At 49.7% G+C, this 140,900-nt stretch overlaps 5 protein-coding genes and 1 long non-coding RNA gene across 14 annotated transcripts in view; 2 read left to right on the plus strand and 4 right to left on the minus strand.

Annotated features, from left to right (window-relative positions):
* The first annotated feature begins 1,591 nt into the window (after positions 1-1,591).
* c19h3orf18 (chromosome 19 C3orf18 homolog) lies at positions 1,592-5,577 on the plus strand. Of its 2 annotated transcripts, XM_029827053.1 has the most exons (6): positions 1,592-2,593; positions 3,477-3,894; positions 4,107-4,132; positions 4,214-4,343; positions 4,510-4,543; positions 5,200-5,577. In XM_029827053.1, the coding sequence occupies exons 2-5, from the start codon at positions 3,634-3,636 to the stop codon at positions 4,513-4,515; spliced, it is 423 nt and encodes a 140-aa protein (XP_029682913.1). In that variant the 5' UTR covers positions 1,592-2,593; positions 3,477-3,633; the 3' UTR covers positions 4,516-4,543; positions 5,200-5,577. The 2 variants fall into 2 exon arrangements, with proteins under 2 accessions (XP_029682913.1, XP_003973429.1); XM_003973380.3 differs by lacking the exon at positions 4,510-4,543 and having other exon boundaries at positions 1,857-2,593.
* A 45-nt stretch (positions 5,578-5,622) lies between these two features.
* Positions 5,623-12,504, minus strand: LOC105417840 (uncharacterized). Its single transcript, XR_003886070.1, has 4 exons — positions 12,383-12,504; positions 10,750-10,800; positions 10,632-10,670; positions 5,623-9,185 (listed from the first exon to the last, which is right to left on the minus strand). It is a non-coding gene; the product is annotated as an uncharacterized lncRNA (long non-coding RNA).
* A 4,526-nt stretch (positions 12,505-17,030) lies between these two features.
* Positions 17,031-26,449, minus strand: mst1 (macrophage stimulating 1). Of its 2 annotated transcripts, none has more exons than XM_029827052.1 (18): positions 26,222-26,449; positions 25,747-25,891; positions 23,862-23,977; positions 23,669-23,783; positions 23,454-23,590; positions 22,903-23,023; positions 22,699-22,817; positions 21,783-21,957; positions 20,681-20,811; positions 20,189-20,291; positions 19,733-19,869; positions 19,579-19,611; positions 19,351-19,465; positions 19,202-19,279; positions 18,562-18,708; positions 18,349-18,455; positions 18,045-18,184; positions 17,031-17,475 (listed from the first exon to the last, which is right to left on the minus strand). In XM_029827052.1, the coding sequence occupies exons 1-18, from the start codon at positions 26,268-26,270 to the stop codon at positions 17,290-17,292; spliced, it is 2,154 nt and encodes a 717-aa protein (XP_029682912.1). In that variant the 5' UTR covers positions 26,271-26,449; the 3' UTR covers positions 17,031-17,289. The 2 variants fall into 2 exon arrangements, with proteins under 2 accessions (XP_029682912.1, XP_003973430.1); XM_003973381.3 differs by having other exon boundaries at positions 17,031-17,451; positions 26,222-26,446.
* A 304-nt stretch (positions 26,450-26,753) lies between these two features.
* abhd14b (abhydrolase domain containing 14B) lies at positions 26,754-29,094 on the plus strand. The gene is made up of 4 exons (XM_003973329.3): positions 26,754-26,887; positions 27,397-27,611; positions 27,779-28,020; positions 28,638-29,094. Exons 2-4 carry the CDS (start codon positions 27,398-27,400, stop codon positions 28,815-28,817), a joined length of 636 nt encoding a protein of 211 aa, XP_003973378.1. The 5' UTR covers positions 26,754-26,887; position 27,397; the 3' UTR covers positions 28,818-29,094.
* A 626-nt stretch (positions 29,095-29,720) lies between these two features.
* On the minus strand, positions 29,721-109,471 carry cacna2d2a (calcium channel, voltage-dependent, alpha 2/delta subunit 2a). 6 transcript variants are annotated; one of them, XM_029827048.1, is made up of 39 exons: positions 109,026-109,469; positions 106,758-106,839; positions 92,326-92,442; positions 72,505-72,564; positions 62,989-63,033; positions 60,268-60,406; positions 54,713-54,844; positions 54,566-54,623; positions 48,659-48,709; positions 48,456-48,555; positions 47,434-47,595; positions 45,751-45,861; positions 45,374-45,452; positions 43,661-43,710; positions 41,798-41,887; positions 41,593-41,661; positions 41,039-41,113; positions 40,882-40,956; positions 40,730-40,801; positions 40,529-40,600; positions 40,321-40,382; positions 39,492-39,568; positions 38,406-38,420; positions 36,495-36,555; positions 35,824-35,921; positions 35,046-35,136; positions 34,902-34,964; positions 34,718-34,821; positions 34,547-34,645; positions 34,381-34,469; positions 34,262-34,309; positions 34,113-34,184; positions 33,893-34,045; positions 33,763-33,815; positions 33,548-33,603; positions 33,288-33,411; positions 33,003-33,112; positions 32,803-32,885; positions 29,721-32,702 (listed from the first exon to the last, which is right to left on the minus strand). In XM_029827048.1, exons 1-39 carry the CDS (start codon positions 109,139-109,141, stop codon positions 32,580-32,582), a joined length of 3,336 nt encoding a protein of 1,111 aa, XP_029682908.1. In that variant the 5' UTR covers positions 109,142-109,469; the 3' UTR covers positions 29,721-32,579. The 6 variants fall into 6 exon arrangements, 5 of the variants coding, with proteins under 5 accessions (XP_029682908.1, XP_029682910.1, XP_029682909.1 ...); XM_029827050.1 differs by lacking the exon at positions 109,026-109,469 and adding an exon at positions 108,526-108,626; XM_029827049.1 differs by lacking the exon at positions 62,989-63,033.
* Positions 109,472-138,293: 28,822 nt separating this feature from the next.
* The window catches only part of hyal1 (hyaluronidase 1), a 3,499-nt gene continuing 892 nt past the window's right edge, over positions 138,294-140,900 (minus strand). The window contains exons 2-5 of one of the 2 annotated variants that reach the window (XM_029827115.1): positions 140,242-140,900; positions 140,065-140,154; positions 139,317-139,640; positions 138,294-139,237 (exon numbers count right to left, since the gene is read on the minus strand). The exon at positions 140,242-140,900 is cut by the window's right edge and continues 258 nt beyond it. In XM_029827115.1, the coding sequence (XP_029682975.1) occupies positions 139,320-139,640; positions 140,065-140,154; positions 140,242-140,900 (1,070 nt within the window). In that variant the 3' untranslated portion in view covers positions 138,294-139,237; positions 139,317-139,319. Of the gene's footprint in view, positions 139,641-140,064; positions 140,155-140,241 lie in introns of both variants that reach the window. The other variant, XM_003973383.3, reaches the window with a different exon arrangement.

Below are 140,900 nucleotides of genomic sequence, written 5' to 3' on the forward strand. Positions count from 1 at the left end.
TAAAACCTATATATACACTATATAATCTATTATTAGATATTTTATATTTATAAATAATTGCGTATATTGATGAAAATGAATAATGTTACAACTTATTTAAAAAGGAGCCTTTCAAAACACTGCAGGTCACCTTACAAATTAGTAATAAAAACAGAAACCACAAACCTCATACCACAAAAACTTAATTAGATTTTAAAAGAAAAAGATGAATTTAAAATAAAGTGCAGGACCCGAATGAACATTTTTTTCGGTCAAAAATAGAATTCTACACTGCTGATATTACATCACATTTAAATAACACAGGGGGAATTCTTAACGTTATTGCACCATTTAGAAATAACTTGTCTGAGGGCTTCCTTTTTTTCATAAGAGTCACCGAGGAATCTCACAACACCGGTCTCCCAGCCTTTATTGTTTTAGCACCATTTATTTCGCAAGTAAATTGTGACGGTTTACATGTAGAAACATCTGGACAACTTTGCTCAACAAGTTTGCGTTTAAATTTGAAAATTAATTTTTGACACAAAACGATCATTTTAAATTTCCGACTGAAAGTGATTAAAAACATTTATAGAGAAGTAGCTAAGAAGTTTTTTTTAACGATATAAAAAGCAAAGTATTATTAATTTGCAAAATCTCTGCAGCGTTGTCTCGTGAACACTAGGGGTCAGTGTTTCGCTGCGTGGTTCGTTGTTGCTGATAGTTTCTTATTCGGTCAATGCCTTTGCCTAAAAAAAATTTTTTTTAAAAGACTCTTAACCCAAACCCACCAAACTCCTGGTTTCTTGATAACAAAAGAACTTTACTGTTAGCTTTATAAAACTTGAACTGGCAGAATCTGCCCCCATGTTTGGTTCCATCTACAATGGGAGTCCTTTTTTTGCTTCCGTTATTTTAATGGAGACATCTTTCCAGTTTACTTACACCAGCAAAGTCCTTGCAATGGCTTCCACATTTGTCTTGTCTTCATCGTGGCGGTCATAACGTGTCACTTCCTTTGATATTTCCTATTTCCTTTACTTCCGCCCTTCTCTGATTTTACCCCAATTCTCTCTCTCTCTTGTAGCTGATATACGTAAGAGTGTCCTTTTCATTCCACTCAATTATACTTTGTTAAGTCATGTTGTTTTTGTTGCACTGCAAAAATGCAAACATCTAAAGAGCAGCAAGCACGAAAGAAAAGCATAAATAATTCCATTTTATGTTGTAGTGATGAATGCAGAATGTTTAATGAGGCTGAGGAGGTGATGAAGGAGGCAGATGAAGATGGAGGAAGAACCACTGATTATGAAGGTTTCTTTTAATTAAAGCCCACCGCCTTTCGGTTAGAAATCTGGAGAGGATATCCATGACAGCTTACCTCACACATCAAACTCTAATTCTTGAAATTCTTGGAAATGTGCTAACAGATGGGCTGAATACTTAATAGATGTTTCAGTAGTGACGGAGGTGTGAGTAATAGTGAAGATATCATCATACTGAAATTAATATGATAATAAGACTCAAGACGCATCCTTTCCTCTTCAGATTTATTTGAATCATGCACATAAAATCATTATTCTGCATTTTTGTCCGATTTTTAAATTAATTAGATAAGAATTTTATGTTAAGTGAAACAACCTTGTCAATAAACATATTTAAAATTATTTCATGGCAATTTGATGAAAATGTTAGTCGTATTAAAAAAATATTTGTGTAAATATGAATAAGGAATATTGTAATTATAAAAACATAATTACTGGATACATTGCACACACACACACACACACACACACACACGCACACACACACACACACTCTCAATGAATGTTTGTTTTTCTTTTGATTCCCTTCAGTGTTTGTGACCATGGCGACGGGGAGCTGTGGATATCCTACAGCCGTTGCTCTGACTCATACTCATAAAACTGCCCTTTTCAACACATCTCTATCTTGTTGAAATTCACAAATAACTACAACTTCTTCTCAGAGATAAAATCAACACCCAATGGTGCCGAGTGAATACAGGCTTTCTGGGAGCACTTTACAGACATCATAGGGTTAATTTCCCCAGACCTGCCACCCGGATGCAGTCATTCACATGTCTGACAGCGTTTGGTGCTGTGCAGAGCCCTTAAGTCTCATTCTTACCCCTGCAAAGCCGTACAGGCAGCTGAGGCAGCCAATCGGATCTCACACCACGAAGCCATCAGACCAATTGCAGGGCCAAGGGGGGAGGGAGCTGCTGGGACTGATCTGTCTTTGCAGCATCCTTGGAGCAGCTTCTGCTGTGTGAAACACAAGAAAGGAGGAGAGAGGGGGAGCAGACCCTCTCAGTGCTATCTGTTACTGGGAAAAGGAGCTCCTCCTGGCAGTCCAGACGGCTAACTAGCACTGCAGGACTCATCTTCAGGGAAAATGGCTGTTTTTATCAGTGCAAACAAGCCTCAGCCATACCTGGGCTGCTAAACGAGGCAAGCAGAAGAGGAGGACGAAGAGGAAGAGGAGGCGGGGCAACTGCTGGAGAAAATGCTGCCTCTTCCAATGAAAAATTTCCCTTGTCCAGCCAGCCCAGGCCTGCTGCAAGCTCACCAGAGAAGTCATTTTGTACGCTGAGGTACGTACGCATCTCTAATCTGAGAGGACACATGGAGCGGGGGCTGGTCACGTTGGCAGGATTAGCAGCTCAGCTGTTTGCTCAGGACAGCTGAGACCACGTCAGATGCAGACTGGGAAAAAACAAAACAACAACTGACATGTCCTGGATCTGTGACACACAGCTCCGAGGCCAAGAGTGGGTGAAAGACGTCCCAACGTCGCAGGCTCGGTCTTTGTTACAGTGCCGGGATTGTTGCATGGCTGCAGCCAGCCGTTGGCTTTTTATTGGTTGTTTGCATTAGCTGCACATGTTTCTCATTAGGAACACCAGCAGACAGGATGCACCCAGGGCAGAGCAATGGGTCATGTGTCTGTCTCCACTGCCTTCCCGCGTCAGCATTTTAGGTGGCTTTTAAAAGAAAAGCACTCCAGAATCAGGGTAAATCTGCTGATGGGATGTGATACGACCTGTGTGTGGGTGGGTGGGTAGTGCATGTAGCCAGGGATATATATGGAAACTGTGTGTGTGTCCTGGTGGTGTGCGTTTCGCCACACCTCCATCCCATTTCCTCATATCTCATGGTACCGTTGAAGCGCGTCGTTTCATTTTCTTGATGCCACTTATGCCCGTATGTACCACAGCAATAATATGATGTCCTGAAATTAAGACGGAATGATGTCATTCTCCCGGCACGTCTTGAACGGTCCAGCCGTTCTTCCTCTTGACAATGTGGTTCATCCGAGGACAAACCTGCTGGTGGCTGCGAGGAGGACAGTTTTGTCTTCCTCCTCCTCATCACCATGTTTTAGGTTCTATACCTTTCACACCAGCCAGCGCCAGACATGTGATCAGGCTTTACCTTTTCTGATGCATATATATATATTCCATCCTCATTCTGCAGGCCGGCCAAAGTGTCGCCACCATCAATGCTTCCAAACTCCTCCGACCAGAGGGACTGCGCCTGCATCAGCCATGAGTCTCACTCCGCACTGAGAGGCACAGCAACGTCCATTCCCAGCGAGAGCGCTTCCTTCCATTAGAACCACCGGTGCCCCATCATGGCTGCGACCACGGCTGCAATGGCGGCGAGCACCCTCTCGCCGTCGGCTGTCAGCACCGCCGTCCCCTTCCTCCCGACCGGTTCGGGTGCCAGGGACAACAGCACCTACAGAACGACGTTAACAACTGTTGCCGTGACGGCTAACGAGACCAGCATCAACGCCACGGCGTTCCCAGAGCCTGTGCTGGAGGGCTCTGGGATGGGGATGGTGCTCATCCCCTTTGGCATCATCACTGTCATCGGCTTAGCTGTGGCCATTGTGAGGAAGTGTTTAGAACTCAACATCCCATATTAATGATTAACAGTTGTATTATGTGAAAGTGAGCCGTGTTTGTGTATCTTTACACCAGCTTTGTGCCGTCATCCGATAGCCAAATCACATAAAAACCATCTCTGAACCACAACATGAGCCAGAATTGCTTTAAATGACCTCACTTGTATTAACCTCTGTGTCCCCCCCCCCCCCCCAAGATGCTGTATATCCGAAAACGGAAACGGTGAGTCCCGAAAGTCTTTATATCCTGAAGCTTGGGGCACGAGAGGATTGCTGAGCGGCCCTTTTCCCCTGACTCCCACAGGCTGGAGAAGCTGAGGCACCAGCTGATGCCCATGTACAACTTTGATCCTGCTGAAGAACAAGATGACCTGCTGGAACAGGAACTACTGGATCACGGACGCGACGGAAGTCTCACCGGCCCCAACAATAAGGTGAGAGTCACAACAGAGTCAGCTGGTTTTCTGTCTCATTCGGACCAAAAGGACAGCGTTTTATATGTTCAAAATTTGGTGAGGAGCTTTGGCTCTTATCTTTAGTAATATACTATTGTTATTTTTTTTTAACTGTACTTATTCACTTTTATTTTCTTCCATTAAGTTTTGACAGTGGCGTGATGTAAAATACAAAGCTGGTAAAGTATCACCTGTTCTTGCACCACCTTTTCTCCTCAACAATCCTCACACAATCAGCGTATTCATCATCTTAACCACCCTGTATTTCAACATTTAGCAGAAAGCCTAAACCAACATTCATGCTTTTCCCTTTTCTATTCCCTTAATAACTCATCGTCTTTCAGGGCCCATAGGGGCACAAAGTATGCAGAAATATTTGCATCCAGTACTCATCCACATGTTGAAACAGAGCCCACTCTACGTGGCATTTTTACACCAATCATATAAAAATGCATCACTTTCCTATGAATAAAGTAACAAAACCTTCACCGCGACGACACATTCGTTCAGAAAAAGGACAAAGAGGCTAAAATCCAGCAGGGATTCCAGGATCAGCACTGACAAAAAAGGCAAAACCATTTTGATCGATTTCGTTATTGATCTGGACATACGGCAGTCACCAAAACAATGTCCATATTTTCAGACCTGTCATGTGCTCCGATCATTTCGGCCACCGCCGTGCACGTTCACCACCAGGACAGGGCACTTCCTGTTTGGATCTACTGACGCGGTCTTGGCTATTCCAGTGATTCTTTAAATGAAGACCACATCTCATCAGCTAACGTCTCCTGCTGTGTCCTCGTCTCTGTTGCTAACGGCTCCATGTCGTCCGCAGACCCTGACCACCTCACAGGGAACCACGCAGAGGCCCAGCCGCCTGGTCTTCACAGACGTAGCCAAAGCTCTCAACGCCTGACGGATCCCTCCTGGCCGTCGCTGACTTAAAGACTGTTGCTCAGGAAGGAAGACAAAAGGAACTGGAACTGGGTGTTTGCTGGATGAATTCTGTCCTTACACTGATTTCTTTGAGACAACAAGCGGAGTGTGATGCACTTTCCTCCAATCACTTTGAGCTCATCAGCAAGCTTTTGGGCGTCAGTATCGACTTCCATGTTTGATATTTTGTGGTTCGGTGTGTCAGACGTGTTGCTGTCCCCGAGCGCACCGCCCTTTCTCCCACGTGTGTACATATTAAAACTATTTAAATCCCCCCAAAATCTGTGGGCTTTGCTGTACAAACCTGAGCCAGGAGAGGGGCAACAGGTGTGATATTTTATTGATAAGCGATAAAGAAGCAGAAAAACACAAATCACAAGGTAAAGAATCATATCAAAATATATATCACAGGTTTGTGAGTTGTATTAATGAAGTGGATAAGGACACGTCAACAACATAACTACAGAATGGTGTTAAAAAGCATAAAAGATGATTTCTCACGTTACACTTCAGCGGTTCAAAAGATGAAAAAAATGGATCAAGTACTGCATGTAACTCTAACTATCAGTTAAATCACAGACTCAGCGGTAGTTAAATTAACAGGCACCCTTCGGGCTGACTTCTGTTCACCACGGTGACGCGAGTGGAGAGAGATGAGATGAGCGGACTACAACAGTACTGGTGCGACAGTTTTGTTTTCAAGGTTTCAATGTCCACGGCGCCCGCGGGTCTGATGGAAAACGTTGGAAACGCAACCGACCAAAACCTTCCTCAGACGACCCGGGCGAGTTCGTTTTCAGAGGTAGTCCAGAGGGCAAAAAAACAACAAAAGTAAAGTCAATACAGTTTGAGGAGAAATTATACCTGGCTATAAATGAGTTAAGCCCCTCCCCCCCAGGCAGCAATTTGTCAACAATGCTGAAATACATACAGGTAGTAAAATACAATCTCACTGGTGAGTCAGTCGGTGTTTTAGCCAGAAAAGACGGGGCAGGGCAGTTAAATCAGGTATGATGGCAAAAATGTCAATGTTAATAAGTATCAAAAATAATTTGAGCATGCATAAAAACACATTTTTTCAGTTGATTTTAGCTTTTTTTTCCTTCTTCGTAATTTATAGAAAAATATAGACATATATTAGCATGACATACATGTTTAGTGAGTTGTGACTCACTAAGTGAGTTGTGACTCACTAAGCGCTCAAAAGTGGGAGTTAAAGAGTCTTTTAATTGGACTAGCGCTCCTGAAGAGGAAACCTGTATCTTCAACCCTGGTTAAATAAAAGTAGGTTCATCGCTGTGACAGAGCTGAACAAAAGGCCCTTTTCTGAGTGAGGGGACACGCAGGGAGATCAGTAACCTGCTGTTTTGTCAACTAGCTGCTATTTCAGTTCACAGTGTTGCTCTGAGTAGAGAATAAAGGGTCTGTTGATACAGATGTGCTGGCATCTCACCATTTCAGTTTCAGTTTGGGCATCTTAAGGGCTCCTTTCATGGCTTTAGGGAGAAGAGACTGCAGCCCCACATGCAGATTTGGTGCATTCCTGTATTGTTTCAAATCAATCAAATCGGGTTAAGGAACAAACCTGAGCACTTCACACGCTGCCATTGAGGTTTCATTGTTCAACGTGTTGAATAAAACTTTAAATTAGGGCAGAAAAATATTAATCAGTACGGTTTGTTCCATAGATGACTAAATTTGAGGTCGCTAGGTAACCACCTAAAGAGATGTGGTTGCCTTGCAAACAATTTCTCGTGTCGCTGCCTGGCGACGCTTCAAAACATCTCTTTTGCTTCTCTTATAGCATCATGAAGATGAGGCTGAGGCTTTCAGTTACGTCACTGTGGTACAACTTCTAACGCAGGAGGGAGGTGAGCGTACAGCGGCCGCTCCAGATGTGTTCCCTCACCGTCCAGCTGCTGCTTTATGTCGGAAAGCGGGTTCGCTCGCAGCATTTTAGCGTCTCTACATCGCAAGGGGGCAGGTAAGAGCACACGGGGATCCGGTCTCCTCTTGAGGTGGATTACCGTCATGTATTTCAGCACTGCGCGGGTATTTGCTGCCCTTCTTTTCAGAGTCACATGATGTACAAGGTGTCACACATACAAATTACAGTGTAAGAGTCAGGAAAATAAAGACACAATAGTAGTAAATAAGAAAGAGTAAGCGACCCCAAAAACAATCCCAAAACCAAAAAAAAAAAGGACAAGTATTTCATAAGGAACTACACCCTAAAAAGCAAGTATTTCATCAAGTTGTTGTAAACTATTGGCTGCACTTTATTTCCCAGGAGAACGAAAGGGTTCTCGCATCAGCTTTGAACAAACAGGCCTAAGATTTTTATTTGGAAAAGAAAAAAGAAAAGAAAAGAAATGATGCACTGATGCTTTTATCTGTACACTGATAGCAACAATCATCAGCTGGAGTGTACTTTAAGCCTCTGTGTGTTGGTGCGTGGGCCAGGAAACACCGGCCTGCGCCTGTCCGTGTTGGACATCTGCGCACGTGTGCACGCGTTTGAGTGATGCATGTGTTCGAGGGAGCGGAGAGCAACGTCGCTGGTGATCGTCTGCCTTGTGTGTTACTGAGGTAGAATGAGAGACACTGAGGGCAACTGAGGTTTAAATGAGGTCTTCTTGTCAAGGCATACTGGTAATGTCAAATACAGGTCAGAAATGCACAACAAACACAGCACAATTATTACTGAGTAGAATGACAACATGTTCCTGAATACGTCTGTACCTGAGGTTTGTAAAAGCATTGTGAGAGCAAAAATCCTGAGTGTGGAAAGATGACACGTCAATGCTGCAGCTGACTGAGGCGAACGACTTTTGTCCAGAATGAGACGTCCATTCTAACCTGTTTGGGTGTATGTTGCAGCTGCTGGTTGGAAGGAAAAAAATAAAAAAGATATATAGTTCACTGAGGTTTTCACATAAGACATTTCACCCCTCCCAAAATGGACATTCCATTTTGGAGTAAAGTCGTTCGCATCTTTTTTTGTGTGTAAAAATGACTTCAGAGCACCAAGTTTGTTTGTCAACAAGTAAAAAAAATAAATGGCACTGCCTCGCTCCCACTGCATTCGAGGATTCATGACACTTGATGTGGAAACAAGTTTTAATAAACTGTTTGGTTCCTTTTTTTTGTTTTTTGAGCCCCCTCGCCCCTTTTTTCTTTTTAGCCCCTTCAAGTGTGCACGAGTTTTTAGAGCAGAGGTCCGGGAAAGAAGGAATGTCCCCCCAAAATTTTAAGAAATATTCTTTCCGCCTTTTTTCATCTGGAGTAACACAATCGTGATGTAACAAGTAATACGTAGTTAGCTTAGCATAAATACTAAAGGACATTAGCTTCACGCCGTCCAAGGACGAAATAACAACCAGCACTCGCCTTCAACCGGTAAAATAAACTTTGGTTCGTGTGTGTGTGTCTGTATATCGTACAACCGCGACTTTAGTCAGACTCGCTAGATTCAGTCTTTATGCTAAGCTAAGCCGAGCGAGCGGCTCACAGTTCAGCTTGACTTGAGAGTGGTATCGCCTCTCAGCAGATAATCAAATAAGCATGTTTCTGGAAATATTCCCTCAAAAAAAATCCAGCGAAAATTCAAATTCTTCGACGTAATGGCAATGTTCTCTAAAATCTCACCCGCAGAACAATATTGGGGTCAATATCGGATCTGTGTTGTATGATTTTTTGATTGGAGCATGTGTGTGTGTGTGTGTGCGCGCGCGCTCCTGAATCCTCATGACAGAAAAAAGTCGGAGTGAATCTTTCTTTGACTGAGGCCAAACCTTGAGGTAGGTAGATGCATCCTAGCTAATCTCCTTCCTCCTGTGCCGGAACCTGAGATGTAGACGGACCCTCCTCGGCCTCTAAAGAGCCCTGGAAGAGCGGGAGAAGACAGGCGTCAGTCGGCTCCACGCTTGTCACCAGATTCGCGCGGGCCGGAACGTCTCGAAATGGGCACGGAAACAGAGCGCCATCGTGGGAAATCCAGAACTAGCTAGAGTTTTATTGAAAGATTGCGCGCGAGGAACTGAGGTCCAGGTGTCAGCCCTCGAAATGTGAGGAAGACGACGGTTATGCCAGGAAACCAAGAAGACAGGGGAAGAGAGCAGTTAGATCAGGTTTCCCCTCTCGATATTGACTCATTCTTCCCCTTCGTGTGCGTGCGAGTGAGGAGGGAGTCTGTCTCAACGGTTTCGGTTCTTGAAGATCTCTGACTTCGCAGTGCCGGCCCAGCGGGACGCCAGCGCGCTTTTGGTGACAACCGTTGCGCAATGTTGTCATTTGAAAGATCTGCGACGGGGCTGAAGAAGAAAAACAGTTTCTCAGAAACTCTGCCGAGGTGCTTAAAAAAGAGTGGATGCCACAGAGGATGTATGGAGGTGTATCGGTGGAATTTGGCGCTGCTCGTTTTCTAAGAACTCGCCGTAACCTCGTCGAGGCAGTTAACGCAACGGGAGGCAAACCTGCCAGCTGGCGGTTTTGCTATTTAAATCACAGTTTTAAAGGATTCCGCTTCGCTCTTGTGACAAAAAGAGGAAATCCGCACTAAAACGGTGGCGACAAACGCGGGGACGCGTCGCGGAGGGCCCGCGTCGCCTCAGCAACAGACCTTCACGTGGCACAGAACCTGAGCGCTGACCCGAAAGAGGACGGTTAAACGGGCTCACGTTTGAATCATATATGTCAAAATGGCAAACGGCGATTACTCAGAAGGTAAAAAACTGAGACGCAGAGCGAGATTTCTGTTGAACCGATTGGAAGGTTTCGCTGTAACGCGGTCAGGACGTCGGGCTTCTGAGCGAGGGAACGCCAACTGGTTGGCGGGAAAAGTGCATTGGGATACGTGGCTCCGAGGTTTCACATGGGTTCGGTCTTTAAAGAACGCTGCTGAATACGGACCAGGGCTGAACGCTATCAAAGTTATTACGACCATTATTTAGTTCAGCTTCTCTAAGAACGATCCATCACTCACTCGACATCACTAAATAAAATCCTGGAATCGGAATTCCAAGTGTTTGCTGCTCTGAGTGGACACATTCCTCATTGTCTTTCTGGATTTGTCCAGAGTGTCCTCGTGTCTCCACAGTGTAGCGGCAACACGGGTTAAATAGAGCCCGATCAGCTCCATCGCTTCACACTCTCAATTTTCACTTGTTGTGAGAAGGAGCATGTCCCAAGTTTGCTCAACGTTCCCAAACGGTGGAACCGAGGAACAAAATCCAATTCTAGATACTTCTGAGGACTCTGAGCTCGACACAGCAGCACTGACGGAGGGACCGCTGGTCCAAACATCTGACAGTGCTCCTCAATGTTCCTCACCTGCTGTTCTTCAGTCTTTTCTTGAACTATTTTCTGGGGCTGTAAAAACAAAGGGAATAAAACAAATAAAAAGGAATCATAATTGTGAGACTGTACAGTCCTCGGACGCGCCCCGTACCCATTTGCGTGGTCGCCCCCGTGGTCGCCTCTCCCCAACAGGTTCTACTTTCTGCAAAAGACCAGAGAGTTTGATTATTATGTCCCGTCACGGTTTTCCACAAAGGCTACTTGGTCATTTGAGAAGTATTTTCTTTAAAGTTGAGCAAATTCAAAGGAGTCGTGTGAAGAATTCCAGTAACAATAAATGAATCCTCCTCATTACCCAGAATTCCTTAAGTAGCATCACCTTAATTGAGCAAAGAGGTAAAACAGGTCGGTTTGAAGTGCAGTATTTTTATTTACTTTTAAAAAAAACACTCCCTATTAAGTTGTGTGTGAGTGGAAGTAGTTCAAATTCCAACAGTTTGGCCGGGTGTATTCCAGATGCCGGCCTTTGTGCTTCCCAGTGTGTCACACGCTCAGATAACAGTCAGGTTTGGACTCTGGACAGAACATAAAGTGTCTCCACTGCTGGAAGGTTCGGAACCCGAGCGGCGGGTCGGTCTCTGACCCGCTGACACAGAGCCCTCTCTGAAGACTGCGTCCGTTCCCTCCGACCCGCCTCCCTCTGAAAACCGCCACCTCTTGTTTTTGTGCTGGAAATGTGGACGGATTGTTTTCCCCTCACACGTCTGCGTCTCAGATTGCCTCCGTTCACTTTTCGCTTCACACGCCAGCGTCTAACTTTTACTTCCTGATGCAGAGCCGAGGTGTAACCACTGATTGTGATCTCTGCTCTCAGATCAGGCCAAATTTGTCGATGAAAACGATAAATTCCCTCCGAGTCGTGTCTTCCTTGCTAGCCTCAAACGGATGTATTGTAAAATCACGTTGGTTTAGCTGGTCCATGTCAGAAAAGTTTCAGACGTAACTTCCCATAATCTCCAGTTTTGCATCACTGGCTGCTGGTTTCTCGCTTCTCTTTAAGTAACAATCGACTAAAAAAACTCAAAGTCTGGAAAACATTTTTTCCCATTCACAGGTTCATTTTACTGTAAATGTCCCTTAAACTCATATTTAACAGTAGTGTGAGTGAATGAGCGAATGGATGATTGACTGTTGGTGCTACACCACCTTCAGACACACCTGATGGGCTCTGTGTGGATTTATGAATATTATATATGTGTTTAGATTTAAAAAAAATCATTTTCAAACTTATTGTAGAAGACAAGAAAGTAAAGTAGAAAACCTCCACACGATGTGTATAAATTGCAATGAAACCATTGAAGACAGGAAAGAAGGTAGCTGATAGTGCTGTGTGTCATCCCTGGGCTTCAGATGATATCTCTATTTAATTGAACCTGTTTCAGATTAAATATATATAAATATAAATATATTATGTCCCATAAAGACTGAGATGCAGTGCAAATATTGCCTGTTTGTGGGGAAACAAAGGGCACGTTAAACTCAGGATTCACTAAAAAGTAACATTTGCTTCGTATTAATCAGCCTGTTTACCATGACAACATGACTGTAACAGGATTTCTGGAGTCATCAGATCATGTAAACAACATAATCTGATGTGCATTATCAGATAAGAGCGGTTAGGATTACCGGACTGGATGCAGAGTCTCCTCTAAACTCAGATATCTTTGTACATGCATGCCCGTTAATCAGATTAATTCAACTGCACAAGTGTAAAAACAAATTACCGTATTCCTGAAGTGCATGTGAATGCGTGAAATCTGATTACTTCAGTTATCTGATTGCTAGAGAACACATCTCAGGTCATCTCAGGTCCTAGTTCAAAGTTCATTCAATACTCAGTGTTACAGTGATGGGGCTCAACCTTCGGTGCAGTTCTGGGGCCTTTGTTCTTGCTGCCTTTCGGTCGTCCTCTAGGCCGCTTTGGAGTCGGTGGTCCGACCGGCTCCTGTGGAGAGAGAGAGGACACGTGGAAGCCACTCGGTGTTCCAGGAGGAACCCCCTCACACAAAGCTGTCCTCCTCTGAGCGGCTGGTTCCCACCTGCTGCTGCTTCCGCGGCCGTCCCCTGCCTCTGCGCTGAGGTTCAGGAGGAGACTGGGCGGCGCTTGTTTGGGGAGATGGCTCTTTGGTCCCACTGTTACTCATGCCTGTGTCTGTCCACCTGCGTCGAAGAGCGTGGGCATCAAAGCCTGGAAGAGGGGCTTGAGGGCTGGAAAAGGGCCGATACAAAATAAGATGAGGGAACACCTTCGAGGAAATGTGTAAAAGGAGCTTTATTGCTTGGATATAGCGAGGAAGAGGAACTGATGGAATAGCTCATGCACAAGGCTCTTTGGCACGAGGCGGATCGGAACCCAGATCGACATCTGGCAAACGCAGGGGAAACATGAGAGAGGCATCCCGCGACTAAAAGTAGCACAGATATTCACAAGTCAGTGTGCCACCCAAATCTGAATCTGCAGGGCCGGACGTTGGCCTTCGATCTGGCACCGGGCAGGTATTCCGCAAAGAGCTGGGAGGCACGTCGTCTGTTACGACCGGCTGTCCTCTCCAACACGTACGAGGCTCGGGCAGCACGCAGGCTTTCAGGCTGCGTCTTCTTCAAGTCATGGAAATCGCTCAATAAAACCCCTTTGCAGTCTCTGGCTAAAAGAAAGCTGGATTCATTGTCCGCAGACACTCCTGCACCTCTGCCCGGAGAAGCTAGCACCAACCATGAAGGCCGGCTTGACAGGTGCGCTGCAGAATGGCCCCCACCACCTGATGCACCAACAGCTACAGCTAATAAGACCCAATCAGGACGAATTCTGCACTCGATGTCAGGCTCTTTCTTTGATTTGCACTTCTGAAGGTTTTGTAGCTTGGATGTAATAAATTCTGTCTATTGTAGTATATTCTCTGCATCATTCAGAGTCAGTCTGTACGCAACACACCGTTGGGTTTGCTCATTTCATTCAATTCCTCATCGCCATTGAATGAAATTATCTACGTCTAACGCGCCCGGTTATATTTCACCAGGAAAACGATGCAAAGAAATTTTGATACGTTTTGACAATTTTATTGCTGAAATGTTTTAGACATTTAAATGAAAAGCAGATGCAGCGTGGAAACTGTAAAACAGGGACTGTGCAGGAATTTCAAAATAAAGGCACAGGGGGACGAAAGCAACTGAAGGACTTTTGATCAGACACAACAAATATATCGCTAATGAACATATTAGCCACAAGTTCTAGATAGATATCTCAGTTTTATTTTGTATGTATAAACAGTTGCCTGCAAAGTTGTAATATATTTTATATTTTGAAATAATAGGGAGAGTGCAATTTATTCTTTACGTATGCACATGGGCCCATAATTTTTTACTGTAAAAACAGATTGTATACATTTATATTTATGTGTATTCACAAGATATTTAATATATTAATTTATATCTTTTTATAGCATAAAAAGCAGATTTACTCTAGTGAACGAATTAAGTCAATAACTGGTATCTTTATCCATAACAATAACTAAATAACAGACATAAGGCGAACCGAAAAATTAAATCAGTGCATAATTATACTTATTTATTTTATTTAAATCACACTCAGGACACATTCTGACTTTTTTTTGTTTTTCAATTGGTTTTAATCGATTTCCTTCCCCTGATATTCCAAAACATAAACAATACACCTGATTTTGCGCTGTGATATTTCATCTCCGCGGTGACAGTTAAACCCAACCGGGTCGACTCGAACCCGGTTCCGGCGGGTCCCCGGGCCATCCCGCCCTGGGAGGAATGTGCCAAACGCTAATTGCCAACACAGCCTATCAACAACGGCCGCACCGAAGCAGGAAGTCGGAGTAATGCGAGAGATCGACGTCCTCGCAGAACCGATTTAAAAGCCAAACGGAGACGCAGGACGTCGCTTTAAAACGCGTTCGGAAGCAGCGGGACGTGCGTGGCCAGGTCGTCCCGCAGCGGCGGCGGACCCTCCGCTGCAGCTCGGCCGTCTTTGGCACTCAATTCCGGGACTGAATGTACTTTTTACATATGGGCGGCAATTGGAGACTGTAAAAAAAAAAAAAAAAAAAAGAAAGAAAGAAAGAAAAGACAGAAAACACACACATTCTCGTGCAGCCTTTAAAAAGGGGGCTGTAGGTTGCCGCAAACCTTCCGGACTTTTAATCGCCTGATTGGCACATGCAGGGGGAAAAACATCCAAGAGCAAAACAACAGCCGAGGCCAGCGGTGTTAAAACGCCTGGAAATTGCTCTCTCACCACACAACATCCCACCGCTTCCATCCGTTGCGCAATCGGCGTTAAAAAACTATGATTTTTTTTTTCTTTGCGGTGATAGCAGGTCCGCGGGGGTAAATGAGCCGAGGGTCTGCGGGGGCTGCAGAAACTTTAGCACGAAGGACAAAGGCCAGAAACACAGGTGCAAAAGCTCTCCTTTCAGCCCAGGCTTTACGTACAGGGGCTAGCCTATACATACATGCATTCGGGCCACAGGCTCCATGTTCGGATCCTGTAATGCGGGCGGCGAGCGCGGCGGCGGCTGCGGAGCGGCGGCTTCCACTTACCTCTGAGCTGAGCTGCACTTTTACCTGGAACTTCACAGTCTTCCCCACTTAGTGCTCCTGCACAACTTTGAAAATGTTAGTGTATCGACCGTCTCATTGGCTGGTATGAAAGGGTAAACTCTCTCTCGCTCGCTCTCTCCCTCCCTCCCTTTCCCTCCCTCCCCTCCTCCTTCTCCTCCTCTAATCGGAAATGTGTGTGATCCCCCCCAGACGTCCAGTCACGAATACCCCAGTTGCAGTATAATTGGGGGTTGTAGCTTGAGCAGTATGCATTGCATACTTTGTCTATTAAAGCATGTTTCAAGAAACAGCGAGGGGGAGGAGGGACGGAAGAGCGGGCCCCGCCCCCGACAGACTCGTCGGGACCACCCACTTGAGGGGGAGCTGGAAGGCTGGGGTGGGGTGGGGGGGTGGGGGTAGTCGGGCATCAGACAGGAGCGAGGTTCCGGGGTTCCCAAACGGTGTTCTGGGTGCTGGAGGGGGGGGTCCGAGCAGAGGTTTCACTCTCCCTGCTGCTTGATCCCCACCTACACAGAGAGAAATCATACTGTGTGATGTGTCAGAGGGGGTTTCTGGCAGGGGGAAAAAAAAAAAGAAAAAGAAAAGTGTAGGGCAGCGGTGTGACGTGCACTTGCTGGAGGGGAAATCAAGGCTGATTCTGGTTCAGTGGCAGATAAACAGCAGGGACGCGAGGCCGGTGCCCTCAGAAGGGAGCAGTTCCATCCAGGTGGACTGTTGACGGCCCCAAACAGCCAGACGGCCTCTCGTTTTGGATTTTAGCTGTCTGGTTTCTCACACTCGCCTCAGCTTTAACCACAAGGTAACCGCTCCAGACGGTCGATACAGATGGAAGCGTCTGAGCCGCGGGCAACAGCCTTCCAGGCCAGACGGATGCTGGGACACAGCAGTTTTGTTACCGTAGATTCAACCTTTCAGTCAGATTTGATAGAGCGACATTTACCGGCAGTCGTCTATGAATGGGATTAGTCATCTATTACAACTATTACTCCATGAAAGTGAAAAGACTCATCTTTAAAGACCATGCATTTCGCTTTAAAACCAAAGGGGAGGGGAGTTCCACAGCTCAGTCCGGTACATATCTCACTCGTCCGGGCAGCATTATCTTCTGATTAGGCAGCACAGGCAGGGAAATATTTGCATGAAAACTTCCAAGAGACACAAACAGAGACAGAACAGGGAATAAGACAGGGAGAGGGGGGGGAGGGTCCGCACAAGAGGGAAAGTATGCATGCACGCATGTACGACTGCATTCAGGGAACGTATGTATGGGAGAGAAAGAGTGACTTTAGAGGCCCTCTGCAGGCTGGTGCGTCTGAACTTGGGTTTTGGACTCTGATCTTGAGGTTTATTTAAGCTGAATTCCGTGGGCTCATCAGGACCGGGTTACAAAAATCCTCCTATAGAACTAGAAAGAATGTGCAGCGCATACAGTTCTGCATAAGGCACAAAGGCATGTCTTTGGAGGTGGGGGCAGGCATCAAAAGACAGGCAGAGGAGGGATTTCTTTAGAGGCTGGGGGCAACGAAGGTATTCCAGAGCTCCATTCACTGGCAGGGAGAGGAGGGGAGGTGTAAAGTTTTGTGGGATGGGGGCGCATTTCCAGGGGATGTTAGGAAGTGGTGCACTGTAACGCCCCCCCCCCCCAACACGCTCTTGAGGAGCTACTGTTTGCATTAATTTCCCAATATTTGTCAATTCTATTTAAGCACTGTGCATTTAATTAGAAGGATATTGAGCTTTCTCTGCAGCTTCTTTGATATTTAGACAAAAGATTTCACTTTCTTGTTGTTTTGGTCAGATTTATGTGATTATGTACAACAACAGATGTGCTCAAAAGCTTCTTCTTTCAATTGACTAAATAATAAATGCCAGCAAAGCGGATACAAGCACACGTACTGAAATGTATTTTTTTTTTTTATAAACACAAGGAAAAATGCTCTTCTTATGCTGGTTTAACTGCATAATAACATAAAAGATCAGCGTGTTATTACTGTATTTAAAAGAAGCATGTAAAAGTTGAACATGAAGAGTCTCTGGGGCGCCTCTACGCCATCTCCATGACCTTTTTGATCCAGTCCACATAGGCGGACACCCGGATGAAGATGTTGGGCTGCCCCGGGTGTCCGCAGCGCCTCATGGGTATGATCACGCCCTCCAGTACCCAGCAGTCCCTGTTCTGACACGCCAGAGGGCCGCCGTAGTCTCTCTGCAGCCGCACAGGAACAACAATCTGGAGTCATTATTTGTCTCTGTTATGACTGACTGTCACTGGCGAGGCTGGAAACATCTTGCAGTCACGTATTGTCCAGCCCCCCCCCCCCCCATTATGCACATGGTAAATGTCTTTGATTTATGGCAACTTATAAATAGCCGTATGTTCTTTACGTAACGTGATCCCAAACGGGATTATTTAAACTCTTAATTCTCGGCGTTTGCGGAGGAATGTGCAACGGGAGAATAATTGGAAGTAGATCGGCTTTACTGAAACCGCAGTTTCGTTACGTACAAAATGGGGGTTAAATCACGGGGCGCCGCGCTGATGTTACGGCTGCTATGCTGGGCTGTACCGTATATTTAGCATATAGACATCAAGTGCCATAACAACATTCTCAACAAGAATGAAAGCGCGTTCGGTTCCCCAAACATCTACTATTCTTTAGCGGCGCTGCACATGGCTGCAACTGACAGACAGGAGAGTAACTGCTGTATGGTTGCCATGGTGACTGCCCCGTTTTCCACTCTCTCTGCTCTGGTTCCTGATCACCGTGAGCAATGATTGATAAAATAAAGTCCTCTCACCTCACAGGCGCCCACCCCGCCCTGGAAGGAGCTCGTGCACATCTCGTTTGAGCGGACGCGGCCTCTGAAGTACTTGTTGCACTCCTTGTTACCAAGAACCGGTACGTGGGCCACGTTGAGGACGGTCTCGTCTCCGGTCCCTTAAAAAAAAAGGAAGTGGAATCAGTGTAAAATAAGGGGCGAAGCGGAGACAGCAGAGCAGGGAGACAAAAATACAAAGTTCCGGAGATGTCCTCGGTTATTAAATATCATAAAGGAAGGAGATTTTCCACTGAGTTATGGTGTCTTCAAGGTTCAGACTTGCCTCTTGTCTCACCCCATCCTGCGATCTCACAGGTCGTCCCCTCTGGTACAATGTAACGCTCAGGGGGGAGGCAGATCTGGGAGACACGCTCATTAAACTCTGCAGGGCTGGAGAAGAGAGTCAAGGTCATGTTAGTATGTCTTTCTGTGTGTGTGTGTGTGTGTGTGTGTGTGAAGGGGGGGTGGGGGAGAGAGAGTTGGAGGGAGTACACACTATTCCAGTTGCAGCATGACCAGCTGAGATTCTGAGGGTCCGCAGACGATCTTGGTGAGGGGGATGGTTTGCACACCCGGTTCGCCTTCTTTTGGGTCACGGAACAGCGTTCCCATCATGGCTGAGTAACCCGGCAGGTCCACGTAGCTGTGAACATGTAGCGCTTCAGTCAAAGGAGACTCCGCTTGTATAAATAATTTGTCATTACCAATTTTGTAATAGCTGAACTGTCTAGTCTGCTTTTGAGAGGTAATACTGATAAAACATCAAATAAAGATGACTGATGACGTGTGTTTGGCATCACGATTAAAAGGTATTTGGTAATAAATCACATATTAAATTACCATCCATCTATCTGCCGGTTTTCTTTTTTATACAAATCCCATGTTGACAATTTCCAGTGAATTACATCAAATAATAAACGTAGAAGCATAAGTTTGAATCACAAAACAAAGATCAAAGCACAGTATTGTGTTTAGCTCTTAGCATGACTAACAAAACTAGCAAGAGCTGAGAAGTGGCAGCCTCTGGTGCTTCGAGGGGATTCGTTCTACCAACAATCAGCCACAATAATTTAAGCGTCAGTTTAAATGTACTTGTCATGCAGGTGAGCTGCACCTTATAAAGTGTTAAAGCTCACCAGGAGGAGAAACACTGCTTGGTGCTGATCACCCATCTGGAGTTCACCATGGATCCTCCACAGAAATGGTTTCCCTTCCTGCGCAGGAAGGGTCAGAGGTCACACACCCGCTCGTGTCCGGCTCACACACCACCAGATGCCAAACACACCTGTCCCTGAGGCTCACTGTCCACGGCGAGTTCCCAGGAATCCCATTAACGATGCGCAACCTGGTGGGTTGGAAGCGGTCCTCTCTTTTCCCACATTCATTGAACTCCACCTTCTCTGCATACACACGCACGCACACACATACAATGGCGGTGTTTTATTGCGTGGCGACACACAAAAGGTCATCAGCGACTGCCATTTCGTCTGATTTGATTAGTTCAGAAACTAACCTACTGGTTCATTCATGGGCACCTTCTCTCCAGCTGTGGTGAAACAGAGATGAATCGATTAGCTGGCTGTCAGCCTCAGTCAGGGGTGTGACCACACACTGTATTAAACAGCAGTGACCCGCTTAAAACGGACAAAAAGGGCCCGGTTACATACCGCATTGTTTGATGGCGCAGTAGTCAAACTCGGTTTTGGGGTCAGTGGTGTAGCACCAGGGCCCGTGCTGGTCCCCATCTGGATTGCGACAGTAGTTCTCTGTCAGATTGGCCTCAGGATGCGTCCTTGGGTTTATCCTGGAAAATCCCACAGATCCTTTTCAGGAACTAAGCCTCTCATAAATGTTACAAACACAGGCGGTGGGCACAGATGCCCTTTGCTTTCTGGTGCTTTCTGCACTCTAACTCCAAAGACAAAGCCTCGGTTACGGGCAGCGTGTCTCTGGATCTTTAGCTCATTTACTTCCAGCTGTGAGAAATGTAATTTTTCACGCATTGCAACACGGGACAATGAAGTGTGTGCGGACAGTCCATTTTTTAAGTCACGCAGTCTTATCTGCTTAGCCTCAGAGGTGTCCCCAGAACTGCAAAATAGCAACATCAAGTGTCACCGTACTTTGTCCGGTGAGGAGTGTTAACGTTCCACTTCTGACAGGTGATCCCCTTCCGGGTTTTCCGCACCGTGCCGCGATAGTTCTTTCCATTTTCCTGGTAGCAATCTGGGAAACAGACATTATCATCGTGACAGTGATCCTGATGGCTGCTGGCACGCTGTGAAGGCTGTAATGAAGCTGTAATAATTGGATTCAACGCTGAAACTCTTGCACGGCTACCAGCGAGGTCAGGGAGGTCGCAGGCGGAGGGTTTTCTCTCCCCAGTTTGAGGAACTGAGTAATGTGGTTTTGCCTCAGTATGCAGTTAAACCACATATTTATGTTAAATGTAGGCATACTGTATATCCATGTTAAGACTTAAAGACTGGAAACGGAATTAAAACATTTCTTTAAAGCCTTAAAGGCAGCTCCATACCCTCCTCAGGGCATTACCTCATAGTCCTGGTGTCACCATAATCTTGCTACTTTTATGTCTTTGCTCAAACATCTTTTACCTTCAGCCTCGATGTCGTCCGCGCAGCGTTTGATCTGTAAGCAGAGAGCGGTCCTCATCTCAGGTACGGAGGTGAAGCACCAGGGAGCTTCTGAGCCGTCTGGGTTACGGCAGTAGTTCTCCTCCAAACCCCTGCACCAAAAACAGGTCCATCAATGTAATATTCTGGTGGTTTTAAGGCAATTAAAGGTTTCAAAGCAACAATGAGAAAACTGTCACCTGTATTCCCTATTTTTTCCATTGTGCATACTTTTTGTTTCTCCCCTTTTTTAGGTTAAAACCAAAATATACTGTAACCAAAGTCAGTAATGCCCAGGGCATTATGGGTAAGAATGGGCTGCAAACTGCTGATTGTCTGTTTCATTTAGTGTAAACTCAGTCATTTACAGCCATTAGTACATGAGTTGGAACTCGGAAAAAAACATTCAATTGAGCTGATGCTGACATGTTTTCTTCGATCCAGCAGATCCTTCTGCACTTAAAAAAACTGTCTATACTTCAACAAATGGAATGCACGGTGTGCGTCCTGCTGCCGTGTCTTTTTTTCCTCCGTGCGTCAATGACTCCTGACCTATTTCCATGGCGACAGAGCTGACAGACATCGCCGACGCTGATCAGACAAACCAATCGGGCTCCGGCATGTTTGGACACCTATAAATAGTCTGGTCCCCAACCATTCAGGTATTTCTACACATGAGTGGCTCATCCCTGTTGCAGCCGCTTCAAATGTCCTCCTGGACAAATGTCTCGTGTCCTGTGCAAGCAGCTCCACAAACAAACCAATGTCCCAACTCAACTGTCGTTAACATTGACAACGTGGTTCTGTGTAACTAGCACACCCGCCGGGGTCTGGGTACCAACTGACCCCCGTCACACCTCCCTAGCACTGGCGATCCCCCTCAAAAGCAGATGAGCGAGACGCCCCTAATGGCTCTTGGCACGATGACTGATGATGGCACGGCCCCCGGGTTTAATATTCCCCTCGCGTCTGCGTGACACAGTTGCCTCTCTGTGCAGCGGACGCGGCGCCGCCGACCATCGATCACCGACCCTCCGCCCGTCAGGGACCAGATCAGGTTAATGTCTGCGCGTGAAGTACTCACTTGCACTCGTACGTGTTTGGGTAGAAGGGATGCTCGTGAGGGTACTGGGCGTCCCAGCGCTGACAGGGGATGCCCGACGGCGTCTCGTTTACTTTCCCACGGTAATCCTCCCCGCGGCCTCGGAAACAGTGGGTGGTGAAGCTGGAGCGCTGGCGTTTCTCCACCTGCGCCTCCGCTGAGGGGAGATCAGAGGAGGTTAGTTAATACGGTTAATATTAATGTGAGCGGGACCCCTGGCCACCGGAGGGGAGAGAGGAACTCGTGCTTTATGTTGCAGCAGAAAGGGCGCCCTCGTTCTGTTTTTACCCCCTCGCTGAATCAGGCGGCCATCTTCTGTAGTTGGGCGCGTGCAGAGTCTTTCCAGAATTATTTCGGATGAGACGTTTGTGTGCTAGAATCAGCAGGTTGACGGTTTTTGCTCGACCGCTCTGCTTTGGAGCGTCTTTATTGGATGGCGCCACCAGATGGCGGTCTATTATAGCGGATCCGCCTCCAGCCACGCTGGAAGTGCCACCGTTACCAGGCTCATCTTGCGCAACCAAATGTTGAAATCCTGGGGAAACCACAGCGGTCCTGTTTGGTTTTACTTATTTACTTTGCTTTGAGTCCGACGCCTGTGCTCGAGTTGGGTATGATTGCTACTCATGACACACTATAAAAAGAACATCCAAGAAGTTTGATGCATATCTGGGATGTTTATATGCTAAGAAACTGAAAATAACTGAACTAACCCGTGTAAAAGTGCAGATTTACTCGCTTCAGACCTTGTTGTTCTTAAATCACACAAAAACATTGAGGTGTTTTTAAGAATCCCACTGTTGGGAAATACTTCGCACAAGCACTGAAAAGGTGATCTGATAAAACTCAATGACAGAGACTTAATGAGACCTTTAGAACAAGATCAAAACAGGCTTACTGCACTTCCTGATCTCACAGTTCTCCCTCTCCACCTGAGGATCTGTGGTGTAGCACCAGGGTACCGGGGAGGCGTCGGGGTTCCGGCAGTAGTTGTCATCTAGGCTCTTATCGGGATATCTGCCGACAGGTTCCGGTGGGAATTCGGGTTAATTTGTCAGGACTTCATCAGGGAGATGTTGGTGAAGCATGAAAAGGCTCATACTTCTCAGGCTGGTAGATATGCTGGTGGGGGTGCTGCTGGTCCCATCTCTGACACTCTCTGTTGCTCACGGTGTGGTCCACCTGGCCCCGGTATTCCTCGCCGTTACACGTGATGCACACCTCTGTAAACACAACACCGATGCTGTCAGGCTGGACCAGGAGTCGACGCTTAGATCACAAAAAGTGGCGTCTTAGACAGGAACAACATCCTAGTTTAAACCAGTTGGATTGGAATTTGGAATTGGGGCTCTTTCCTGCTTCAGGCAACCCCACCGGATACACATTTCTGAAGAAATGACGTTAAGCGCAGCCTGTTTACCAAAGTGACAATCTTAGCTAATCGGCAGGATATTGAGAAAGTTGAAAAATGGTGAAATTGCAAATTTTTTGTGCCTAAGAAGCAAATCGGAATGAGGAATAATGCAATCGGAGAAGCAGTGACCTCAGAACCTGCGCGCAAACAACAACCGGAAATGACAGCTGTGCACTTTCCCCCCACTGCCCTTTAATTGGTACCAACTAATGTTACGAGGTAGGTACTTTGGGACGTACCATCTTTGCACTGGGGGATGTTGCAGCTTTCGTAGCGTCGCTCTGGGTCGGTGGTGTAACACCAGGGGCCGATACGATCCCCATCTGGGTTCCTGCAGTAGTTCAACTCCAGACCGTTGGTGCTTGAGGGAGTCCACCTGAGGGAAAGCTGGATTACTCCGATTCCCAGGAGGTAACGCCGAGTCAGACGATTTCGGCTCTGCCGAACATCTCACCTGTGATCATGGGGAAACTTGGACCACCACTGCTGGCAGGTGAGCCCGCTCCTCGTGGTGGAAACTTTCCCCCGGTAGTCTTCCCCTTTACCCACGATGCACTTTCTGACATAGACTGCACATTAAAAAGAACCCAAGTCACCTCCTGGCCCGGAGTGTTGCACCTGTCTTTGTGAAATCACGCCACTCTCACCTTTCTTCTCATAGAGGTCGCAGTTGACGTTCCTCTTCACCTCTGCGTTGCTCCGGTTCCCCACCCAGGGCAGATGTTTACAGGTGACGATCGGACGCGTCTCATAGTTGAACGCTCTGGTGGGGAAGTGAAACCTTTGTCAAGGCTTGATCTGAGAACACGAAACCCGGGTTTCCTTTCACGCAGAGCACCTTTTTTCTGGGTTGCAAATACAGATTGATGAGCTGATGGAAGCAAATCTATAACAATCAGGTTTTTCTCTCGTCACCTCTGACTTCAGTTTTTTAAAGCTTTTACTTTAAAAAGAGTTTAGAGCCGTCAGCCATCAGTGCAGAGAGGAGATCTGTGGTTTTGATGTGGTTCCATTTGGACCGTTAGCCGTTGTTGTACCTCCCCCTTTCATTATCCAACATGAACAGCCCGTGTTGGGGGTGTTTGGGTCCTTGATAAGGGAGGCCAGAGGAGCGCTTCCGCCATTATCAAAGGCAGTAGACGGGGAGTCTGACAGGCAGGACCACCAGATTCAGACCCTCCTTGTTGTGGTGGCATCGGCCGTCAGCCTCCTCAACAGCCGACGGGAGCCTGGAACACCGACCACACCATCTATTTACACCGTTTTCACCGGTGGTATTGTTTTAATTAAATGATTGTACATGATTGCACAGTTGTGCAGCTGTAACTCACTGACAGATATTCCCACACGTTGATGTATATTTGACTTGACTGGATTCATTTACTCAATCACAGTTTGTATTTTAAGTTACCTCATTTTCTTGCAATGACCCCCGTTGAATAGTTACATCTTCTACATATTTTAATTGTCTTGGTATTCGGGGTGAAAAGCAAAGTAAGAATTTCATTGTACCTGTTTTCTGACTGTGCCCAGGACAATAAAATGACAATTTTCCTCACAAAAGATTGGTTTTGTTTTTCCAGACCAAACAATCCTTACAGACCAGCAAAATGTCATATTTTCCTGGAAAACCACAACTTTGATCACAATATTCATTTTGTAGCTATTTACCTACTTCTTGCCCCTGGATATTTACTTCCTTTCATCACGATTCCTCTCCTGCCACCATGATCTCCCTCAGCTTCCCTCTGTGTAACAGCTTCTCACGGGAGTGTTGCAGCAAACCACTGCTGCACGCACGTTACCTCCCGCTCACACGCCGACTGTGAGACATCACAGCAACACGGCACCCGTCTCTAATCTTCATTCTCAAAACGACGGATCATCACGCCATAATTGCAGCCCTGTCATCAAGCCGCGTCATAATTAAAAGAAGAAAAGCAGCACTGGAGTCCTGCGGTGCTTTTGTGAATGTTTCAAAGATCGTCTCCATCCCTGAGTTTGCTTCTGCTGCGAGCTATTGTTGGCTGTGTTTGTCAAAAACAGAGTCGCCTCTTTGAACGCAGAACCCTGATGCCCTCCCAGTAACCGGAGGAACATCGATTTCAAGCGTGCGTAACCAGCGTGAGTGTTTGGACGTGACTGTTGTGCCATTGTCCATCTGTTCTCTTCTCGCCATTATGTGGGTGTAAGTGTCCCAGACCACCTCGACACACGTGGAAACAACGAAGAATCACCCAGAAATTCCCTAAAAGAGCTCATTCGCATCAGATTTCACTCAAAGGTGTCACTTTTGCTTAATCACCCTGGACGCAGGAGCGGTTCCAAGGAGAATCAAGCATCACACCCCAGCGGTTTGACCTCTTCCTGTGAGGTCGGCCACGATTTTGACGTCTTAGCGAGGAAAGAATTTTCAGCGGAGGTGAACTTTAAAGCGACGGCTGTAGCTGTAACTGTAGCAACGCCACACGTGCAGCCTTTTGCTGTTTTCCTAGAAATAGCTGGCAGTGAAAGGTGCCAAAGCCTGGATACCTGCAGTCCAGAGACTTGGAGCAGCGCTGGGCACAGTCCTCCAGGGTCAAGCTGTACAGCAGTGACACTCGGGCCGTGTTCCACGAGGTGGGAACCAGCTCCCTGCCCTCAGAGCGCTGGAAGTCGTTGAGTGGACTGTGATAGCCTGTTTATTTACAGCAAAACAACAAAAATATACATTGTAAGTTGAGTCCAGGTTTGGTACCAGCTTGGCACAAACCTACTGCACACATATAACCTTTGGCCAAGGTCTCCAGAGCATGCCGCTCTTACTCTTGTACGATCCTCACAGATATTTACACAGCACCAACAAAAATAACTGGCAGCATTAAAAATAGCTGATTGGCTGAGTTCTTTTAAAGCCCAGCAATTAAAAACCAAACAAACCAACCCAAAACACAACAGTCAAATAAATTTCAAGATAAATTCAACAGTGGCTTCCAGAAGAATGCAGTTCTTTAGATAAAGTTCTTACCAGAGCTCGGTTTGAGTGTCAGGAGAAGAAAGGGCAGCAGCAGTTTCATTGTTTACGTGCTGCGGACGCCAAAGACCCGTTTGCAAGGCTGGTTGAGATTCGGACTGAGATTTCTCCTTCCTCTGACGAAATGTGTGGGTTTAAACATTCGACCACTGGTCGAGCTGACAGCGAGGAAGGAAAAAACACACACACAAAAAAAAAACCTACGCACACCAGGACGTTCGGTAGGTAGTTACATAGTGCAGACAAAAAGGGGAATATGTAAAACGTGACCATCCAATCACGAAACAGAGCGTCCTTACTCAAACAGAGGCCCTTGTCCCCAAAACACCAATCAATACATGCATTAATCATTAATCACGATGGGCTTGATCACACGTGTGTGTACTTTTTAAAAATAAAATATTTAACAATAAACTGAAGAGAGCCTCTTCGAAGAAGTAATAAACATTTGGAGACGCGGATGTTAAATAGACTCAGCAGGCTACGTACAATCGAAACGACTGCAGTTCTCCCGGTGGCCGCTGAGTGTCGCTAGAGGGAACCACGCTCTCTTATTACTACCCTTTTTTCCGGAAAAGCGTTCAGCTGGTTGCTGAGCGCAAAGTAAACTGTCCGTTCTGCTTTGTTTTGCAAAAAAAAGAACGATCGGGGAGGTGTCAGGTAAGAAGAGTCCACGTAGTTTGTGACAGAGTGCACATTTCACGAAGGCAAAGTCGAAGTTTGGAGAACTAACCGTGATAATTACAATATTAGAAAGATCTGCAGCGACGTGGACTTTGGACAGATCTGTCAACTTTGCACACACCTTCATCCTTTTGTGTGTCTCTGAACCAAACAGTGTTGTAAAAAGAGTGAAAAACCTTTGCAAAACTGTTGCATTATATTACTTGAGATGGCGTTATCAAACATACAAGTGCGTGGATTTTTATAAGCTGTAAATGTAAAACATTGCTGCAGGTCTTTAGCAATTAGCTATGTACAAAATTGACCAAACTTGTGTGTCAATGTTACCTCTGTAATTTTGTAATTAAAGATTTAAAGATCTTTAGATTTGCAAAGACAATTCAGAATACTGAAGTTTAAAGATGTGGACAACAACAGTGTACACATTGCTTTACTATTTACCCGCAGTTAAAGTTAAAGTCGAGCGTTTCCTTTGCTGTTTTCAGAATGTCTGCTGTGAGGATGTCAGAGGGGACCGTGCAGCTGGACAGCTGCAACGCGCCGCTCTTCTACAGACTGAGTGAACCTGCCACAGGGGCCGTGAAGGCCTCGGTTTTGCTCCTTCACGGCATTCGTTTCTCCTCCGAGAACTGGCTCAGCATCGGCACCCTGGACACTCTGGCCAAAGCGGGATGCCGGGCCCTCGCCATCGACCTGCCGGGTGAGGCCCTTAGAAATTTTAATTACTTGATTACTCTATAATTCTGGTCAGCTTCTGTCACATTTTTACACCCAGGAGCCGAAAGGTAACCTGTAGTTTTCATGTTATTGGGATCTGTCCTCACCTGCATCCTCTCACACGTTCCGCTGTGGATTAAACGTCCGCAGGACTGGGTCAGTCGAGATCCGCTGAGGCGCCGGCAGCCGTCGGCGAACTGGCCCCTGCGGGTTTCCTGAAGGAGGTGTGCGAGCGCCTGGGCCTGCTCCCTGTGGTGGTGATCAGCCCGTCCCTCAGTGGGATGTACTCCCTCCCGTTCCTCCACCAGCACCAGAACCTGGTCCGAGCCTACGTCCCCGTGGCTCCCATCTGCACCGACAAATTCACGGCGGAGCAGTACCAGAGCATAAAGGTACTGCTTCTGCACAACCCAATACATTTTCAGACCCGAAAAGTATTCCAGGAAACCACAGGAGGATCTTCCTGAGGTCATGGCTTTTTTTCTTTACAAAATAAAAAGTCAAACTATAACATCGACTCAGGCATGTTGGGGTAGAGGAGCTGGGTTGGTGCTGGGGAAATATATATAAATATATAAATAGTTGATGCAAAAAATGTGAGCAAGTGCTTCATTGGACATTTGGCCAAAGTATCAAAGGGAAAAAAGCAGCAATTCTCTATTAAAATGGTTCCGCTAGTTAAAAATAGGCCAATTAGTTTAATCAACATGTGCGTGAAATTGACTGAAAAACACGACCTGAGGAGTATTTTTGTGCTGTATTATTCACGTTTGCTTTAAAAAGAACCACAGAAGGGGGCCGTTGGTGCGCCAGATTGCTCAGAAAAGGGTGCTCCTTTGCAGCCTCGACGTCACAATTTCAGTGTTTTCCACCTCGATCTCATTCTAATCCTCTCATTACCCCTCTAACGGCGGCGGAAGCTGCAACCGGTCCCACAGAGGCTTGAGCTGAAGTATTTGACATCTCCAGTCCAAGCCAGTACATTTTCTTTGTCCTGTGTCCCCTCCAGGTCCCCTCCCTGATCGTTTACGGGGACCAGGACGCCCAGCTGGGAGAGGTGTCTCTCAGGAACCTCAGCAACCTGTCCAATCACAGAGTGGTGGTGATGAGGGGCGCGGGACACCCGTGTTACCTGGACGACCCGGACACCTGGCACAGAGCTCTCACGGACTTCCTGCACACGCTGTGAAAGTGGCACCACGACACCATGGATTTGAAATCAAGACGTGCGATCACGACGCCAGATTCACACTTACTTCATTCTAATAACTTACGTCTGTGTGATTAACAGTATTTACTTGTATGTAGAGAATTTGTCATTTATGAAGCCTTTTTGTAAAGATATTTCACATTGATTGAGTGTAAACATGTACAAGTTGTAATCAGAGGATTTAATAACACATTTCTAATCATTGTTTCCATCCCACTGAATCTTCACCCAACTACAGTAAATATATTACACGTAACAGTTGTGTTAAACATTCACCACAGCAGATGCTGTTGAAATGTATACAACATTTAAGGGTCCGTTGGATTAGTTTTAGTGACACCAAGAGGCAGAAAGTCATATTGCAAGAACAGGTCACCCGTTTTCAACTCCTACGGTGGCCGTTGAGGAACAAAGTGGATGTTCCCGCAGCTGTTTTCCACCTGTGTGCGTTGAATCTGTTTTTAAATGATTATAGTTAGTATCTCTGCTATGGAGGTGACGTGACGGCAGGTGTTTATCTGTCTGACTGTTGGCAAAATAACTCAAAAGCGGATTTTAATCAAATTCACAAGGAATGTGGATGATAAATCGAGAGCTGATTCAATTTTGTCGACTGGATTTTGAGAGCGTTGACCTTTGATCTTCCACAGATCAATCACAGAGAACCACGTTTAATCACTTTGCAAATATCTGAACTAAAGATAATGAGTACAGTGAGGGGAAAAATATCACATTTGTTTTAAGTTTAAAGTTTAAGTTTAAAATTCACTTACTCTTAAAATCTTAAATTTCTTCTACTCATCTAGGAGTTTTAAGCATTTTTTGTAGACTTTAACCAAATGAATCTCTGAAACCAAAGCAAAAAAACACCACAAGCCAGAATGAAGTGAAAAATATGAACATTATTTAATAACTGATTCTCTGTAATAAACAATTTGAAAATATTTTACAAGGAGTCACAGACACAATATTTTACAAATTTTGCCCTCTTTTTTTTTAAGCTTTATCTGTACAAAAGAATGGAGCGACATGGACCAGTGCCCAGAAAAGAAGGAACTAAACCACCCACGCGCACCAACATTCACACTCGCGCGTACAAAAAAATAACAATCTAAGAGCAAATTCAAAACATCTGGACTTCAGATCTCAAACTTACCGACAGTGCTGTTTTCCTATATATAGAGATTCTTTTTCAGCGTCACGTAAAATTCGACGGATTTCATTTTTTTCCTCTAAATGTTGCTGCTTTTTTTTTTTTTTCTCCACACTTGTCAAACATGGTCACAGAGCACCAGACTACAGACTACAGAATCACATACACACGGTTCTTTCCAAAGAGACGCACCGAGACGGCTGCAGCCAGGGGTCAAGAGGGGGCCCCTTGTGGCTCCAAGGATGCGTCCCCTCTCTCTTTCCCCAGGCTGCTAGAATTTGCTTTTTTCTTCTTTTTTTTGGCAAAAGTAAATTCGTCAAACCACAAAAATCAGACGCGCGTCCCCACGCCAGTGAGCTTTTTCCATTAGCGAGAATGCACAAACGTCACATGACCTTCTGGGGCAGAAGGGCAAACCTAAACTTGCCTCCGACATTCCAAAGCCCAAAAAACAAACAAACCTGGGAAGTGACATCCTTGGCTTCTTTCTGCCTGGTGCTGAACATGAATACATACTTTGACATGTTTGCTCAGAGGTGTGTCTGTGTGCAGAAGCTCTCGGCCTACGTGTGGCGTGTGTGTGAATGCATACAGAGCCGAGCGGGGGGGGGGGGGTTACAGAATTAATGGCACAGAACGGAGACTCCCGCCTTTAATTGAACAGGCATCAATACACCAGAATCATTCTGAGACGTGAAACAAAACCAAAGCTCACGATAGTCAACACAGGTAATACTGCAGATGGATGGGTGTGTGTGTGCGTGTGTGTGTGTGGGGGGGGGGGTATTATAACGTCAAACTGTGCAACACTAAGGCATTAAAAGAGGCTTTGTTAACTATCTGAAGCGAAAAAATTGGAAAAAACCCCTGATGAAGTACACATTCTTTAGGACACCTCTGCTCTCTGCCACCCTTTAAATATTCTTTTTTTTGCCTCCACGGTGACACCAGGTTTTGTCCACGGCGACAAGGGAACGGTAGGAAAAACCCACGACTGCCCGCACATCACCAAGGACATTCATCCGAGGGCTGGAACAGATCGTACACACACACACACACACACCATTCGGACAGGATGGGAGCAGTCAAGTGGCCTCGGTGGCCGGTGGTGCGGCTGTATACTGACATACATCAGCTCTATAGACGGCTGAGTAAAGGAACCATACAGTGACTCCTGCATGGGTCCATGAAGAGGGCGAATACTTGAAGCTGACGCGGGTGAAGCTGCTTCTACAGCCGGCAGATTCTAACGCGCTAGCGAGGCCTGACGCAGCTGCTGCCCTCGCTCTCCGTATTGTACATACATACAGCCATTGTGGTCCAAAGAAAAAGAAAAGTGCATCAAGGCACAAGAAAACCGAGCGGCCCCTAAACGTGGGAGCCTGACGGACTCACGCACGGCAGGAATTTGAGGATGGACGGCGACGACTCACAACCACACGACGACTTGTACGGCATGGCCACGTCTAGTTGCCTCTTCTGAGCGTGTGTCAGAGGCATGAGCCCTCTGCCCCCAAGCAGCGAGTGATGCTTCTAATATGACCCCACCCCCCCCACACACACACACACACACTCACACTCACCTGGAAAAAAAAAAGAAAACGAGAGAGAAGCGTGAGATCCGGTGGTGGCCGGACACCGTCAGAGGTAACCGGAGGAGCCTTGCGAGGACTGGCAGAGGCGAGCCTTCGCGTCCGAGCACAGGGGCGCCGTCCTTGAACGTAGAGGTCAGAACGGTTCGCCGGTCCTAAAGAGGAGCCGGTGGAGACGTCGCGCACGCGCCAACACTGATTCTCCTCCTGCAGCCTGATTTGGAGAAATTCCAACCCCCCCCCCCTTCCTTCTTCAAGAGCATCAGACGCCGCAACGAAGGAATCAGCATTGGAGTTCTCCCCACCCTCTGGTTTATTCATGTCTTCACGTTTTGGCTATAAAAATAAGACCACACGACAGTCTATCTCATTTTGGCAAGTAGATATAGTGCATAAATGGATTTAAGTTTACACCAAAGGGCTTCCTGTTTTAAATCATAAACTAAGCATACGGTAATGTTTGGAATACTCGTCACTGCTGATTTTTTTTTCACTTCCACATTTTGTAGACTCTACAGTTATTATTATTATTTTTTAAAATGTTTTCTTCTACGGTGGCTTTGACTGGCTGGATGCCGCGCGGCCTCCTGTGAGAGGCGTGCGTTAGAGCGGCGGGATGCTGGGGGAGGAGGGGGAGGAGGAGGAGGAGGAGGGGAGCCACTTCTTCTCACCCGTCTGTGTGAGATGTGTGTGTGTTTGTGGGGGGGGCGACTCTGGCGAGGACATCTGCATGCCCTTTCCCACCTACTTTTTAAAAATTCTCTTTTCTAGCGTGGCCTCTGATGATGCAGGCGCCGGCCGCCCCTCTGGCAGATGAGCGCGAACTGGAGCGAGCGTGGGCGGCCCGGCCCTTCTGACTCGCTGTGATGCAAAAAGTCCCACTATTACTTATGCCTATATCAGGGGGAGGGGTTAAGGGGGCGTGGAGACCACCGGGGGAAGGGGAGCGGGTTGGAGGGGGTCAAAGGGGGAGGGGCTAAGTGACGGCAAATGCATTTATTTGAGTATGGAGTGAAGGAGGGGGCTGAGGGCCGGATACAGGAGGAGCAGCTGGAGCAGCAGTAAAGCGCGCAGAGACGGGCGGAAGGAGTGACCTCGTCCGCAGTCTGACGTGTTCTCCTGCGGAGGAAACAGGCGCGTGAGCGCGGCGTCGCACGGTTATCAGAGCAAAATGACCAAGCCCCGCTTAATTGTTCTGGCGGCTCGTCTCTCCTCTTACCGAGAGGTTATTGTCGAAGCAGGTGGAGGGGCCTTTGCGGTAGCGCGGCACCGCCATCTCTTCACACGGGTTGTCTTCCTTGTCTGCAAACGGACTCCGTTAAGGGACGCGAACCGCTCATGTGCTGCCGTTTGGGACCGGCTCACCTGTGAATGCTGAAACGTGTCTAAATAAGGAGGCGGATGAGACAGAAAGGATACACTCCTCCTCCTCCTGGGAGAGCCGCTCTATCTCGCAGACGCTGCACGGCATCTTCTCCGCTACCACAAACAGCAAGTTGGTGTTGTTTATCCTCTTGGCGTGAATCAACCTGCAGACGGAGACAGCCCAGTCAGCGGCCCCGTCTCTTAGCTCGCCGTAACAGAACCCATCGTGTGGCCGTTTTAGTCATCGGCAGAGCTTATTAGCACCACCAGCACGAGGAGCCGGTCTTGTTTAATGATCCCGTGGCGCCTGTGCGCCGTGCACGCCGCTTGTTTACAGACCTGGAGCAGTTGCCGCAGTCCTGCAGTATGTTGTAGGAGCTGCTGAGGTTGCTCAAGTAGTACTGGGTCTGGATCATTACACAGCTCCTCTCTTTGGAGTCGAACCCTTCTGCACGCGCCTCATCTGCAGACGCCACAGAGGAGCAGGGTGAAAACGGCGCCTTTAAAACTCAATGATCGAATCCAACGGCTGAAATTTAGGCAACTGAAGTTTTAGCATTTAGCAAGTTAGCATTCCAACATGCATCATTTGGACCCACCTCTGATGAACCAGCTTTGATAAGCGAGTCCATATATAAACTGCTGGAACAAAGACCTGTGGAGACAGGAAGTGTGGTTTGCAACAGCCGTTTAAGAACTGTGTTCTGGATAAACACCGGGTGTTTTTAGAAAATTAGTAAATAAAAAAAATAAAAAATCGGCTTCATCGTCCATTGATGTTGTGACGGAGCAGTTCTGATTGTTTTCCTCTCACCAGGCGGCCGCTGAAGTCCACCATGCCAGGTTCACGAAGTCTGCAATCGTGGGCTGCGGAGAGAAACGACAGGTCAGCACAGTCGCCGCCGTAAATCCCGGCGCTCCCCGCCAGCAGTGTTCCGTCTCACCACAAACACTCCCCTGGGCGCCGATCCTGCCTCGCTGTTGGGCAGCCGCTCGCACACGGACTGGTAGTCGTACGACTGTTTCATGTTGTAGAAGGAGTTGTTGTAGAGGGCGAACATCAGGTAGGGCTCCACGTCGCTGAAGAACATCCCCACCTGCCAGACGCCGAGACTCGGTGAGCCCACAGAATGAACCGGTGGCGTGAAGACACGCGGTCCTCACCTTGTTCCAGTCGTCCTTCTGATTGGACATGATCAGGAATCCGCCGTCGTCGATTAGGTAGCAGAGCAGTTCCTGCACAGAGAGGCGGGAGTGAGCGAGAGAACGTGGGCAGAGGAACGAGGATGGAGGGGCGCGTCGTGCGTGCTTACATCGCTGTTGGCTTCACAGTCCATCTCGCAGCCTCGGTTGGGACCGCACTGTTGCACAGGAGCCACAGTCAGACGGTGCTACGGCGCCGACGAGGTCGGCCCTTATAAGACAAGCTTACCGTGTTGGACGTGTGGCGGTCAGTGTGGTTGCTAGCAAGAATCTTGAACTTATCCGTCCAAGCCTCGAGGTCCAGCTTCACCCCGACCACTGAGAGCAGTGAAGTGAACGCAAAGATGTCAAAATCTCCCCCTGTCAGGACGCCGCCCCCTCCCCCGGGAGCCCACCTGCGGGTTTGATGGTCTTCCCCCCGACAGCGATCTCCACCGCCGTGCTGACCAGGATCCCTATGGTGTCGTTCTCCGGGCTCAGGAAATCGTCTCTGGCTTTAGGAGCAAAGCAAAATGAAGAACAAGCCAGCGGGAGACGCGCGAGCCGACAGCGAGGGCGTCCCTCACCTGACCGGTACGGCGCTCGGAATATGTAGCCCTTGTTGTCGAGACTGCGGCGGTAAAAGCTGGCGTTGAACGGTTCCGGGTCCTCCTCCCAGGTTTCTGCAGCCCTGAGAGCAGAGACATGGCAGCTCCACAAACCTCCATACCTCCTCCTCCTCCTCGGAAAACCCACTCAAGATCCACCTACTTGTTCGGGAACACCCTCGTTATTCCTCCATCTGTGGCGGCGAACACGGCCAGGAATCCATATCTAAACATCAGAGGGGGAAACCATCTGAATGGGATTCGACCTAAAAACGGGCTTCCGAGCGGGCGGAGAGTTCACGCTCACGTGTTCAGGTCTTTATTCTTCCACACTTTATCCACGAGCTGCTGGATGATGCCAGTGTCCAGGATCAGGTTGTGCAGGAGCAGACTGTCACCTGAGCAGGAGCAACAAACACCCATTACAAAATGGCGTCCACGAGGATCACATGAGTTTTAGCGACCCACACAGGACCAACATCAGAGCTTGAGTTTGTCATAATACCGGTACCGGAACCCAAACGGCGACGGCAGTGAACATCAGGAATGGATCCAGAACAGTTTCTGAGCTAAAGCAGCTCTTTATTTACTCATGTGTGGAGTTCTGTCTTTATGTCGATGGAGGTGTGTTGACTATACTAGCGTTGCGTCGCTATGGCAACAGATGGAGCGCTGGTAAATGGAACAGTCACAGTCTTTCCAGGCATAATTACATCAACCAACGTATGAATGTTCTGACTACCTGAGACCGACAAGCTAATTTACCCACGCGGCATCGTGCTAATTTTACGGACATTCTATCGATTCTAACAAAAACACGTAGATAAACATACAAACCAAAGTTAGAATATATTAGAGCGAGAGCCATGTTTTACTTTAGAGGGGAAATGATTGCGTCTTTGAAAGGTTCCTGTATGTTCTCAGCTTTGAACAAAGATAGGAAAAGAACCCCCAGGGTGGTTCTGATGCCAACATGAACTACTGTAATGTGACTAGAACTTTTTAAAAAAACACCTTCATAACCCCAAGAGTTTAAAAAAAACAACAAAAACGCACATACATCTAATTTTAGAGCTCTCACTCACATTGTTTGGAGTCCGGCGTCACCTTCTCCATGAGGGCAATAAAGTTGAGCAGGAACTCGGTGTTGTTGTTGGACAGTTCCAGATCGTTGCAGTACTCCCTGAAGAAGAGGAAAAGCCATTTTAAGAAGGGAAATAAATAAATAAATAAATAACCCGCCGTCATGCCACATTTACAAAACCATCTCACTCTCCCCTCATGGAGGGACACGGCACATGTGCAGCACACTGCTCGTGTCGCCTGATGTTATCGTGCGCAGCATGCACGGCATGAAGCCGATTAGCCGGGACGGCTGTCCGTCAGGACGAGGGCGCATCCCAGGGAAGGGGCGATTTTATTAGTTTAGAGTTCAGGCTGCAGCTAAATGCGACACGACAAACAGCATGCGATGTACCATCACACACACACACACACACACACACACGTAAACCCTGCGTCGCAGTAAAGAAGCTAACAGGACCCCTTAAACACATGAATCTAACAGAAAAATGGGGCAACGGTTTCAGCACAAACACTCCTGCAGCATTCACCGCTTTGATAAAAAACGACTGCAAGTGAACACATCACGCACAATAAAAGCAGGAATGAGATCATCACAGTAGAACTGCACGTCACAAATGGCGTTAGACAGGTGATGGTCAAGGACATGAAGCGCGGGCACACTCACGGCTACCTGGGAGCAATGAACACATGTCCTTCAGACTCAAAACTGTTTGGCAGCAGTGCCTCAAAATCTGCAACAGAAAGGGGGAAGATTATCCAGGAGGAGCAGCGGGCAGAGTGGCGGGGAGCTGTGGGTAAACAGCAGCTGTTCTTCAGAGGCGTGGAGGACGCAGGAGGGACTTTACCATAGCAACACTGAGGTATCATGGGAATATCAGCGTTAGCCAATATGGTGCCTCAAACACAACCTGACTCTCAGTGGACGGCTGTTCGTTTCACAAGCACTCGCGTGTTTGTTTGGTTGGTTTTTGGTCGTTTTGGTCGTAAATGTTCCCGATTCGTCGAGTTTTGGTCTTGAACGCCCTTTTGGACGTCTGAGAACTGGCTTTTTGGGACGCGACGCGTCAGGAAGCAAGTTCTCAGACTGGAAGAGGCTGAGTGCTTTCAGATCAGGCCGGCATCATCATGGCCAACTATTGCAGGGGGGGTGGGGTGGGGGGTCCTGATGGAAGTGGTCACCCCTCAGACTCGCAGGGGGGAGGGGCTCCGAGAGACACGTAATGGGAGGAGGTGCATTGCATTGTGAAGGGCATGTTGAAGGGCAACTTTATTTCATCGATTATAGACGGAACGTAAAAGCCCGGAACCACGAACGCCTCAGGAGACGCCCTGCACGTTCAGTTCGCAGCGGACAATCGCCAGGTTCATTTTAGTGCCCAGGTAGTTTTCCGCCCACAATGCCGTGCACATCCGGGGTCAGGTGGTTCTGAGGAAGTGCTGGGCGCCCGACCCTGATAGTCTGAGGGCTGAGGAGGGAGGGAGACAAGCTGATGGAGACAGGGACTACAGAGGGACGACACGGGAGTCCGGCACCCTGACAGCTGACCACCTGGGACGACCCGGGCTCGGCCCTGAAGGCTCGGCCCGCCGGCGCCGGCGCCGACGTCTCCGGCTACAGACGACAAACTACAGCAGCTAAGAGTTACATTTGAGGAGATCAGCGAAGCAGATCTGCCAGATCCTGATCCTAGCGGCTACAACTGGGCTACGTTTACCTCCAAATATTGAGAAATTGGATTTCATTTAGTGGAATTATAACCCGCTCAGCCGGAGGCTCAGCCCTGATACCGGCGCTCCGTTTTTCCCATCCAAATATTGAATGAGCAGGGATGCATTTAGTGCACCTCCAGGAGAACATCAAGTGAGCTAGAAGGCCTTTAGAACTGGACCTTTGGTCACGATGAGAAAAAAATTCAATAACTCAGCGGAAAAGTTGCAGCAATTAGATACACCAGTAAATATATGAGGGACTCTATGTTAATGTATTAAAATCCCCATTTACTGCTAGTTTCTTACTCCTACGTGGCAATAACGGTGCCATATGTCTGATTATTAGAGCTGAGATGGATTTCTGTGAAATATATATCAGAATTATTTCATTATTTTGCCAATGTTAAAGTCTTAAATTAACGATAGGCGACATTTCTGCTAAATATGCCGCATGAAAGAGCCTGATGGAAGATGAGAGAGGGAAGTATAGAAAATAGAGGGGAAGAAAGAGACAACCTGGTTCAGATTGTGAACAGAATGAAAAGAGAGAGAGAAGAAGGATGTGTGTCCTCTCTTCTGATGTTTTGGTTAAACTCTTGGAACTGGGAGGTGAGTGAAGCTGGGGGGGGGGCTGAAGGAGCCGTCGTGAGAGATGTGGAATCTGAGAAGAAAAGAAGTGAGAGGAGGAGGAAAAGAGAGAGAGAGATCCCGAAGGCGAGACGGGCAGGAACAGAGGCAAGCAGGCTGGGACGGGGTGGGGGGGAGGGAGGGAAGGAGGGAGGCAGCAGGAAAAGGTTCAGGACAAGGGGGGGGAGCGGAAGGGTGTAGGAAATAAAGGAAGGGAACGTGGACCAATATGGAGTATACTTGCCCTTGGTGTTTCTCACTTTGTGGATCCATCAGAGAAGGAGAGAGCAAGAAAAGAAACAGGGGGTCGGGTGGGAGGGGGGGGGGTCACAGACAATATTTTATTCAATTACTGCTTGAATAAAAATATTGTTTTTCTTGAAAGAAAGAAACCGATTTAAGTCAAACGAGACGAGAGAAACAGAAATGAAGAACAGACGTCTAACTTAGCAAACGGAAAAAAGATTCCCAAAAGGAAAAAAAAGGAAAAAAAACAAACAAACAACAGAAGCAGGAATATAAACATGATCGGACAAGGAAACGAATCACAGGTAACAGGAAAAGAGAGGAGCAGCGGGGTCTGGTGGGAGACGGAATGAGACGGGGTCCCATTCAGACCCACAGACACCCAAACTCCCACAGACGGGGCGGCCCCGGGAGGGGGGGGGGGGGGGCCGTGTGGGAGTTTACAGACTGAATGATTCCAAAGCCGAGGAAGGTTTCACGCCACAGAACAGAATAAAAACCAAAAAGAACACAGAATAAAATCACAACAGGAAACCAGAAGAGTGAAAAGCATGCTTATTTTCACAGCCGTCGTCTTAAAAAAGAACCACACACCAAATCGCCTGAACACAGGTGCTTCAGAATCATTGCTGGGTGGAGAAGAGGCGAGAGCGTTTGGCAAAAAAAATAATAGCACAGCGGTCACCATTATTTTCACCTGAGGAAGACAGTAAAACCACAGCTTTCACCTTTCTGTCAGTTCAGTCTGTTTTTCTTCAGCCAGTGTGAAGAAAAAACATCACCATTGTACAGCACAGCATGAAGACAGGAGGGGGCGGGGGGGCAGACGAGGAGTCTGGGGGCTCCTGCCTATCAGGGAGGGGGGAGAGAGAGAGAGACATAGAGAGACAGAGAGAGAGAGAGAGAGGAAGGGGGGGACAGGTGACTCCACCTGGACGCTCCAGAGGATGACGTCAGACACCCGGGGTTAAAGAAGGGCTGAGAAAGGTCAGAGGTCAGGCCACACTCGAGAAGGAGGGAAGAGGAGAGAGAGAGAAGAGGACAGAGGCAGAGTGAAGGATGCTGGGTAATCCCGGGTACTTACACTGCACCTGGAGGATCTGGTCGCTCAGATTGGCCTTGATGTGGTTCTCGCTATAAGTTGGCAGAACCAAGCCTAGACTGAAGTAATGAGGTAGAACGTCAGGACAGAACATGACAGGCAGCTGCTGACGGCAACGGAGGGATGAAAAACCGCCTCAAATGGTCTGAATCAGGCTCAGAAACACTGTTTATATGCTGTAAACACTATAATTGTCGGCGGAGAACAAAACACTGCAGCACAATTTGGCCGCAGCTGTTGTTGTTTCAGCGTCTCCTGCATCTTTTTTGCTTTCCGCCTCTTGAGCTGAACTTAAACACACGTATCCTTGACGCAACCTTGTTGACAACAAGAGCGCCACCTGCTCTAAAACGGTGCTTATTAATTATTCACAAACTTGCCAGTAAAAAGTCCTGCGAGCACAGACGACTAGCTTAGCTGTCTAATACGTCTGCATGCTTCAATGGCTCCTTTTCCACCATTGAAGAATAAAACCTGAGACAAAAGACAACAAACCTGGAGTGTAAACAAAGGACAGCAGCAGCAGCCAATTGTCGCAGGTCTGTTAGGTCCCAAGCTAGCACGGCTAACGCTAAAACCGTGGATGTTGCCATGTTGCCATGACCAGATGTGCAATTTCTAATGTTCATATAATCCCATCAATAATAACTATTAAAATGATCTGATTCCTTCTAGTTTAGGATGTCAATGGTCATGTCAGTGGGCCCACAGAGCTGACTGGTCAATTACAGCTATTAGCATCAAATCATAAACCTGCATAAAGGAAAAGGCTTTCAGGGTCGCGACTGCATCAGCTGGAGTTCAGACATACCTGTAATCTGTCCCCTCCACCGGCGTCCACGTGTAGGTCCGCATGGCCTCGTCGATGTACCTCTGTCAACAGAGACACCGATAAGCGCCGCTGTCACATCGTTAGCATCCTTCTATCATTTCAGAGTAACAACAGATGCTAAAATCATCGTGCCACTCGACAGGCCGCTGCTCGGGATCGTGATGAGACTCGTAGATTGATGACTTGCCTCATCAACCGACTTAATGAGCGTCTTGATTTTCCTCTGCCCTGATTTGCCATCAATCATCTGTCGACGGATCTAAAAAGGGAGCGGCAGAATGAGGCCGTGACCACAGAAGCCGCGTGGCGGTAAACCAGCACAGTGAACAGGTGAAAGGAGGATTTGAAGCCATGCCGCCATTTTCGCTGATGTTTGCACGCGTTTCACCTCCTCCTTGTTGTTGTCCTCCAGTTCTGCGTCCAGGAAATCCAGAGTGACGGGCTCCCGGAAGTTGATGATCTGAGCGGAGGACAAAAACGACGTCAGGCAAGTCAACGGGAGCCGCGCCAGCTCCGGGACGCGACCCGAGCGAAACTCACTTTGGGCCGCAGGTTGGGATGCAGCAGCACGTAACCGTTGGGGTCGATGGCGAAGGTGTAGCCGTTGGCCCCGAGCTGTTCGGGAGAAGTGAGAGCAAATGTCAATCCGGCGTTCGCCAACAATAAGAGGACGGCGGACACGGCGAGGCCTGCTCACTCTGTAGGTTGGCGTCTTCTTCTTGATTTCATTGATCGCGACGTCGACTCCCATGACTCCCAGGATGAGCTGGTTCTGCAAACGGACAATTATCATCCTTGATCTGAATAATCCCCATCAGGACAGAATCTCAGCAAATGTGTGTTTTAAAGCTGCCGACAGCTGCAGCCGCTGTTCCCCACTTCCGCCTCTAGGGGGAGATGTTGCCCAGTAGAGCGGCATCTGGATGAGGGCCCTCAAAAACTAAAACCCAGACACCATGTGGATCCGTGTCGGAGCCGCTCCACTGCATCCACACCCACCGGCTCCGTCTGCGATGCGCACTGTTGCGGCGCCGCCGGACAACTGGGGTCACGAGGACACACGAGATCTCGCCAATTCACGCAGAAACACGCGACACGGCAGCTTTTAAACCACATAAGCACTGAAGATCTGCTTGTGTTGTGGAGGTTAATGTGATTCAACCACGCGCCGATGCAACGTTGACATACAAAACTGAAAATGACCTCTAAATAAACGAGCTCACGTGTTGAGACGTCACATGCTGCTTTTACCTGAGAGCTTCCGGCATCAGCGGTGAGGTTGAAGACTGGCATCGTCCCACTGATGACGAGACCCAAACCCTAAAATAATAAGCGCACGTTTAAAACGAGGCACTTTACTTCAATTCAAATGGCACTTATTGAGCGCAGGAGGAACGGAACCATAGAAAATTAGAACTCATTCATTCATTTGAAGGGAATCTCAGCAGGTTCTCACCAGCGCGTCCTGGTAGACGTTGGTCCACTGCACCTGCTTGGCTCTGGACCCGGCCAGCACCATGGGACGACCCAGGACGTCCAGGTACTCCTGCAGGACAAACACGCCCCAACCGACATTTTTTTATCACCACGTAAACAAGTCGCAAACTAGCAGCGGCGTCCCGGGTCTGCCGGGCCACAGAGCCTCCAGCCCGGAGACACTGGCGGCGGTTTTTCATCATCATTAAAAACACATTAGGGGTGTCGACGGCCCGTCTGCGCCGCGCCGTCCTCCCGGAGGCTCTGCCGCCATCGCCGGCGCTGGGACAGTGTCCCACAGCGGTGGCGCCCACTGACGAGGGGTTAAGTCCACTTGTAATACACCATCTTTGCTACATTCCTCTGTTCTACAGTCGCATCCCGCTGCATAATTACGGAGCGAGCGACCCCGTGACCTCGTGGGAGCGGGACGGGAGGCTGGTGCAGCCGCGTTTTGACCCGACGGCATCACACGAAGGACCAAACGCGGCACACGCTAATGCATGTCACTGTTAGGGCAACGTTTGTGGAGCCAGTATCAGCGGTAAAGCAGCGGGTCTGTCAGGGTCAAAAGCAATAATGCAGATGTTTGTGCAGATGTTTGACCCCTGAACTCATCCTCGGCACACAAAAGAGGTCCTCTGTGAGCACGCCGCTGTTCCGCTATTGTGCCTTGGACCGTTTGCTTCTCCATCAGCCCAACAGCGAGGTGCCGACAGGCGTAACCTGTTCTATTATTAGCTCAATAAAAGTCCAGTTTAATGCGCCACGGGGAGATATTCCATCAGGACAATGACAGCCAGACCTTTTTGGTTGGGGGGGGGGGATTTTCTGCCTGGTTGGAGCAATGTCGGAAACACGGAGCTGTGTGGTCCGAGAGAAGCCGAGACTCCCTTGGACCTCCCGCTGCTGCGCCGGTAGCATAGCAACCGCACCCTCAAAGGTTTTTCAGGAGCAGAAGCGGAGAGCCACTTCAGGACTTCAGAACGACCCCATACGCCACGCATGACTCAGGATGGTATGAATAATAAATCTAGCGCTTATATTTCGATACCGTTACCATCTGAGGTCCGTTACTGAAGCTTTTTAACATCAAGTGAGATCGGCGTGAAGCCTTTCTGATGGTGTGAAGGGCCCGGCGCCATTAAATAAGGCGTCTTCTGGGTCCGTACGGGGAGCCGTGGTCACCCACCTTCAGAAAAACCTATTATGTTAAGTGGCAGCGCGCAGATTATAAATATGCCAGAGTTAATGGAACAGCTGACAGTTTATTCTGGGTGCTGATCACAAACGGGGGGGGGGGGGGGGGGGGGGTTAGGAGGGCGGGAGGGGGACCGCATGATGTGGGAGGGACCCGGATCTGGTGGCGCTGGAGCGAGGTTATCCCAAGGGCTTCTATCAACTGGCGCCCAAAGCCGGAGAGAAACCAGCATGTGTGTGTGTGTGTGTGTGTGTGGGGGGGGGGGGGGGCATTTGCTGTGACTGTAAAGACCCGGTTTTAAGGCTGAGATCAGAATTGGGTTGAAGTTAGGGTCAGGAGGGTCGCAGGGGGTGGGCAGGGTTAAGGTAGGGAGCTGGGGAATGTGTCATGTCTCTCAATGTCCCCACAAATATAGAAATAGGAGGATGTGTATGATAAAAGCGAGCCAGCTCCGAGTCTCCGGTGGAAGAACGCACGACTGTTATCGCTCCATCTCCGGCTCAGGTCACCAAACTCATCTCCTCTTTCTTTGGCACAGAATATTTAAAATCTCTGACAATCTGCACCATCAAAGGAAAACGGGGAGGAAGAACGGACTCGCCTCGGGATCGCTAATGCGCTCCCGCCTCCCTGCGATCTTACCTGCGTGTTGATTCGGATGGCTCCTATTGATGGGATTTCAAAGTAATAACCTGGAGAATAAAAGAGAATCGGCGTTATTTCCCGGCCGAGCCGCCTGTCCACACCGTCACAGTTAAACGCTCCATTTGTGCAGTACATGGGGGGACGGTGTTATTAGCCACATGTGATGTCATCAGATGGCGAGCGCACGCGGCCTTTGACCCCTGCGGGGATGCAAACGCACCCTAATATAGATTTACAGAATAAATGGCTTATTATATTTGTGAAACACGTCAGTTTTATATGGAAGCATCCATACGTCTTTAATCCTGTTAAGCTATTGCTGTTTTTTGACACTAGCGTGTTGTTAATATTTAGCGGGTGTATGAATCACGCTAAGGTACCATGGAAAAGAGGGTTAGCCAATAAAATAAAGTCATTTCGATGCTGGGAGACTGTTATTGGTGTCTCTTTTCTCATTTCCAGTTCCCAGATTTAACATATTAGCAGCTTGAAAGCTCCATTTCACCTGCAGCGTTTCCTGAAGATAACTCCGCCGTCTGTTTTGAAATTTCGCTGCGCGGCGAGCACGAAGAAACGCCGCCATTGTCCTCAGAGTCACGGGGAGGTGAGCTCCCTCTTAAGATGCCTCCGAAGCTTAAAGCGAGACGGTGGCGGGCGCCTTCCGCCGGCCCGGTAGCGTGTTATTCGTCACGCGTCTGGGAGAGGACCTGGCTGCGAGATAGCGAGGGGTATTAAACCCCGCGGATGTGACGGCTCCGTGGAGGACAGGGTGTCGAGGCAATGGTCTGGTATTGGCAGGGATGGAATCACCACAGTGGTGAACAGTGAGGAGCGTGCTGGTGCAGGGGCGTAATCCTGGCCTGACAGGGAGGTGGCGCCCTAATCGTCCTGCTCCGCTCTTTAATTAACCAGCAACCTATTGGGAGACCCTTCGGAGCTAATCGGTCGCACCGGTCGGCCGCGGCTGCTGCGACGGGTTCAGGAAGGAGCAGAGGGAAAGCCGCTATTAAACCAGGCGTCAAACGGCAGCTCGAGAAGTGGGTTAGGAACGCGGGGTGCTGGGGCGGCTCTCTGAGTCTGGGTCGGGATTAAACGAGCTGAGCCGAGATGAGATTCATGCAGACAAAGTCGCTGTAGGAAGAGCGGCTGAATCATATGGGCTGTCAAGCTGTCTGCTCCGGTCGGCGCCGCCCGCCTGCTGGGTTATTTTAAGAACTGTGGGTAAAATATTGATTTATGATAGCATCTCGCCCAGAAAGGCAGGCGCCGCTAAATCTTTATCACCGAGGGTCCACAAAGGTCAAAGATCAAATAAAGTCCCCAAAGAAAGCACGCCTGGAGTAAAAATAGCTTGAAACTTTAGTTATACGATGGGAAGTTGGGCACAAAAACCATTATAATTGTGGAATTTTAGCCAAATTTGACTGGTGATATTAAATCAATCATTGAACAGGAGTGCGCACATGAACTGATCCCACCTCAACGCTAAAAACAAACCTTTGTTCTCCATGTTCAGCCAAACTCACCTAGATTTCTGACACATTTACGGGGAATAAAAGTAGAGAAATGGGGAAAAGGGTTGAAACCAAATGACTTTTAGCGCTCCTTCTGGCCTCGATCCCTCACTTTATCCATGCTAACAGATTTAGAGGAGCGGTCCTGGATGTTCTGCATCCCTGTGACCCGTTCAGCGGAGCCGCTGGAGCTCACCTTTATTGTAACAGGCGATCCACTGCAGCGGCGTGACGTCGTAGTTGTGCTGGCCGACGGAGAAGGTGAAAACACGGACCTGTTCCAGAAATCAGAACGTGAGCTTTACTCAGGCGCATCGAAAAGACACCCAGGCGATGGCGATGATGTCATGTGACACACACAGGGAGGGGGGCAGACAGTGACCACATCAGAATAAACAGTGGCGAGATGCAAAACGCGGAGCGGAGCGGCTCCAGACGCACTGGTGATAAAGTGCCCAATTAGTCAGAGGGTCAGATCTGTTAACACGAGCGGCACCACGATGAGGGGGAGGGAGAGACGCCACCAGATGAGTCTCAGCGGGGGCTCAGGACTCGGGCTGCGGAGCGTCTCACCGTCTTGTTGGGCCAGTTGTACTTTTCGAAGATGTCCTGCGCGCGATCCTCACCGCCATCCGTAAACATCATTATCATCTTATTGCAGTTGGCCCTCGGGGCGCTGGTCTCCTGGGAGGGGACAGGGACAGAGGAGACAGGGAGAGGAGGAGACAGGGACAGAGACAGGAGGAGACAGGGACAGGAGGAGACAGGGACAGGAGGAGACAGGGACAGAGACAGGAGGAGACAGGGACAGGAGGAGACAGAGACAGGAGGAGACAGGGAGAGGAGGAGACAGGGACAGAGACAGGAGGAGACAGGGACAGGAGGAGACAGGGACAGAGACAGGAGGAGACAGGGACAGGAGGAGACAGGGACAGAGACAGGAGGAGACAGAGACAGGAGGAGACAGGGACAGGAGGAGACAGGGACAGAGACAGGAGGAGACAGGGAGAGGAGGAGACAGGGACAGGAGGAGACAGGGACAGAGACAGGAGGAGACAGGGACAGGAGGAGACAGGGACAGAGACAGGAGGAGACAGGGACAGGAGGAGACAGGGACAGAGACAGGAGGAGACAGGGACAGGAGGAGACAGGGACAGAGACAGGAGGAGACAGGGAGAGGAGGAGACAGGGACAGGAGGAGACAGGGACAGAGACAGGAGGAGACAGGGACAGGAGGAGACAGGGACAGAGACAGGAGGAGACAGGGACAGGAGGAGACAGGGACAGAGACAGGAGGAGACAGGGACAGGAGGAGACAGGGACAGAGACAGGAGGAGACAGGGAGAGGAGGAGACAGGGACAGGAGGAGACAGGGACAGAGACAGGAGGAGACAGGGACAGGAGGAGACAGGGACAGGAGGAGACAGAGCAGAGGAGACAGGGACAGGAGGAGACAGGGACAGAGACAGGAGGAGACAGGGACAGAGGAGACAGGGACAGGAGGAGACAGGGACAGAGGAGACAGGGACAGGAGGAGACAGGGACAGGAGGAGACAGGGACAGGAGGAGACAGGGACAGATGAGACAGGGACAGGAGGAGACAGGGACAGATGAGACAGGGACAGGAGGAGACAGGGACAGGAGGAGACAGGGACAGGAGGAGACAGGGACAGGAGGAGACAGGTTAGGTAACGTCAGGATTGCGCTGCCACATATTTTCAGTCTTTTCGTCGCTTTAGTTTTGCATCCCAGGCTGGAAAAGGGCGCAACGGACCAAACTGGTCACGGCTCTATATGGGGGGGGGGGGGGGGGGCAGCCGGTGTAGGGAGGCGTCCCAGCATCCCTGTGATTTTAATAAAGATAAATAATATTGCTGAAATTACATGTTTTAATTGTGTTTCTGTCACTAATCGCAGGTGCGGTTCTGCATGTGTGTGTGTGTGTGTGTGTGTGGGGGGGGGGGGGTTGGCACAATGCCTCTAGGCCCTCCAGAGGGATTTAAAGTGTCTGTGGCTGATCTACTCTGGGCTGCACTCATCAATCATCCCATCAGAGCCCATTAGGGCGGCGCTCTTTTAACCACGCAGCAGCATGCGGGGCTGAGGCAGCACCTGTGCCGGGGGGGGGGGCACCGTGGCGACGGCTCGGGCGCAGCGTCAGTATCAGACCAACTTTCCACAATGACAGAGCTTTGGTCGGACGGCGAGCCCGACAGGACGCCCCCCCCCCCCTCCCATAAACTCCGGGCTCCTTACGTTCAGAAGCTGCTCGAAGGCAAACGTGAAGCCGGACTTGTAGTCCGTGGTCCCCTTGGCCTGCATGTGCATGACGGCCTCCTTGAAGATCTTCTTGTTGCGGACGTTGGCTTGGACCAAAGTCCTGAAACAGGGAACGACCGCGTCTGCCTTTTCGTTGAACTGGAGGGTGAAAAACACACACAACAGCACATTAACCCTCTGGGTTCCCTACTATTTTTACCCCTCTCTGAAGCGCGTGCAGCAGATGTAAGCTGTCGTAATCGTCTCTGGCTGGCTATAAACACCAGTAATTACAACTTCCCACTGACAGAACAGGTGCACCCCAAACTCTGGTGCGGAGAGAAACCCAGCCAAGCTAATATCGCCTGTCTCATCTCATCCAACAAATTAGCCAAACACTCTCTGCACACGCGTGTGCCTCCCGCTCGCGCCCACGTGGCGCTGCAACAGTGGCGGCAGTATCAGCAGTGGCGAGGTTTGAATCTTCCTGAAGGTCAACCCGCAAAAGATCTGCTGACATTTCCAGGACAGATTGATGGGAAAATCAGAAATGGTGAAAAGCTGACATTTGTCATCGCCGCTGTCAGACAAGGCGATTGCTTAAACATCCTTGTGATATTTCCCCAACTTTCATTCCCACCTCCGTCTATAAGCTCTGGAACAAATCTGCCATCTTGTCCACAGATTTGTAGCGCGGAGCCGCAATTATTGTCTGTTAATTTTTGCATTCTTGGTTTCTTCTGTGCGTGGAAATCTGTCTGGTTCCCTCTTCACTTGCTCTCAGAGCCATGTTTTGGGGCCATACAGTGGCTAAGAGCGATGGATTAGGGAGGATTACCCAAAGATGTCTGCAAACAGAGCCAAACACGTGGATGTTGGTGTGTGTGTGTGTGTGTGGGCGAGCTCCCCTGCTGTGGAGGGATAATGCTAATATCTCCCAAAACTTGGTATTTTGAGACCGAGTTGAACAGGAACCTGCAGGGGGACCCGGGAGGTGCAGGAAAAACGAGCGTGCTCACCCTGGCCACGTTCACGTAGTCGTCGTCCGACAGCGTGTCCAGCATCTCCATGACGGAGGTCTTCATCAGCTTCAGCGTGAGCCCGCTGACGCTTCCGCTCCTGCAGGAGACACGACATCTTTCAGAAAAGACTCCAGCGCACCAACAGGTGGCACTAGCGCGCTGTAAAGAAGAGGCGGGGGGAGGGGGGGGGCAACACTCACACGTCCACAATGATGACCATGTCCTTCGGAGACGACGCGCCTTGTATATACCTGCACACAGACCCGAGAAAAACGGCTTTAATTTGTTTCATTAATCCAGAACCCACAGTCAGAGTGATCCCGGCGTCAGTATATGGTGAAAACGCAGCTGAGCCCACTTAAGCCACAGAACACTGAGAAGGCTTATGTGCTCAGAAGAGTTAATAAGTTGTGTTATGAAGCTCGGTGTTGGCCACAGCTCCTGCTTCTTTACTGAATAACAAAGCCTCCAAATAATAAACTCAGGAGGCAAATTAATTGCTGTGGACGGTCTAAGTGGGCTCTCTGCTGTGGACCCTCACAAGCGCCGCACAGCTAGCCATGCTAGCTAAAGACGCATGAACAGGTTCTCCATCAAATCTATTCCTGATAAGGATAATGACTGACGGGGGCTTTGAGTCCTGTGTGATGCCCGATGTTTTGCTTCCTTGTTAGAGAAACTCATCCAAACACGTTTAAAAGTTACTCGAAATATATCTAAAGTTGTGAAGCTGAGCGGCGTTGACCTTTGTCCCGAGGACAGCTCAGTGGGACGGCTACAATGGGACAGCCGATGTCCCGCTCAGCTGGGCGTCAGCAGTACGTTATTTACCCTGGCGGTGTCTTTGTTTGGGGGAGGTAAACACCCCTTAAGAAGCAAAGGCAGCCTCGGAAATAGGGCGTTCTTGGGCGTGTGCTAGCCAACGTTAGCCAGCCTGGCCCCCCCGGGACAGCAGTGAACTCCAAGACAAGATGACTGAACATCTGCTCACAGTTGATAGAGGACGGCCGGGGAAAGGAAATCAAAATTGCATTTGTCCATTCCAGTGGCAATTAAATTCACATTTACCCAGGATACAAAGCGAGCTGCGATTGATCGACATTTCCGGCTCGTCCACGGGGGTTAAAAATGGGAATACAGCATTCCGGGAGCGGGAGCGGCTCGCCAGCGTCTTGGGTGGGGGCGGAGCAATCATCAGGGTCTCTCTCTGCTGATTATCGGCCATTCCGCCGAGCGTGGAGCAAAGCCAGCTGCCTCTGAGCCAGACGGGCTCTTTTCTTATGCTCGGCCAAGCTGATACGGAGGCAGAGCAGCAGAGACCCGGTGGACCCCCCCCCCCCCCCTCACAGGTCGGGCTGCTTGTACTCGCTAGCAGGCGCCAGTCCAACCTGCAGGACGACCTTTGACCTATGCGTCCCTCAGCACTCCGCCTGGGCAGCTACAGTCCATCTTGTGTTTTGGGAACCCCCCCCCCCCGCAGACACTGGCAGCGCCTCACAGAAGGTCGATTAACGGAGCGTGCCCAGAGCGAACACGGGCGAAATCCGTGTGTTTGTGCGAGTGCGAGACAAGCAGGGAGGGGCCGAGGGTGGGGAAGGGATCCAATTATTTTCTTTAATACAGAACGCCACATCAAAGGTAGAACTTGTGCGGCTCTCCACAACTGTGTGGCGTCTGAAATCAGGTCTGGAACCAAGAGGCATGTTGGCACGCACCACTTTTATCAATTTAATTACTGAAATCTTAATTTGTGGCAGAGTGGGGGGGGGGGGGACTCAAACATGGCCCGTGTCTCCACTCCCTCGGGCTCGTGGACGGAGGAACCCCCCCCCCCCCCCCCCCCCCGTCTGGAGAGCAAAGCGGGGTCATTGAGCGGCTGAAGCCTCTAGACCGACTGCGGATTTTCATTAACTTCTCTGGTCAGTTAATTTCTCACAGCGGAGAATAGCGCTTTAATGGGAATTCTACTCATTTTGAAGGGGCTAAATGTGAACCGGACCTCCAGCACCAGCAGCCGCCACAGGTCGTCCTCATAAAACCCACATCTGGAGTTCAATGGGACAAATCTGCAGAGAAAATATCCCTTCCTGGCAGATCATTTCTCCTGAACTGTGAGAGGCGGCATTGATCAGCAGTAATGGGGCTTTGGGAAGGACGTGATGAAGTCGAGAAGAGTGCCACTGCTGATCCCCCCCCCCCAGATCCACAGATCCACAGATTAGATTTGGCCCCAGGTCCCAGGAACATCCGAGCTACTGTACAGACTCGGCTCCGACCAACCCGCGAGGTCAGCGCGCTTCATCCTGCGGATTTTCCTGCGTGCAGATGTGCTGTTTCTGCATGGGTTCCAGTTAGTAATTACCCCCCCCCCCCCCCACACACACACACACACACACACACCCGGCGTCTGCCCACTCATGCCATTTCCTCCCTGTCATTAGGCCAAGGCCAGGTGACCAGCAGATGGGCCCGGCTGGTGCTGAACGGAGCCCCCACGCCGCGACAGCGCCGTCGGCCAGCGGGCTCGACCCCCGTGGTCAGGAGAGCCCGCCGCTGACGGGAACTGGGATGGTTCCCCGTGAGAAAGCGCCCGTGACGGATTTACAGGCGTGACCTTGAGCTCCGGGAGCCATTCAGCGTTAAAAAATGGGAAATCTCGAGGCCCGTGATTCTATAACGGAGAGTAAAAAGCAGATAACGGCAGAGATCAACGACATGCCTGGTGTCAACAATACACACACTTCAGATAAAGCGTGTGTTCTGCGTCTGAGCCGGCACGAGCGCGCCGCCGCCGCCCACAATTTTGACAAACGTGCGTTCGGGGAGCGCCGAACACAACGGCTCCGTCTGGCGAAGGACTCTCATTGGAATTCATGAAATGGGTTTATCATCGCACGCCTCTGTAAAATCAATACATTACCCGTGGGGGGAGGTGTGTGTGTGTGTGTGTGTGTGTGTGGAGGGGGTGCTGACCCACTCCACAACGCGCTCGGTGTTACATTTAATGCAAAGGAATTATCTCGCACGTGCAAGTCAACAAACAGGCAATAAATAGTGGGAGTCAGGGGTGTGTGTTGACCCTCGTTCAGGTGTGTGTGTGTGTGGCGCCAACATTTTCCTCCAGCTGGCCGTGCGTTCCATACGGCAGCTATACGCAAAGCAACCGCAGGATACTGGCAAACTGTCCACAAGAAGGAAAGCTCACGTGTGTGTGTGTGTGTGTGTGTGTGTGTTGCACTGATGGGCTTATTATTTTATGGACTGCTGCTCTCTTAGTGCTCCTGTGGATGTGGCGGGCGAATAAAGATTGAATTAAGATAAAAATATAGGGGGGCGGCCCTCAGAGAGCCGTGGGGGAGAAAAGGGAAAAGCGATGTTGTCGGCCTTTTTTTTATTTATTTATTTATTTATTCCACTTTCTGTTGATTGTTTGAAAGCCGGGCGCTGCCAGGTCTCATTAACATATTTTAGGCAAGACGATGCTTGAAAAAAAACCCCCAAACTTCCATTTCAGATAAAGCCGGGAATGAGGAATTCATTAAGATGTCGGAATACATCAGCCAGATTTAAAAGGGCGGCGTCATTAGCCCGCCGCTCTTCCTCGGTGGGAATCAGAAAACGGCGGCTGGAACCCTCACGGCCGGGACCGTGATGCCGGGATTGGTGTGTTGGGGACGCGGGCTCCTCGGATTGACCGGCGGTCATAATATTTACAAAGAGGTTAGCCGGACTTCTCGGAGAAATCAATATTTGATATAGGCTCCATGCTGTTGTGAGCCGGGGAGGTAATGGGATCTCAACGCTTGGCTAAGTGAACCCCGAGCCCCCCCCCGCCGATTCCTCTCCTCGCCGCTTCACTTTTTCCCCTCGCTGACTTTCTCCCTCTGCTTCGCTTCCCTTGCTAACGGGAACAGAAACGATAATGGGCAAATGTTAATAATTAATGTCAGAGCAATTGGAGACAATTAAGTGTGCTGACTGGACCATTAATTTTTCTTGGGCAGCCGGTGGGGGGGGGGGGCAGACTGGGAAGGAGCCCATCTGTAGGGGCAGGCTGCCCTTCATTGCCCCCCCCCCCTTTATATTGCACCTGGTCAGTCACGCAGGAATCCACCCGCTACAGACCCAGCACGTGACCACGAGCTGGTCTTTGATTCGTTTGCATGTGATCTGATGTGTGTGTGTGTGTGGGGGGGGGGGGGGGGGGGGGCTGGGAGGTGTGTGTGGGAGGACACATGACACTGAGCAGGTTCGTCTGTCCTGGGAGGCTAAAATGTTCAGTTTGACTCGTGACATTTTCTTTAAATGTTTGTTGACCTACAATAATACGTTGTAGATAAATGCACGCAAAATTCATAAATGCTGGATTTTTAATATATATGAATAAGGCAGATTAAAGCTCCGTAGTGGTGACAATACAGTCTACAAGAATTGACCTCTGACCTCAACAAAGATATAAATAAGAGCTGAGGAGCAGGAATATTAATAAAGACTAAAGTTTGTGTTCAGGCTTGGCCACCCGGCGCAGCCCGGATTAGCGCGCTAAAGTGATGATACGCTGCACGTATAATATTAAGTAATAGATTACATCATAAAAATCTTACACATTGTGCACATTTAAAGGTAAACTGTGGGGTAAGAAAAAGTACAATAGAAAAATGACCACTTAGCTGTTTGCTAGGAAGCTAAATACCAAAAAGAGTCAAAAACACAATATTACTAATGCGCACATTAGTTAATATTCGCTGTAAAAATGCCCAGTGAGGCCACGCCCACTCTGAAGATTTCCAAAATAAGACCTTGTATTTACACTGTGGAGCCACCCATGCAGATCTATACCCCTCCCACACACACACACACACACACACAACCTGTCCGTTAGCCGAGGAGGCAGCGTGTTATACCATAATCACACCAGCGCGACCTCGTACCATAACACCTCCTGCACCCGCCAGTCACGGCGTCCGGGCACAGGTTGCTATGCAACATGCCACTGGAGTGTCAAAGGCCCTGGCATGAGGCAAAGCTGAGAGGGGTAGTGAAATATAGAGGTGTGTGTTTGTGTGTGTGAGAGAGAAATACTCCTTCTCCTCCATCCCATCCTGCAGCTGTCACTCAGCACCCCCCCCCATTGTGTCTGGAGAACCAGCCGCTCCGTCCAGACATGTGTGGCAGGACTCTGGTTGGACACACATCAGCGGACGTGCTGACAGACCAGAGACGGGCTCCTTGTTTTAACTTGTCCTCCTACGTGGCGCCTCGTGTTTCCGCCATTTTTCTTGTTTGTAGTGTTGGCGGCGGTGACAGTGAAGCACTGGGGAGACTCTCGGTGTTGACTCAATTAAACTGTCAGGGAATGCCTCGTTAGTCTGACGACCCCCCCCCCCCGCAAACGGCGTCCAGCGGAGCAATAACGTAAACGTCTGGCAAATGAGCTTTTACGCTAAATAAAACGCGATACTATTGATTCTCTCTTTACCAGCAGGCGACTTTTGGGTTCAACTGTCAAACTGGCGCTTTAGAGCCATTTAAAAATAAATAGGTTCCTTCTCGCAGTCTGATCTGAATTGAACCACCCTCTAAATGTTTCTCATCTTTTTCACGTCTTCCGACAACGCCGGCCCAACCTCAAACAGCCACTCAGACGCTGCGGAGACGGGAAACGGGGTCGGGTCTGATTATCGCCGCTGTCATGGTGGCGCCCAGGTCGTTCCAACCTGTAACCAGGCAACAGGCGACCGAAGTCACGTAGACTGGAGAGAGTGGAACAATGGGCAGGGAGCCGGGGGGGGGGGGGGGTCAAATGCTTCTCTCCAGCCTCTCACGCTCCCGGTCTGCGCACGTTTTAACGAATCGCCGGGTGTGAAGGAGGAAAGAGGTTTAACGTTTCGCTACTTTACAGCGAGACAGTGAGAACATTCCTGCATTGAACAAAAAAAAAGCGCCTCTGGAATCTCGCCGAGGAGGTGACGCACGCGCCCAGAGGTGTTTCTCACGCGTGTGAATCCCAACAGTTCGTCACAACAGTTCATCACAGTCCCACAACAAGTTAAATCTGAGCCAGGAGGAGGCTTTAAAGAGCATCTACGGGGGGGGGGGTCTCCTACCATGGTCTCCTCCGGACGTCGTACAGGTCGATCTTGTTGGGCGCCCTCCACGGAGTGGCTGGAAGGGGGAGAGAGAGAGAAAACCAGTTAAAGGCCACTGGGATGTGGGGCCGAGCGTTGGCCAGCTGGTGCCGAGCGCGTCCCTACCCGGGTAATACCGCGTCACTCCGGTGGCGCTGCCGAACACCTGCCAGCGCAGAGAGCTGTCCTCCCGCCGGTTCTCGATGAAGACCCTCTCCAGAGCCTGGGTCCAGTTCAGCTCGTTTAAAATGACGGGAGCTGCCGGGAAAAAACCCTCCGGTTAATTCTTAATCGCCTCCGTTGGGCTCGTGGCGTTAGCATCCTGCTGCATTCAGTTCAATTCAACTTTATTTAAAACGCTTGTGTGGCAATCATTGCGGTCATCTGTTATCCCCCCCCGCCGACACCCAGAGCCTGACCCCTCAGACAGGGTCGCAACCAACCAACAAACAAACAAACTGCCTTATAATGGGGAGAAACCTTGAGGAGAACCAAGCTAATTACAGGAGGGAGGGCGCCCCCTGCTGATGGTTGGTGGGTCTCCTACGTTTCCGTGTCTGATAATGATCTTTCCTTTCTTTTCAGCGCGACTCTCAAACTCAGAGATGAACCCTCTCCCAGAACAACCTTGTCCTCAGGAGCAGCAGGAGGACGGACGGACGGCCGGAGGCAGCCCACCCCCTGAGCCGGACCCCGGTCACGTCTAGCTCATCTCTGAGCACATCTGAGATGACTTTGTGGCGGCACGAAGGAGCTTCTGTACGTTTTTACATAAAAACCACGTCTGCCATACGTGCACAACCCCGCTGCTGGGTGCCGGGGTGGCGGGGGCGTCTGCCACCCCGGCGGTCCGCAAAAAGGATTTATGGTTGTGGAGGGAAAATGTTTATCATCCAGTCAATGAGCAGCAGATTCATTTAAATGTGCAGACCGTTGGTGACGGACAGGAAGCGCCGCGTCAACGACGGCGTGCACTTGAGCACCGGCGCCTCTGCTATCAGGTTAGGATGTGTTTTTGTTCCCGCTTGTACGAGGAGATTATCGCCGGGCTGAGCCGCGCATTTCAATTTCATCTTTGTGGCGCGGTGCTCGCAGGTCAAAGAGCCATCAGATCAGCGCGAGCACGCGTTATCCTCAAAGCACGAGCGGCCGCGGCGGGTCGGCGAGCGGCGGCCGCTGTGCGCCGAATGTCGGGTCACTCTTGTCCAGGCAGGCTCCGGCTCTGACCAGCCAAGGGCAGAGAGACATCCTGACACCCCCCACGCGGGACCAGCAGCACCCTAGTAACATGAACTTCATAAGTTCATGCATGACCTTGACCTCCATATTTAAAAAACCTTTACACACCAACTACATCATATCTGGCCTTGACCTTAATATGACCTCAACACTACCCTAAAAGCCCAGCAGTTAGGAGTCAGGAGGCCACACACACACACACACACACACACACACAGGTGTTCTGTACAGAGATGGGGCCGTCACAGATAAGGGGACACAGCCCGCTAATTCCCAGTGATTTATTCAGCAAAGATATTCCGCGACTTCTTTGGACAGTTGATAAAAAGACAAATTTCCCCCGGGGGTGAAATATGCTCACGCAGGCAGACGGGGCCTCCGAGCGCCGTGTTGTGCTCATCGTTCACGTGAAACGCGTCCCCCTCTGATATCTTTAAAAGGTAATTCATCAGTGCGCCGCTCCCCTGACATTTAAAGCACCCTTGGCTTTACCCTTTTATGCAGCAAGTCTGCACACCAAGTACAGAGACAATTATGAGCGGAATTTATGGAGCATCTCCCTGCAAGATAATTCCTCAACCTCCCTCCCTCATGCCAACGCCGCTATCCTGTGACCCCCCCTCCACCAAGCTCACCGGCTCCCATTATTCACGCTGATATATTGGAGATAAAGAGCCTTCCACACCAATACGCTTTGTATTAATCCATCATTAAATAAATAGGTTGGTGTGTTTACAGGAGGCACGTTGGGAGAAAACGGCACTCGCCAGAAATATATGCTGGCGGAGCATAAGTGCTTCTACAAGGAAGCCATAAGGGTAATAACTAGCGCTCTTAACTGAGCTATAACCGTTCGAGCTGCCTCGGAGCATCTACATATTCCCCTAATTGGGGGTGGTGATCTCTCTGAGCCCCAACAGTGCAGGCGGGGGCGACTCTGACACAAACACAGCCGGTTCGGAGGCAACATAGTTCTTATTGTCTTATCTTAAAACAAGTTGTTTCCCCAGATACTCGTATCTGCTCATCTCCTCCTACTGGAGGTGTGATATGGAATCCCTGCTAATTTCTGTGTCGGTTTGACAAAATGGCGAGATACCACCTGCCCCAGCGGTGACGTACATGAGATTATACAGGACTAAAGATGTCATTGAACAGTTTAGAGGGGGTCCAAGCGCTGGGCCAGCTGCTGGCTCTGCATCTTGAAGGGCATTTCCTCTGGTGGCCTGGCTGAACCTTTTCATCCTGCAGAGAAAACAGCACCGACGGAAACTGGCACCGGCTCTCAGGTCCACCGGGACGGCGCCAAAAAAAGGAGAAATGAAAGAACCTCCAGAAGCCGTCGCGTAAAAACCCAATTTATGCTCTTCAATGCCCCCGAAACTGCAGGAGCAATGCATTATAATTAAAAGATGGATGGCGGCTAACGGCTGCCGCGCTGCCGTTAGCATGGTTGAATTTGTCATCGCGGGGATTTTTGCAAACTGGTAATCTCAGACGATGAGAGCCAGGAGACAAACGGTAAACTCTCTCCAGAGTGATGACTGTTCACAGATAGAGGAGTCACTCTGCTTACACCCCCAACCCCCCTTTATTTTTTTAAAGAAATAAACACACAAAATGTAATTTGCGAGCTTGGTGGTGAGTGAAGTGGGTTTTTGCTGTGCTGACTGTTCTAATTAGCGTGCGGGTAAACGATAGTGCCCCTTCACTGGGCACACACACTGCAGGGGTGGATGGGTGGGGGGGGGCAAAGGCGGAGCCTGTAAAATCAAGAACGACGGCGGTCTTCACACAGCCTCTCCGACTTTAAATTCCTCTCCACTTATCCTCCCCCTCTCTCCCCCTCTCTCTCTGCTCCCATTTTTCTAGTTCACAAATCACTTTCTGCCCCCCCACAAACATTTAAATCTGGTTTGATGTTGAGGGGGAATGAGTTGATGGTGTGAGTCGGTTGACAAGAAAGCTGGAAGGACCTGGGAGGCCGTCTGCGTGCACCAGCACCGTGCACCAGCACCGTGCACCAGCACCGTGCACGGCCGCAGGCAAAGGTTCCATTTCACAGCTCAAGATTGGCCGCCGCCCTCTTCAAAACGACAACAGCGCCGTGAATTAAACAGACGACATGGAACAGAGGGGCGAGGCCGCGGCGTCCCGGGGACCACTGGCAGTGATTGTTGACCAAAGCTTCTAACGAACCTGCCGGCAGGTTCGAATGTCGCCCGTTCACAACGATGTGGAAGACTGAAGATAAACAGGAACATGTGATCCAACACCGCTCCTGGTGAAGTCCTGAGGCCCAACGCTGCCACCTCCGTCCTGATTCAGGTGTGTGTGTGTGTGTGTGTGTGTGTGTGTGAGCAGAGGAGCTGCTGAAGAACATCATCTGGATGAAGACCTGTTTGTTAGCACAGCACTGTTTATCTCCTACCATCCAACATGGAGCCTTTTGGTCTTATTTTAGTGCCCAAATGCTCCTGAAATAAGCCTTCTGGTAGTTTAGCAGACACACGTCAAGATTTGCTGCTAGCATGCTAACAGTGTTATACACTGTTGAAAAGCAAAAAGCTGTGTTACATTTGATCAGATCAGTTTTCTCTGGACCCCCCCCCCCCCCCTGCGAGTATCTGAAAAATCCAATTCCACAAAGAAAAACAAGCTGGAATTACAAAATCAACCTGACAAATGTAACTTTAATGGAACACGTCTTCGTAGTGTTGTTGAGTGAGTGTGTGTGTGTGTGTGTGTGTGTGTGTGTGTGTGTGGGGGGGGGGGGGTTAATCACTCTCTGCCTAATTCCTGAGTGCCGCTCTTTCATCTGCTCCCAGTTAGCCATTCCCAACCATTCAGCTCCGACAATCAAGTTTGCTCACAGACCCTGACGACAATAGCAAAGTGACAAAATGGCGCTCGGCTGCGGCAAATAACGCAGCGTGCGGCGGATTTAAACTTCAAATTGAATGAAAGGACTTCCCACATTCACGGGTGGATTTCTCCCTTCCCTGCTGGGAACAGTGGCGGCTCACTCCCCACCCCCGCCAGCGTCGTCATCCGCTGCAGCCGCGGCGCGGCCAGGACTCCTGCCTTTACTGCAGATTTACATTTTTAATGTGTTTTTATTTCAGAGGCGGCTGAATCTGCTTTAATATTCGCCATCGTTCCTCAGCAGGATCCTCCCAAACCTACAAACCTCTAAGGAGCGTTACTGTGGAATCTTCGAGATTACTTTTGGGATTAGATTTGCTTGGGCCTCCACAACCACCACCTACGGCCGTTTGTTCCTCCGACGTCCCCCCGTTTATGAGCAACGCTAATTAGAAGAAGGGGGGGCTGAATGTTTGACCCGAGCTAATTAGAAAGTTTGCGGACTTGGCGGCAGGAATCAGCGGTGAGATAATGAATTCTAAAATGCTTCATTACGGCGCTCAGGGAACTCTCCATCTCAATAAACGGACACGGGACCTCGCAGACGAATCAAACGGGGACGCGGGCGCCGCCTCATTTAGCTTCTGAAAGGATCACAATAAAAACGCTTTAACTCTGCCTCCAAATGGTTTCTGTCTGCCCCCCCACATCTATCCAGCCTTCTCCAAGGACGTTTTTGCTGTGACCGGCATCCCAAATATCCATTTTCTGCAGACGTGCGCGGCGACATCAAAAATAAACGCACTCCGGCGTTGGGTCAACAGCAGCACTTTAGCAGAACCTGAGATATTTATTTATTTATTTATGTGACAGCGATAACAGACGTTTGTGATGGCGCCGTCACAGAAATGGGGTCTGGTTTGGCTCCCGGGGCAACAGATCAGGACCAGGTTAAGACCCCCCCCCCCAATCCCCGTTGTGCCACCTTCCTCTTCTAGACGCCGCCGGCCTCAATCACGCACGTTTTATTCTCATTATCTTTAGCAACGACGCTGCTTCACACTGGCGGCGGCGACAATGCGGCGGCCTGATTGCTCTATTGTGAGCCGACCGCCGTTTCTGACACCTCCTCCCTGAGCCGAGAGCTCCTGGTTTGGAGGCACAGCAGCGAGGGAGGGGCGGCGGTGACGGGGGGGCCCCTGAAAACCACGCTGACCTTCACCCTTCACGCGTTGCAACGTTGTTTGATATTGGGAATGACGGACAGGAGGTTGTTCCTCCAGCTGGAGGATCAGTGAGAGAGGAGAAGGAGAAAACATCTCATCTTCATCATTGGGGAGGGGGGGTCTAAAAGGTCTAAACGCCGGATCGCGCCGCAGCTGCCCGACTACTGTCAGGAAAGGCTTTTCCCAGATCTGCTGCCGGACGCCAGCAGTCACCCGGAGGGACTGAAGCTGCGGCAAATTCCAGCTGGGGGAGTTTGCAAGGACGACGTCGCATTTTCCCAGAAACTAATCTGCTGATTTGTGGACAGCCAGAAGCACCAGGTGTGCCCGCTCCTCCCGCCGTGTACTCACAGCCTTTGTAGATGTCTGTGGGAATCTGGACGGCGCTGGAGGAGTAGTTGACCTTGTTTTTGAAGTTGGGATCGTCCACGAACTCCAGCTCCAAAGACGGCGCGCTCTCCAGCGGGTTCTCTTCTTCCCCGTCCTCTGCCTGCAGGCGTGCACGCACGCACACACACACACACACACACACACACACACACACACACACACACACACACACACACACACACACACACACACACACACACACACACACACACACACACACACACACACACACACACACACACACCTGAATCAGCACGAGTGAAAAGTGGTTTAAACGTGTGAGGATTTAGAGTATTTGTGGCCCTGGTTCAGTTGGTGCAGCAGCTAATTAGTGTTTTATTATTCCTGTGTGCAGGAGGGAAGAGTGTCAGACATCAAAGGCAGTCAGCGGAAATCAAAGGCAAACCTGGCATTTAAGCCTTTTATCGTGATACGTTATCACTGGCGTGCGATCTGCCGCCGCTCCCGCAGGACGAAGCGATTGTGCTACGTGAAGTGAAATGGCAGCGAGATAGAAGCCGACTCTTCGGCGCCACTTTATTCGCCTGTTCCAGATCTGATTCCGGCGCTCCGTCTTCGACCGTCGCTCAGACGGGCGTTCTTGGAGGACGGGCCGCCGCTCTTTCATTTGCAGGCGCACATTCAGGCGCTCGCCGCAGCATTAAAGCGGACGGTGGCGAGCGGCAGAGGCGCCGCCGGGACACGGCTGCCTTCTAATGAAGCCGCGCGGGTTAAACGGATCTGACGCCATTAAAAAAACAGGTTTGTTTTCGGGAGGAATTAATCAAAACTCGTGACCGCCTGGGAAAAAAAAAGAGAGAAAGATTGATGGGCCGACTTTAATTGACTATTAAAATGCAATTACAAGCTGTTGCCGGGTCCAGCGCCGACGCTCACGTAGCACCGAACGGAGGAGCAACAGCTTTTATACGTAAAAATTACAGACTGGGAGCAGAAAAAAGCCACAATTGTGGCTCATTTCATTTAAAAAAAAAAATGACCGGACGTGCTTTGATCACTGCAGTTCTAAAACACTAAATCTGAACATTTTTAAGAGGCTTTAACAACACCAGAACACACACACACGTGCACGCGTGTGTGTGTTCTGGGCGTGTTTTCTGACTCATGCAGCAACACAAAAAAGGCTCAAATCAATACTTTTCTCTGCTGGATTAAGTTGATTTTTGCGTTGTAATAAAAGTTTCTGAGGAGCAGAAAGAAAACCTCTTCAGACCTTTAAAAACACCAATAATGAGTCGACTGTTGCTTCTATTTGGCATTCAAATAAAAGTTTTGCTATTATTTCCACGCGCAGCCTCGGTTTAAAGGCCCAAACCTGTTAGCTGACGAGGTTAGCGACTTTTAAACAGTGACGAGCGCGAGGGTGAGGTGTTTGTTTATCACCCGCTCCGACACCAGCTCTGTCACCGCTGTCAGACATGCCCCCCCCCCCCGACCACCTCGCCTTCCGTCTTCAGAAGGGCCCAATCATAATTAAGCGAGGCGGCGTCTAATTAGCAGCTGAATAAATCCACACAGGAAAGACTGATTGGTTCATTTTCGGCAACCATCCACCACCTGTTTTGCTTGATTCATTACCCAATTTGTTAATTTCATCTCCACTTTTTCGAGGTTTAATTAAAGTCTGAAGGGGCCAGAGATGACACTCGAGCCCCCCCCCCGGGTCGGCCCGATGTGTGAGGGATGTCACCAAGGTGCCGGTTCCACCTTAAATCACTGTTGACTGAAATAAACAGCACATGTGCCAAAAAAGGGACATTTGGGACAAGAGGAAGAGTCCAGGACAGGTAGCGAGGAGAGGAGACAGGTGAGGACACAGGAGACGCAGCTCTGACCACTTACCTGTCCTGTAGGAAATGTACGTCACCCTTCTGGTTCCTCGCCGCTCTGATTGAGTCCTAATCGAAAGTGAGTGGGGAGGGGGGGGGTAAAAACTGGCTGGCGAGGTTTCGGGGGAAGAGGAAGGACCTCCACCCGACCTCTGCCCGCCGTCTCCGGGCGGCGGGGTCTTGGCGAGGCGGGGGTCAGGAGCGTGCGCGGCGTTAATGATGACTGATGCTCTCCAATTAGATGTGCTGACAGGCCCTAAAGCGCTGAGTCATTAATCACAGGAGCGGCGTGCACGGAGAGAAAATCACACCGTGATTTATTGCCCCTCCGCCACCTCTCTCTGCCCCCCCCTGTCTTCTGTGCTCTGCTGATCGAGGGAGGGGGGGGTTGCATTCTTCCGCAGGGCCTGATTGATCAGTGGGCGCTGGGCGTGCACGTGACCCGTCCTGGGCATGCAGAACCACCTGTGCGTCATCCTTCATGCAGTTCTCATCGGTGGGACGCCAGCGTCTCGCGTCTCGGCCGTCTCAGCGCGTCCACCCGTCTGTGGGGGGGGGGGGAAGCAAACGTCTGGGGGAGGACAGCCGACGCCGTCGTCACATGCACGCCGGCCCGCCTCTGCCCTGTCACATCAACTCACCGTGACGCGGCGCCACCTCGCTAATGCACACGGACAGCCCACAGGCCCGTGACTACGGGGAAGGAGGGGGAAGGGGGGGCAGGAGGGAGGTTGCAGGGGAAAGGGTGGCGGGTAAAGCGGGTAGGGGTAGCGGGGGAAGGGGTGATCAGGCAGGCGGGTGGGAGATCAAGAGCGGTCCGTACTGTACTCACATAGTCTGAATCCGCTTTGGAATCGTAGTATGAAATGGAATTCTCCTGTGCAGAGAAGAAGAGCGGAAAGAGGTGATGAGAGAAGGTCGAGCAGCGTCCGCACGGTGGCCGGACTCCTCCCGGTGGCGAGCTAGAGAGAAGCGTGGTTATATTCCATCACACCGTCCAGCATGAGAATATAATCAGCAACACAGGAGGAGCGTGATGGAGAACCATGGCATCTATTGGGCCCGATAGATGCCATGGATGCGGCACATGTCTGATACTGTGGGAGCGCCTTCATGTGCGGGAGTGTGTTGAATGTGGGGGCCTGTGAGGAGGCGATGGCATGAGCAGTGAGAGGAGCGGAAACCCGGACTGGGAGTCTCCCCGGGAGGCGGAGCAGCCTCCGTGGGGACCAGAGGAAGAATGTGGAACCACCCAAACGCCACCCCTGAGACCCAGGAATGGGCCACGTCCCCGACCGTTACCCTGAGAGGAGACCCGCCCTCGTGCTGAGGGGAAGGGCGGCGAGCGGCGGTCACAAGGCCGGCCTCATTGTCATGAGTGTCAAATGCTGGCTGGGGGGGGGGGGGGGTGCCCTCCCAGGGGCGTGACAGTGACTGACTCACCGTCACTGGGAGAGCTGGTCAGCTTATTAACAGGAACAGCTGCGGACTGTTAAAGATCATTATTAAATGTGTTTACTACAGTAATAAAAGATGCAAAATGGGAAATCTAAAAGGTTACAGTGGAGAAAAAGAGGCCAAATACACCTGTTATAATAAAAACACAGCGGTTAAACAGAGCAGATATCGTCCGGCTGGGTTAGCGTGAGGCTGCTAAGCTAACGGACTGGTTACAGTGGGAAGGAGGGGAGCTCATTTCTCTGACCTTTGACCTGTACTGGTGTAAAACCAGTTCTCCACCATAATATTCCAGCGCTCTTTTCACCTCTGCCTCTGTAAGTCTTCCCTCTATCCCTCTCATTCCTGTGGCAGCAGCACCCCGCGACCAGGGTCCTGGCCGGCCGCCACCGCTAATGGGAGAGGCGGTCGTGAGCTCGTCTCGGCTCCTGGCGCGGTGTGGTCGCTGACCTCAGGCGCGCGGCTCCTCTCTTTGGGTCGTGGGGAACGAGCCTCGCCGGCGCGGGCGAAAGGATCAGAAGTGAGGATGGAAGGAATAAACGCCGAACGAACAGCGATGAGTCGAATAACAGCTTTAGGATGGTCGGGGGGGGGGGCGGTAATGGATGAAGTGAGAGGAGAGAAATGTGTGGCAGAGGCTGTGTTAAGATGGAAGTAGCTAAAAATAGCCAGTGAGTCTGCAGATAGAGAGAGAGAGAGAGAGAGGGCGAGAGACTATAGCAGCAACAGGGGTGGTGTGTCTGCTCAGACCTGTCCCACCGCTGTGGCTGTGCAGCTGCCCACAAATCAACCCTCACTAGGACAACAGCTCCATCACCTGATTACTGCAGTACCCCCCCCCCCCCAGCACTGCGCTTCAGGAGTAATAACAATTCAATGCAATGCCAAAAACCCGGCCGACATCGACACACCTTTAATGAATGCGCTGCATATGGCAGCGGCGCCGCGCTAGCTGGTAGAGGTCATCCCGACTGTGACGTCCCTCCAGTGGAGATAAGGCGACGCTGCTCTGCGGAGGCCGGCAGCTGTTTATCTGACACGTATCACAACACGTGCACCACATTCATCACTGCATATATCAATGATAATAGCGTCGCACAATCCCTCGCCACCGGTCTCATCGTAGCGCTCTTAAAGGGTTCTGGAGATTCAGTCCCTGTTTCTGTCTTCTTTTCTTTCTTATTCTTTACAGCTTCACGTTGGCCGATGTCATAAATATTGTTATTTTTATTGTTTGCTGCTCGCCTGGAACACTGAACTTCCCCCCACAGGTCACGCAGGCAGCCTGGCAGGTGGTGGCGTCCTCGGTGGCCGACGCCCCGCGAGCGGTCCCGGCCATCTGCTGCAGCCGGTGGTCGCTCTGGACGGGTTAGACGGCCATCTGACAGGACGCCGGACCAGAAACGACCTCATCTATGACTCTCTTGTGACGAGTGACGTGACGACATAATGATGCTAACGTCACTAAGGCTAAGGCTAACACGTGCTAAGGCTAACACCTGATCCGCCCCACTACTGGGGGGATCTGAGCTCCCAATTTGAGGTGTCAAATTACGCTCTGATTAGGATTTTTGCTGATCCCTGAACACCACCAACGACCTTGGCCAGTTTCAGCTCCTACTGTTGTCGCACATGCTAACAGAAATACTGCTCAGAAAAGCGGCCCAGATTCCCGAAGCGGGATGGTTCTCATTATTCTTCAGTGGAGCAACATTAGCATTATACCCCTCCTGCTCTCTGTGGCTGCGCCTGCACCGGTGGGGCGTCCAGACTCGCTCGCCACTGGTGCATGAAGACACACAAAGTCTGAGAAAGTCCCTCTGACATAAAGTGCTATCAGTAAATTAAATCTATCATGCTGACTGGACCACAAATCCCAAACAGCAGGCAAAGACTGAGGTCAGCTGATCAACTGCCGCCCCTCCCTGCCATCAATCTCCAGCCTTCCACACCTTTATCTCATCTACCTTTCCTCTCTCTGCCTCGTCTCTCGCTCTCCGGGCCCTCTTATCTTCATCTTTTGCGGTCTCTCCATCCTTGGCACCTGCCTCCCCTTGCTAGTTTCTGATTTCAGCAAAAGCAGCAATGTGTATAGGTAGGATGCCTCCTGTTGCTATAGAAACTGCCCCTCTGCTCCAGATCACAATGTGCACGCCAAGGCTTCAACGTCAGATTCTTTTTTTCTGTCCAGATACGCGTCTGTTTTTCTCTTGTCTGTCAAAAGGCCCGTCTGTCTGTGCTGCTGCTGCTTGTATTACACATTTATATGTCACTCAGGTGAAGAGCACCTGAACATATCGTTTATCCCACCGACCCAGTCTAAGACCAGTCCTGATCTTTAGATCAGAGTCCTGAATTATAATAATCATTTGTAAAGTTCCAGTAAAAGTAAAAGCTGTGCCTTGTGTGTGTGTGTGTGTGTGTGTGTGTGTGTGTGTGTGTGTGTGTGTGTGTGTGTGTGTGAGCTCCCAAGGGGACTAAAGAACTGAGGTTTTTTTCAACATTAGCACTCCTCTGTTAGATTTATGCTAGCAGACAGATGTTTCTAGAAACTCCCGGGGCCTCATTGAGACAAATTCTCATCCACTTTATCCTCCGACTTTCTTCGTCCAGCCTTTCTCGTCAAATAAAAAGTTGCTTTTCATTACAAACGTATCACTAAGCTCGCATCACATGTGAATGCAAGTAAGCTAGCAGCTAGCGGCTGACACCTCTCTCAGACCAACTAGCGTAGCGAGCTTAATGAAGGATGATGACAACCCGGTGCACCGTGGAGGCGGCTGCACGTTGGGGTGTGAGGGCGAACGTGTGTCGGTGGCTGGAGGTAAATCTTCTTTATTTGAATTCAACAAGCAGCCTGAGACAGCCTGACATTTGAGTGTGAGACAAGCGCTCCATCACGGGTGGGGACAGATTACAGTCATATTCCTATCTCCTCTGGACACCTGCTAATGATTTTCTAATTACAGAACACACTCTGGGCCTCCACCGCGCCCCTGGGTGTGCACGCAGGCATGCAGAAACAGAAACACACACGCCCTCTCTCTCCTGGCCACAATCCCCTCGCAGTCGCTCATAGATCCACTCCCTCTAATGGAAGCTGACATTATATCAAACACAATAAAGGATTTCATTTAGTGCTCCTCGTTAACCTGGGGACATTGGCCCATCGGGGGGGGGGCGGCTCACTCGCACAGCCTTCCTAAGTGTGAAAATGCACTCACAATTCGATTCACTTTTATGAAATCTAAAGAGAGGAGGGGAACCTCTGGGAACAGATGCTTGTTCGCCACCATCGGGGGCTAATTAGCTTAGCTCAGTGACTCCGTGGACAGGAGGTTTGCATGTGACTCTAAAACGCCTTTGATGGCTTTGATCCCGAGTTACTGCTAAAATTCTCTCTTGCTTTTATTCAGGAAGTCAACTTCAATAGAGCCTCTAAATGGACGCGGCGACCCTGGCGAGAGGTTCGCCATCACTGAAGCTCCTCTCAAGCTTCTCTGGGTGGTTCTGGTGTCGTCTCAGCTCTTTAGGCCACACAACCCCTGCCCCCCCCCAGCTCCTCCCTTCTTCCTGTTGCCACTTCCCCTCAGTTAAAGCCGTTAGATCATGCTGAGAATATTCCGGCCCTTTGATAAGGGGAGGGGGCTCTTTGTCCTGCTGCACTCTGGGTAACGCTGCTCTCCATTGTTGGCTGACAGGGCTCTATTGAGCAGGAGGTTTTAAAGCTGATAGCATCGCTGCGCTGCGCGGACACAGAACCTGATAAAAAGCCTATCCGACATGACACAGGCGTGCGTGCCTCCCGACACCCCCCCCCTCCCCAATCTAATCATCAGGTGACGAGAAAGAGGCGCCGTAACACCAAATAAAGTCAAACAAGATAAAAAGGCCATGGTAATATGAACACTATCACGGGGCTCCAGCGGGTTTGATAAACCCAACACAATTATACACAACTGCACGCCGTCTGCGGCCGGGACGACCAATCGCAAGCAAACGGGCGCTCGCTGCTCCGGACCAATCAGGCGGCAGCTCGCCACGCCGCAGCGTTCCCCGGCTCCACTCTTCCTGGAGGGCGGACGGCGTTTCCTCCCAATTTTCGCTGATGTTTTGCAGCCATTTTGCCACCGACGGGCCATCGAGCGCTGAGAAGTCGCCACCCCCCCCCCTTAGAGGCTGACTGAGAGCACCCGATCAGCAATCAGCAGCGGCCAAAGGAAACCTGTTATTTCCAACCCCGTAATTATTTCCATCAGATGCTCCGCCGTCCCCGCCGGGGATTTTAAGCATTCAAATGACAAAGAGCAGCCCGCCGCGGCGCGTCGGCGGGCAGGAAACGGCAAACGGGAGACAGATACAACACAAGCCGCCCGTCAGTCACACCAAGGCCCTTATTTTCTGACAGCCTGCGGCTAATAAGCGTCCTTCAGTTGGGGAGGAAACGCGGCTTTTGCGACGCTCGTCGGAGCAGGATGCGTTTTCCTTTCCCGCGTAGACGCGGCTAATAGCAGGAAAACACGTTTGTAGGAAAAGAGGAGAACGTGTAATAAAGAGGAGGCTGTCGAGAGGGTCCAGCAGCACCTGAATGAGAACGTTTCACGGGTGGTGGCCGCGTGCGGAGCTCGGTAAATCGAGCTCTGCAGCATGGCGGACTGGATTTCTCCAACTATTGATTCCCATCTGCGGTGAGACTGGGGGGGGGGGGGAATCGATCGGCGGGATTTAGACACGGCTCCGCTCTCTGAACCCCTCTCGCTCAGTGCAGCATCACCTTTAGGGAAAGAAGGAAAAACCCTGAACTTTTTCTCTTTCTGCTTCACCCTGCCTCGTTACGCCGTTTTACTGGAGCGTTGCGAGAATCGCCCAGTCGGCCAGAAGTCCTCCTGGCTCAGCCGAGAACAACATGAGTTTTGAAGAGGTCTCTCCTGCAGCAGCAGAGGAGCATTTTGGGTAAGATTCACAATAAAAACGCCCCACGAGAGGCGTCCAAGAGAGCGGCGGCGTGGAAGGGAGAGACAACAAAAAGGACATTTCTACCTTTGGAGAGTGCCACTTAAAGCAAATTACAGCAGTCTGCAATCAAGACGCTGAAATTACCCAACCGCTGGGTCGCCACAGCAACCAGAAGCCCGTTCAAAGAGGCGGGCAGAGCAGAGAGGGCGAGGAAATGACAGACGGAGCGAGACGATCGTGCAGAGAGGAGGCGAAGGTCAGCGAGGGAGCGGCCGGAGCCGCGTCTCTTTCTGCATTCGTCGGGGCGTGGCCCCTCCTCGATGCTTTCCCCTCCGACGGCGAGCAGATGGAAATGCGTTCCAGAGATCTGGATTTAGCGATATCACTGTTTAGGAGTTCCATTACGTGCTCGGTGGACTGCAGGCGCTCCGTCTCGGCCGTGAGGCGGCTCGAAGAATAACAATGGAAACAGATGCAGTTTGTGTGTGATCACACAAGGTGACTGTTCACGGATGTTAGCAGTGAGCGCCGCACACGGAAAGAAAGGCCCTTTTCTCGCCGTTTTCGCTCCCGCAAATTTCCAGGCTGAGATGCAGTTGCGTGGCGCCGGCGTCACCCCCCCCCCCCACACACACACACACACACACACATCGACTGACAGCGACAGATCTGAAATTAAAAAACACGCTCACAATTAATGTGGGGAAAAAAGATGAGGGTGAAAGGAAGAATTTGTGGGAAATGCTTGGAAAGGGGCTTGACTTGGGTGGAAAATGCCCCCCCAAGGAAGACATACATAGGGGAGAAACAACAGGAAATATTAAAAGTAGCGGAAAATGAAAGAGAGTGAGGCGTCGCTCCATTTCTGTCTATTTTTACCAGGATCTGAATTGGAATCTGTCAAAGGCAGCCTCATAAGACTAATGTATTCTGTGGCTAATGGAGCTGCTAGCTTCAAGGGCCGCGCTGAGAGTCACCACAGCCATTCTCACTCATTTCCTCTGAAGGGCCAATTATCTCAAATAGAGGCATTATGAAAGGAGCCAACTTGGTCAAGTGAACAAACCTCACGAGTCTCTAATCTGAGACCCATGCGCGTGAGGTCACGTTGCACCTCTGAGACGACCTCCCGTGGCCTATAGGGGGCCCGCTAAAGGGGAATGTCCTGTGGCTGGTGTGTTTAGGCATTAACGGGTTAAAAAGAGAGCTGCCATACGTTGTTCTGGGAGTGGGCGGCTGACTGGAGATGAAGAGAAGGAGTCAGAGCGAGAAGAAGAGATGGTGTTGTCCTATGATGAAAGGCTTGATTGATTAGGGACTGATGATTGCAGTAAATGGCCTGGAAGATAGCTCCATCCCAGTTTCCCTTTTTCCTCCATCTCTTACCCCCCCACCCCCACACACTCACTTGCTTCCTCTCCCTCTCCCCTCCCTGCCTCTCTTTGTCACCCACTCTCCTTGGTTTCATCGTGGCAGCCCATCATCGCGGTGCCTCTCTCTCCCCCTAATGGCACAGCTATTAGCGCTAATGCATTTCAAACATACAGCAGCTGCCACACCGCAATCTGACGGAAAGTGCACGTCTTCAACCAGCCTCTGTTCCTCCTTTGACGCAATCTTGTCCCGTCGTGTTGCTCCACATGTCAAACCTTCATCCGCGACACCGCGGCCATCATCAGGGTCATGGCTCAAACGCGCCGCCGATGCTAACCTGGTGGCGGAAAATGGAACCAATTCTCTCCGTGTGGTTCAGACGTGGTGAACCAGTTCCAGTGATCCCAGGGGCTCCAGACTATCTCAGAGTTTTCGGTTTTGTCAACCTGCTCTGGTTCACAAGCTTAAATGAGGACAGCCAGAGCTCAAGAGACCTTCCAGGACGATCCCTCAGGATAGCCGGTATCGTCTGCCGGTACGTTATGTTCCGTACTTGCACTCAAGAATAAAGCTATAATCAACCAGGCTCACGCTCTTGAGCTACTCGGGGTTTCCTAATGTGTTGCAGTTGCCTTTTATTACTCTGCTGCTTCGTCTTATAGGGGTCCTAAATGGGATTTTCCAGATACGCAAAGTTTCCCTTAATCCGCTCTGCATGTAAACATTCCTGAGTCCGATTCATTGCGCAATCGCACAGGGAATCGGCTCAAGCGGCGGCGTCTGCCAGCGGTGCTGCCGGTTTCCCTTTATCCCCGGGAGAATCGGACGGCGGCGCGGGCCCGTTGCCGACACAATAGTCGCACGTCGCCACGAGACGGGTGCCCGACCTTGAGGAATCGTCGGCAATCCAACACTATAATGTCTTTTTCAAGCGCCATTTAATTCCAATGGATTCAAAATCCTCGCCGACCGACACAACAGGTGTTACAATCAACACTTTGACATCCATAATGTCCAGCAGTCAGACTGGTCGGATCAGAGAGAGAGATCTGGCTCCTATGGCAACAGCTGGGATGGCAGCCGCGGCGAGAACCAGACGTGTCATTGAGTTTGGGTGATGTCACCACTTTGGCGACGAGAGCAGATGGGCTGATCCGGGTACCGAACCCACCGTTAAAATAAATAGCAGCTCGCTGGCAAACGCGTTACCCCTCCCCTGAACCGCACCGGGCCGCGCCCACGCACGCTCGCAGGGATCCCGTCAGAACGCCCGTGCACAAACACCTTTTCTCCCCGCCTGACAGACGGCTCCGCCCACTAGTTTAAGACCCTCGCCGTTCCCGCTAATATGCCCAAAGAGCGCACAGCCCTAATCTAATTAGAGTGTCAGTCAGCGGAGTGTTCAGCCAAGGAGAAATTAGGAAAGCACAAAATCTACCAACAAGAAAATCTCAGCTCACACATGTGGAGCCCATCTTCCTCTTTCCTCCCCAACGCTCCCCGTACAGCCCCCCCCACGGTTCCATAGTCGCCCCTGCTGAGTTTCATTACCTTTCCTTATTATAAAGGCAAATGAAATCAGCTCAGATACATTATTAATGGAGGAGCGCCATTAGAATTCACTTGCAGCCGTTGCAACAATATTATATATTCCGACTGTTTTCACGCCTGATTAAAAACACACAGATAACAAAAGAGGGCGTGAATGTAATGAAGGAGCAGACGAGGCGGGAGGAGGAGGGCGGGAACGCCGGTGGAGAGGGGCGGATTCGCCATCCCTTCCACTCCAGGATGTGTCCACGCTGGCTCGGGCCGGGCGCAGGCGTGCGCGTGTGTTCCCCCCGTCTGAGGGAGGCGCACCTGAGCCAGGCGTCCCCCCGCCTCCGGCCTGACGTGAGGGGACAGCAGCGACTGCGTGACGCCGGCAGGTCCGTGAGGGACTCCGGCGCCGCCGACCCGGACGACTCCGCAGTGTAAGCGACCATGAATAGAGATGGACTCTGGCGGGAAGCCGCGCTCATAATTATTCATTTCAAATCAGTTAAAACCTGTTCTCAAACACCCCCCAGGAGCTGCCGGGTTAAAAATCCATTTGTAGGAAGTGTACCATGACAGTGAGCTCGTCTCCCTGGAGACGGGGAAGGGGGGGTGATATGACAGTAGGGAACGCGCCTGTGTCTGCTCGGGTAAGGCACGTGCACATGTGTGCATACGTGCATGCTCAAAGGGCGTTTCAACTTCTGCACAACCAACGTCGAGGACATTTCCTCTCATTTGACACAAAAATAAACATGTTTGTGGTGCATTAAAGGTTCTGAAGACATAAACAAATCATAATAATAATAATAATAACGATAATAATAATAACACATTATCGCATCATCGTCTGTTTTAACACTGTGATGCTGACCACATTGTCATTAAAGCATTCCGAGGAATCCAAGGGAAAACGATTATTGGGGGAAAACGATTATTGGGGTGGACAGATGATGGTTAAATAAACCAGATCACTTTGAAATAAACGAGCAGGGAAAGGAGAGCGAAGCAGGCGTCACATTACCGTCACGCTGTCCTGCCAAACGTGCTCCTTCTGCAGCAGCTCCGCCTCCTTCGTCAGTTTCTACACAGGAACAGAGAAACAGCAGAGTGAGGGGGGGGTCAAAGGTCAAAGGGACATTGATAGATGGGTAGGAGAGAGACAGGGACAGATGGGGTGGTCACTTTGTTCTCTTTTTCTCCCCTCTGTGGTTGGATAATAAAGTCTGCGCCCCCTGCAGGCCGGAGTATGACATGATCACACATGCAAATGCAGAATCGGGATGTCAAGAACCTGCATGAACGCTCCCGTCGTAATGGCCCTTCTCAAAGTTTAGCCATGGTCATTTTGCAGGATTGTGTGTGTGTGTGTGTGTGTGTGTGTGTGTGTGTTTGCGTGACCGAGGGCAGAGGCCCGTGGCCGTGACAGGTCAGAGCGCCGATCGCTAGAAATACCAGTGGAGCGCAGGTCTGAGGTGGATGCAGATCATTAATGTCTGACATTTGCTGCCTCGCTTCTTAAGATGGGGGCAGGTCCCCCTGATGGTGGTGATGTTGGGGGGGGGACATATATAAATTTGCAGCTATGCATGCTTATGTCATCATCATCATCATCATCAGCTCAGGCTCTTAAGCAGCTTAATATATGTGAGTCTCATATAGGAAGTCATTCAACTTGCAAATAGAGCAAAGTGTTTCTGCCCCCACCCCCACCCCACCCTGCTCTGTATCTAGGTTTCCCTGAGCCCCTAGGGGGCGGTCTCGTGCCCATCCCAGAATGCCACGATCAGTCCCCGGGCTCTTAAATGACGAACCCTATTTAGACTCCTGCTCATTCATTTGTGCAGCCGCGCCAAGTGAACCGGTCCTCGGCCACAGGAGGCTCTTTATCTCCCCCAAACACACGCAAGACATAAACTCTTATTATAGGAGAAGCTGTCCCATTTGTACGAGCGGCGCTCCGCCCACCGCGGACCCACAGGCCCTCCCACTCGCTGCCACACAGCAACAATGTGGCCGCGGACGCAAACATAACGGTCCAAATAATGATAAAGTCTCCTGGGTTCTGCTTCTGCCTCCGACTGAGCGAACCAGACTCTGACCGAGAACCCTGAAATTTATGCACTTGCACATGAAAACAATGCAAAGAGGATCTAATTAGCTAATTGAAATGATTACTAAACAGTCCATTTGAAAAGACAGTAATTGTGGGGCTTTTCATAGCCTTGCTAAAGGGCAGAGACACACAGATAATCTCCCGGTGAAACTATCCACATGATGATTTTCAATTAGGGATAAACACTCAGCAGCTCAGCAATAATCTTTGCAGCGTTTCCACTCTGAGATCAACACGAAAATGTAAGCTGGAGGATTTTTGTGTGTGTGTGTGTGTGTGTGTGTGTGTGTGTGACAAAAGCTGCCACGTGTCCCTGTTTTACTTCTGCTTAATTGCATTACGACACCACATCTTTCAGAGGAAAACCTCCTTCGAGATCGTCGATCAAGGCCCTGTTTTCCATGAGAATGGCCGCTCTGTCACTTCAGAGGATCCATCCGCCTTCTCCCGGGTAGCCCACACATCTTTTATTCCCCCGGTATATTTCCTCTGGGACACTATCTCCTCCCGAGCAGCTTAATGCAGTCCCCCCTGCGCCACGGCGGCCATGCGTCTTCGCGCCTCGCTCCTTCCTCCTCTGTTGGCCCAGATGGATGGGCAAAACAAACCGCCAATGAATCAGAGTGAGGGATGTGGGAAGGAGGGGGGCAGGGATAGATCATCTCTGCTGGTGGCTGGAGCCCAAGCAGCTTAGAGCGCTGGATGAGCACACTAAGATCAGCATAGTACAGTGCAGATAAGTTCAGGGCAGGCCCACACAACACGGCAAACAGCCCCGCCACGCCAGCAAGACGGCCCCGCCCACTAATGCCGCCGCCGCTGTATACCTGACACAGGACGAGTCCCGCTGTGGGAGGGGGGGTCACCTGGCAAGGTCAGGAACCGTAAACACAAATGCAGGATGGATGGCTTCACAGGAAAGGCCGTCAGGCACGCAGGCGGCGTACACGACGGCGTCCGCTGTCGTCCAAGCGCGCCGGCGGTGTCAACAAAAAGCTCAGAGCGGAGCGATTGGGATCTTTAATATTCATAAACCCTCCGTCCAGCGTGTTCCAGAGGAGAGCGGTTTCATCACTCCAAGTCGTGTTATTTTTGGGGGAATGCCGGCACACCGGGGACGGACCGCGTCGCGCCGCGGCGAGATTTGACTCCGGGTTGGCCGTTTGATTGCCGCAGCCTGTTGGGCCTTTCCGCTGAGCATTAGCTTAAAGGCCACTCGACACACCAACCTGTCGTCGGGACGCTCTGAAGGGACTCTTCAGAGCGTCCCGACGACGTGCACGCCTTCGCGGAGAGGACCCTTCAGGAGACACGACGGCCGGCGTGCGTGATTGCAGCGTCGAGTCGAGGCACTCGGCGCGCTCCGAGCGACCCCCCCGGGGAACGCTTTCGGTCACTCTGGGGACCAGAAGTCTGTGAAATGACACCGCTGAGGCCACTTAACCTTCACAGAGCGACTGGCGCGGCGTGGGAAGAGCCGCCTGATTGGCTGCCGCAGACAACGGCGGTAAACCCAAAATATTATAGAATCCTTGAGGATGCGTCCACGTTATGAAGACGCACCTTCAGCAGAATGTCCTGAAGGTCATATTTAGCAGAGTGGCGTGGGGGGAGGGGGGAATTTGGTCTGGTGAGTTTTGGGCAGAGTTGGACCTGGTGGAAGTGATGTAATCTGACCGGGACAGGATCGTCACCGGGTCACGTGTTGTGCGCTATAATGTTCTTTTTGGATGCAAAGATCAGGATTGGTTAATCCTTTTATTTTTAATCCAGCAACACTCAGCAGACACAGACTCGCTCCAGCTGTCAGCGGCTGATCTGATCAAGATAGTCCGACAACCGTAATCCCACCCCGTCTATATGGATTAATTATTCCTTCCATCATTCTAATAACTCCTAATTTTGCCATTTGCGTGACGTGAACTCACTCTGACGTGCACTTGGATACAGCAGAATCTCAGCATCTACAACTACTCGCTGGTAACTCATTAATCCACTCCAGGGAACTCACGGAACCGAATGGATTGCGTAATGAAAGTCGGCCTTTCCGGAACTACTACTTCTTCTCTTTCGTGAAAAGGCTCATAAGACGGAACATGTGTCCATGCACACCCTCCAGGGCGTAATAAGGCTACGGTGCACGGTTTTAAGAGTTGAGTGGACTGAGGATAATCTGAGCGACAGGAATGTTTCTCTATCACAGATTGCAAATAAAACGACCGGCGCGATTTTTAAAATGTATTTATTCCCCCCCAATGAAAAGACAGGACGCGACATCATCAGCAGAGGAGACGCGGCGTGATAAAGAGAAACGCCTGGCGTGCCCGATGGTGTGATTTTTAAGAGTCTCTGATGGGTTTGGGGCTGCGCGGCGAGCTGCGGTCATGCAGCGTTTGGCCCATTAGGGGGCAGCAGACGGAGCGAGGAGCCGCTGGAGCCTGTCAGGGCGAGAGCAGGCTGCTTTAAGCTCTTCATTCTGTCGTCTCCACTCGGCCGGGATTAAGGCCAATCACGGAAACCACTGAGTCAGAACCGGCCCACAATAACAGATGGAGGGACTTTCCAGTCCAGAATTTTAAAACATCCAGACAAACTCTTTCACCACCAACCCCCCTCCCTCCCTCCCTCCACCGTCCATTCCCCTACCTTCTTCTTTATCTCCCCGCTCTGCTTGACTGTTTTATCCTGCCATCATGTGGTGTAACTCCATTTCACCCCCATCTGTCTCAGTTTACTGCCCTCAAACTTCGGGCCCTCCACTTAACAACAGGTTAATTCCAACATCCAAACTTGAGAACAGCTGGACGTGAAGTTCGGCCGTGTCTTTATTGTTTGCATTCGGACTCCGAATGTTAAAGTCTATAATGTTTGGAAATAATGAGCCTTAATTCCAAGTATCTGGTTGGTTTGGCTGCTGGGTATTGTCGGCCTTATTAGCTGACAGAGGATCTGCAGGGATGGGTGGGAGACCCCCTCTTTGTTCTATGATCCAAACCGCCCTGTGGCGGACTGTTTGCAGAGGCTGGTGTGTGTAGCATGTATGAAGCTAATCCCTGCCTTTGTCCCCCTCTCACTCACACACACACACACACACACACACACGCTCCATAATCTTACCATTTCATGATGAAAAACGTTAACACTTTCTTTTGCGTTATCCCGCTCGCTCTCGATTGCGCTCCGTTTCCACGGAGACCGAATCTGGAGGGTGCGAGCTGTCACCTACCCGCGGCAGCAGCTTTTCAAACCCTTACAGAGGCTTTCGCGCCGGCCCCCAGAAACGCCGTATTCCCACTGTAGATTGCCAGCATTGTGCTGGAGCTTCTGTGTGCAGTTCAGTGGAACAAGAAAGGCAACTGTCTTTATTTTGGAACAATAGATTTGCTCTCTGCAGCAGCTGAACCCACTCAGAGAGGCTCCTCCAAGCTCCTGGAAATAATAGTCCTTGATCATCAGCCCTTGAGTATTGATCCGCCAGCTCGTAAGTTTATATCATAGATATTATGAGGACGTAGACGCCTTTGTTTAAAGTATAGGTGGCTGTTTAAGTACCCGTGTCTAAACAATATTAATTCTCTTCTGATCGGGGACATTTGTGTTTTTAAAAGCGACTCTTAAAAGACGGGGAATTTTCCTCATTAAACAGAGCGTTTTACTATTTGGAACAGAACAGCCACACTATCAGTCAGTGGAATAATTATAATTCCAGCTTCTCTCTTTCTGCTCTCCTATCACTTACGTCCAGGCTCACCTGTGCCGCCAACACTGCTCACTGCGCTAATTTGCAAAGAAAGGGGAAAAAAGTCAACTGCAGCAAATGCTGGCCGCCACGCGGGCGCGCGGCCGGCAGGGGGCCCAGGGGGAGGGGGGTCGGCTCTGTGGCATGTGAGCGTCTGCCTGGTCGACGCTCAATGTTGACGGATCGTCCCAGACGTGCCCAAACTTGCAGCCCGGCTTTCCCTGCTGCTACTGACATCATTCAGAGGGAACAGGGAGCGAGGGCGCCTGAAGGCACCATCAACTAAATAAAATAAGATTCAGATGTCTTGTTTTTCTCTTTGCAGCCCATAAGGCATCAAAATTGCAGGTGACTGAACAGGAGAAAATTGCAGAACCCGCCGTCTGGAACGAGCGGCAGGGAGACGCATAAATAAGTTCAAACAAACCCGGTGACATTGGGCTGCAAAGGAGAGGGGCGCACATCAGCTCCGGGCACATCAGCTAACAAGTGTGTGTGACTGAGTGAACGACCCAATCTCTTCCCTTCACGTCCTCAGCAGACTGAGGGTGGCAGATCAGAGTGAAAAGGCATCAATGAGCAGGGCTAATGTCGCCTTGATCAGGGGTCCACAGTGACACGGGCACGCATGTCACATCTTGACATTAATCAGAAGCTAAACACGCATGCACGAGGCGCGTTCTGGCGCCAAAAGGTCACCGCGGAAACGCACATACGCCGACGAGCAACGTGGGTCCTGAAACTGGGCGAATGAGAAGAGAGCGGCGAGCTACAACCACCTTAAACAGAGTTAATATTAGTTGGAAACGGGAGCAGAGAGCGCCAGACATCTCCAGCAGAGGCGAGACTGGCAGAAACTAAATAAACATGGGAGGGAGCCACTTTTCCCTTTTCCACTAATATTATCTCAATCCATCTTCCTAGCATCCTTTCAGCTCACTGCAGCGCGCTACCGTCTGTCTGCAGCTCAAGGGCAACATTTCAGCTTTATCTTTTTTTTACTTCCACTAGCCTCCATTTTAGCTCAAACTGGTGATAAAAGAATAAAAACAGGAAAGTCTGACTATCTGAACCTCCTTCATGCTCTTCATGAGGACCCCTGCAGCCCCTCTGTATGTAAATATGATGTAACACCATTTTAGTGACCTTTTTATGGAAGAAGTATCCTTATGTTTTATGTATAGTGCGCGTTGGTACTGCAACAGTGTGCAGGCTGGCAGCACGGACAAGAAGATTCAGTATCACAGAAGAGAGGGAAAACACGCAGCCACGGCTGTCTCTCAAAGCAATTACACCAGATTGAAACCAAATTAAATTTGAAGCCTAGAGCAACACGAGCGACTGAACGTCTGTGACAGATATGACAGGGGAGGAAGGGAAGTGCTGCGGGACCGGGGGATGGGGAGGAAAGACAGGTGTGGGTCACAGAGGAAGAGGGAGAAGACAGAAGTAGGACACAGCGTCGGGCCCACGCAGAGAACGCCATTACCGGCGTTTAAATGACCTCGCTCTTAGAATATTCAAAATTTGTCGCTCCGGCGCCACGTGTTTTCACACAGATTTCTAACCCGCAGGGCTGCAGCTGCTGCGCGTTTACGCCGTAAAATCCACCTAAATCTCACAGGATCTTTCAGTCGGAGAGACTGTCCTGCCACTCTTCCTCGGCAACGTTCTGATGAACGCGCTCCATCCCCGTGAAACTAGAGCTGGCGGATGAGTTCACGCCGCGGGCTGAAAACGGGCCCGGTCACGTGCTTCTGCAGCAGCTAAAGGAACTAATCAAAGAACAATTTGTGCTGAAACAATAATTAACCTACAGCAGCGTCTGTGTAATAGGTTTTTTGGCTTCTTTAAATGTGTTTTATTCCCTATTGAAGCTAAACCTCAAACCCACCGCTACGACTTAAAACTATGCGGTTTGCAGTAATTGGCAAAAATCCCGATTCCATCCACTTGCTTTCCAGTAAACAGGATGTTTTTATGTTGAATATTGTTTTAGAACCCGATTAAGGTCTTATACCGGAAACAATTGGGTGGAAAAGCAACATCCGAGTGTTTTTTTTTCTTTTTCTTGGTTGACAATCAGCAAAAACGACGGCACGTGAGGGGAAACGGACCATTATGTTCGGGCCCGTGTACAAACCGCGATCACGTGCTGGTTACAGGCGCACAGATTAGCTTAGCGGTTCTCCGGCAGATATCGTTTCTCTCTTTTCATTATTCTAGTCCAAGAGATGACAGGATTAGTTGTGGCGGCTTTTAAACATCTGATGTTATCTGCATCTCCTGGGTGAACAATTAATCCCTCTCCCTTGCCTTGGCTTCACCATCCCCACTCCCCACATCCTGATCTATCCTCAATACCTACACAACGGCTCCATTTTTGCTGTTGCCTCGGTTCTTTAAGCGCGTGGTATATTTTCACTGACAATCCCCGTCTCTCGCTGGGCGGAGCATAACGCACTGGCGAGCTGGTTTAATATGTAAATGCGGGCGACATCTGGCCGACAATGTAAATGTTTGATCGTTCCGCGCTCTCCGGTCACCGAGAGACCGTTCTCTGAATGCTCAAAACGACGGGGGATGTTCTGCATCCACAAGCACGGTCTCATAGACGAAGTGATTTATAGCAAGGGTCAAAGGACCCCAGTCCGAGCTACGGCGCGTTAAAAATTTAACACGATGCTTCTTTTCCATTATGAACTCTTCCCTGATTTAGAGCATAATCCAAGGATCCCTTTTCTGGATGATGTGAATAGACTGAGTGGTTTTATTCACCCCAGCGTTTGGAGAGAAATGATGTCGTTTAATAGTGAAATGTGCACAATTCTGTGCACTTTGTTGTTTTGTTGATGGTAAAAGCATGATTGAAATGGGCTGAGGAGACAAAAATGGGCCCATTTTCTGTTATTTATCAGGAATGTCAAATAAGAAAAATCTATTGTAAATTCAGCCCTAATGCACTGCTGCCAGCGCATGCAACCAGAAGAAACAATGTTTAACAGCTTTCACGCTGTTAAACATCGTATGTATGTATGTATGTATGTACAGCGGCAGAGAGCGGAGGACGCACGCTGGCACGCTCACGTGCCCGAGCGCAGACCAAACCAGACGGCTGACGTGGTGATTCGGCGACCAACAGAAGCCCCCAAAACGCATCGAGAGTTAAAATAAACGGTTGCCAACCCCCTCGTCCTTCATGTCGCACGGAAACGAGCAAATGATGCATGAAGACACAGAGGACAAATTTAATAAAACGACAGTCACGGATGCAAAGTCAAAACACACAAATAAAACAAGCATGTAGTCAAATTACCGGCCAGGATGTTCACCTAATTAAGAGAGTTCCTCGACGTCAATCAACCCATTTACCCCCCCCATCCCGAGGCAAACGCCCACGCTAACAGGGTTGGAAAATACTTTCAAAAACACGTGTTAGCATACGGCGATGTGTTTTTAGAGGAGACAAGCGTCCCGAGGTCAGAAAATGTAAAAGCAATCATTCCCACATGCAGCTGTGTCCACTCACACGTTCACAAGACGCCTTTTCAGTTTGTCCTCAGTCCACACTGAGAGTCTTTAGAGACAGACGAGAAATATAAATGAGCCAAGGCGGAAAATCACAGAAAAGCCTTTCAAGAGGCAGGAGAAACAGTAAATGATTGGCACCAGGAGAGCAGACAAAGGCGAGAAAATGAAGAAAGCTGCGGCGCGGCGGAGGGACGGAGGAGGGAAGAGGCTGCACTGAAGCAGTCTAACCTTGACAGAGAGCATCTTCTGACAAGCATCTGCCTCCTGTAATAATTTAGAAATAATCTCCCTCCACAAAGGCCCAGCAGCCCGGCAGAGCGAGCGCGGCGCGCCTGATCGATCGCGCCGATTCATCCAACTGCAGGTCTGCCTGAGCTAAGGCCCAACATTGATCTCAACTCTCTTCTCCCTCTCAGGCTGTCGCTCTTTGTGCCAAACGGAGTGAAGTGATAAAGTTGAGAAAAGGATGAACAGGTGAGAGGAGGGAGACGCGGGAGGCGATGTCAGACTGAGGAGTGAAAAATGGGACTTTTAAAAGGCTTAAAGGCAAAATAAAACTGTGAAAGCTAAATGGATGGATGGGGGGGGGGGGGGGGGCGCTGATCCACCATCAGGTCTTTAACTTGCACCGAGTGGTGATGCTTTCGCTAGATCCAGCGACAGAATACGTACGAGAGGAGGAGAAACGAGCCGGGAGAAGTCTGGTGATTTCATCAGCATCAAGTGTTTAGCCTGTGGCAACGGATCGACTTTTAAATAGTCGGCCGTTAACACCAATTTAACACCCATAAACAGACGAGCTCCTCTGCTTTGACTTCATCCAACAGCTCAGAGGGAACAGGAGACTTTCATCTGCTCCACCTGCCTGTTTCTGTCGTGCTGCTCTACTTTAACAGGAGACGCTTGGGACTCGTTCCTATGAGGTTTCCTATTATTGTCATTTAGTGTTTTGACAATCAGTAAATTATGTATAAGTATAAAATGGACCACGATCCACTGAGTAGGCTCTTCAGGGAAGCAACAGTCCCGGCCACGAATGTGTAAATGTAATATAACTTTTTTACCAAATAACACAGTCAGAGCTTGGGGGGGTGGGGGTGGGGGGTGCAGCTTATGTGCTGAGGTGAATCTAAAGTTGTAATTTTGTAATCAATGTTAGGGATTAATGTGTATCAAAGAGACGCAAAAGAGCCGTGGTGCCTTTATCTGAGGTCGCTCAGATTAGAGGAGTGAAGGATATGAAAGAGAGACAGAGAGAGGGAGGGGGAGGGAGGGAAGAAGGGAAGGAGGAAGAGAGGGAGAGAGACAGAGAGTGGAGCGGACAGCGATAGAGAGGAGTCGGCAGATAATTATTATCATAGAGTTGGTTCTCCAAGGTCACCATTTGAGAATTCCTCTCCTCCGTCTCTCTGAGACCACCCCCGACATGCGCGCGTGCACATTCACGCACGGGCGGTGGCTGCCTGCAGGCCTATGCACCTCCTCTAGCTCCCCTCCTCTTTGCTGCATTCCCATCAGTCAGTCAGCAGAGAGGACCCACGCCACAAAGCTGCGGTCACCGCCTGAACCAAGCGACAGGCCACGGCCGCCACGCGCCGCACAAGCACCTCCGGGACGAAAAGACACGTGAGGGGACCAAACCCACGGCCTGGTGTTCGTCCAGGTTTGGGAGCCGCTCATCAGAGTGAAAAGATAAATAGCTAAATAAACGGGTGTTAACGCACGCCTGCTCACCTTTTTGACTGGCCTGTGCAGAAAAACAACCTGATTTGGGGTTATTATTTCATGACAGGCTGTCAAAGCTGCAGACGGCGGAGGAAGGAGGCGGCAAAAGCAAACGATGACAGCAGGAAGCCAAAACTTAAAAACAAATCTAGACAAATGCATGGATAAATCCAGTCATTCGTGTGAAATCAGCCGAACATCCCATCAGGAATGGACGCCTAAATGAGCGCTTGAAGCATCCCGGGTCTAAATCTGTTTATCGTTAATATTACCGAGTGATGGACAGTTGGTGGGTTGCTCTGCTCTCATTAGGACAATAAGTCCGACCCATCGGAACCGCATGCATGCACAGTGAGCGCATCAGAGCGGGATCCACAGAGCCAGAGCGGAATTCTAGCACCGGTGCAATGACTCCTACCCAGAGTCTCGTGGTTAGCTGCAGCTGTTGGTGAAATACACCCACCACAGACTCACGCTCTGTATCACTGAGTCTGTAATACACACATAAACCGGCGTTTAGATTTAAACTGGGGGAGAGGTTAAGGTTACGATTGAGGTCAAGCTACGCACAGAGCGTGTGTGAAACACCGCTGCCGGGGACGTTCGGCCCGCTTTCCTCTGCTAACGGGCTCCGACCGTCTATCTGTCCTTTTTATTTTGCATAGCAGCCGCTGCCGCTGTCCACAGGAGGCGCCGCAACAGGCCGAGAATCCGAAAAAAAGGCTTCCACTTAACGGACAAACTGGACAGAGAAGAAGCGACAGCAGCCGGCAAATAGATGCAAACCTACGAGAAAACAAGAGAGGGGAAAATAATTCAATCTGCAGCCGCCTCCTCCGGTCAGCCGAGGAGAGCCGGGGCTGAGGGGGCAGGAAAGGGGGAGTGAAGGATGAGGCGTGAGATGCCTTTCTCCCTGGGCAGGGCCGGGATGGCAGGCGCCCAGATAAGGCTGAGCAAAGATTAACTGCCTGCTCTGATGGAAGAGCAAAATAAAGGCAATCCAACCTCTGGTTCCTCCGGCCTCTCCGTGCGAGTGGCCTTATTCTGTGGGGACGAGTGGCGGCGATTGTGTACATTACCCATGATGAGAATGTTCAAGCCTCTGCAGCGCGGGCCGACTCAAAACTGATGTCATTATTCCTCCTGTGAGCAGCACGAACTGCCTGACCTCTCGTGTGCGCTCCAGCCTCCGTCTCTTCTGTCTGCCAGCGCGACCCTCCGCCGCTGCGCGTCGCAGACGAGCGCGGCGGAGGGTCGCCTGCGATCTCTCGGAAGAGCACTTCCCCTTGTGCGAGCTCCTCCACCCGCTGAAGCAGCGGCAGGTGAAACGGACCAGGGTCCACGGCGGAGCCCAGGAGTTGATTTCCCGGATAGCTCAAGTGTGGTTGAGCTTAAGTGTTAAAACTCTGTTAACGCTGCAGCAAATCCTGCTGCTCGCTGTCCTCCAGCCCGTTTTCTTCACACCCCCAGAAGAAAACAAGCACAGTCATGCAAAATATCAATTTCCTCCTGCCGTAGTAGGTTTGCCAGCCGTTTATAGGAAAATACCATTTGTGTTCCAGCCGGGTGGAACCAACCAAACAGTAATATTAGCGCTCCTTCACTGTGGAATAAAAGAGTTCAACTTTCTCATGTGTGAGGAGGTTTCAGATGTACATCAGCATTTTTTAATCCTGCAGATAATCTTCCTTTTGTTGTTTTAGATTCAGAGCGATACAAGAGACAGGGCACTATTAAACACAGAGAAGCCTCACGTGAAGAGTAATGGAGCCTCAGGATTCTCTACTAACTGATGATTTACTGCCTAATCTGCAGCTAAAATGTTGAAATAAAAACCTTAAATCCTCATTTTTATGTTGCATGTGCTCATATTGACTGACGACAAAATAAACCCGTCACATCACCTTGTACAGCTAAGAAAACGGAGTCTTAACTTATACCCTTCAAAACACGGAGACCTTTACACGGCTCCAAGTTAACGTTCAGCCTCCCTTTAGAATTCACTGAAAGACGAAGGAACATCAAAGGCGTTTCTTTTACAGGCCATGAGTTAACAACACAAACTCCTCTCGACACCGACCCCTCTCTCCTTTGGGCTTTTTCATCAAAAACGTGATCCCTTCCTCCCATCCATTTAGCTACTGTATATGGCCGCTCGGCTGATGATGCCGATAAGCGGGAGCTGACAGATAATCACCGGGATGAAGAGATAGCCGAGGTTCAGAGGTCTGATAGGACGGAGGGCTGGGGGGGGGATTAGAGACGGAGTGGATTTTGACCTGCTGGAACGCCAAACCATAATGATATTTTAGGAAAAGTCTATTTTACCATCCTAGAAACCGGACTTGCCCACCCTCTGCTGCGCCACTTCACGGCAGAAAACACCATTTTCCATTTGACCAGCGCGTGTTTGTCTAGCTAATTCCCCTTTAATCAGGGAGGCATTTTTCAGAAAACCTCGAACATTCAGGACACAACCCCCCCCCCCCCCAAAAAAACAACAAAAGAGCAATATCGCCTACATTCTGGAGCAGCCGAGCCAGATTTAAGCAGCGCTCTTTCTCTTTGCTCTCCGCTGACGCATAAAAAAATAAAAAGTGGCACATGGGAGGCTGTAAATGTGTGTTTTATGAATCACAGAGAGGCGGCTGAATAAAAGCGCAACGCGATCTTCTCTATTCATTTGTCTGGTGCTGACGGGGAAATGACGGAGAGGCAGATGTTTCTGTCACGTGAACAAGTTGCTGCAACACAGACAGCGCTTTTGTCACCTCTCGAGAAGAAGTTGGGCAATTAGGTGCTGAATAAAAGCCCCATCCCGCCACCAGCAGCACACTTCCTGCTAGGGACTGTATATATTTAGATCTTTCTGTGCATTGAAAGTTCTTTATGGAGCGTTGGCGTATTGAAAGAGTTAAGTGGGGCAGGAGGAGCGTTTGGTGCTGGAAGAGGTGGTGACATGCCCCTGAATGCCACATGCAGGTGGGATGTTGCAACAGGTACGGAAATAATGCGACAAAACTCTACAACCCGTCTGCGTGGGAGCACCTCAGCCCTGACCTTCAGCTGGAGCCGCACAGGCCGGACAGACGAGCGACACCGCGACGAAGGTCAAGGACCACCTCTCTGAAGGTCAAACACCTGACTGGATCCAAAGCCACGAGGTCGGTGCGTGTGTTCATATCTGCGTGAGCGTGTGTGATATAATGGAACCGCTGCAGGTCGTAACAGATGGTTGCTAATGGAAGTTCATAGATCTGAGTGACAGGGGGGGCTGGGGGACCAGGGGATGAGTATGAGTGTGTGTGTGTGTGTGTGTGTGTGTGTGTGTGTGTGTGTCAGAAATGGGGTTCAAACATTGGGAGATTGCTAACATTGTGAGGCCTGAATGTCCTTTTACAGCAAAAATGTTGGGGTTTAGGGGTAAAAGTATGACAGGACATTAGGGCAGAGGGCCAGGCGTCACAGTTAGGGGTGTAAAACAATCATCCTTCTGTAATATACAGTATAATAATAAAGCTGAATTTAGCTGTTTGTTCAGGCATTTGCAAAGTTATATTGTAATGCAGAGTATTAAAGACAAACGAGGACGCTGCATGAAAAACATCCCTAAACTGAGTTGGAACGATTTCTTGTCTATTTTTACCAGAAGTAGAACTCGGCCTACTTCACATCTTCCTCCCTGATGGGACCAGAAAGCTATAACCGCCTACAGCTAATGGGGAACCAAATTAATTTGTTAGGCCCTCGCGGTGGCGGTGGCGGCGGCGGCGCCGAGAGAGCCGCCGTTGTGATGTGCAGCTATGTGTTCTGTCGGAGCGCATACAAAATGTCTCGCTCGTGTTAAAGTACCGACTGGTGATTGGACTCATTAGTTATTCAAACCATCTGACCTCCCCACAGCGCCGCTCAGACACACTCATTACCGAGTCCTTGTAATTCATTAAGCCCCCCAAATGAACACGCGCCACAGTGAAGGTTGCACAAGGCGCCGCCGCGCCGCGGGGAGGTTAATGGTGAGAGCCTGGAACTGCTTCTTACTTGTATGATGGTAGCTGTCCACGCTGAAGAACAACAGCTCACAAACACCCAACATCTGCACTTATTCACCCTCTGGCTATTACGAACGTTGATCTCCATTTACCCATAAGTTCCTGCCCCCCCCCCCACTCTGAAAATGAGAGACAAGCTTGTCATTTGTCAAGTCTTCACGCCAACAGTAGGATGGTAATCACTGGCTGCTGCTGGAATTCATTGTGTGCACACCAGCTGCTGCTGCTGCTGGGACTTGTGGGAATTTCGGAGCGCCTGACACTTCTGTCACGCTCGATTTCAGCATTAAAATATGTGCCGTTATCGCGGAGAGGTGAACAAACGGCAGCGTCGGGGTTGCCAGATGATCTACTCTGTCATTTTATCTTATGCACAACACAGGAAACTCACCACGTAAAGAACTGAAGGTAAGTTCTTTATCCGGCTGCTGTGTAACGCAGCTCAGTTCGGACTTTTGTCTCAGCTGTGGCGGAAGCTACAGTGCTGCCGCAGACGCTAACGACTTCAGCAAAGCTTCCTCCAACTTTTCCAAAGATCCCATCTAGATCCCATCTCCCCGGCTGGACTCAGCTTTGTCCAGCTCAAGCACTTCAAATCACAGCCCTTTTCAGTGAGTAGCGGCGTCCCCCAGGGTTCTGTCTTGGGCCCCCTCCTATTCATTATCTACCATCATTATCACATCTTTAGGAAGTATGGCAACCAATTATGCAGATGACGCCCGGCTCTACCTCCCCTCCAAACAACCATCTGCCTACACGAAAGAAAAAATGGTTCTCCTCCAACCTTCTCAAACTGAGTAGCAACAAAACTGAGGTTCTTCTCAACAGCTCTAAATCTACTCTAGCCAAACCTTTCAAACTGAATCTATCATTGACTGCTCCACCCCCCCCCCCCCCCCCCAAGCCAACAGTGCTGCTATTCTCATCTATGCCGTTTCCATCATTTATTGTAATTCCCTTCACAATCGCGTGCTCCGATCTTTCTCCTTCACATCCACATTTTTCTCCTCTGCCCTCCAACTCACCGAACCCCCTCCCAACCCACCGAACCCCCTCCCAACCCGTCTACTGTGGGGTCTCGAGCCTTCTGTCGCTCTGTCCCACAGCTCTGGAACAATCATTCTCTCTCTCCCATTTAAAATCCCACTTAAAAACTCTTAAACAGCACCTTCCACTTGACATTCTACTATTCCATCAGTGAACTGTTGTTTTTAAATTATAGACTATTATGTTTACAGCTTTATAGCTTATTCCCTCATATTTTCTGATTTAGTTTTACTCTCTATATTAACCATGAACATTTGATTATGTGCTTTATGGTGTCCTGGAGTGCTTTTAAATGCGCCCACACATCAAATGTGGTATTTAAAGTCTTCCAGGTGGGTCCTTCAAATGGTCTCTTAAAACAAGATTAACCAAAGTACAACTGAAAACTCCACAAGAGGAGAGGAGCCTTTACTTTTTTAATGCTGCAAGAACAGGAAGCTACAGGAGTCCAGTCATTGGCTTGTCCCTCAAATCTTTCGTGCTGGTTTCCTTTTAAAAGAACTAGAGTTAAATTTAGCTGCCTTAAACTGGTTGTTTTTGCCAGACGCTCACTAGGAAGCTAAACCTGATAGCTGCGCACTCAAAAGAGGTCATTCTTACGGTCACCAGGGCAACGACACCTGACTCAGTGACAAATGGGTTTAGAACGGCATGAAATATTTAAACAAATGTCACCTCTTGCATAATTAATCCAAATCAAGGTAAAGTCATGTTGCATGAAAAACCCATTTTCATAAATATCTTCTTTTTTTAGTCCGACCAAAAACGGACGACAGGCTAACAGATTTAGATTTATTCTTCCTCCAGTTTGCCGACCATTTCATCACCCGCTTGAGGGGCCAAGTGAGTGTCAACAGGTTGCAAGTCGAACACCTGAACCTCTCAGCAGGCGTCCGGATCAAACGTCTGTCCGGCTGAATTATTCATGACTGGAACGTGATGACGGGTGACGTGGAGCTGCCGGTCCCTCCCCCTGCCCGGCCCGGCCGGTGTCATCTCAGTTTCCGCGGTCCCAAAGATAAGAAGACGCACGCAACTGGATTGATTAACTCTGTCAAGCACACTTTAGCCACCCGTGCGCGGCGTCCGGCCTCGACTCTCCTCCAGTCTCCCACAATCACCGTCAACCTCTTGCAAAGTCAGAGGGCATCTCATCATTCACGGTGGTCCCGACTTAACTTCTGTTCACACAAACTCTTACTCATTCCCCACTGAGAACATTGGTCCAGATTATTGTGGTAGGGCCCCAATGGGTCCACGTGTCCATCAAAGACAGGACCAAGATTAGAAGATGAGACATAGATGAGACCAAGAGACATTAACGGTTAATAAAATCTGTGGAAACTGGTGCACACAGGTGAGCACCCATCACCAAAGACGCCGAAATTTGACATTTTCCAAGATCAAACAGCGTGACGGGATAAAGAGCGTTACGGTCCGCTGCAGTGGGAGGAGCCTCAAGCCTCGTGCACATCTGGGACATCCTCATACAGAGGAGGTCTGCTGGTCCCAGTTTAAAAGCACCTTCTAAGCTTCAGCTCTTCCACGTTTGTCTCCTGCTCTGATGTTATTAGCAAGCAACACAAGCTCTGATATCACATCGCTGATGTGGTCCCGTCGAGCATGAAGGTCCGACAGAGGTCCGACAGCTCCAACGGCCCAGTCAAGAATCATCAAACAAACACCTCCTGACACAGAACAGACGAGTCCTTCCAAAGCTGAGCAGTTCTACGCATTAGGGAACCACTGCCTTAATGTACCCAGAGTTGTTCAGGGACGTCTGCGTTAGAGAGGGACTTTAAATATAAAGGAGCAGCTAATTCCGCATGTCATTTACAAAGAATTTGCATTATTTGTCAGACTCGGGCGTGTCGCTATTTAAGCATGCACTTATTTTACTGGGATCCAGGGAACATTGGTCGGCATTTGTATCTGAAGAACAGCCAGCAGCTCTTATTTTCCCTCCATCCGGCCCTCTGTTCCCCCCCCCCGTGCTCTCCTTGGTCGTGCAGTAGCCAGCGTTGGTGCACCATCAGGCAGCAGGTCACCCTCAGGCGTCTGTGCTGCAGCTGGTGAGTGGTACTGGGATACTATTCGGATCTGTGTAATTGGATTAGACCAACCTCAGCCCCCCCCCCCCATCCCATTCCACCAGTCGGCTCTGTGAAATCAGAACTTAAGAGGTTTGACAATGGGAGTTGTGCCGTGCGGCTACTGACGGGACTGGAACTCCGTCTCTCTTTGTGACCTCATCGTTCCTCCCCAAGCTGGAAGGATCCCAGAACCGGCTCAACTCTGTTCCCTCTCAGGCTCCTTCGCTGATTTCTGACGGGTCTGTGTGGACTCAGAACATCTGGATCATTGCAAATAGCAAGTAGGGGAGGGGGGGGGCAGTCGTGGGAGGTATATCACACCCGTTTGGATTTTTACACATGACAGGATCCACAGAGGGACATTTTTTCCCCCTCTTTTGTCCTACTCTGGGTTAAAAGGCGCACACACACACACCCACACACACACACGCACACACACACACACACGCACACACACACACACTAGAATCTGAAAACACTCATTCTTCACACACGTGATGGCGTGTTTATTTTGTTGATTAATCTTAATTGCAGCATCGTCACAATAGGCCCAGTGGTACCATCGTTTTCAGAAAGGAGGCAATAAAGGATACGCTACTTCCTGTGTGAAAAGCTGCGCTAGTTTAACATACAAACGGGGACATTTGAGCGTCGACGCCGCTCCAACTGTTGCCGTTTACTGCAGTGAGCCCGGGAAGGTAAACAAACAAACAAACGTGCGCCCCCGCGTGCTTTTTCCCCCCTCTCTGAACTGTAAAAGAACACCATTTAAGTGATTAAAATGTGCTGCTAATTTGGGGATTAAGGCTAAAGCGGCTAAATCCGGCGCGCGGCGGAAAAAGCCTCCCGTCCCCACTTTATATCTGTAACTGAATATTTAGCGTCGCTGTGTATTTTCTCATTAGCAACACAAACAGGAATTACAATGAATCACCTCCAGCTGTATTTAAATAGGCTGCAGAAGTCATTTCTTCTGAGGCGCGTGCGCGTTTTTAAATGTATGGCAGGGAATATTTGGGACTAAATAACCATTACGGGGGGCAGAGATGGGCCGGAATATGAAATGCTGTCAATAGCGCGCTGAGCCGGGCTTGAGACCTCCTTATCTCCTCGCCGCATTAACACGCCGCTTTCACTTTTCTCCCTGTATGAATAATAAGTCCACATGAATTTGTTCTGCCTACAGCCTTGAATTTTTAGTCTTAGTGGGGGAAAGAAATCAATCCGAACCCGTGCTGACAGAAACAGAAACTTGTTATTTACTTTTTGTGGAGGCTTGTGTTCAGTAATGACGTAATTATCCCGTCTTTCGGACCCCCCCCCCCCCCCTTTTCCCAGCGTTATCATCTGCTTCTCTTCTGCTTTTTACATTTGATTCCTTCTCCCCCCACCCTGGAACACTCTCCCTCTCCCCCACCATTTACATGCCTCCTGCTCCCTCTCTTCTTCACTCCCGCTGCTCATTTTGAAATCTATGAATTTCTCTCCATCATTTTCTCGAATTTTTTTTTTTTTTTTTTTGAAACTTCCACGCCGCAGGGAGACATTCTCATTCCAGTCCTTCTCTTTTTTCCTCATTTCCTCCCTCCAGAGAGAATCTGCCAGACAGGATGTGAGGTGACAGTGTGGCCCATGGAGGTTAGGGTGGGGTGAGGGTGGAAGTGTGTTCTTGTGTGGAAGTGTGTTCTTGTGCTCGCTACACAGTGACGACCAGAATACAAATTTCACTGAAAAGTCGGATCGTTTATAGAAAGTGAGGGTGAACACTTAGTTGCCATAGTGAAGGTTTGGGAATGAAGTATTTACCCACAATGGCAGGAAAACAAACATGTGTGTGTGTGTGTGTGTGTGTGTGTGTGTGTGTGTGGGGTCTAATTCTCAAATGTTCACAATGGATGTCAGGCTAATTCTAAACCGTCTAACCCCCTAAACAGCCACAGGAGACATCAGGTGTTGTTGATGTGACCTTTGACCCTCGTGCACACTGAGAGACAGACTGTCTCGTATATCTGGACCTTTGTTTCTCTTCAGATACCAGACGTGGAGCAAAGCACATTTCAAACTGATTACCGGGCCGAAGATTCCTAATAATGATATCAGAAGGTAGGAGAAGCTCTGAAAAAGCCCGTCTTCCTGGTCACCGGCCGGACCACCGTCCAAAACAGACGCCGCCAACATGAAGCGGAAAACCTTCAAAACTACAAAATGATGGCGATTTTTTTTTTTTATCTCTGAGAAAATTTAATTGGCTTAAAAATTGCCGAAAAAACGAGGTCGTTCGCTCCTTTCTAGTTCAAACTTGTGGGGGAAAAGTTGATATCCATCATTTTCAACATATATATTTTTTAAATTAGAGAAGCTGTAAAAGTGCAGGGAGACCAAGATCAAAGCAGGAACCAGAAAATCAAAGCCGTCATCAAAGAATCAGAGGATCAAAGCTGTTGGCACCTCAATGATCAACCGCCTGACTGCGTAAAAGCTAACGTGTTTGCTAGCGTGTTTACTAGCGTGTTTGCTAGCGTGTTTGCTAGCGTGGTCTCACCTCCAGAGCCTTCCGCTTGTTGTTGAGCAGCTTGGAGATGTCCCGGGCGACCCGCTCCACCAGGTCCTTGGGGTTGTTCCTCTTGATCTCGAACTGACTCTTCTTTTCGTTATAAATCTGCGGGCAGAAAAGACGGAATCACACATCGGCTCCATCAGAGGCGCCACAGCGGAGCAGAAGCAGACGTTACGGCACCGTTAGCAGAACCAGCTGCAGTCCGACAACTGACTTTAACCAAAAACGCAACCCTCCTGCAGGTGCCCTTCTATCATTTAAACGCCCCCAAAACAGGTGACGGACGACCACCCGCGACGGTTCCGATCCGATAACACTAAGTAAAATGACGATTTCCATCCCAGTGACGCCCCTTTATTACATCAAATAATCAGTCAGGGACGTGCGTGCGTGTGTGTAAGTGTGTGTCGGGGGGGGGGGGTCAGGTGGCGATCCCAGTACCATCAACTGGACCAGGACACACTGAAACGTTATATATAGAAGTAGATAATGTTCAGTAAGGAACTGTCCCAGATCCTGAGATCTTTGTTTTTGGGGTGTGGACCAAGTCCTGAGCACAACAGCGAGTTCTCGGGACACGATGGCGCGACCCCGGAGTCGCCCCCCGGTCCCGGCGGGGGCGCGGCGCCTGAACGAACCAGCCAGACGCCATTTTTTAAGTGGCGGCCGAACTTTCCTCCGCGGCGCGTTTCCCAGGTTTAGAATCGTGTCAAATGTGTTTTTGAGTCAATATTAATTCTCTGGAGTGCGGCGCCGTTGGGTCGGCCTCTCTGGGAGATTTATGATGGTCTGTCGGCACCTCACAGAGCTGCAAAACAAACCGCTCAAAAGCCACATCTGGCTGGTTCCTCCTTCGTGTACACAGGAGGCTGCTTTTTTCTTCCGAGTCAGTTTATTTATGCTAAAGAATTTTCCTGCGTATTTCTGCTTCCGCCATCACGGATATTTTTGTGCCTCGGTCAAACGGCCACTTTTGGAAAACGCAGGCTGTTCAAACGGGAAAAGAACGAGTCCGAAGAGCAAACTTTGTTATTTCCTCGCCGAGTTTCATCGGCTCCGTCTGCCTCCGTTATCTTTCCAATTCCGACCTGCGGCATCTAAACACCCCCCCCCCCCGGCATTTATCACCCCTAACATGTTGTATTTCCCTCTAACGTGAAGTTAAGCTAACCGGGTAAACAAGTGAGGCAGCCCAGACGGAGATACACCGGCCGCTAACGCGACGGGCGCTATCTGAGCGCTCAATCAGGCGAGGTCGCTATCGCTCGGCGCTAACATAACCTCCATGGCGGCTGCCAGATAGCAAAACCTCCTCAAAAGCCGCAGAGACTTCGCTAAAAAGCAAAGAAACATCCGCTTCTTTAACAACACGTTTATTTGCGATTTTTTGGGGGTAGAAAAACACAATTTCCTTATTTCTGTTTTTTATTTGCTGTCTGAATCCACATTGAATCCTCAAATGTAATAAATATTCAGCTCTTAAGAGGAACTCTGCCTCTAGAATCACAGGTTTTGACAGAGAAAAGATTTATTTTTCAGCTGTTTACTTCCCGTAATTCCCCCCGGACCGTTTGTCCTCCGCAGCTACAAAGGACTTTATGCATTTTATATCGTGTGTTGTCACATTTGCAGCAGCACTGTGGATGTTCTGAAGAGGAAATAAGATGTTTTTACAGCAGCAGACAGAAGAACAGGACGGGACAACAGGAAGGACAAAGGCAGCCAACACAATGGGGTGTTCATCTCTCTGACAGGTAGCCCATAATAAGGCGTGAAACATGCAGGTGAGGCCGCCGTCTGCTCCGAGAGAAGACAGAGTCGTGCCGTCGGCCAGATGGAGCCGCAGCCCGGGGAGGAGGAGCAGCCAGCGGGCGGACTGACAGCACATGCTAATGTTGGGTTAGCCCCGTTAGCGAGAGGCTGGAGATGAGTGACCGTGGTAGCTGAAGGGCCCTCGCCACATCAGCCCGTCCGAAACGACGTTTGAAGGCGCTGGAGCTTGACTCGCTCAAAGGTAATGGGGCAGCGACAGGAGGAAAACAGCCCGGCGCCACGGCGGGCGGTTTGACTGATAATCATATGCGCGGCGCCAAAGCAACCACTTGTAGGTACTTAGGAACCAAAAATAGCAGGAGGGCGAGAGTCAGAAGGCGCTTACGCACATGAAACACGTAGAACCTATAGGACTCCAGTGGAAAATAGGAAAAGCTTGAAAAGGCTTTGATGTCTTTGAAACGCATTGTGTTTCATCCGTTAGCTGCGCGGCTGTGATGCACGGACAGATTTAGCCTCGTCACCACACAGGAAATGAGGAGAGGTGGCTCCGCACCGTTGAGTGCCTCTGCCAATCGTCGCCAATATGCTTCCTCTGAGTGTCGGCGTTGCCGAGCGCACGCCGAGCGACGCTCTTGCTAACACGCGCTCTCACACCCGCCTTACGTCCCTTCAGATGTCGCGCTCGGGCGCCGTTAGCGCCTCTCTGGGCGCCAGGCTCCGAACGCCAGCGTAAACACACAGATGGGGAGGCAGAGGGCGGCCGCGCAGCAGAAAATTACTGTTAAAACGTGCTAATCGGACTCACGCGGCTCCTCGCTTCGGAGAAATCCACTGCGTTCGGCTTTAGCGGCGACGGAAAGAACGCCGGCACGCTAGCAAAGCTCAGCCCTGTCGTTTATGATCTCGATGTTGGTCTGTCATTAACGCCGTCGCTCAAAGTCAAACCGGTGAGGCCAAAGACCTCTGTCTGGATCTGCCATCTTCTATAAAAGCTTATTTATGTGTTTGCTGGGAGCGCCGGCGCTCTCTGCTAGCGCTGATGTTATTGTCTGTGAGACGGGGGCGCTTATCTCGCAGCGATAGGCCGTGTCTGGCAGCCGCGGCGTGAAGTCTGACAGAGACGGATGTGGCGTCATTAAGAAATATTAGTGGGTCCCAACTTCCCAGACCGAACTTCTAAAGAGTTCAGCACGAGATGAGGGAGGAGCAGGCAGAGGATTCTCAAAATTTAAGGTCTCCAGAAGAAGAAAACTGGAACTGTGAAGCTTTTCTTGTCCCAAAGGAGCCAGAGACAACAAGAGGAACTCGACATCTGCGAGTCCATCATGTTAAAATTACGTTAAAATTAGCGGCAACTGCTCATTTTCTAAAAAATTAGCAACCGTGGAAGGAAATACCCTTTACAAAAATGTTTTGCTCCGTTTTAATTATTAGTGATGTAAGCTGATGTGATGTGGACGTCGTCATCTCGCCGTTCTCTCCCTCCTCTTGGCTTCCAACACATGCGCGTCAGCCATCATAAGATCCCAAAGCAGCTCAACAACAGCACACACAGCAGCACACACAACCTACTGAATAATGTCACGGAAATGAAAGCGATGCGTTGGTGCTAAAGTGGGAGGTCAACAATGTTAACTGGAATAAAGCTGCTGCTTTTGTCGCAGGACGGAAGACTGTGAACTTCCCAGTTTGAACGTTTCCGCGTGAAGCAACGGCGATGCTATTCATGCGGGTCCTGCAGGATTAGCCCAATGCTTGATGATGCATCCGAGGCTAACTCACCCACACAACAACAATAGAGTCACACATCACAGCACTGCTGCTATTGACGCTCGTCAAAGAACCCTGTCGGAAAACTGAGACCACAAACGTTGCTATAGGAAGGGTTAGCATAATTATTTGACGAGGAGTGAGAAGATATTGACACAGCACGTTGCAGAGGTAGGGACCCTGCTGGCACAGGGAATGAGCCAAACCTAACGATATATAGATAGTAACGATGCTAGCTAGCTACTGGGCAGTAGTGGTCACCTTAGCAGCATTATGGCAATTAAAAATACAGCGGTGCTAGCTTAGCTTCCCATGGAAAGAAAGGTTCTAAATATTTTATACACAGCAACCACGACGCCTTCAGGCGCTCTAAAACTTTGGAAGTTGATATCCAAGATCTAACTGTCTGGTTCCCCCTATATTTACGGATGCTAGGCCACCGCAACAGGATATGAGGCTTCCCGCACAATGCAAGCTAGGAAGCTATCGGGGTGCTCGTCACAGGAAACAAAAGATCGGGCTAAATATTTACACACACACACACACACACACACACCCTTCGGGAGTGTTTGAGATTAAAGAGAGGAACAAACAAAAACATGACATGAAGGGGGGGGCGCAGCGGTTTGGCATTGCTAACACTATCAGAGGGATTGTCAAGCGGTGATATAAACAGGTCGGTACCGGGGAAAGCAGGCAGCGCCGCAGCGGAGCGTGTTAGCGAACGCCCCGAGAGGCCCGGCCCCTCCCAACCTGCCGTCGGAGCGCCCGCGACTCAGCGGTTGGATCACTTTCGTGGCATGGCACCGGCCAACAGGCAAACAGGAGCAGAAGCAGAGATGTGCCCCCCCCCACAGACACACACACACACACACACACACACACACACACACACACACACCCACATACCCTCTTTCCTAACACTATTTGTCTTTTAGACAGAGATAAACTGCAGCCTTTTTATTAACTTGCTGCCGGTGGTGAATTGGGTTTTTCCCCACCGTCCAGAACTCCCCCACCCCCCAGACACCCCCCCATCCCCCTCCTGTCTCACCATCCTCCTTTATTTTTAATTTCCTCACCGCGTCTCGGTTCTGCCCCACAAACACCCCTTCGTGCCCATTTCCTCCCCGCTTCCCTCTCAGAGGAACTTTTTGCCGTCTGCTTGTTTCTGTGTTTTGGGGGGGGGCCTCCGCTCCTTGTGGCGTCTCATCCGTGTCCTCCTCGTTCCCCTAATTGACGCGCTCCTTCCACGCCACGGAGGGAGCCTGGCACCCGTCCATCAGGCTCGCCGCCGGCGCAGCCATGGAGACGAGGCGAACGCGGCCTCATCGGGAGATTCAGAACTATGAGGGGAGACGGGACGAGACGCTGGGAACAACTGCAGCTCCTCAGGTTTGGAAAACAGCCGGCACGGTGGCGCCTCCCCTGGGGGGGGGGGGGCACATGGAGGCGCCTCCTGGGGGGGGGGGGGGCACATGGAGGCGCCTCCTGGGGGGGGGGCACATGGAGGCGCCACTCTGAAACCGGCAATTATGACTAAAAACGGGTTTCTGTTGCGCCGTCGATCAACTATCGATTCGACTGCACTCAGGTTTCAGGTCATTGCTCAGGCCTGGACCTGGACTCCTGGACCTGGACTTCCGATCCTGGACTCCTGGACCTGGACTTCCGATCCTGGACTCCTGGACCTGGACTTCCGATCCTGGACTCCTGGACCTGGACTTCTGAATAACCGACTCCTCCTCGTTCTGTCCGTCCCTGTTCTCCCATCTGGGGGCTGAGCTCACACCTAGTGACAGTTACTATGACAGCCATTTTGTTCTGACCCACTTATCTGCGTCTCACCACAGGCGGTGGAGGGGGGGGAGAGAGACAATTTCAACTCTCCCTGCAGATTACGTTCCAAACCTCCCGGACTGAATATTTAACCCTCCCACCTTTTGATAAGCGCCACGTCCTGCGGGCTCCGCCCCCCCCCCACACACACACACACCCCCACACCGATGGCGGAGGCGCTTCCTCCTCCAGCCGCCGCCGTCTGATGGCGGCTGTGCGCTATTAAAGCGGCTCCGTGCTAAGTCATTACACGCAGAGCTTAGCCTAATTACACTCAGACCCCCCCCCCCCCCATGGGGTCACTTGTCTGAGAAGAGACAGCTACACCAGAGATAAGGGACAGAGGGAACGAGGGAGGGGGCGCGACCTCGCCAGTGTTGACTGGCGGCCGCGGGCGGAGCGGCGTCGCTCGCCAACAGGTCCGCCAGAGAGGGAGAGGAAACCGTCCTCCATGTTGAACATCCCTGCCAAACCTGCTGTTGCCATGGAAACCTCCCACTTAATGACCGGTAACAAAGACCAACCTGGGGGGGACGGGGGAGGGAGCGCCGAGAAGGGGATCCTGACAGAGAGGGAATGGCGAGGGAACGGCGGAGATCTCGTGAAACAAAAGACGCCATTTAGCATCGGAGGACGGCGTGATGATGTCATCGTGGAAATGAGCGCTAACTTCCTTCTGTCCAGCGGATCCTGATTCATGCTGCTCCGCTCCAGCGGGGACGGAGCCTCGGAACGCCAAAGTTCCCTGAATCTAATGCTGGAAAGAGAACTTTGGCCCGGCTCAATAATCATCATTTGGACAAAAGCGGAGGGACAAGAGGACAGAACGCACACGCAGCGTCTCACCGCACCGGATGGGGACACTTCAATCACAATTCCCGATCCCAGCCGGATCCAATCCGTCGCGTCCCAAAGTCGTTCATTAGGTTCTGTGGCGTTTGAAGACTCGTGGACGCTCCGTGACCCCGAGAGTCCAAAACACTCCCGGAGGACACGGATTTGTCCTCTGAAGTGTGTGTGGGAGCAGCGATCAGACGCACCGTGGAAACACAGATCAATGCAGGAGACGACACGTGTGTGTGTCTGTCTGTGTGTGTGTGTGTGTGTGTGTGTATAATAGGTAATATATATATAATAGGGGATATATATATATATATATATAATAGGTAATATACACACACACACACACACACACACACAACAAATGTATATTATTGCTGACACTGCTGCAAATGTGTAATTAGCGAGAGTTCATTGTTTAATTGCTTTAAGTGTAGATACGATGGTTATTATGGGATTACTCTGCAGAGCATCATCACTCCTCTATGAACTGGTCAGCAGAGCAGAAGAGAGCAGCTCAGTGGGGGTTCTGATCATCATTTAGATGTATTTTTATACTTGGCTGCGCTAATGCGCCGCTTCATGGTCGGCGCTCATTTGGCTCTGATGTACGTCTGCAAATTTACATTTAAACGTCTGCGACGTTCCAAACACTCCTCTTAATCCGGCCTCATTCTTCAGGAAGTCTGATCACACGTTTCACGGCTAAACTCGTCTCTACTGGAAACACGGCTTCATTTAAGACATCTTAATCAAGAGTCGCCCTCATTTTCTTTAATAATAACAATAATAATAATAATGTTTGCTGGATTATAGGATGTGAGCACAGACAGGCTGGTAGCTGCTGCAGCATCTGAGAATATTGTTGTTACTGACGCTTTAAATCAAGGAGTTGCAGCCTTTACTGTGAAAAGAGCCCTTTGTGACTCCTCTCGCTTCAAATAACCTTCACCTGGAGCCACAAAAACACCTATTTTTCCCTAAAAATGAAGATAAAGCAGCGTATTAGCTTTGATTTTAGTTGCATTTAAGAGAAAAGAACGACACTTAGGTGCATGAATCACATTCTACTCTCAATTTTGACGACTATAATGAAGGAAATCTAAACCAAATACATGTAAAGAGGAGGAAAAAGAAAACACAGGCATGCATAGACCCGCGTTAAAATAAAACGTAGGACCGTTTGAGTCCTCGCCTCATCTGGCTGGAGGCTCCGAGGAGCCTCGCCCGGCTCCAGAGTGTCAGTGAACGCACCACGATGTAAATCCCATCCAAAGTAAACAGACCTATGTCCCCCAAACACCACCTCTTTATAGAACAGTAACATCATCTGTATCACACACACACGCGCGCGCGCGCGCACACACACACACACACACACACACACACACACACACACACACACACACACACACACACACACACACACACACACACGCACACACGCACACACACACACACACACCTACATCCGTTCAGCTGAGTGCAGATGAATAAATCAGGAGGGAAATTTACAGCCAGCTTTCATCAGGAGCAGAGATGTTGGTCTGTGTCTGAGGACTGTGGGACGGGTCCCTGACTAAAACCACCCAATGATCCATTAGAAAATGATCCGTTAGAAAATGATCCATTATTGACAGAAATAAACGACTCCAGAAATCGTTCTGAGATTAAGTCGGGGAGCCCGTAATTGCTTCCTGCAGGACTCCAGACACCAGCGAGCGTGGCTGATGTTAGCCTCCTCGCCCTGTGTTTACAGAGCAACTCACGTGAGGGCCAAGTCAGTGCCCCCCCCCAGTAAGATTAGGAGACTGTTGGCAAGGGAGGAGATGCAAAAAGAAAAGAGGAAAAGTTGAACATGGGTTGTGTTCACAGCCCAAATATGGACCCGTCACATGTTTGGGCTGTGAACACAACCTGTTGAGGGAGGCGCCCACCTGGACGCCCGTGGAAACATTAACAACAGCGCCGTCAAAGCTTTGGGCGTTTATCTCCGTCTGTCAACAGCCGTTTCAAGTCAGAACTGAAGCTGAAATTAGCCCCGTTCAGGCTGCTCAGGGGGCCGAGCGCACGGCGGCGGCGGGCCGCTAGCCGCTGTTTTCATGGCAGCGAGTGTGTAAAAACGCACTGGGGCCAGTTCTGGCTGTGACGTGTCCGCCCACTGTCACACGCAGGACTTTTCCGTGCACGCTGCGCCTCCGACAGCAAACCAAACACACGTTTTGCTACAGCGCTGCTGTTGGATTTCGAAGCTCCCAAATATTTAGGAGCTCTAAATGTGAGACGTCTCTCACCAGACGTGAAAGTGGCCCAAATCCGGTTCCAGGAAGCTAATTCGATGGGTGTCTTGCTGTGGTGGGACAGGCCCGACCCCTCTGCCTGTCTGCTGCGTCCCAGTAACGACTGGTGCTAACGGGGGGCTAATGAGAGGGGTCCGATTAGCTCCTCTAATAAATGAAGAGTGGCCCTGGGTGCTCTAAAAAACTGGATTCTGGCACATTTTCAGAGGGAAAGGGTCCTCCGAAAAGGTCACTCGTGCGTGGTTACCCGGCAACGTCTAAAGAGACGGCGGTCACCTGAAAAGGCGTTTGATGGGGACGCCAAAAATACACAACGTGATGCTTCGCCTCTGCCGACCAGAGGACCCGGCCGCCATCGCACGAGGTTCTAATCAGCGCACAGCTCATCGCAATCACCCACGCAAATGGACGCCGCCGCGCTCTTCACCGCCATTTCCATCGCTCTCCCCTTCGTCTGTGTGATCGTCGCCGTTGAATCACGCCGGCGGGAAATTGAGCCTGGTCAGATCGATAAATACAACATAAAATTAAATTAGCTGCCGAGAAAACGCGAAAATGAGCGTTTGGAGACAAAAGGGAGCGGAGCGGCGTCCAGGCCGACCAATCGAACGCCACTTTCCTGGGATGAAGGGGGGGAGGGGACACGATTCCAGCCATGGAAATGAGTTCCATGTGCTTTGATGTGTGACCTCACTGCACCGTGTGTGTGTGTGTGTGTGTGTGTGTGTGTGTGTGTAATCAAGGCGAAAGTGGCGTCCTGTGATGAACACTCTGATGGAGACGCACAACTGACCCGCTTTTGTGGGTAAAAACCCGCGTCCTGCCCTGGCGCCGCACCCCGACAGGGACGCTCCACACCTTCACCTCGCCGCCACCGTTTGAAGTTTTATCTCCTCTGGAGGGTGGTGATTGGGCGCGTGGCACCGCTCCATCTGTTCACTTCGGCACGAAGCGGGCCGCGCGAGTTTGGTGCTGCAGAAATGGGAAATTGCGAATGCCCCCCACCCCCCCGACACGCGGGGTTAATTCAAACCCCCTTTGATGTCTGCGTGTGTGTGAAATGAGCTGCTGGTCCAGAGTTCACACGAAACACAGGCCACGCGCGCACTGGCCTGCACACGTGCAAGCGCTTATTACGCATACAAACACACACACACACACACACACACACACACACACGAGGAGACGCCAGGGCCGGTTCAAACGCTCCGCTCCTATCGCACGCTGCAACGCATCAAACCGGCGGTGAAGGCTCAACTTTAGTGTGTCAGAGAGTCTTAAATCCTTTGTACTCTTCTGGATTTAACTCCAGAGCATCCGCAAACACTCACTCACACGCCATCCGCGTCCACGCCACAATGGAGGCTAAGCTGCCTGTGAGCAAAACAGACTGCCGGCTTACCCACAATGCCTATGTAAAACAGACGCCGCCGCTATACGGCAGCGAGGTGGAGGGAATGCTGACGGAACAACCGCGGTCAAGGGGGCTATTTTTAGCTCGGGAACATGTTGTCTGATTGATTTCCGTCCTCTGCAGGGACCAAATGTGCAACGGCTAAAACGTATATGACAAAGTGGAGTTTACCGGGAGAGATCAGTCGAGCGCCGTTTCCAAAAATACCATCGATGAGCTTATGTAAGCGTCATCCTCTCAGACCAGCTTCAGGATAAATGCGCTTTTCTGTATTTCCATGTCAACGCGAGTCAATAAACTACTGATCGGTATCTTAATTTTACTAGGAACACACACACGGGTTCAACATTTACATTAAATGTGTGCAATTGGCTGCTTGTTTTATTAAATGGTTGAGTGTGTTTTGTGGCCTGCTTGTTGACCTTTAAGAGGAACGTTTTCCCAGCAGGAGAGCGCAGCTGGCGGCTGGATTCAGGAAGATTCCAGATTTTTTTTTTTCTCTGGAAAAATGGGCAGTTAAGGTGAGCGTTGACGCTGCAGTCCCGACGCCTGCAGTCAGGTGGCAGTAGAGAGCCGCCGCCCTGGTGGAAAACGAAGGAGCCTGTTGAGAGCCACCCACCGCTGAGGCAAGCCAATTAAAGTTATTGAGAAGTGTGACCAATCAATCACAGGTGGAGGAGGAAGAGAAGAACGGGAGGACAAAGCCTGGGAGATCTCCGACACACCCCACCTCTCTACCCGGGAAAAAAAAACAAAACACCGCTTCGCAGGCAGGCCAGCACTCCCTCTGCAGTGGAATGAATAAAGCACTTCACACCTGGAATTTTCTAGGGCATCGTGCCACTCCACATTACCACGCAAACACTCAGGGAACTGTTCCCATAATTCTTTTTCCCTCTGTCAGGCACATATAGTTCCAAAGACAGGTAATGCCCTCTCAGGAACATCAAACAGGAGACTGGGGGGGAAAAAATTATGCAAGCATCACGAGCAGACACACACCCACACACACACACACACACACAGCAAATAATACCAAGATGGAGGAGAAAAGATTTGCAGCGTAGGCAAAATAAAGCATCTCCCTCTGACAGGACTGAGCTCCAGCAGGGCTCTAATCCTATTTTGACACATAATGCTATATTGTCTTCTTTTAAGGAAGTGCAAGGCCTTCTTTTACCCCCCACCCCACATACACACACATAAAGGCAGTGTTGGCTTGAATGTGTGTGTTTTCTATGAACTCAAGAAGGAACAGTTACACAAATTATGCTTCTCTAATGGACGACAGCAAATGACTTTGGAGACGGATGGATCATCATCGGGTTCGGGGGTCTGTTTTGGGGACCCTGATGAAATAAATATAGCACTCCCGGAGCCCTCATGCATATTTAATTAAAGACTTCAGCGTGAGCAAACAGGGGTGTGTATCCATGCATGCACGAGGACCTGTGGGAAATTTAAAACCAGACACCAAACTTGAGGCGTCCTGTAAACTTCCCATCCTGCAGAAACAGCCAAAAAGGTCACATGGAGGGAGATAATGGTGGCGAGTGGGAGATGATGGAGAGGTGGGGGGGGCGGGAAAACGCGCTTTTACACTCCTTAAAAGGAGTGGCTGCTCCTGGTGGGGGGAGGGAGAGCGGAGTCTTCCTGTAAACCCTCCACGGACGAGCGGCTATTAAATAGAGAAACAAATGGCTGTGATCATCGTCCACTGATGGATCAGCACATTAGAACTGGGGGAGGATCTGAAGCTGACATCAGCTCGAGTGTGTGTGTGTGTGTGTGTGTGTGTGTGTGTGTGTGTGTGTGTGTGTGTGTGTGTGTGTGCGCAGCAAGAGGAATGTTGTCTATAGAGCTCAGAATTTGATGGAAATGTCTGCAGTCAGCAGTGAGTAAATCCAGCAGAACCGTTCAGAACCGACCAGCCTGGCAGGACCAGATTGGCAACACCAGATTGGCAGAACCGGCCTGGCAGGACCAGCCTGGCAGGACCAGCGAGGACCGGCTGCGTCGGCAACTGTTTAAGGCAACTGGAGTCCAACAGCGGTGCATCACATCATTAAAGGGGAGCATTAATTGCAGCTAACGAGGAGCCAACGCAGGACGAGAGTCTTAAAGACTCTGACGCCTTTAAGGGAACTAAAACTGAGGCTCATGAAAACTGGATGAGACCTGCAGCCTTTCATTTTCCCGGCCTGCTCTCAGATGCAGGCCTATTGATCCGCATCGCTCTCAGGTTTCCAGTAATCAAGAGTAGCAGGAGGCAGGTGGAGAGGGGGCAGATGGGGGCAGACGGGGGCAGATAGAGGCAGGCGCTTCCTCGCCGTAATCAAGTCAGCGACGTCAGTCACGTCTCCTATGCTGAATTATTTATGTCATTGGTGTCTGATTAGGCTAATCTAACCGTGTCTGAGAGTTGAAATTGACAAAGTTCCACCAGCTCATGGAGATGTTCCTTAATGGGGTGGGGGGGGTTCAACTGCCTTCACTCCGCTAATGTTAAGTAAAGCCGCTCGTTCACAGCATCCAACCGCGTTTCCTTATTTGTTTTGTGTGAGGCGATCTGGCCTTTAAAGGTCAGATAACTTTGTCAAAATAGTTCAAATATTTAAAAACGAGATGGAAGGAAAAGGCCAGAACTAATCAAACTCTCTCCACCATCTCACTAATCTGTGATCTCGCTCTTAATAAATACAATAAAAGCAAGGAAAGCTTCCAAACCTCCTTCCAGTCGTGAGTCATTTCAGGGAAATAAAGCTCAATAAATCCGATCCATCTTTAATCGGAGAGTGCGGAGGCTCGTCAGGTGCACTTATCAAACCGGTTTTTTGGGACCGTGTCGCCGTGCACACATCTTATCCCCCCAGGATCCATCGACCAACCATCATTTAAACCGGAGCCGTCCAGACCCGGTCCTCAAGGGCCGTAATCCAGCCGGGTTTTCTGTCCTACCAGGCAGAAAACCGCTTTGACGAGGACAGCAGGACTCCAGGTCAAACGTCTCCCTTGTAGGACAGAAAGCCCAGAAAATGGTGGTAGTCTCTTTTCTCCCCCTCCAGACCCCCCATGGTGTCCATCCCAGTGGTCACTGGGCAGGAAGACACCCAATTCAGATCCAGGCGGGAGTCGAACCCAGGACCTTCTCGCTGTGCCGGGACTAAGCTGCACAGCATGGAGAGCGAATTGACTTGATAATAAACAGGACAGGACGAGCTGCTCCCGGTCAATCCATAACACATTCACATATTTCCCCTCCGACTCCCCATTAGCGTATTTGTCGGGAAAAACAGCGTTTCTTCGCCTTCCTCTTCTCTCCACACGGCGCAAACTTAAAAAACAATTTACACAATTTTTTTTATTATTTCGGCCCCCGAGAAGAAGAACTTGTTGAGGAAGAGGGCGCAGGGGGAGGCAATCTTGTTACCAGACGGCGTAGCCCTGGGAAGATTTGATCAGACGCACGTACAGAGAGAGGCATCCATTTAGAAAATGGCTTTTCCAGACACGCTGGGCCATTTAGCACACTCGATGACGACTTCTGTTTGGGGACGTGATGAATGTTCTCTGCCGCCCGCTGTGAGCGCACGGTCAGCCCGGCGCACATATGCACACAAAGCTGTGTGGGCGCCCGGCGCGGGACGCGGAGGGGACGGCGCCGCGTTGTTCAGCCTGCGGTGAGCAATTACTTAAAATCCACAAACCGAAGGCCTCGAGGGAGACACTCGCCCCACCTACAAAAGGCTAAAAATGATCTCTGCGCTTTGATTTACACAGAGTGAGCGTATTGCGCATGTCTGCCCGGTATTCCCTAATGGTAAATAACCTTTAAGCCGGCACAAGTCACTTCTCTCTCGCTGGGATCCATCAGCGTCGCCGCTGTGTTGACAGTGATGGCGATCGCCACCGTTATTAATGCTGCGGCGGGCGGCACGGCGGCCGCATGACTCACGCTCCATCATGCTGTAATAGTAAAGCATTTAGCTCGGGATGAATTGCGAATCCCCGGGAGCGCCGGGAACACGTGGCAGACGCGGTGAAATGGTGTCAATCACGCCCAGATGGAGCGTCTGCTCAGCAACGACGCTAACAATGATGCTAACGCAGAAAACAGGGAAAAGTGGGGTGTTTTGGTTTTCACTTTAAATGCTGTCTCACACATAAACTCACCCTGGTTCTTCTATTGCTGTGAGGACTTTAATAGACATTCTAGTGCCCAGCTCCCTACTTTAACCACCCCTCCTGACCTTTAACCCGTCTAACCTCAAACACCCCTTTCAAGTCATGAGGACAATCCAACAGGTCCTCACATCCCAAAAACATCCTCACCTTGTTCAGAGTGTATTTTGGTGCTCAGTGTGCACCAAGTATAAAACTCACACACACCGAGTTGTGTAACCCGGACCAGTGAAACCCGGCTGATCAATAATGCAGGCGAGCATGGCGCGGCGTGCACAACGCTGACGTCAACTTACCGATCTCATCTGCTGAGTGCCGGTGACGTGCTGCAGAACCTTATCCAGCTCCTTCTCAATGCGGCCGGCCCAGTGCATCATCCTGAAAAATAAAATTAGACACGTTCAGCCTGCCTCACTCGACGTTATCGCCCCAACGCACCTCCGAGGCTCGCGTGTGACGGAGCGCGTTTGTAAGAGACCTTGACAGAAAGAATCCCCCACATCTCCGCGTCTCTCTCACCCGCGTCAAGCTGACAGACTCTATCTGGGCCGCTACCTGGAAGTACCCCGGATTCTGGTTCAGTCGTCAGCTGCTTCCCCATCAGGAAGCGCAGGCTGACCCTGACAGGCCCGTCGGCTGGTGTGACCGTCTCTGCTGCGGTAAAACTGCCCCAGTCTGACAGAAACGCACGCTAAGCAGGAGCTGATCTACTATTTGCTGAAGCCAAGTCTGGAATTACGGGATCATCACGTATCCCGGCCGGCAGCAAATGACTCGACGGGTCGATGTTTTCACTAGATAACTTCAAAACCAGTCAAGGCCGACGTAAAATCTGTTACACGTCAGCCGAGCAAACTCTGTCACGCACCATCTTTTTTCCTTTAAGCAGCCAGCAGACGGCTAATCAGTGGCATCAGCAGCCCCGCACAGCCGTTATTTGTCTTCTAATATGATGATGGAGGCAAATGTCATCTTAAAATGTCAGATTTTCTCAGAAGACAGATTTATTAAACAGCTCGGATCTGCCCGGCTGTGGCGACCCGTGATCACAAAGCCGGGGCACATCGGGAGGGCGGCGGCGGCACGCACCGGCGGCGTTTGCAGGGACGAGATCAGGGGAAATCAAGTGTGTGGGGGGGGGGGGGAAACCGGGCTGCACAGAGCGGGGAGAGGCTACAAAAAAGGTCACCTCCGTGTGATATGAAGGCGAGGGTGGAGTGAGAGAAGAGGAGGAGGCCTTGATACTAACACTGAAGGACAATACCTCCGCCGCAGGCCTCACACACTCCTTATGCAACTTCATTAGTCTACAGTCACACACACGTACAGCTAACACACTCGCAGGCTCCTGTAGGACGGCAGCATCAAGCTAAATACAATTGGCTCAGTTACACTTTGTGATTCTATCTCATCTCTATCTCCTAACTTGATAATGTTTCTTTTACAATGATAATATCAATTGGCTAATTGGCTGAAGCCCACATGGATAAACCAATAGCTGTGTGAACCATCATGGCTTCAAACACACACAATAAATTTAATAAACCACAGTGGAGGCACAGGACGCCTGACACTCACCTGAAGGTCATGCAGAAATCTCCTTAAAAAGGTACAGCTTTGTGATGGATTCATTTTAAATTAAAGAAGAGAAAAAGGTTTTTTTTTTTTTACATACCTGCCCACATTTCAGGTATCATTGAAGCTAATAAAACTATATTTAGCACACCATCGGTCAGGTCTCCTCCATGCCCCTCAGAGAAGAACCATGAAAACACAACTTACACAGCAAATTTTACATAAATACCAAACAACCAGCAATGGAAATGCTTTTAGGGTTGTCACATTTAACAGTATTTAAATGTATCTCTTTAACAGCTTTAACAGTAAGAGACACAGTGACACGAACTTTAATTCAGTGGCTGAAGTCAAGGAAAACAGCTTAAAAAGAGTCATTTCCTCTGTAAACAAGCTGTGGGGGCAGCGCGCAAACAGCACCTGGACGGCTCCAAACACTCACTGAGCGCATGCTTGCTGACAAAGATCTATGAAAGTCGCTTTAAATACCTCGAAAATACTCCAGCCTGATCTGGCGGCTTCGTCTTTTGCCCGCAACAGCTCGATTTGACCCGGAACAGAATGACAACACGTGGATCCGGGCTGGATCGGCGCGAACACACCTGAAACTTTCACCTGAAATTATGTCCAAACCAGAGGCGTCCAGTTTCAAACACTAGCTCATCCGGCCGTGCGGGACTCCGGAGTCCGGCCTCCCTGCATCCATCACGCGTAAACGGCATCTTCAACCACACGCGAGCGTAATAACGCGCCATCGTTATTTGGATGGCTGATGAATTATTACTCGGCTGCCCTATTTGTATCCCGAATCTGGCCATGACACATTCAAGGAGGTTGTGAAGAGTAAATACCAGCGGCCACCACTGCCGAAACATCAACATGCGCGTTAGAAGAGTGCCGTTAAAAACGCAGCGTCCCTCTGCGGGGCCACCTGTCCCCGATCCGCGCACCCTGACCGGGGTTATGCCCCGACAGCTAAGGGTACTTACGTGTAGTGCTGTGGGAAGAGGTGGGTCCCGTCGATCGGCGAAGAGACCATTATGAGAAGTACAGTTTGGACTGCGAGGAGGCAGAAAAGCCCGCACGGCTGCGCGCAGATCGCCATTTTCCATTAAATATTCAAGAAACTGGGGTAAATAAGAGAAGGACCGGAAGGACTATTTCTCCCGTGGCCGAGCTAAGAATAACCGAGTTCCAGAGGAAAAGTGAGTGGTGGGAGGTGATGCTCGACGGAGGCTGCCGGACGGTTCAGTGGGCAGAGGGGGGAGAGGTCTGGCAGCTGAGGAGATGTGGATCAGGGTGATGAAGATGCTGTGTCGCTGACGCGCCTGTCTGCCGCTGCCTGTGTGCGCACTCGCTGCTGTCCTCCCTCCCTCTTCGCCGCCGCCGCGCACATTTGCTTCTCTGCTCTCCCACTCTCCCCCATGTAACCAGCGCACGGAGTCATGCTGTCCGCAGCGGGAGTCGAGCGCGCCCATCCGGACTTTCAAAATAAAACCACCGACCGCCGTCGGCCCTAATTGGTGCGTGTGCGGGCGTGCTTGGTCTTTCTGAAATGCTTCATCGGGGTTGCAGGTCTTTCACGAAACATTCAGAGTCAGAAGAATCTATTTTGCAACAAATATTAGAATCAGAAACACTAAAGGGTGATCTTCGGGGCGCTTTACACCCTCCGAACATTGGTTTGAAGGTTTGCGTTACGTGGTTAGTTTTATTTTGAAGGTAATGGGAGCTGACATCCTGTATTTATGCAGTCTTGTCATTGGCACTGGAAGGAGCCGCTGGCACAGGCGGCCCTTCCACAGTTCGCTGCGCCCGTTCCTGGGCGTCAGGCGGGGGCGCGCATCAGGCCACCTCCTCCTCTTTCTCCTCGCGTCCACGTTCCAGCCGCTAATACGGCGGATTATAAGCAGAATTCGGGGCTTTATGTCGGGTAATTAGAAGCGGAATATGTCAGTGTAAAAATGTGGATATAATCCTGCGCGACGCCACTCTGAAGTGTGTTTCTGTGCGTCAATAAGCGTTTAAACAAAGCCAGGGAGAAATAATAACCTTATTCCGGGGGGAAATGTCTGTTCCATGCTGCCTTGCGCCATTTCGTGAGCCAGGAAACAGAATGATAATGAGATGGCAATGATTATCTGTACACGAGTCAGATGTTCACGTCAAATCCAAATAAGAAGCAGAGCGCTGAGACTTCGGGGTAAATCCAATTCAGCATGAAGGGTTGGATACCTCCCCCCGTCACCCGTGCGTGCGCGCTCTTTTCCTCGATTATTTCCAACCTGAGGGCACCTTGTGGCACATCTACACCTGTAAACAGAGACATTTTTCCGGCTCTTCCTTGTGATTCAGCCTCGCTCTGTATTCCAAGTGCATTTCTGCCCCCGCAAACCAGACATTTGCAGAATATGGAGGACAGGTGCGCGCTGCTAGGTGCTCCCCAACTTGTCTTCAAGTTACCCCCCAGCCCCCACCCCGTGCGTGCATCTGAGCATATTTCATGACCACAGGCAAAAGCTGTCGGCCTGGTGACAGCCGTGTCCTTGCTTCAGTCAGTCAGCAGGAGACACGCAGGTGCTCCGGAACAGAGAGCCACGCACGGCTCTCTGCGGGGTTGCTACCGCCGCCTCCTCCCTGACAGGGATCATGGTGCTGTTTTGGGTAGGAAAGGACGCGCCGCGGGGCTCGGAGCGCAACGGGAGGGGGGAAAAACCCCACCTGATGGAGGAGACAGGGGCTAGATCAGGCCTCTGGCGTGGCTGCTTCCGTCAGAACAAATAACAAGGTTTCCTCTCAGGCAAGGGAAAACATGTAATTCTTATTCTCAGCCCTCCCCCAAACCAACATTTCCTGTCTAATGTTGCTGAAATCTGCAGGTGGTTGCTCGGGGCACCACAAATATCAGATGACGGGAGTCCTACTGTTTCTATCCACTTGAATATGTGGTTTTTCCGCCTTCTGGAGCTCATCGCTCTGTTAAAGCATCAGAATCTTCCCTGAGAACTTCAGTACTTCTCTCATCCCTCCTGTAGCTCAAACCAAAGGCTCAGCCTTGAATCCACCACCGATCTGTCCACTTTGTTTTCCAACTTGGCCACAAATCTGTTGGACGAGGAGCACGCCGAGGCCGCCCAGTCCATCAATGTTCTGCACTAATGTGTGCTTTAATGGCCAATTTAACAAAAACAGCTGACACCTCTTGAATCTGTGGCTAGATATTGTGAGGGCCGACCAAGTGTGGCGGAGCGGAGAGGGGGGCGGCCCCGTTGTGACTAATTCTCATTTCCTCGGAGCAGGGAGACGATCCTGATGGATGTCTGCGTGGCACGTTCATCCAGCGATGATGCTCTCTCACTCAGGAGGTGCAGCAACAGGTAGAGTGACGGAGGTGGAGCGACTGACTCATTTCTGCTGACTCAGCACGGCCCCCTCGTTTCAGCCTCCATTCAGCAAAGAATAACCAAATTGATATAGAGGCTTTTTTTTTAAAAAATAAAAAAAATAAAATAACAACATGTGGTGTTTTGGGTTTTTATTTTTATTTTATTTTTTAATGAAAGCTGACCTCTGCCGATCTGAGGAAACAGAATGTTGGAAAATAGCGAGTCTGACAACCAATTTGGGAATTACTGTTGCGTCACCAGGGGACTGAATGCAAATGTGCGTGCATGTGGGTGGAAGAGAGGCAGGAATACTGGGAGTGTGAAAGGGGGCGTCTCACTGATGCTCACAGGGAATCCGGTCTTTAGTGGCAAGGATCACTTTGATTGGTCAGGAAGAAATCCACGGATCAATGACCCCGGGGCTCTGCTGTGAGGGGGGCCGAGGCTGCTCAGTTTCTCCTGACCAGATTGAAAGATCAATCAGTTATTTATCAGGGACCCATTCAGAAGGAGATAGGAAGGATACCCCTCCACACACACACACACACACACACACACACACACACATTTCCTGCACCGTTTTGGCTGCGCTGGACACAACGGCCAGTCGAGTCAGCACGATGGAGGACGGAGCTTTCATATCTCAGCGAAGGGTCACGTGGTGCATTCGTGGCATTCCAGGGCTCTCGGGAAACATGGAGGATCCTCTCCGGGACACAAACAGGAGTGTGATACGCTGCCGGCATCCTTTGAGGGTCCTCCCTCCCCGACAAGGACGGAGCTGCGGCGTCCTCGTCCTCTGTGGAGACGCATGGAGAGATGATCAGAGTGATTCCAGCAATCAAGGTTATCTCTCCTCACGGCTTATCGTCGGAATTAGCATCATCCTGTCAGAAAGATCCCATCTCAACACCCAGGATCCTTACACCATATTTGTGCTCCTTGTCCTTCTTTTGCTCCCTCCTTTATCAGCCTTTCACTTTTGAGCATATTAACTGTGCGTAGGAATCAGAAAAGACCTCAGTACCTCCTTTACTGTAAAACGTAAACACGGTCAGTGACGCTGGGCTGCAAGGCATTCTGGGAGTTCCCTGCACAAATGTCAGGCCGCTTCATCTTGATGGTGATGACTCACCCCCCCCCCCCCCCCCCCCCCACATCCCACCGCATTGCTTTCGGTCAGCATGAAATAACAGCAGCTCCATTTAAAGAGCTGACCTCCACATATCTTACAGAAGACAGACGCGCTACCATCAGGATGCACATTTACGTCTGGATTCAAGCATCTTTGGAGGAATCCCCCCCCCCACACATACACGCACACACACACACGCACTATCACACACTCATACACAAGCGGAGCTACACAGGGAAGCAGCTACACATGAAAGCAGAGCAAGGCTCAGCACTCATAGACATGCTCTGCGAGAGGCCTAATGGCCCCTGGGTAATGGCCTCTAGTCTTCAGGAAATCCTCCCTCATGCATGAATCAAAGCTGGGATTGAGAGGGATCGAGGGTGGAGAAGTTACGACGGCGAGGGGGGGGCATCAGCACCACACAGGGAGCAGAGAGAGGAGACGGCGGCAGCGCGGCCCGGGAAGATCTAGCTGCGGTTCATTATCGGGCGCTTGGGTTTTCATGCTCGCATCAGTGCGACAATCCGTGATTCACCGCCGATTTATTGGCTTTGGCAACACAAAGTCAGAGGGAGAATATATCACATTTATAGTTTATTCGCTAAAAGCTAATAAGCGTTTGAGAAGTACGTCTCTGTCTTCATCAGCGTTCCCAAAGTCCCGTTTCTCTCGTCCTTTATTTCTCTTTGTAGTAATAATGCACATTATTCCAGCGCCGCCATACGACCGCCATTCCAGGAGACCTATAGTCAATCAGCACCCCCCCCCCCCCCCCCCCCGCTCCCCTCCGACCACGAACCATCTGCTTACTCTGCATATTGCAGATCTGTCAATGCTGCCTCATTACAATTCGCACACAAGTGTTCGTGACCCTGACTGTGTTAGCGAAACACTGTCTTGCTCCATATGTTCGGTACACATCCATCCATCTATCTAAGCTGCCCCCCTGCACACACACACACACACACACACGCACACACACACACACACACACACACACGCACGCTTCCTCCCGGGTGAGTAAACACATCGGTACTGTGCCGACACCTTCAGAGTAAGGTGTGACCTCGGCACATCCTGCGCCAGGCAGCAGAGCACGTGGATCCTGCCCCCGCACTCTGATTTACAGCTCATCAGTCTGTTAAAGCAAAAAAAGCTTTTTCATATAAATGTGAATAAATTGAATTGAAATGGACTGAATTGAGGTCAGAAATGGCTGAGGAGGAGTGGCTCCCTTCTGGCACCCCGCTGACAGCTTCAATACATCCGCGGCGAGGAAAATATTTGGTGTTCTGCGTACGGAGCGTGTTAAAGAGTCGAGGAGTTAAAGAGGCAAAACTAACAGGCCTGTGGAGCTTTAGCAGCGAGATAAGGCGAGTGGGTGGTCCTTCCGCGGCGCCGTCGACTCTTCTTCTCTTGTCACCGTGGAGTGAGAAGTGCACAGTCGCTCGCCCGCCCCGCCATCACATTAAAGCGCATCTTAATTGGCACTAAAACTGGCGATAAGGGCTTAATGAAGGAATTAATAGATAACACACATTCTGCGGCTTATTCTCCACAGTCACACTCTGACAGACCCACAAACACACACAGCTGCAGGGTGACGGCTGCTTTGGCAGCAGCCAACAGGTAGGAGCGGCGGTGCACGCCTCACGGGCGCCACGCCGCCTGGCGTGGAGAAGTTCCTCCGGTTCCAACGAGCCCGGCTGGGCCTGCTACGTTGTTAGCACGACCCACTGGAACGTCCAGCTGACGGAGAACGGGGGGGGGGGGGGGGGGGGGGGGGGGGGGGGGGTTCTCTGCAAGCATCTGAAATCTGAGCCATTTTATCTGGGCTGCGTTTCCGAGGGAGACCGAGCAGGTACTTTAACAGATGTTAAACAGATGTGGACCGAGGCTGCGGGTGAGTTCTGGTGCCCGTGCAGGGAAAGTTCATGTAGCAAATCTCATTTCATGGGTCACCTCACAATGGAGCTTCAGATGACCAAGAAGCGTTCCTTATCAACCCCCAGAGGGGGAACGGCTGTTTACACACTCTGCTGGGTTCCCACGTATTAATATAAACGATCATAACAGGAAGGAAAACACATTAAATCACTGGATCGATCGATCCTCAGATCTGCTGTCAGTGTTTCCCATCGTCGTGGTAACTGAGAACACACTTTGTGGAGAAAACTATCATAATAACTCTGTTTTGTCCTGATGCACAGCCGCACATCAGTACGAGGGGGCTCTGAATCTAACCAATCAGGTGAATCACAAAACTGCACCCTCGCTGGGGGGTAATTTACACGGCTAATGAAGCTGCCAGCGCGCTCCCTTTTTTGCATCTAATGATGTGTTTATACGGTTATTTTATCTTGGAGCAGCACAGAAATTGCTATTGTTATTATTATTATTATTGCTGCATCATTATCACAAGTCGAGATAACATCATGCAGGCCAGGCTAATTTTCTATAGCGTTCAATGAAAATGATCATGTTACATTTGCACAAATTGCAGCTGAGATGTTTGAATTGTTGCCTACGTCTCTCCCCCCCACCTCTCCCCACCTCTCCCCCCACCTCTCTCTCTCCCCCCACCTCTCTCTCTCCCACCTCTCCCCCCCACCTCTCTCTCCCCCACCCCTCTCTCTCTCTCTCCCCCCACTCTCTCTCTCGCTCTCCCCACCTTCTCTCCACCCCCACCTCGTCTCTCATCCCCTCACCTCTCTCTCTCTCCCCCCACCTTTCTCTCTCTTCCCCCACCTCTCTCTCTCCCCACCTCTCTCTCTCTCCCCTCACTTCTCTCTCTCTCCCCACCTCTCTCTCTCCCCTCACCTTTCTCTCTCTCCCCCCACCTCTCTCTCTCCACCTCGTCACCTCTCTCTCCCCTCACCTCTCTCTCTCCCCCCACCTCTCTCGTCCCCCCCTTCCCTCTCTCTCCCTCTCCCCACCTATCCTCTCTCTCTCCCCCCACCCTCTCTCGCCCCCAACCTCTCTCTCTCTCCCACCGCTCCTCGCTTCCTCCTCCCCCTCACATCTCTCTCTCCCCCCACCTCTCTCTCCCCTCACCTCTCTCTCTCTCCCCCCACCTCTCTCTCTCTCCCCCCACCCCCCCCCCCCCCTCTCTCTCTGAGCAGTTTGGGCTGTTTTCCCAGAACTGTGTTGGACAGACAGGGAAGGCAGATGCTTTCCTGTCCTCCCAAAGGAGATGACAACACATGTGGAGAGTGGTTAGGCTGGTCAAATTAAACACACCATGTGCACCCTGCATGTGACTGGATATGTGATTCTGTGTGTGTGTGTGGGGGGGCAGAGTGAGCTAAAGCAGCTGAACGACAGCCAGGAAGTGTGGCCTCTAGTGGCAGATAGCAGGTATTAAACTCTGGTTCCTATATTTATAGCCAGAAAGTCAAGTTTAATCTGTGACCTGGCAGATAATAACATTATCTATGTGTTGTTATGTGTGTACGGGCAGCGGCTGGCGTGTGGCTGCGCACATCTGTATGCCTGCCTGGGCCACGCTGTGGATATTGCTGAAGTATGATACTATCATTCCTGCTGTCATAACAATAGATCTTGCTGCTGACGGTGATGCATCACCTGTCGGTCCACGTCAGGACATGGTCCGCCGGTCTGGTGAGGCCACGGAAGTGATTCAAGCGCAGTTTTATGGCACGGTGTCATCTTTCACCTCTGCCTGAGCTCAAGCTGGCCTGATGCTGAATTAACCTCGTACCGCTAAACGCATCATGGCAAAGCTAATCTCTGTTAAATTAAGAGTGATCAAGACATCTGCACACGAGTAAACAAACTCCCGCAACCCCGTCACGGCTGGTCGTAGTCATAATCAGGATTTTATATATTACGCTGCGTACTGTGGTCAGTTCATAGCTGTTTAAAAGAGTTGTTTTATAGAGTAGAGTAGTATTTATCTCTTATTTATCCCTTGATGAAAATAAAAAAATGAAAATAAGCTTGAAAGATGTTTATCAGATGTGTATTGTACTCTCTGTGTCAGCATTTAAACCTTGAACAACTGTAATGTAGCGCAACGCTAATCTGCGCGCTTGTGCACTGTGGGAGGAAACTAGGGAAAACCCACTCAGACAGTGGGAAAACCTGCAAAGTGCACGACCTGCTGCGGAGGCTAACCACCTACGCCGCCCTCTTTTATTTCTAGGTTTGATTTGAATTATTTTTATCATCTATCTGCATCCACCCCTGTAAACATGAGCATCCGAGATGCAGATGAAAAGGCTTTAGGAGGCATGCTACATGCCAAAACTACCAGCCTCTTTGTCACCGCTAAGCTGGGAGGCGGGACCTGCCAATGGAGTAGCAGAGAGGAGATTAAGACCCAAATCTAAAAGCAGATTAATGGGTGGTGTGTGTCTGCATCTGCGTGGATAGATGTGGTTTTGTATGTCAAATTCTCCTGTATTTGGCACCCTCGTATAACCAGCAGAGACAAATGAATGCAAACACCATTTTGGCTTTACTGGTAATGGGTCACCGTGGAGACAGACCATAAAAACAGACTCAGACCAATGTCAGCTTCTGTCTCTGCAAAGCAGATGCAGAATAATCCTGCTGGAGGTGAGTATTGGGCGGACGCGTCACCTCTCAGAACACACCTGCTCCCACACCAGCGTAGATCCTCACGACTATGGCGTCCACGTTGTCATAGCAACCCAGTCATCAACATAAATTAGACATGAAGCAAAAGCTGGGTGGGGTCTCCGAAGGCTGCCACAGCATAAATAGCATGATGCTAACAGTTCAAATAGATGTGTTGTAGTTCTGCTGGACAGACGTTTCCCAAAAACCAAACACCATTTCCAGAAAGGATTTATCCAATAGCTTATTTATCCTCAATTAAATTACATTAGAAATATCATTATTGGAAAAGGAGAACGGTGCAGGTTTACATACATTTATTATAAACAATTAGCATGTATGTACATGCCTGTCCATCCAGCCACCATCCATTTTGGGCTTAATCATGCTCACTGAGGTCAGACTATCCCCTGGACATATCAGAAGTACACACACACACACACACACACACACACACACACACACACACACACACACACACCTAGAGGCAATCAAGACATAGTTTACATGACTAAGATCTGCTGGCAAGAGTCTCATTTCCTCCTTTTTCTTTTCTAAACCTGATTTGAAACAATGTAATTCCCTTGCCAGGCCACTAGTCGGTGCTGTGTTTTGCGTGATGTCACGACATGTTACACATACAGCTACTTGCTGCATAACACATGCCAGAACAATGCAGTCTAACCGGATGGTGCTGTGGGAAGAAACCAGTTAAGCTCTGGGAGAACATGCAAACCCCACACAGGAAAAGTCCTGGAAGGGAGCAACAAGGGTCTCCCAAATGGAATATATTTGTAGTCCTGCAATGTTATTGCATGAAGTTAATAAATGCTTCCACAAAGTTTGGAGAGGTTATGAGTGTAGCAGCAAGAGGAGCTTCAGATTCACATTCAGATTGGTGGATCTGTGCGTGCGCTTCCTCAGCACGTGCCTGGTTTTTATTCAGCAGCCGTAGATCATGGTGACTAACAGGGAGACGGCGTCTGTCCACTGCCAAATATTCCAGACAGATGAGCAGGATGTGGACAGGGACCGCTGCTGACTGAGCCGGAGGAAACGGCAGGATTTATTACCAGATGGAAAAGTTGAAATTGGCTGTCACTTTTAAAAGGAGATGACGCATTGATCAGGATGGAAAAGAGGAAATGGGGCAGGTGGGGTCGCCCTGAAGCCCGTGGTTAAATCACAGAGAGCAGACTGGTGTCTTAACCTTGCAAATGTATGTTAACTGTCAGGATACGATCCCGCACACGCCGGTTTACAAACACACCCTGGCCTGGCCGACAGGCCGTAATGAAAGGATAATCATACGGTTTCCATCTGCTTTGCCCTTGACTCGTCCTGGGATGAGAGAAGAGATATTCCAGCATTTGTTACTGCAGGGACATGGAGGGGCTGCGACTACTGGGGAATTTAAAACAGTAAATAAGGAGGTAATGGGCTTTGAGCCTACTGTCATCTCCAGGCTGGCTGTGGCATTCACCTGGGATATTAGCAAATAAATCTGAATGGCTTCCATCTGAAGGCGCCGCACAATGATTATTGATCAGACATGTCTGCACGGAGCTGGGGGTGGGGTAGGGTGGGGGTGGGGGGTATTAATTAGGCATTGACAGCCAATTCCCTCTCCTCATTCACAGAGCGACGGCTCAGGAATTTGGATGAGCGCAGGCGGGATTCGGAGGCCGGCTTCCTCCGAGGTTTAGGCCCGAGAACGAGGAGAGATCCGCCACGTTCACCCTCAGCTGAGAGGAGAGAAACGTACATAAAACGCAACAGAGCAAAGAGACGTTTTAATGTCAGTCCCCTGCCGTCGTCACTGGCAGCATAGATGCCTCGGTTGCGGTTCGTCCCCCTCCCCAAACGGGACTCTAATAAGATCCAGGGCTTTTCCACTGGTTGGGTTGCTAGGGAATAAAATTGGCTCTTAACTGTACCTCAGCACCCTAATTCAGCCGCCCCATGCTGCCAGCCCGCCGTTGTTCCCCCTCAGCTCCCCCACACACTCCGATACGGATCTGATCCTCCGCACAATTTCATGCCTGCTTTGCCCTCTTCTCTGGCAGCAAAGCATCAATTACCCTCATAAAACAAACTCTACCCCCCTCCAGGAGCTTCAGCTGAACACGGCCGCGCCAGCCACACTCGGCGGCCACCATTCTTCTACTCAAAACACGGGTTTTGTCGCCCTCTCACACTTTCTGAATGTGAACTCTAATGAGCACCACACCAGCCCTGATTAGATTAGAAAGCGCGTTTACGCTGACCAGCTAGCATCTCCTCCACATTTACCCTTGAGGAAACGTTGGCTGGTTTATTAAACTGAGAGAAGAACATTGAGTTTCAAATCCAAACCTGGAAAATCAGATTGTGCAGCAGGGCGGCTCTAACCCCCTGACCTTTGACCTCTGTCTCAGCCAGGCTAATCCCAGGTTAATGGCAGGACCAGAGGACATCAGGAGGGGACACAGCAGGCATCGGAGACATCAGGGCTGCCCAGGTTAGACCGGAGAAACAGTGCTGATGAATACTGCCCAACACATTTCATCAACTATTTACAAAGCGCCGATTATGACGGCAGAGAAGTAGCACCCGACGCTCCAGAGGACTCGACTTCGAGTCCACACCTGCAGACGTGCCAGTCGCTGCGCTAACCATCGTCACTTTTCCCCTCACAAAAATGTGTCAGATCACAGCGAGAGACAGGCGGCGCAATTTAAAGAGATAGCTCTGTGGTGGGTTTGGTTGCCCGCTACACGTGAGGCCTGTTCCAGGGAAGGACGGCGCCGACACGCGTCCCTGGAGCTGGAGCGTGGTTTGGGATATGTTTACAGATACGCCTCAAACCTTACACCGCAAAAAGGCGAGCGTTGACCACATGCAGATCTCACGCCGCTCCAGCATCTGTTGGATGTACCGAACAAACAAGCCCGATCCGTCTCCCAACCTACGGGATTAAAGGATCTGCCGCTAGCATCTTGAGGCAAATACCACAGCGCTCCATCAGAGGTTTGATGCCTTAAACAGGTGTTGGATGAAGGATCCAGTGAACAATCTGTCAGATTTAATCCGCCGGAGTCACTTTGTGTTGGGACGTTTGTGCCGCCATGACAACAATGACTAAATCGGTGGTGCAACACTGGATTAGAGGCCGTTGGACTGGAAGATCGTGCTGAGAGGGAAATCAAGATGCAGAAAGTTTGGGGGGTTTCGCAGGTTTCTTTTAACTTTTCAACCCGGGCTGTAAAAATGCAAATGTCTGACTTTTTTTTATTTTTGACCTCCACAGAGCCGAGCAACAGCGTGCCAGGTTGTGGGTCAGAGGGGGCGAACATGTGAAAATTAACCACCTAAACATTCTACTTTCACAACGGCGGAAGGTCGGAACCTTTCTGTGTGGATTAATTAGCAGCCAGGTGTGCTTGAGCAGATTTTACGGACCTATTTTAGGTTTGTAAGTTTTAGCTTTAATGGGACTGAGAGCTGGAGTCATTCCCCAGCCACCTACAGTAAATAAGCAAGCGGCAGCATTTGATTTAATTACACATTAACGGCTGCGTGTCAAGGTCAACAGCAGTTCATTACCTCCGCTCATTCAGCAGTCGCTCCACACCAGGCTTGGAAGGGAAATGAAAAATAAAAATCTGGCTTCAGAAAAGAGTGCTTCTGCTGACATTTTGCCTTTCATTGTCTATTAGAGATTTATCGAGTGTTTTCTTTCATCAGTTAATTTGCATTCGAATACAAGAGGTACTTAATTTCAAAGCAATTATTGCTTGATTGGTTGGTCTGCATGAAGAGTCGGCTCTCTGTTCTGTGAAACTCAGATTTCTGTTTGAATAGATTTACCTGCACGCGTGTGCGTGTGTGTGTGTGTGTGTGTGTGTGTGTGTGTGTGTGTGTGTGTGTGTGTGTGTGTGTGTGCTCTAAATGCTTCATATTGAGGACTAAAGATGCATTTCACTAGCAAAGTGAGGACATTTTTGGTCCTTTGGGTCCTCACGGTAAGATGCATGGGGATGTTATTGTAACAAGAGTCTACATGGATAGACAGGACAAGGAATTGTGTGTGTGTGTCTGTGTGTGTGTGTGTGTGTGGGGGGGGGGGGGTTGTCGGGGGGGGTTATGCTGTTTGATCAGGTGCTAAAAGGCTCCCACCATCTGCCGTACAAAGTGAGACTTGTCTCTAATAATAATCGCAGTAAATTTGGCATTTCTTTGCACCCAACGTATCACTTCAGGCCTTCGGAGCGCCGCGGGATCATGCTCTTATTGTGCAGCCTGCAGAGATAAACAGGAAGTGCTTTCTGCAGAGCTAAGCTAGTTGGTCCTATCAGACTCGGCTCAGCGTTTATCCTGCAAAGCATCCCGTGAACACACGCCGCAACGCGCCTCGAGAATTCACAAGTTAATTACAGCATCAAATTAATTGCATGACAAGTGCCAGTGGAAGGCCAGTGGAAGGGGTCTTTAATCCTCTTTGCTCCTTTGACTGCAGCGCGGCACCTTCGGCTCCACCTCAGCCACTGTTTACCAAATGAAAAGAGTCCCGGCTGTGGAAGGCAATCAGCACGCATGTGGATTCCAGCCCCCTCCTCCTGTTTGTTTCTGTTATTGAGAGAAAAGTGATGCATGATTTAATTGAACACGGTCCCTTTTTGCAGCCAGTTTAAGGGGTAAATTTGATTGCGTTTTTAATTAAGCAGCGCAGGTCCCCCCTTTAATCGGTCCGAGGGATTACGATGAACACAATGAAGCCGCGTTTGCACGGTGATTTGGTGAAGGTGGATGTGGTGGGAGTTCAGAGCAGCCCTTTTAATCCACACTCAGAAGGCTGCGCGTTTCCAATATGTGTGTTTACCAGTTGTAAAGTAATTATTCTAATTGTGTTATTATTATGTAAATGCTGAGAAGTTTGAGTTGTCGGGAAATTCAGGTGATTTTAAACTGTCAACTTCAGCACGTTTCCCCACCGTTTAATTTCACTGAGAGATTATTTACAATGTGATACTGCAATAACGGATCCAGCACCCTTCAACTCTGCAGAAAGGCTCGGATGACCCAGTTAGACGTTGGAGGTCAAAGGTCAGATGTCACCGTCACTGTTGCGATTGATAATTTGACAGTTTTAAATAAAAAGGGTAAATAATAAAGTTATTCCTGACCCGGTTCGAGGGTTTAAGGACAGAGGGCGTCACATCCAACACAGATTCACCACATCTTTAACTTTAGGAGATTTATAAAACACACAAACCTCCACTCTGATTAGTCATCTTTTCAGGTCAAGGACTTTTGTGGGGCCATTTCTGTATCAGCTATACTGATTCAAGCAATCTGCGTTGGGGTCCAGGGTTGTGTCTAGTTTTTCCTGCAGGGGGCGTGGAGGACAGGTGCCCAGCAGACGCATGGAGGCCTCCAACGTGCCGGGAAGACAGACCAAGCAACGCAACAAAGCCGCAACACTCCAGCCCTGATAGGCAGGCGCTCCCTCCTTAAGTAGGTGACCAAGATGATGATCACCAACAGGTGCTCCTGCTAGCTGCTGCCAATTGAGCTCCTCCACGCCCCCTGCAGGAAAAACCAGACACCACCCTGGACCCCAACAATCCGCTCCTTATTCAGATAAACTCTGCTGAATTGGGGCCTCGCTGTTACTGTCATTGTCTTATATAACATCTGCAGACACTGGGGTTCACTCTGAACTGAATGGTTAAACCCTGAATTAGCCTGGTGGATCTGGCGTCTTTTCTCTTTCATATTATCCCTCATGTGCAAACCAGTGCTCTTTATTTCTTATTTATTAACACACGGACGTGTACACAGACACAGCTGGCAGAGATAGATCAGAACTAAAAACCTGTCACGTGGCCAAAAACTCCATAACTGAAATCATATTCTATTAGAATATTGCACCACCTCAGCTCCTTTACCTCTTTACTTCCTTCTTTGTAGTTTTCTTTGTTATTTTTGCTTTTGCAAAATGTGGGTGACTTCCGTCGCCCGACAAACACGATTGAAACGGCGAAGGGCTGCATGGCTGGATATTTAATCACACACACACACCTTGTACTACTATCTTTATGAGGACATCCAGTTACTCAGCTCTCCACCCGTAACCCTGACAATCAAACCTGCATCATTTTGCTCGTTTCAGATAGTGGCTGAACTTGGCATTCTGCTCCTGTTAACACAAATGTCCTGGGGAGGGTCAAGTTAGACCTCCTCCAGTTCCTGCTGGTGACAGTTTCCACCTAAAACTAAAGCATAGAAAAACTGCAAGCATGAGGTGTAATGGAGGTAAAGAAGCATTGGAAGGATGAGCGTTTCTATTCATCTGCAACAGCCGTGGAGGAACTCACAAACCACAAAAATACATAAAGAGAAGAGCACAAGAAAAGCTTTTATAGAGGAGGGAGAGTGGAGGCAACGAGGAACAGCTGGGACAGGGGGCAGGTGGACCAATCGGGACAATCCGGGGAGGAGGAAGACGGACACGCATCAGGAGGGACACGCATCACAGACAGCCCCAGGTTGACTGCGTAATCTATAAAGCAACAAATAATCAAAGAAAACAGAGTTGAAGACACCAAATCAACAGGAAAACTGTGTCTGACAGGCTCACGTGTGTAAAACCATCATAAAACGCATCATAGTATCACAACAGAATCTGACTTTAGATGAACAAATGTACTCACAAGTCCCCCCCCCCCCCCCCCCCCCACACACACACACACGTCCAGTCTTTGTACCTTGATAATCCTTAGCCAGTGACCACGTGAGTTTAATGACATACTGATGAGGTCATACTGGGGGGGGGTTAATTGGCCGCCGCTCAGCAAATCTCAGGTTGAATGATGAGTACAACTCCTCTGGATGTTAACGGGAGCAGGATGGGAGGGGGGTAAATATAGCTTCCAGTTCAGCTGACTGGGGATGTGGAGCAGCGTGACGACAGCAAGAGTTCCTCCCAGGAGATGGTGTCGCTCCGAATTAGGTTATGATACCATATTACAGAGAGGAAGATCCAATTATCTCATCTGCTTCCATCCAGGCACATCGAGGATGAAGCAGGTTCCCAGATGAGGCCGACAAGAGCAAGACTTACTGTAACGTAAGTCATTCTTTCTGGGGAAGAAGCTGCATTTTCAGCAACTTGATGAATGAATAATGACAGCGGTCTTTCATCTCTCATCTCCATGGAGACCCTTGGTGTGGCTGGATGGTCCGAACCACACCGGGGTGCCCTTGCACCCAAACTGAGACCCACCTCTCCGCAGCAGTCCTGCTGCCGCCCCCCTCAGTGTCCCGATCAGAGCGACGAGAAGCAGCGGGAACCTCTGCGGAGGCCGCGGCCATTTGGGGCGTGACCTTTTCCTCCTGGCTGATCCCGCTGCTCTGGCTGTCGGCAGGAGAGAGAAGGAAACAACTGTGAAACAGTCACAAAAGACGGGGGGGATAAAAGAAACCTGAAAAGTGCGCTCCCTTATCCTGCACGCCGCCTGTTCTGTTCGGCGGGGTTGTATTAGAGCCTAACTGATGGCGGGGATCCGCAGAATAAACAGCACCACCTCACACTGTTGCATTTTCTCGTTCTGTTGTCGGGGAAATCGCAGGAGCTTCAATATTTCTTTTCTGTCTGACTGCACACACACTCGCTGCACAATTCCCCTTTCCTCAGACGCTTCCCACATCACTCCACCCACTTTCCCCACCACACAGAGATAGCAGCACATGTATAATTGCAGTGTGCAGCAGTGCGCACCTTAGAGGAAATAATTACCACCATAAAAAGAGCAATTACTAACCTGGCAGAGAGTTGCAGAGGATTTTAATGCTTCTGCCAGTGACGACTGCTCACATTCCGCTCATTGTTTGTTTGACTAATAGTTTCTTTTGAGGGATAAACAGGCCACATTTACCGATGCTAAAACGCCCTCTGTTACGCAGACACATTTCGATGTAAAACACGGCTCGCCAGGCCGCAACTGGCGAACGGCGGCGAGAAAAACAAGGTTGATGGCTAATGTGAGTTTTTCTTCCCCGTGTAACCAAACATTAAAGAGATCAGGAGAATTGCATGTTGAGAGCGGCCTGTTCTCCACTCAAGGCTTGATATCCAGTTTTGATTAGCTCATGTGCCATTTCCATCCCTTTCATCTGTTGTGAATGAACGCCTCTCCAAACCGGCTGTCAGCGTGGGACATTTTATTCATTTTCTTCTTAAACATCATTATGAGAGGGTGACTGTAATGATAAGATGACTGGACGGAGTGAGTGGCTTCGTGATTTGCATTACAGGCGCCCAGCTCCGCGTGCAGAAAATGAAAAGATGCATTAAGCCGCATGATTGCACACACACACACACACACACACACACACACACACACACGCACGCACACACACACATACAGACACACACACGCACACCATTAATCGGAGGAAAAAAAGGGAGAAATAACTGAAGCAGCTTTCTTTAATACTGGCAAATCACTCTTTGAAAGAATTAATCACAATCTGTTGCCTGCCTGCTTCAAAGAATGTGTCCATCTATCAAAGCTTTCTCTCATCTGGATGCGGATATTCGCTCGTCATCTCACGAACTATTGTCTCTGGGCTCCAGCGCGCTGATTGATTTTACAAGACAGCCACCGGGGGATTATCGGTCGGCATCATATCCTACGTGTAATTGTGCCGTATTGACCTGTGTTGAACCAAAGTCAAAGCAGGAATTGAATGGGCAGATAACAATTCCAGCATCGGGGTAATTTGTTCACAATCAGATGCAGGTGAAGAAGAAAAGTCTCAGCGGAGGTGCAGAATCCACAAGCAAATGTGGTTTTTGAACAAAAAGACAAAATGGAAAAGGAGAATTATTGGATGTTTTGTAGGATTAAAGCATGTGTGATCAGCAACATGAGTCAAAAGCACAAGTGAATTAAATACAGTTGTTTTTCTGTGTTGAAGTGATTCTTTCTCAATGCCTGTGTGTTAAGAATGAACACGCTGCCGCTTCTATGCAGACGATCTTTTGCTTTACCTGTACGGTGCAGGTGATTAATACACTGCAGGTTTTTCCACAGCTATAAACCACATATATGATAGCAATCACATCATGTAAAATGCTGTAGTAAAATAATAATACAGTAACATTTGTAAACATTTTTACAAAAACAGATTTTACAGCAAATAAAATCATCCGTTTTCAGGCCAGAGCTGAAAGTGTCCGTAGTCTGTGGTGCCCTTCTGGAAGACAGTCTGAAATAGTTGTGATTTAAAACAAAGCTTTGCTAACTTGGTGGACGCTCAGCGTTGGAGGAGGTCCAATTTTATATCAGACATTCATGTTTTAAAAATTTGGACAACTGCTGTTTTTATCCATCACTTTTTTACAGTGTGAGACAGGAGGCTCATTCCTGCACAGTAATGGCCTCTTTAAAGCAGCAAGCAAGAGGGAGACTCAATAAAATCCTCAGGTTAAAGATTCAATTTCTAATTGTCGTTAAAATGTTCAGTCTGTGCACAAAAGTCCCTCGTTGGTCTCAGGCTTGCATCCAGAAGGGTGGGCGATGACATTTTTAACTAAAATGTGCTTGTTTTTGTGTTTTCAAGATGTTTCTGCCAATAAACCAGTGTAATAAATGTAGAATCAACAGTCCAAATAATACATAAACTCCAACCATGTCCTCAAGTGAAAGAAAAACAGAGAAAACCTGGTGATGCATCTTTAATATTGTTTTGGTAACATCAGTAGTACATTTAATATGTGAAAGGTACAAAGTATTGAGATAAAATCAGATCAGATTAGCCACCTGTATCCTGAGCCCATCAGTCCCAAATTCAGGGGGATTGATGTCTTTGTAGGCCCTGGATAAGCTCCAGCTCTGGTTGCTATGTTTACTGAAACAATGACATGAAAAAGATCAATGATAAATGTCTTGATCTGTCAGGTGATGGTTAAACGTGTTTAAAATGAATGTTAGCTGCGTTTCTTTTTCATCCCGCGAGGATCCTTCTCGTGGCTGCGAGGTCGGGGGGGGGGGGCACCTTGATGAGTCGTGACCTGTGAAATGGAGATGAATATTTTATATCAGCTGAAATTAAGAGGTTTCATCACAGCCATCTGGATCAAATCCAGCAGCCTGGCTGCTGTTGGGTTGGTGCTTAATATGCAAGAGGAGCATTTGTTCCTGCTGAAAATTAATGACGCCAGTTACCCAGCAGCTCCTCCACACGAGTCTGGGCCCCTTCTTTGATCTTTACAAAAAAATTCTCGGTATTGCCTGAAATTCACGCACTGACGAGGTGCCGGCATTTAATTCCTGTCTTGATGTGACGTCTTTAATCCTGTTAAGTAATGTGACATGCATGTGTTTACAGGTTGTACGCGCACACTACCCCACAGCAAGCGTGCGCTGCCTTGCATGCTCTCTCCCTAACTAGGTTTGCGGGGGTAAATTGAGTGTGTGACTGCGTATAATTCACTCTCAGAGCAGCCCCATTTCCCTCGGCCCGCCTGCTCGGTCACACTGATTCAATGCACCGGCAACCAGCACAAAATCCATACCAATAAATTCCACCTCCAAGGGGTTGCATGTCCCATCAGTCGAGGATGCCCCCGCTAGAGCCAGAACCATAGCTGGTTAGCCACAGGAAGACGGGTCCAATTGCCTGTCAGTGATCTGAGGTTGGTTTTCTCCTTTTATGGCTTATTGTTGCACTAGCCTGTGATGTTGAGGGGACCTGCACGCCCGCCCATCTCTTTTGGCCCATAAAGGCGTCGCCCTGGTTTATTCGACGTCCTTGATGTGCCTGTCAACAATGGTCACGGGCTGAAACAGCAGTCAGACTTCAGCACGTCTGATGTGACACTTCTACCATTCCCAGAAGCAGCAAACTGGGTTTCAGAGATGGTTGTTGTCCCTTCACACACCATTAACCTGCCCAGGGTCTTCGTGTCATTAGCGTCATAACTGGGCTGTAAACATCACCGCTGCCCGCCAGAGCTATCGTGATGAAAGTGCTTTGCGGTGCAGACACGTGCGCTCTTTGGCCGTCTGGGTGGTTCTGCCTTTACCCTGCAGAACCACCCAGACCACCAAAGTGGGCGGATTGGTTAAAACATCTGGCTCGACCACTCGGCTAGTTTTTCGGCAGGTGCCACTGCCGTCGCTGCCGGAGATCCCTCAGAGCCCTCATTTGCATTCACATCGGACCTGCTTCGGTTGATTTTTCCAGCCATTTTGATTGATGTCTTGAGGTTGCAGGTAAGTTGAAGGCAAAGACAGACGAACATGACAATGACATGACAGAACCTTTGTGAACGCTCCACGTTTCTCCTGATTCATGGGGCGGCGGATCACCCTCTACCACAGGAAAAAATGGGAGCAATTGGACTAATTTCTGGCCTGTGGTATTTATTAGAGGAACTATTGCTGCAACTTCCTTTCACTGGAAATGAAGGATCCTCATCACGTGACCTGATTCATGCTGCTTATCAGTTTGACCTTCATGTCTTTCATGGTGAATGATCAGAAGAGGAAATAATTAGTGGGGTTTACAATGCTTTTTCCATCCAGACAGACAAAATTAGCACATCTACAACTAGAAGCTATCTGCACAAGCGACCGTTGGTTGAGTTGTTTCTAAAAAAAAAAAAAAAAGCATTACAAAAGGTAATTAACTAACTAATTAATTAAATCTGAAGTTTTCTCATTATTTCGCTGATTCACGCTCTTGAATTTGATCCTTTAGTCTTGTGAACTTGAACATCTCATGATGTAAAACCATTGATGTAGCTGCTACCTCTTATGAAATAAAAAAATAAAATGAACGGGAAGTTGCCATTCAGCTGAGGAAGTGCTATAGTTGATAAATGTCTGAGGGTTTTATGTGATCGCTTGGCCACTAATGGACTGAAAAACAGCCGGGTGCGAAGAGATGGAAGATGAAAGGCTAAATGCCTCATTCTCTCCGGCGAATGGCCTCTACTGTGTTATCCCGCCCACTTTAAATGTCCCTGTTATGGATAATATGCCTTACGTCTGCCACGAGGTCTCCGGAGCAACGACACACCAGATGTTAATGAGCATCTATAGCTGATGCTAATACGATCGTGGCAGGAGCTTTATTAGACAAGCCTAGAGCCTTGAAGGTGTATGAGGATTGATAGCCTTAGCATAAATAACACCGTCCACTTGTCTTTATTGATCTGTGATGAAAGCTGCAGGCCGTTCCCTCAGGTCGCTCCGCTGAGGTGTGTCCTTTGTGCTTGTGTACTGTTGTGCAAAACTGTGAGTGATGCAGCAAATTGTCCATTTGCAGTATATCCGATGGGCTCAGGGATGTCATTAGTCACAGTGCGCTCGCTCTCATTAAATGGCCCCGTCGCCATGGCAGCCTCACAAAGGCCAGCTCCTCCTTCCCCCAGTGCACGGAGAGTGACAGGCCAATTAGAGCAAGGCGCTGTGACGCGCAGTCTGCTGTGATCACAGCTCTGAGGGAGAGGAGCCGGCCAGGAGGCGCCGCGTCGGGTCCCGACCAGATCCATCTCCCGACACACAGGATGAGCCGCGGCTCCTGCTGGTCGTGCGTTCTCCCCAAACTCACCAGCAGCAACAATAGTGGCTAAAGCAACACACCAGCCAGAGGGGCCGTGCACAGATCAGACAGCGACAGGTTGATTGTCCTCTGTTAGTCCGTGTCGGAGATCTTCATCACTGGTAGCGCGGGCGGCTCGCCCTAATCCTCTCAAGGCTGCTTCCTCTGGGAAAAAACTATGTGACTCAATTCTATTAAGAATACACGTCATGGAGGAGCAGCAGGGGGAGGCAGGAAAAGCAGATTCTAATCTCAGTGATGACATCAAGTGTGGCATTCAAGGTGTAACACACCCGCACCACAAAAGGAGGGGGGCAAAAAAAGGAAATTTTAATTAGAGAAACATTGTTTGGCGAAAATTTTAGGAATAATAAAAGTAATATACTGCAGGATGACACTTTGTAAAGGGATGGTATGCACAGTAAGTAATCAGCTGCAGCCAAAGAGCTGAACTGATGGAAACAGTTCCATCCCTGCCTCACAGTTGATGCATGAAGCCACCTGCCTTCCTGTGTCCACAGTCAGCAGCAGGTGTGTCTGAATTTTGAACAGGTATAGTCACATGTAGCCCACACTTGAAGACAAAAAGAAGGGTTTACCTGCTGCAAGCTAAAGGCACAGCCACTAGAAGAATTAAATACCACTTAAAGGTTTTCTCTGTGAGCCACAATAGGAGGAAAAAATGGAAAAAGAGAGAAGAAAGGAAGGATGTCTGTGCAGATCGAGCCATTGGCCTCTCTCACTGCACATCCTTTGTGTTTCAGAGAAAATGGTTCACTGGCTTTTGACAATAAAAAACCACAGAGGGAAAAAAAAATACAATTTTCTTCAGGCAATGCTCTATTCCACAGCTGCTACATGAAAGGAATCGCAAAAGGCTGTAAAATTTGGGCTGTGGGTTGCTTTTGTGTGTGTGCATAAACATACGATGTCTCTTTTTCCATCCAGAGGAGGTGATGTGGTGAAACAGAGAGGCAGAGTAATGCTTTAATTGCAGGGAAGAGAGGGAAAGAAAGCACAGGCAGCAATTTTGCAATGTAGCCTTTACCCTGCTCTCTCTTGCACCTCTGTCGTGCACGTATTGATAATACTGTATCTGGGGAGAAAGGGGGGGGGGGTCATCCACAGAACTCTATAAAAAGACTTTTATTCCAGGCTGGTGGTGGCTCGGTCTTGTGGCGACTGGGCTGAGAAGCGGAGGGTTCTTGGTTTGAGCCCCAAGTCGGACAAAACATGGAAGGTGTTCCAGTAGTAGGAGAAGGTGCCAGAAGCCCTTCAGCGCACTGCCGAGGTGCCCTAGAGCAAAGTACCCAACCCACCCATCCCTGCCTTCACCCACGTGTGCACAAGGAATAAAGTGGTCAAATCCAGACACTGAGTTTCCTGCTTGTTTAGTGATCTAAGCCACCAGCACTGGGCAGCAGGGCTCATATTCTGGGTGTTTGGGCTTCACACATCCAGTCTCACCTTATGGACCTTTTCTGTACGGGTCAGGTCTTGGTTCCTTCCATTGGTTCTGGTATTCGTGAGTCTTCACATACGTTTGGACTACTGTTACAGTCCTTTCACATCAACATGATTTTATAATGAATTTTCTAAAGTCGGATTACGGCAAAGAACTTTGACCTTTGACCTGTTGCCTCGCTACGGCTAACGGGCTGCGAGTCCAGTTCATCAGAACAAGGGAGACATTTGTGTGAGACTTTGGGCCTCGTCTGCTCTAACACAGACTTGTCTTCCTTCTTATTTGTCACATAGATTCATTTGTTTTTACATATCAGACATATAAAAGTCTACGTCACTGTTTATATTCAACTATGGAAATGTCCTGGACGTGCAGCAGAGCTCTAAAAAGTGGTCTTTTTTTCGTTGATGTCATCGAGTTAATCGGCTTAATGGGAACAGGGAGCCAGAGTAATCAGACAAGAACTTCCTGCATCCATCTTCTGATTCCTAATTAGGGTCACAGGCGGCGCTGGAGTCGGTCCCAGCAGTCACTGGGAGAGGAGCAGGAATAGACCCTGGACAGGTCACCAGTCCACCCCAGGACACACACACACACACACACACACACACACACACACACACACACACACACACGCACACAACTTAAACTGATTTTATCAACTCAAACCAACAACCATCACGATTCTCTGACCCACAAACTCCAGTGGAACCGGTGGATGATATTTAATTATGAGGTTTCAATAAATGAACAATACTTGTACTTATTTGTATTTAAATATCCTTCTGCTCCTCAAAGATCATATTTCTAAGTAGTATTATTGTTTCCGTCTTGTTCTTTTTCTCCCTGAGGACAGACAAGTGAGTAAAATTGAAGATGACATCCAAGGTCGAGGGGGGAGCGAGGACTTCGGAATAAGAAAAAGAAATAAAAGAGAGCGTAGCACAAGCCTGGAGTAAGAGATCGGAGGGGGAAGAAATAAGCCTTTTGAGTGGCGATCAAGCCAGGGATTCAGGGAGCTTTGAAAAGCGCAACGGGAAGGAGCGCAGAGAGCGGACGGCGTCTGAAGGGTTAAGGGCAAAGTTGGAGTCTATGTGACGGTATCAAAGCAGAGAAAAGCTGTTAACAGGAGCTCACCGTGCCTTAATCGATTGTGAACTGTGCCGGGGAGCGCAGCCAATCAGAGCAGCTCCTGGAGACTCCTCCGGGTTAGAGCACTTACACGCTGTCTGCCGCCCGATCAGGGAGAGAGACGGAGACAGAAGGACGGAAAAAAGAAGCAGAGATGAGGAGGGAAGGTGGAGGTCGGGGGGGACGTCAGCCTCCTTCCTCTCTGACCTTGAGCATCAGACTTATGGGACAGGGGTGATTGGACATCAGCATCTTCTTTTCTTTCATCCGTCCCTCCGCCTAATCTCTCCGTCTCCCCGTCAACCGTCCTGTCTAAACTCCACACGGGTCATTTTCTACATGACAACGCGCGGCACGCGTGACCTTTACATTCACGTCGCACGGCATCAAAGGGAGGTCGGAACAATGTTACAGCGCCTGACATTTGCTGAGGAGCATCTGGAAGTGCACCAAATCACTCTGACAGGAAACTTCTGGGAAAAGGGGAGGATGGGGGCTCCCGAATCCGTCTTGGAGCTGATGTCGGACCCGCCGCAGATCAAATCATCTTTACATGTAGGGCAGGCTGGACGTGTCTCTGGGTGAGGACTGTTGGACCGTCTTTCTCACACCTGTGAGGCTTCAGACTAATTAACGTCTGATTTATGCGATTGGAAATTGGGGAGCGACGGCTGTAATCAGTAATTGATTGAGCGAATCGGTAATTCTTCGCTATTTCTGGCTGCTTCCAAAGCGAGGTAAATTCTGACTGATACCCCCACTGTGATCCACAACACTGATTAAATCCGCTCTGGAAACTGTTCTCGCTTTTCTTTTCCATAAAAAGATGACTTTAAAGAAAGGACGTGGCAATTCTGGATGTTTCGCAGCTGTGGAGTAATTCACTGACAGGATAAGTCACTTTACGCCCTAAAACAGGATCATCACGGCCAATGAGTCACAGGAAGTAAATATAACTCCCAGCATCTGATCAAAGTTGGAATTAATCCCGAGCTTTGAAGCACTGAAAAGTGGCTTTACCTGAATACATTTCACCGTCGGGGAAAAGTTAAATTGGCTGCAGTCTGAAGTATCTGTCCAATCTAATTACTGGCAATTCGAAAACCATTTTTGACTCCGTGAAAAAGGACCCAAATTAAAAAGGGTTCCTTCTCTTTGTTCTTCTTATAAGCGTGGCTGCTGTATTTGATTTCACCCCATCGGTTGAAGAGAAAAGACTGATAGAAACTGAGATTTTAGGTTGAAAACGCGTCAGACAAAAGACATCCTGGACCAGACGGAGAGGGACCGTAGAGTTTGGAGATAAGGACACAGAAGGGCAGCGGTATGAGCTCTCGCTGGGCTGACTTATTTGACATGAGCACAAAAGGGCTACCAGGCTTTGATGCCATTTTGGGAGATACGTGGAAGGGCAGAGTGGCGCGTTCTCCCTGCTTTTCTATTATTATATCAGGAAGGACAGAAGGCAGCTGTCACTGCGGACTCGTGGAAGGGCCGAGACGTGTCCTTCCCTACTTACATACCATCAGCACAGAAACGTGCTGGGAGCTTTCTAACTTAAGCACATGGTTAAAAGGTCTCGCAATATTTCAGACGACGGCCTGGAAGTTTTTATGAAATTACAGTGATCTTGGTTTTAAGTTGTTGCTATAAGCACATGGAACGGCAAATATAGGAGCTCTCCCAGGAGAACCCAGTGTGAGGCGGTTACAGTGCACATTGTCACACACCTCATATTGTAAAAAGCCAGTGGGATCTTGCTGTTTTCTGTTTAAATTGCAGTGTGGGATTAAATGTGGGACAATTGTGAAAGAGAAACATTTTCTCTCTCTAAACAACCCGTCCCCGTTTTCAAAGCTCGCCACTGCTGAGGTGAGACGTCGGATTTCTGCCAACACAAAAACCTGTGCTGCTATTCTGAGGTAAGAAATCTCATTATCTCTGCATGGCTGCCTTCACCAGTGAGTGAATAATTTTGCCATAATGATCTGAAGGAAACGGGCGATTGGTTTCCAGATTGAGACATCAGGATTGTGTTGATAACATGAAAGGGCAGCAAAGAAAGAGCAAATTATCTGAGGAGGAGGCAGATCCATGGTGGGGGGTGGGGGGGCTTGATTTTAATTTGTCGATGGAGTGATATAGTTTAAGTTAGCGCCCTCAGCATCCGGTGGAATTCCATCATTTCAGGAATTAAAACAGGATGTTTTTAGCCGAGCATATGAAGCAGACGGACTCTCAGCAGAGCAGCGGTCAAGGGCAAACAGCCGATAAGCAGCGCTGCCCCTTTAAATATCCGTCGCCTTGGTAACAGGTGCATTTGGACAGCGGACTGAGAAGCCCTGGAACAGTTTATCAACGCTGGAGGAGAGCGGCGGGCCACCCCGCGGCGCCATGCAGCTCCAACGAAGCACTGAAAGTTCCACTCCAACAGGACCAGGAGCTCGGAGAGCGTGAAAGGCAGCATGGAGACCGCCTGGTGCTGTAATTCCCATCTAAGCATAATGCATGTGCACAGAACGTGCACAAGTAAACAGAATATTTATCCCCTAGAGAAACGGCAACTTTGGAGTAGCCCGTTTTTCCATCTAAAGCGCGTCTCTTTCTCTCGCTCTCCACAGCGAGACCTCGAGTTTTGAAGATGCAGATGATCAAATGTGAATATTTGTTAAAAAATTCAGCAGATCCAGAACAACAGAAGAAGAAGAACAAGATGAGCTGGTGCAGCCAAACCAGCGCCGAGCGTCTCTCAGGAGCAGCTCTATTCATTGCTGCCCCCTGCTGTGAGCATCAGCACTAACCTGGGGGCCGATGTCTCGCATGCAGCTGACAGAGGCCTCACGCTTCACCCCCCCCACACACACACACACACACCACCCCCGCCAGCCCTCCTTCATCTGAGCACAGCAGCTCCTCTTCATCGGAGCACCTCTCCCTTCCTCTTTCATGTCTTCTGTTTGTTTTAATCCGCCTGCTGTCAGGTTTGCACCCTTCATCCCTCCTGCTCCATTACATAATCTGGAAATAGATTAAAGTCATTATTTTATTTGTACCCCCCCCCCCCCCAAAAAAAACTAACAAAAAAAAGGAAGAAAGCACATCTTGGTTAACCTGGAATTCCTTTTTTATAATTGACATAGCTGCTCTACAGTAGTTCAGGAAGGGGGGGGGGGGCACTTGTAATCATCCATAATTAGATTTTTCCCCCGTTTTTTGTGCCTTAAACTACGAGATCTGCTTCGGTTCATGTTGCGCGAGAGGGCAACTTCAAAGTGTGGACTCATTTTAGCGTGTCCTCTCCGTCCTTCTTATAAAGCTTTATAAGCTCCTTTCCTCTGGACTGAAATTTGGAGGGGGTGAGCAAAGCTCGTATATGTCGCAAATAAAACTGCCTTCATTCAGCGGGATATTGGAGGTGGGTTTATGAGGTGCACGTGCTCAGACATGCCCGCTTAGCTTTGCTAGCGGTGTAGCTTTGTGGCGGCGGCGCAGTATGGCGGCGGAGACTTATTCGTGTTATACTTCGGCCTGCGATGGTTTGCTCCAACAGCACAAGAGCAACACAGGAAAGTGGGTCACAGTCCGGAAATAAGACAAATACTGAGAAAATTCCGCTCAATGGGGGCTTCCTGAACTTTGTAAGTTTCCGTGTAGGTGTTAGCGTTTGTTCCGGGGAATTTCTCTCTTTGAGATATTGTGATTGCTTCTACGTTCGGTCATATCAGTTCTGCGTTCGTTTACGTAATCTGGATCTCCCCGTATCTATCTTTTGAAAGGGGGGGGGGGGGGGGCAGTCTGGCATCGCCTGTCCTCATTGCTCCTCATGACCCGCACTGACAGATCCACATATCAGCACTTCTCTGCTGGATCACCAGCCCTCGCATCATCTCGTATCTCCCGCCGGAGACAGAACAGCTGAGACACGTTGCTTTTTTTCCACCACCGTCCCATTCGGTGTCACTCTGCCTCACGTCTCACATCATCTCCAGTCCTGGGCTCTGGTTCTCAGGCCACCGCTGATTAATCGAGGCCGTAGGAGACGCAGATGCAACGGGACAGATCGGATCCTTGAAACTTGGCGACGTGCTGGTGCTGCTGAACTGTGGAGGAGAGATAGCCCGCGGGCACGGCTCAGACGGGGACCTTTCAAATCCAATCCAATCGCATCGCGTCGGTCCCCGTCCCGGCCCAGGCCACGCAACCAGGGCAGATAACGTGCTCCGGTAAAGGTTACGACTCACCGTGACATTTGGGTCGAGAACCACTCCCTGATTCCAGCGAGCTCATATTGAATTCATAGAGCTTAAGTGTGCGATGCTGCGTGGGCCCAAAATGCCTCCCTCCGCTTACAGTCTGGCATTACAAACTGGAGATTACGATCGCTGAGGACTTTGCAGAAACGGGAAATGATGGTGGCGCCGCTTTCCTGACCTTCTGGACGTGCGTGTGTGTGTGTGTGTGTGTGGGGGGGGGGGGGGGGCGGCACAGGGGACTTCAACTGTAAACTGTTGCGCCGCAGTTTCATTGAAGAGACCCAGAAAAACCCAAAACAGTGGGAGATGCAGGGTTTCCCCTCGCTGCTAATGTTGTCTTCATCTACTGCCTCACTCAGCAGCTGGATCTTACCAGCTTTGTCAGTGTGCAGCTTTAGCCACAGGTGAAACCCCTTTTTGATCATGGATTTATTTTTACCCCAAAAAGATAGATGTGTGACCCCCCCCCCCCCCTTCCGCACAGAGTGACTTTTAACTCACCTTTTTTGCGCAGCAGGAGGATTTTACAGTCTAAAATCCACCTGCTGCATCACTGATGGGAAACAGCAAAATAACAGCGTTGACATTGTCCCCGGGAACAGCCGCGGCGACCAGTCAGTCGCAACAATTCCATTTTTTTATCACTTCATTACCCCGACTAACATGCATGACACGTGGTATTTACTGAAGATGGAATTCTCAGAGAAAAGCGGAGGCGAATGGTGCGCAGAAGAAAGGGAGCTCGTATTTGAATTAGCTAAAACCCTCAAAGGTCATCCGTTTTTCTATTACCGCCGTGGTTTCCTTTTAACTTCGCGTGAACGTTACCATTATCCACCACGCGTGTAAAAATAACACAATTCTCATTTTTAGGAGGAACACGACAGCGTGAGCGAACAGCTGTCCATTGTTGGAACCCCCTCAGCATTTTTGATTTGGCCACCAGCTCGCAGGAAAGAAAGACGCCCTGATTGTGCTGTGTAATTTTCCACCTGGACGGCTCCCGGCTGCGGTTATTGTGCCACTTTGGCTGAAGCCACCTTTGTTGTGTGTCAAGTTTCCTTTTTCCTTTGCTCTTAAATGGTGTTCTCAGATCTCCGGTGGGGTCTGGCAGCAGGGGAGGGGGGGGGAGCTTTGCCCGTCTGCAGATAAGTCACATGGGACAGTCTGTCAGGTCACCTCTCGTCTGGAGGCGTGCAGGAGAGAAGGAAGGAAACAACACAGGGCTCACCAGTGGGTGGACAAGGAGACGCTACGGTGAGGTTAACAGGGCCGATTCTGTTTTTAAAAACAAACAAACGGAACAAATTTGTGCATCAGAATAATGCTGGGAAATGAATGAGGACGCTGGGAGCTTTCTTCTGGTCTTCCCATTTCTTTTCTGTAATGTCTCTGATTTCACGGCCCGGGTAGAACCGTAGAAGGTAGAATAGTGTCACATGCGTCCACATCTGAAGATGAACCGGATATAACAGGGCTTTTCACATGGGGTGACCTTGAAACACATCACAGCAGATCTGAGGTCACCTCCGTGGATTGACAACACCGTGGGGTCATAGAGCCGGGTTAGAGAAACCGTTGGTCATTTTTGGTCTCCTATTTTCATTAATCCGGTCAGTGCACGCAACGACCCCTCCGTACAAATAAATCTCAGGGTGTAGCTATATAGCTACACATGCGTAGATGGGTGCGTACGAAACGTTAAGTGCTGGGTTTATGTTAGAACATTTCCAAATACAGGCAGAAAATTCCCTTTTAAACCAAAAAAATTGACTTTAAATCCAGCCAAATCTATTCTTAACAGGTACGCTGCACTAACATCATTTCAGTCGTCTACAGGAAAAGTGAGGTTAAAGCTGTCAGGGTGGAGAAAATAATAATAAAAGTAATGATCAGAATAAGAATGCAAGCTCTCGGGAAAGCTTTGAATTTCAATCAGCCCTTTTCTGTTTCTCCTGCCAACGCCGCCCGACTGCAGGTACATACAATGTTTCAGGGTGCACATTAAATCTGTCCTTGGTCTTTAAAAGCCAATTGAGCTGTATGAAAACAAAATTAAATCCTAGAACTGTTTTTTTGCAAAGCACACAGGCTGAAAATATTCCCTTTTAGCTTTTTAAAAAACCCCAAAAATGTCCATCTCTTCCTCATTTCCTCACAGCCCAGCCAGGGATGATAAAGCTGGACCCAGCAGGATGCTGAGGGAGGCTGTTGTTCCAGAGTACAAATCCTCAGAAGGAGGGGATGGGAGGGAGGCCGAGGCACGAAATTACAGCCAAAAAAACACCAGGGAAAAAGCATTGCTCTCAGATAAGACAAGGCCGCTCGCTCATAAATCAATCCAGATCATCCAGCGGCGCTCGGCTTGTTTGTTACTGTGACTCCGATTCATCTGGGACACTTTAACTGCTGCAGTTTGGTCTAAAATGTCATCACCCTCTGACATATAAACTTAATTATCTTTTCCTCCACCTTCTTAGTTTTTGACATCTTGTTTTATTGTCAGCCACAGCTTTGACCTTGACGCCGGTTCCTCCCGATTGCTTGTTCCGCAGCGCCATCTGCTGTCGCAAAGCTGCACCAGCGACTCTCCCCTTTTAAAAATACTCAAAAAACAGGATTGATGATGCTGTTTAGAGGTAAATACTAATCAGTATTCTTTTTTGGTGAAAATAAATATCACTTTTATAGAAAAGTTAAATAAATCCCTTTTATTCCTGGATGGGTTGGGAGCAGCTCTCCCCCCTCCACCCTGTGAAACACTGGCACTCAAACTGGGCCCTCATCAGCCTCGGCTCCTGCGTCCTCATCCGTCCCACAACCCTGTAGCTCTTCTTGGCCCCCCTCTCAGACACCACCTTCCAGCTGGCGGGGTCCAGGTGGAGGTAGGTCCTGGATCTGGGATCTCTTCTCTGGCATCGACCCCGAGAGGAGCACAAAGTCTGGCTGCAGAGGGCGGCGGCCGTGGTGACGTTCACCAGGTAGTGACCCAACGTCTCGTCGATGAAGGATTTGATGGCGGCGCAGGTTGCCTATGGGGGGGGGGGGGGGGGGGGGGTGGCAGAAAACAACAAGAAGTCTCCCACCACAGCGTATTTAAGGGAACGAGTCTACTTTTTAATCTTTTGTAAATACATCTGCCATGTTTGGAAGCTTTAAAGAGGTAATGAAAGGATATTGGGGTCTTTTGGTGGGATTTGTTGTCAATAAAAGTGGCTCATACCAGACATTCCTCAGAAAGATTCTTTTTCATCGCGACACACAGAGAGCCCGAGGCTCCAACTACAGTTGTTTGTTTGTGCAAACTTGCTGGTTTTGACCCTGGCGACATATCTAGATCTTTGAGGAGGACATCTTTACCTCACGCATCCTCAAGTTCTCCTGGCTTTTTTTTTTTTTTTTTTTGAGGTCAAAGGTCACAGTCGGCCAACCGCGGTCACAGGGAGGTTGATTTACCTTCGATTTGGAGAAGTCGTTGTCTCCCCACAGCACCACCCCGGCAGATCCCAAAGCAGCGCTCTCTCCGATGGTGTAGACCAGGTGCTCCTGCAGAACCACAGAAAGGCGGGTCAGACAGCTGGATCTGAAGAAGGCCCGGGGCCCGGGGCCCGGGGCCAACCACCATCTACTTGCCTGTGAGAGGAAATCTAGTGAGTAGGTGTAGACCATCCGAGTGTAGGGGAAGACGGACGGCGCAGACGGAGCCAGAGCTCCTGCTCTCATGGCCTCCAGGATGCGGTGCCGGCTGTATTGGAGCACGTCACCATGGAGATCGCGCAGCTCAAGGCTGAGGTAGATGTCAGGGTAAAGAGCGGAGGAGACGTTCCATAACCACCCAAGCTGTTCGCTGTTCCTCTTCTTCTCCACCTCTGGACACTCCCCCGTATAGTGTGCACTTTGCGGGCTGTAGTTGTTGTAGCAGCTAGGGAAACCGTAGAAGCCCCACAGCCCGTTTGGTCTCTGGTTCTGTCCCAGTTCAAGAGTTTCCTCCATGAACTTCCTCGCGGCTTCCTCAAACTCCGCCCTCGCTGCAGCTTCTACCTGCTCCGGGCGCCACTCTGGGTGCCTGGCCTTCACCAGAGCTTTTGATGCCTCCTGGTACACACGCTTACTGTCCCAGTTTCTGTCCCAAACAGGTCTCCAGCTCTCCCAGTCCACTACAGCCAGGCCCTGGAAATCCTTGTCAGCGATTACTGAGCGGATATCCTCAGAAGCCGCCCTGAGGTGTCGATCGAGACTGGCGTTCTGTGGCACGCCGCCATTGACGGCCACCTTCTGGCCGGAGTACCGCG

This window comes from Takifugu rubripes, chromosome 19, assembly GCF_901000725.2.
Source record: "Takifugu rubripes chromosome 19, fTakRub1.2, whole genome shotgun sequence".
NCBI lineage: Eukaryota > Metazoa > Chordata > Actinopteri > Tetraodontiformes > Tetraodontidae > Takifugu > Takifugu rubripes.

What these genes read in the sequence shown, in the direction of transcription:
- mst1 (XM_029827052.1), bottom strand. Translation starts at nt 26,270, where the DNA reads ATGAAACTGCTGCTGCCCTTTCTTCTCCTGACACTCAAACCGAGCTCT. An exon ending in GACACTCAAACCGAGCTCTG is followed by an intron (nt 25,892 to 26,221) that starts GTAAGAACTTTA and finishes GTAAATAAACAG; the next exon opens with GCTATCACAGTCCACTCAAC. An exon ending in CTGTGAGATCAGGAAGTGCA is followed by an intron (nt 21,958 to 22,698) that starts GTAAGCCTGTTT and finishes ATCTCCCCTCAG; the next exon opens with CGGAGGCGCAGGTGGAGAAA.
- c19h3orf18 (XM_003973380.3), top strand. Translation starts at nt 3,634, where the DNA reads ATGGCTGCGACCACGGCTGCAATGGCGGCGAGCACCCTCTCGCCGTCG. An exon ending in TCGGCTTAGCTGTGGCCATT is followed by an intron (nt 3,895 to 4,106) that starts GTGAGGAAGTGT and finishes CCCCCCCCCAAG; the next exon opens with ATGCTGTATATCCGAAAACG. An exon ending in TATATCCGAAAACGGAAACG is followed by an intron (nt 4,133 to 4,213) that starts GTGAGTCCCGAA and finishes TGACTCCCACAG; the next exon opens with GCTGGAGAAGCTGAGGCACC.
- cacna2d2a (XM_029827048.1), bottom strand. Translation starts at nt 109,141, where the DNA reads ATGGCGATCTGCGCGCAGCCGTGCGGGCTTTTCTGCCTCCTCGCAGTC. An exon ending in AGAAGACGCCAACCTACAGA is followed by an intron (nt 40,957 to 41,038) that starts GTGAGCAGGCCT and finishes TCTCCCGAACAG; the next exon opens with CTCGGGGCCAACGGCTACAC. An exon ending in TCATTAAGTCGGTTGATGAG is followed by an intron (nt 40,383 to 40,528) that starts GCAAGTCATCAA and finishes CTCTGTTGACAG; the next exon opens with AGGTACATCGACGAGGCCAT.
- abhd14b (XM_003973329.3), top strand. Translation starts at nt 27,398, where the DNA reads ATGTCTGCTGTGAGGATGTCAGAGGGGACCGTGCAGCTGGACAGCTGC. An exon ending in CCTCGCCATCGACCTGCCGG is followed by an intron (nt 27,612 to 27,778) that starts GTGAGGCCCTTA and finishes AAACGTCCGCAG; the next exon opens with GACTGGGTCAGTCGAGATCC. An exon ending in AGCAGTACCAGAGCATAAAG is followed by an intron (nt 28,021 to 28,637) that starts GTACTGCTTCTG and finishes TGTCCCCTCCAG; the next exon opens with GTCCCCTCCCTGATCGTTTA.